The 144179-nt window shown below is 42.1% G+C and overlaps 1 protein-coding gene and 1 long non-coding RNA gene across 4 annotated transcripts; one reads left to right on the forward strand and one right to left on the reverse strand.

Moving 5' to 3' along the window:
• The first annotated feature begins 25062 nt into the window (after nucleotides 1–25062).
• PIK3R1 (phosphoinositide-3-kinase regulatory subunit 1) lies at nucleotides 25063–111536 on the forward strand. 3 transcript variants are annotated; one of them, XM_070412103.1, is made up of 16 exons: nucleotides 25063–25257; nucleotides 34534–35239; nucleotides 83534–83626; nucleotides 84053–84127; nucleotides 89604–89735; nucleotides 90584–90785; nucleotides 90975–91054; nucleotides 102586–102688; nucleotides 103419–103517; nucleotides 103621–103801; nucleotides 104056–104181; nucleotides 104826–104968; nucleotides 105200–105376; nucleotides 105472–105540; nucleotides 106159–106329; nucleotides 107404–111536. In XM_070412103.1, exons 2-16 carry the CDS (start codon nucleotides 34906–34908, stop codon nucleotides 107591–107593), a joined length of 2175 nt encoding a protein of 724 aa, XP_070268204.1. In that variant the 5' UTR covers nucleotides 25063–25257; nucleotides 34534–34905; the 3' UTR covers nucleotides 107594–111536. The 3 variants fall into 3 exon arrangements, with proteins under 3 accessions (XP_070268204.1, XP_070268206.1, XP_070268205.1); XM_070412105.1 differs by lacking the exons at nucleotides 25063–25257; nucleotides 34534–35239; nucleotides 83534–83626; ... (2 more) ...; nucleotides 90584–90785; nucleotides 90975–91054 and adding an exon at nucleotides 98652–99099; XM_070412104.1 differs by lacking the exons at nucleotides 25063–25257; nucleotides 34534–35239; nucleotides 83534–83626; ... (2 more) ...; nucleotides 90584–90785; nucleotides 90975–91054 and adding an exon at nucleotides 100692–101196.
• On the reverse strand, nucleotides 91426–104082 carry LOC139008635 (uncharacterized). The gene is made up of 4 exons (XR_011471171.1): nucleotides 104012–104082; nucleotides 100299–100390; nucleotides 93295–93379; nucleotides 91426–92323 (listed from the first exon to the last, which is right to left on the reverse strand). It is a non-coding gene; the product is annotated as an uncharacterized lncRNA (long non-coding RNA).
• Nucleotides 111537–144179: the final 32643 nt, after the last annotated feature.

Below are 144179 nucleotides of genomic sequence, written 5' to 3' on the forward strand. Positions count from 1 at the left end.
CCCTTCCACCTAGCTTAAGAGGTGTCTTGGAAGCACAGAAGTCTGGAATGGTAGAAGGAGATATGATGTCACATGGCATCCTAGTGACATTACAACGCTGGATTTGCATGTCCCCTGTTAGGAAGGGAGAATTATAGAAAAAGTAACCTTAATGAGCACTTACCTTGTGTCAGGCGCTGGCCCCTTTTATTTAATGTCTTACTGAATCTCCACAGAAAAACCTTTGATTAGTTACTATTAACATGAAGATGTAGAAGCTGAGGCACAGAGAAGATAACTAACTTGGCCAATGTCATTGCTAAAGGTCAAGCAAGTTTTCCATCTGACTTCAAAGCTCCTCCAACACATTTCAAAGCACCTCTGATATCAGTTCTGTTATCACCACCATCAGGCATGATTAACAGTGAGGATAAGGAAGGCAAAAAGAAAACAACAACAACAAAAAAACCACAACTCTGGGCACACAAATCTCTGGGGAAGGGGCAGTGGAGGGGACCAGATTTACCCGCAATCTCTTTTCGTCCGCCGGCTGTCAAGCCCCATGGCCATATGTGTTCAATGTACAACCACTGTGTGCTGGAGCAGTGAGAGAACCTTGTGTCATTTGCTCTGATCTTTTCCTTTTACATTTGATGGAAATGAAGCCAGCGAGCTGGAATGACCTGCCCTAAAGTCACACAACAAGAGGCAGTGCTTGAACTGGAACCAGAGTGTGCTTTGGCTCTCCACTCGGGTCCCGAGCACAGTGTCGTTTTAAAGATCTGGCTTTGGAACCACTCTGCCTGGGTTCGGTGTTTGGCTCTGCCACTGACTGAGTGGGTTGGGCAACTTTTTAAATCTTTGTTGGCCTTGATTTACTGACCTGTTAAACAGGGCATAGTAACAGCACCTGTCTCTTGGCTATGAATCACATAAAACTGCAATCAGGAGCACAGTGGGCTCTCTATGGTTCCTACATGGACCCAACCACAACTCACTGCCTCAAGTGCACTGACTTTGTTCTCATCCTGGCCCCATTTTAAGCATCTCTCAGGAGTCTTCTTAAACTTTGGTTACCTCCAGTATGAATTAACCCTTTGTACGCCATAAGCGTCTGTAGACGCAAGTGGCAGACTCATTTTGGACACGTGGCAGTTAACTGGCTAAATTACAAATCTGTCAGTCATCTGCCTATATCTGCTCTAGAAAAAAAAATTTGGTTACTACACTGTGAAGCAAGAAAGACAATAGGTTAAGAACCCTAATTTTAGTTTTACTCTGTCTCATCTTTATTTCTTTATTATTTTTTTAATCCTCACCCAAGGATATTTTTCTATTGATTTTTAGAGAGAGTGAAGAGAGAGGGAAAGACAGAGAGAAACATCCATGTTAGAGAGGCACATTGATTGGTTGCCTCCTGCACAGGCCACAACCAGGGCTGGGGAGGAGCCTGCAACTGAGGTACTTGCCCTTGACTGGAATCGAACCCGGGACCCTTCAGACCCTAGGCTGATGCTCTGTCCACTGAGTCAAACCAACCAGGGCTGTCTAATCTTTAGTTCTCCATTTTTGCTTTTCCTGACTGTCGGTGGAAGTAAAAGGAGAAAGGTTCAGCGTTCTTCTCTTTCCACTTCCTGATAAGCTCATTTAGTGGTAACTTACTGATAAGGCTTAACCAGTGACCTCTGTTTTGGGGGTGCATTTAGCAGTTTTACCAAAGGTTAAAACCTAAACCAAAGAATCTCTAATGTTAGGGTTTCGGTATCAGTCAAGATTTGCGTTTGGATTTGCATTTTGGCTTTGTTCTGCTAGTGGTGGAGAAGGAAAGGCAGGAAACCCCTGTCTTACCCAGGCTGGGAGTGAGCTAACCAGGAGGGAAAGAAATGTTGCATTTCCCCCAGGATGTCCTGAGGCAGCCAGCTAGGGTAGAAAATCAGAATTGCATCAGGGAGCCAAGGGGTGCGGTAGAAGGCAGATCCACTGAGAAGCAAGGCCTGCCCTGGCTGGGTGGCCCAGTTGCTTGGAGCGTGGTCCCATACACCACATTGTTGCAGGTGTGATTCCTGGTCAGGGTACATACCTAGGTTGCGGGTTTGATCCCTGGTCAGGGCACATATGGGAGGCAACCAATTGTTTTTCACATATAGATGTCCCTTCCCCTCTCTCTAAAATCAATAAAAAATCATATCCTCTCGAGAAGATTTTTTAAAAAGGAGAAATAAGGCCTTTATTGAAGACAAAAAAAAAAAGCTTACATCATATCTAGAAGCCAAAAGAGGACAGAGTGACTCATGAGTGACCTCAGAAGACTCTGAACCCAGAGCTCACCCCCTTTCTTGATTTGAGCCGGCTCTGTTTTGTGGGGCAGGAGCAGATTCAAGGCACCACGACATGGACAGTTCTTACTGCCCACTTTTGCTGCTCTCAGGGTTGGTATGGCTTCCAAGTGGTGGGGGTTGGAGGGGGCATCGGTCAATGTGACCCAGAGGCCAGAAGATTTGGACTCTCGAAGAAAACCAGAATTCCTTCCAGGTCAACCTGCCAGCCCACGCGGAGTTGCCTCTGCACTTGCTTCTCACAGAGTTCTCTGGAGATGTGAGAAGGTGGATCCATGGAAACTGGAAGTCCAGGTAGAAAAGCTGCTCTACCAGAAGAGAAGACCTGGGTCAAGCGCCTAGGGATAGGCCTGGGAAGGGAGCAGAAGTGCATGCCTTCCTGATCCGGGGCCCCAGAAGGCTTTCTGCAGCAAGCACGTATATCTACAGACGTAACAGATGCATGTTTTCACACACGTGTGCCATCAGTTTTTCAAATGTATATGGAAGCTACAGTGTGGTTATGTTATTAATATCACCCCCAGTTTATAATTATTTATTTTCTCAATGAGTAGATAGTAAAATACAACTACTGTCATATGGGGACCCATGAAATTATTTTGACTTTCAAAAGAGACTCCCTTTCTGTAAAGGTTGCAAACATTGGGCTACAGAGTTGCCTTTTCATCACCACTGCCATGTGCTTCAGTCATAGTCTTAGGAATACGATCCCTTTGCCTGCCATGACCTTCACCACCAGAGAGTATCTATTTGGTGTCCTCTTCTGAACATTGGATCAAATAAATATGTCTGTTAAAAACTTCCTTTAAAGTATCCCTCAGTGTGTTTCCATTGAGCCGTACCCTTGGGACAAATAGTTCCTTATTTGGACTTGGAGCAGATTCTTCTGGGGAAAATTAACTCTGCTTTCTAAATCTTCCCACTCACAAAAACATTTAGACAAACGTGACTTACAGGCAAGATAGACCTAAGTAATCTGGGACCTTGATAACATGTTAAAAAGTGTGCTACTCTGAGTGCTAGTCAAATAACAGTTCAAGGTCAAAGGTTCACTGCTAACTTTGTTCACTTTCCTTTCCACTAAAGTAAATTGACTGTCAGATAATTTTAGATTCTCAACATAACTTTTAATTTTTTCAAAATCTTAAAATTTACAAAAATATATTGTAAAACATTTAAAGAGAATAGAAGTGTATTAAGAAAAAGTACCCTTGTTAATGCATAGGTAGATAGAGGTGATTAAAATTTGAAATGTTTAGGCAGTAATAGTTGTGCTTATGTATGACATTAGTTTAGTGTTGTTATTTCTTTTCTTGTATCAATACTGTAGACATCCAAAAAATGCTCCTGTATATAATGCTGAAGAAACAGTACTGCTTCCATCTCAAACTTCTAGCTTCCTCCATCATCTTTGTTTTCCTCATCATCAAAGGATCAGCTGCCTTTGTGTTTTGTTGGGAAATCTGTGTTCACAGCAGATGTCTGTTCCTATCTGTAGCAAGCAGACTTTCTTTCATTGAGTTGAGACACTACATTTATAAACTAGAACAACTCACTTCACCTCTTCAGCTCTTCTGTAAAGGATGAGGGATGTTTAGGGCTTTGACACTAAAAACACCATGCCACCTTTTAATATTATTCAAAAGAAAAATAATACTAGTCCCTAAAGTAAATATCAGGACTCCCAACAAATTTCTGACTATCCCATGATGACTACTTCCTTGCTTCTGGGAAATATTAAATTCTTTCAATATGTGTATGTATTTTTGATTCATCGGGCTATCATATAATCCTGTCCTAAAAGGTCCAGGTGTACTTTATACTCTCTTCAAGCTCTGAAAGTCTAAGATTTGGTAGTTACAATTTATAGAGTAGAAGTAGGGGTGAAGAGATTAATAAATATAAATGGTATCAGATCAGCCTAAATAAGAAGAAATCACTTTGAAAGAAGGGTAGAAATGAATAAGACTATTATAAAAGGTGATGAGCACCCCACTTAGGTATGAGCTGTGCACAGTGACTTCCCAAGTGCACAAGATGGAAAGTTGCGGGGGTGGGAGGAGTGGGTAGCTTTCCAGTGGAGAAACCTGACAAACCCTACTTCAGCAGGTGATCAAGATAAATGTCAATGTCATAAATCATGTTGATAGTATATACCTTGATACCATGTGATGAAAATGGCACTTTTCCTCTGGGGTCCTCTACTCAAAACGCATGTCTAATCATGAGTAAAACCTGAGACAAATTTCAAAAGGGGGACATTCTCTTGCCTTCTACAAAATTACTGGTACATCTCAAAACTGTCAAAGTCATCAAAATTACAAACTATCACAGCCAAAAGATGCCTGAATAAACTATGGACTTTAGCTATATTAATTCATTAATTATAACAAATGTGTATTATTATGTATAAATATAAAAGGCTAAGTGACCGACAGTACATCCATCCAACCGACCAACCGGTTAGCTGATAAATGTGACACACACTGGCAATTTAAAAATAAATGTTGATTCGCGCATGCACAATACGTATAAAGCTCTCTCGCTGGCACCAATCACACACATGTTTTAATTTTATAATACTATATTATATATACTATTTTGACATGTATTTTTTTTGCAGTAATGTAATTATTGCACAAATCTTCTAATTAATTTTCTTTCAATGTGCACAGGCCACTAGTATGATGATAATAGGAGAAGCAGGGTATAGGGTATATGGGAACTCTGTACTATGGTCTCAGCTTTTTCAGTAAATCTTAAACTGTTCTAATCAATGAAGTTTATTTTTTTAAAAAAATTAATGAGCAATTATTTATATAAGAACAATGGCCAATGGCATTAAATTTTTTTTAACAGATTCACCAAGCCCAGACCCGGGGTGGGGGGGGGTGGGGGGGAGGGCGGGGACAGGCGGGCGGTGTGAGGGGGTTCTTAAAGTATTGAAAAAGAATTCTTCTGCAATTCTGCCTAATGATTCTGCCTCTCCTGAATTTTCCTGGAATTCTCTGTGATGAAGAGTAGATGTTGTTGTGTACATAAGTTATTGACTTACTCTGTATTCTGATGGCCAGCTTTCCTGCTTTAGGTGACAGCCACCTGGCACCTTGAATATAAAATTTACTAGGTATAAGCTATGTGTTTCCCTAAGAAAGAGTAAAAGTTATTTTATAGTCATGAACTATTTATAAGCTGCATAATAAACATTGAACAAATTACTTAACCTTTCTAAAACCTAATTGTATCCTTTGTGAGAGAGAGAGAGAGAGAGAGAGAGAGGGACAACAACAAAACCTTGCAGGTTTGAGATGAACGAGAAAATAAGCATAAAGTGCCTAATTCAGTACCTAACACAGTCAAGTTCCAAGTAAATGAGAGTTAATAATAAACAGGGCCATCCATCCACATCAAGAGCAGATAATGCCCTTTGGTAGTGCTTAATGTAACTTAGAGCTCTGGCCTTCCAACCCCCTTCCACTCTACAGGTCACACTGCATCAGCCACCGAGAGGCCTCTCTGCCAACAACCGTGCTGGCTGTTATCTAAGGGAGTCTTGGTCATCCAGCCAAGTCAGGATCTTTGTTATGGTTCTCATCACCACTGGCCCAAGGGTACATCTCTGCCTGCCAACATCCCGTATTCCTGAAACAAAAACACAATAGAAAGGGCAGTCAGTGTCTAGCACTGAGCTGGGCTTGGGGAGTGGATGGGGAGGAGTTCCTCCTTGTTCCTCAGTTTCCTCAGCACCTGTCTCTGAGCTGGGAAGGCCCCGGCTGGGGCAGTCCCGCTTCCTCCTCTTCCCCCACCAGCTCCTGGGCAGCTCCAGACCCTCAGCTCCCAGCAACCAGCACAGCCCACTCTGGGACTAGAAAGCGCCCATTGAGGGCTTGCAGCTGCCCGTGCCGCTTGCCCAGATACTAAATAAAGCCTCAACTTCAGTTCCAGTGAAGAAGTCACTACTGTGTTCTTCCTAAGCCCAGTCACGGCTATCAGACATTCAAAGCAAACTGGCGATGGTTAAACACTGCATGTGTTTACACCCTGAATCTTGAATCACAATGGGCGGCTTGAGCTGCCAAGGCCCGGCCAGGCCTGGCTTTATCCTGGACGCTGGAGTCTGTTCTCTAACCCAGCGGACAGGAGTAGAGTTGAGTAAATACCATCTCGCTTTGCTTTTGATAGATGTTTGCTCTCAGAGACTTCAATAGAATTCGTCCGGGGGTGGGGTTGAAGGGCACATACTTGCAGAATCAAGATGCTGCCTCACATTAGTGGGCGTTCAGAAGCTTTGAGGCTTTGTAAGCGATCCAACAAGAGAAAGTCCGAGCTATGTACAATAAGATATATCCAGACAAATGAAAGGATAACTTGGATCCATTAAAAAAAAATTACTGCTTTGAAGAAGAAGTGGGGAGGGAAACTAGATGAAAGAATGATGGCAGTGCGGTTAATGGGTTAAGGTGAGTGACAGGTCCTTGGGACCTTACCTACTAGTCTCTTCTCTTGAGAATTTAAAAGTTGTATTCATTAAAAAAAATACATAAAAAACCCCACTTTGTTCTCCCCTTTTCTCAGGCAACAATACAAAACATAGATTTTCTAATAAATATCCCAGTCTATTCTGTCTTTTTAGCTTTTTCAGGTTTTTTTTCTTTAAATAACATGCCAGGGATTCTGTTTTTTCTAGTTATAAAAAAAATACATTATCATCATGGTAAATTGATGATGAATTTACCATGATGATATGGTAAATTGAGAGATGGAGGAAAGAAGTATACTGGAGAAAATATAAGTCTTGTGTCTTTGAATTAGCACTTGTTAGTATTTTATATCTTTTCTTTGAATGTTTATACACACAGAGAGAGGAAGAAAAAGGAAAAAAAAAAAGGTGTAACATACCTAAATGGAACCCAGTTCTATCTAGCTGTTACACCATGCTTACCATGCTTTTATTTCACCTCTGGTGACCATACCCCTGCCATTAGATATTCTTAAAACAATGACTTATAAGGACTTGGAATATTTTCACCCTGTGTTTCTCAGTGTAAGAAAAAGTTCAGAACAGAGTTTTGCTTATACCATGCCATACTTAAAAAAAAAAATGTTTATAGAGATTACAAGGAAATTTATTTTGCACTAGATATGTACCACTTCAGAATAATTTAAGAACTGCGATTGGAGTCAGCATAGTATTTGGCAAATACAGATACAGTAGTAAGGTGAAGTTTTCTCACCTTCCGATGTGCTCCAAGAGGGAGAATGAGGAGGAATGAAAATAGAGCATAAGGGTGGGGTGTGGATGTAAGGAGCAAAGCCAGGGGTGGGCGACAGTGACTCAGCAGGCACACACACCTACTTCTGCAGGCCTGGCATTAGCTGACATGGTCTTAAGAACTTTAGAATCAAAACTCAAAAGGATGCAGTGGAAATCACAAAGATTAAGAGGAAAAAACATATTACCAGTTTAAGTGCAAAGGAAACAAAGCGATGCCAGCAGATCCCAAGCAGGCATCCAGCGCTGACTGAGCACCTCTGCACACCAGCTGTTCCCGGGATCCTGAAGGTGAATGAATAAACCACAATCCTTGGCCCTGGGGCCCTCACGGTCTAATGGAAGAGACATGATTTAAACAGGTTATCTCAATTCCTCCTTGGAAGGGCATGTAGAGAGAAATGGATAGAACCCAGCTCAAGAGAGACCAGGATTCACAAAAGATCAGAAGTTCTCCGAGAAGAAGCACCCCTGGAGCCACGGTTAGAAGAATGAGACCTCACAAATGTAGGGGAAAGAAGAAATAATCAGAGAACATGTCACACTTGGGTTAGCAAAGAAAAACAACTACATTTTAAAATGCATTTTTATCATGGCCTTGGGACCTAATGTTATTCGATAAACACTTGCCCTTTTTTTTCTGTAATAGAAGTATTCCTGAAGAGTTTTGCACAGGATGAACTTTGATATTTTTGAGGCATATTCCAAATAAATAAGGGAACTTGCCATTTAAAGAAACCCTACCATGAATTTATCTAAATAACCCCGTATTTGTCTGTTTCTTTTTTTTTTTTTTTCCCATATGGGACTTTGTACATCACCTGTAGTTAGTGCAATCATTAAAACAGATGTCTTCCTACTTGTTCCATTCATTAGTTCCAAACACAAAAGGACCTTTAGTGAGTTTTATGTTTATTTGCTGACACCCTCCCCACATCCCCTCTGTCTCCCTCCCCCACCCACACACACACATGCACACACACACTCACACACATTCACTACTCTGCTTATTTAGTGAGTATTAACATTCAGATGACAAAAGGCAGGCAACAGCACAGGTAGATGTGGCCAGGGTAAATGTAAATTTTAAAGATTAACCATATATATTTTTAATTCAGTTGATTTTGCAAACTACCATATCCACAAAGCTGATTTAGTGTTTTCTCAGGTTATCTTTTTTTCAAACCAGTTTGCAGCCTCCCCCAACAGACACAGTGACTATTAAGGTAGGTCAGGACTATAATTTCAACTTTGCCAATAGAGAAACCTAAAAGAAGAAGCAAGGCTAGCTGCTCCCCCAGGTAGGCCTTGAATTGTCACCTGTTAATAAAATGGAAATATTGTCTGCAGTGACCGGAGGCTGCATCTTCACACAAGCTCTTGGTCCCTCGAGTCTGAACACCATCATTCTTAAGGGACGGGTCATGCTCCATTCTCCGGTGGAATTAGAGCGCTTGATGATGTCGAAAATATCTATGAATTTATGGTGGGGAGGATCACATGCCGCACAGGTCAGCTGAAGGGGTGGGAGGCAGGAGCTTATTCTTGCCTTCCTGTATTTTTCCTCTGATCGCTAAGCCAGAATGGTTTTTACTGTGGTTAGAATAAATAAAGGCTCAGGATGACCTCTCCCCCCAAACAGAAACAAAAAATTCAGTTGTTCTGAAGAACACTGATAATGTGAAATAGAACAACTGTAGCTGTTATTTAAAGGGTCATGTTGGTTTCATTTCCCTTACATTGAGTTTTTGTTTTTCAGAATATAGTGTTCCATGGATATGTTTCTAGTTTGAGGAAGCAAACTACTTTTCAAGGCTATCCTTTAAAAATATAAGACATCTGAGGAAATTGCATGAAGCTTTTTGGTCGCTTATACCACATCTTTCTCTCCTTGAACATGGAGTGCGCACCCATTGGAAAAAAAAAATGTAGTAATACTAATGTTTTCATGATTTTGATTCTGGATTAGTTTAAGAATAATTTTGGTGAAGGTATTGTTCTGGTTACTATTGCTGTATAACAAATCACGCCCGAACTAGGAGCTTCAAAACCACCATTTTCTTTTGTTGGGTTTTGTGAGTTGGGAATTCAGGAAGAGCTCAGCCTGGGCGCATCGCACTTGGGTTCCTCCCGCCCTTCCAGTTAGGTGCTGGCTGGGGCTCCCCTCATCAAAGGTCCCCTGTGCTCTCTCTCAGGCCCACAGTTGCGGGGGTCCCCTGGGAGCTCAGCAGGGGCCGTTAACAAGCCTACACCAGCTTGGAGGTCTCAGGGTAGTCAGACTTCCTGCGTGGTGGCTGGTGAGTGCCCCAAGAGAACAAGGCAGGCATCACACAGCATCACTGTCAACAGACTCAGTTGGCTATAACCCAGTCACTAAGATTGGCCCCCTTTTGTTGGGAGGCATATCAAAGACACATTTTAAAACTGCTGTGCAAGGGTTTTTTGTTTTTTCTTTTTTTCTTTAAAAAGCACAGCTTATATTTCTCTCTCTCTCTCTCTCTCTCTTTCTCTCTCCCCCTCTCTCTCCCTCTCTCTCTCTCTCTCTGTATTATCTTAAACTAGCAACCAGGATCCTCCTAAAGACCCCACAAGACTGTGAGTTTACTTTGTACTTAGAGATCCTAGCACCGAGTAGGCTCCAGGTTGTAGAAAATGCTCCAAAATGTTTGTTAAACTAAACAGAGGACTGACAAGCTGAGAACCTTGCCATCCAAATGAAGGAGAAGAAACTTTGTAGCTGCCAAATTTTTACCCTTGATAGGTTGAGAGGCTTATCATGCTGATAAAACCACTCTGTAGAGAGAGAACAAGAAAGCTTGGGTTTTTGAAGGTAAACGTGTCTCAGAAATCTTGTGGTCCCATCCCCCTCTTCCCAGCTCTCCTCACCCCACCCCAGCTTTGCCAGAGAAGTTGAGTGACATAACTAAGTAATGGAGGTAGTCTCTAACCATAAATTCTTTTCCATTTCATTGTTGTGTCAGTCACTGTTTGGGGTTTGTACTTTATTAAAAACCACAGGGTCCAGGGATGTTGAGTATTTAGAGTGAGACTCCTGCCAACCTGTTGATCTCAGCTGGAGTCCCCTTCCTCCAGGACTTTCTACACCTTGCATCAGGCAGATAAAGAAAAGTCCCAGAAAGATCTCACCAGGAGGCCACAGGACTCTAAGTTGCCCTGTTAGGATATAGGTCAGAAATACAAACTTCCTGACCCTTTCCTCACCTCTTGCAGTTAAACCTTAAGTTTCTACATCTGGGGCAGTACTGAGTCTGGAAGGCTTCCTGCGGTTTACAAAAAGCCTGTGAAGAAATGGAGATGTCCCTGAGCCAGCCCAAACCTGCCACAGTGACCTATGGTACCTCCAGGTGGTGACCGCGCACACACATCTGGCGTGAGACATAGTCCTCCCTGTTGTGGGTCAGGAAGGCAGAAGGTCAAGCCACCTATTTTGCATCACAATGATGCAGTTTTGTCAGGAAGATTAGTAAGTTTAAAGTGACCACCCAGTTAATTAACGTAAGGAAAGTAACCACACCTTCTCCTTTGAAGTTTCTATAGCTTCCCTTAGCAAGAGGAGGCTCTTGCCTTAGCCTGTGTCATGGCTAAATTGGAGGCTTTTTCAATTCAGTAAATTATGTATTTCTTGGTTAAGGAAAATAATAGAACTAGTATCTGGGACTTGCTCTTAAACTAATTCCTTAGGTTAGTCAATTTTCCTTAAACTCTTAAGCTGATGTTTGTGAAAGTGACTGGCTTAAAGAGAGCACTCAGTGTATGTTCCTTCTCCTTTTGTTGCCCACAGCACTGTGTAGTGAGTGAATCATGTCCGTTCATGTTCAGTATTTCTCTAAAATCCTCTGAGTCTTTGTTATAAGGAAACAGTCCATAACATTTGGTCTCCTGAATGTACTAAGGCAGATCATTCTCCTAAGTCCCCTGTATTAGGGCTCTCCAGAGACCCACCAGAATACATATATATGGAGAGATTTATTATAAGGCATCGCTCACATGATCCTGGGCCTGCCAAGTCCCAAGATGTGCAAGCGACAAGCTGGAGACTCAGGGGAGCAATGATTTAGTTCCAAAAGCCCAAGAACCAGGGGAATCAGTGGTGTATTCCAGTCTGAATGCCCATAGGCTTGCGTTGCAGAAAGAACCAACAATGTCCAATTTGAGTCCAAAGGCAGGACAAGCCACACAGTGTTCCAGCTCAAGGCAGTCAGGAGGATCACATGGGAGGGCCAGCCTTTTTGTTCTGTTTAGGTCCTCAACTGATTGGATGGGACCCACCCACACTGGGAAAGGTAATCTCTTTACTCAGTCTACCAAATGCAAATGTTTATGTCCAGAAGTACCCTTACAGACACACCCAGAATAGTATTTGATCAAATGTCTTGTCACCCCATAGCCCAGTCCTGCTAACACATGAAATGAACCACCACACTCCTCTTCCAATGAGTGCTAGTCTAATTGAAATTGCAGATGACATTTGCATGGTTGTAGCAGAAAGGACTTTCTGGTTAAATGGGATCTTTTACCAAGGATGTGTCATGTGCCCTATTCTCTGGTACTGTGTGCTCAGAACACTTCGTTTCAGGGCATGTGAATAAATGGGATGCTCCTTACCCCCATCCCTGGGAATGCATTACAGTGTTAATGTGGAGCAGAGGGGGAGGATGTTCTCTGTCACATGGTCGCCTCTGTGACCATCCCAGGAAGGGATGCTGGTGCAAGCTCTCCATCTTCACTCCAGGAAGTGACAGATAGACTTGCTTTTAGAGATATCACAGGGCATGGAGATTACAGCACTACTTCACAGACATTCTCAGACAGTGATGACCTATTAGTGCACACAGTTAGAAAGCACATCATCTGTACAATTATGATCCATCTAAAATTCAGAAATTGTGGTGTCATTCAGGGGCCAGGAGCCTGTTTTCATTCCGTGGTAGGAGTTTGGCTTGCACAGTGGAGGCTACATGCTGCAGTGGTTAAGAACATGCAACTACCAGGGCTCCAGCTGCAGGTCTACCAACACAGAAGCAAAAATGGGAACCTCGTAGAGTTCTTAGCATAGGAATAAATCATTAAAAGCATGGGTAAAGAAGGCTGAGTTAACTAGAAGTCATTATATTTGTAATAACCATGCTGAAGAGATTATTCTATACTAGAGGCCCGGTGCACGAAATTTGTGCATGCGGGGGGGGGCGGGGGGGCGGGGGGAGAGTATGTGTGTCCCTCAGCCCAGCCTGCACCCTTTCCAGTCTGGGACATCCCTCTCACAATCCTAAACCGCTGACTCCCAACTGCTTGCCTGCCTGCCTGCCTGATTACCCCTAACTGCTTCTGCCTGCCAGCCTGATCACCCCCTAACCACTCCCCTGCCAGCCTGATTGATGCCTAACTGCTCCCCTGCTGGCCTGATTGCCCCTAACTGCCCTCCACTGCTGGCCTGGTCGCCCCTAAGTGCCCTCCCTTGCAGGCCTCGTCCCTCCCAACTGCCCTCCCCTGCTGGCCTGATGGCCCACAACTGCCCTCCCCTGCTGGCCATCTTGTGTCCACATGGGGGTGGCCATCTTTGACCACATGGGGGTGGCCATCTTGTGTGTTGGAGTGATGGTCAATTTGCATATTACCGCTTTATTATCCTATATAATAAAGCGGTAATATGCAAATTGACTGTCACACCCTCACACAAGATGGCCGGCAGGGGAGGGCAGTTGGGGGCAATCGGGCTGGCAGAGGAGCAGTTAGGCATTGATCAGGCTGGCAGGGGAGTAGTTAGGTGTCGATCAGGCTGGCAGGCAGAAGTGGTTAGGGGCAATCAGGCAGGCAGGCAGGCAAGCGGTTGGGAGCCAGCAGTCCCGGATTGTGAGAGGGATGTCCAACTGCCAGTTTAGGCCCAATCCCTGTGGGGTTCCAGATTGGAGAGGGTGCAGGCTGGGCTGAGGGACACCCCTCCAGTGCACGAATTTTGTGCACCAGGCCTCTAGTATCTGTATAATTTTATAGACCTGCTGTGAGGTCGGCATTGTTGTCCCATGCTGCAGTCAAGAAACATAAGAAACTTGTCCTAAGGTCACAGAGCAGATAAGTAGCAAGCTCCCTGTGGCCATCTGAAACTAGAGAGCCTGGCTCCAAGTCTAACCACCAAACTAGATACCTCTTAGTTGGGTGAGCCCTCTCTCTGCAACCCAACAAAGCCACAGTCTGTCCCAGTGACTCACAGGGCTGCTGCCTTGCACTGCCAAGTCCCATGGGGATTACTGAGCAAAGGTTCTCTTTTTCTACTTTCAAGCTGTGCTGCTAAACCACAGGTGGAGGTTTATGGGGATGAAATGAAAGGCCAGACCTGCTGAGGTCAGAGATCTCTCCTGCAGACCTTTCCCTACCCTAAGCTTTTTTACACCTGACTCCCTCCATCCTCCATCCCACCATCAATCATATGCCTCTTAAAGAACTATACTGTCCATTCCAATCAAGACTTGGGTTCCCTTTAAAGTTTTTGTTTCTTTTATAACAAAATTTTAGTTTGCACAGCCAGTAATGATGCTCTCGGTAAATATTACCTTTCTTCTCATTGGTTCTCATCATATACCATATAAGGCGGGCCTCCTCTTTCAGACACAGGCTGGGGACTGGAGATGGGCTGGTGAGCAAAGCAAGCAGAATCCCTCTCTCCACACAGAGTTTGCAGTCTAATGGGGAAGATAAACATGTTCAAAGACTTACACATAAATGTAAAGCTCTCCAGTGACAAGTGCTGTAACGGAAGGGTGCAGAGTTGGGTGAGCCAGAATGGACATTTGACCTACTCAGGGAGGTCAAGGAAGTCTTCCCCAAGGAGGTGGTACAAAGTGCAGATCTGGAGACAAAGGAGAGTGTTTTCACAGGAAGAGCCTGCTCAGAGCCCTGTACCCAGGCAGGAAGGAGTGTGGTGATTTTTGAGGAACTGAGAGAAGGCCAGTGGCTGGAGAACAGAAGATGGGGATGCGGTCTATGGTGAGGGAAGAGACGGAAGCAGGGGCAAGACTGTACAGCCAGTGTGAAAGATTTGGGCCTATCTGCCTACAGCAGGTCTTTCAATTCTGGCTGCCCATCAGAATCACCTGGGGAACATTTGAAAAATACTTATAAGAGGATCTTACTCTAGAACAATTAAATCCACATTTCTGGAAATGAGACCCCATGCATCGTTTTGTTCTGTTCTGTTTGTTTGTTTGTTTTTTATTTTTCCAGGTGATTTTATTGTGAAACCTGGGTGCCATACACCAATGGGAAACCATAAATGTTTAAAAGAGAGTATGTCACTGCATGTGTTTAGGGAGAAATGGATGCCATATTCAGTTTACATTTCAAAAAGCATACTTTGGAGTTAGGAATTAAGATGTTTCAGAAAGAAGACCAAAATAATTGACTACTGAATGATGCAAGGATGGATGGTGTAGTAGCCATGGAGATGGAAAAAAAGGTAAATATGAAATATTTCTTGGTGGTTAAACCACTGGGACTGGTGGGATGGTGAAATGATAGACTCAGTGTAGGGGAGAAGAGAGAGGATGATTCCCAGGTTCTGTTTACACAACAGGCTGTATAATTGTGCTATTTGTTGAGATGAGGACAAAGATTAAACCCAGACAGGGTTAGAGTGGGGTTGAGACTTTAAGTTTGACATGTGGAGTATGCTTTCATGCCAGCATGTAGCTTTTTACTTCTGTTTTCTCTAGAACATCTATATGTCCCCTCACCAAGCCTTGCTATTTATCATTCACTAAAACAAACAAATGACCACAAACTATTAAGCACTTGCTAAATTCAAGACATTAGCCTAATTGATCTTTGAGTATAATTTGTAGAAGCTTACTGATGAGTAAATAAACTTTTCTAGTACATACACATGTTTTCATAGGAAAATTGTTTCTGTTTCATCTTTTCCATTACTTGTTTATGTTGTGTATTTCTTAAGATGTTTAGTGCCAAGGGCAGAAACCCTCTCCAATAAGCTTAAGCAAAGAACATTTTGTTGTAAAGATAGAAAGGTATCTCATGGAATACAAAGATGAATCTGCAGCTAGGTTTCAGGAAAAACTAAAATCATGAACTCATGCCTTCATGGTATCTCTCCTTAGTGCTTCCTCTCTACACATCTGCTTTGTTCTTTTCTCTCCTCACAACCCAGCTCCCATTACTTGTCAAGATAAAAGAAAACATGGCAGTTCACACTTCTGAGGTTTAAGTCTTACAGCTCTGACATCAGGGAGGCTGCCCTGCCTCAGCACAAAATCCAAACCCTGAGGAAGGAACTCACCGGCTCACTTGAACCAGGTGTCCTTCTCTGGACCAATCAACTGTGGGCAGGAAGTAAGACCTGAGGAAAAAGTTGTGGTGTTCCCTATTGATACACTGAACTGTGGCTGAAATGGATGCCTCTGTGATAGTCTACCGGGATTGCGTTGGGACTAAGGTTGCAAGTGCTGGAAAAGCAAGGACTGGGTGAATTGTGCAAGTTTGCCCTTACATCCCACTTAGTAAATTACCACAGGATCTAACTGAAAACAATTTCAGGCAGGTTGAGAATTTTATAAAATATTGTATTTCTCTGGACTGGTATTATAATGGTATCTGAAGTTTTCAAAATCTTTTAAATTTTTAGATAGTGAGGGATGCAAATAGATTTGCACTTGTATACGATTTGGACTGTGAAGTTTTGAATTGATTCAACAAAGCGCTGCATTAGTTCTGAAATGATTCTAAGTCTAAATATCATTTGCATTTGTATAGATGGAAAACTATATAATAAAGTCTACTCTTTTGAGTCTCATTAGCATTTGATTAACATTAAGACTCCCCAAAGCCCTAAAAGAAGTAGCAGGAGTTGAGATTTCAGTTGCATTTGGGAAAATGTGTACTTTGTTCCCGTAGAAACACTTCTAGATGACAAGTCATGAAGAAGTTGGTTTTGACAGTGTATTCTTTTGAAACTCTAAGATAAAATGAGGGCTTTGCAAATTACTGGTGATGAAAACGATCATAAATAAAGATCTCTTATGAACTTCCTCATGGAAATACTAAGAAAGAAGCAGGTCAGTACTTCTATTCTGACTTCCCAGGGAGTGGCCCTCTTTGCAGACTCTACACCTCACGTGCTCATGACCTTTGGAATTTCCCTCAAGGAATGAACAATCCAGTTAGGATTAAACAAACACACGATTAATGATGTTTATAAAATAATCTATTCTTGAGAGTCCAGTAGACAGCCTACAGTAGTTTAAAGAGAAGTGAGAGGCTGGAAGTCCAAGCAGGCTTGAGTGGCTGGGCCAGGACTGGCTCTCGACAAAGCTGCGAAGTAGCGCAGTTTGTCTTGGGGGCCTTGAACCCTTGTCCAGCACAGACTGTGTCTTCTCCCTTTTGGCCTCTCTGTACTGACCTTTGCCTCTCTTTTCCATGTGCTGGATGGTACCTACAGTTGTTCCAGCCTTGCTCTCAACCCATTTCAACTAATCCTTGCTAGGGTGCTAATTGAAAATTGCAGTGTTATTTCAAACACAGCAGAACTGTGGGTTTAGAAATTTGGGTTATAGACCTGGCTCTGCTGTTATTACTCAGTATCACATAGGGACAATTTTTCTTGTCCTCAGACTTTAGTTTCCTCATATTTAAAATTATTGGGAAGGAATTAGGTAGATGTTAAATTGTCTTCCAGATTTTAAATCATTAGTCTATATAACAACAGCTTTCAGTGTATTTCTTAAAGCTGTGAGACAGACAGTCCCTGTTCTTCCCCAGTATAATTTAGAGCAAGGCTCAGCAACTTAAAAAAAAAAAAAAAAAAAAAAAAAGCCAGATAGTATTTTAGGCCTTGAGGGCCATCAGTCCCTGTTGCAACTATTAACTCTGCTGTGGAAGCATGAAAACAGCCACAGACAACAAGTTATTTATAAATATAGGTGGTGGGCCAGAGTGGGCCTGTAGGGTATAGTTTGCAGACCCTGGTTTAGGATATGCTGTGTGGAGCCAAGTTGTTTGGGTTCAAAGCTGAGCTCTACCAGCTCCCTAACCTCTTTGTGCCACAGTTTTCTTATCTGTAAAATGTTAGTAATTGTACTCTGCCTGCCTCGTAGGGTGGCTGTGGGGGACTAAATGAATTTATGTGTATAAAACCCTTGGACCAGTAGTTAATATGTGCTATTAAGTACTGTTATTATTCTCCCTTTTTTTCAGCTTCCTTTAGTGTTTTTTCCTAGGGGAATACTAGGGTAAGAGCCTGCCAGGTGGGAAAACACCTCCCCCTGTAAGGTCAGCTTCCTACTTGGGAGCAGTCTTCAATACATTCAAAGCTGCATTCTAGAGCAAAAGCACATTCCCTGGGACTGCCTCAAACTAATGGCTCTAGTGTTCATTTGTTTGGCATTACTTTGAATCTAAAGACAACTGGTCATGTAGCCTTCTGCAAGGTGGCCAGTTGGTAAGCCGAGAAGTTTCTGAAGCCCTTTCCCAGAAAGAATGAATAAGGAAAAGCTTAGTAAAGCCACCTCCCATTCCACCTCCCATTAGGAAGAATACTGGGCTTTTAGTATTACACAGAGATTGGTGGGGAAGGTTCCCTGAATGATGGGAATATTAGGATACAGTTTTCGTGGGGTCCAACATGGACTGTGGAAAGGAGATGGTGTTCGTGGATCTGGGGGGGTGTGCCAACACTCATGGTCAGGTAAATTGGCTTAGGAACGGATACTTGTTTTTTTTCCTCTTCGAATTCAGTGACTAAAAAAAATAGCAGGAATTGCCAACTCCTTTGCTGTGGAATGGTATGGTAGAGTATTTTATAGCATTTCAGTTTTAAAGAAGTTTGGCCTTCGATTGCATCATCAGCCTGCATAGCTCCTCCTGTTTTTCATGTGGCACAGTGCCTAAATTATGTACAAGATTATTAATCTTTTACAAGGGCATTGTTGACAGGCCTGTAATCGTGTAGACGAGTCATAAATCTTTTCTTCAATAAGTCAACGGTGCCTTTTATATTTGGCAAGTATTTACCAGGTACTAGCTAAGCCGGAATGATAGCAGTGAGGCCACAGGCTGGAACAGGGAGTCCTGTGCCTGGATTCATGGAACTTGGATTCTTGTTAATGATTCTGATACCAATTAGCTGTGTGACTTGGAGCATCAACTAACTTTGTAACATGGAGACAGTCATGTAAGTCCTTTGGGACTAAGTTTCCTTATCTGAAAAACTAGAGAGTTAAACTAGATGTTTGAGGCTCTTGCCAACTCTGTAATTCAGGATTACCCAAAGAGAGGGAGAGGAGGTGATCCCAGAGGTCTGAAATTCTGTGTTGATCAGCCCACATCCTTTTGGGCCTTTTTAAAGTTCCTCCTCGATTTGTGGCGGTGATAGATCAGTTAGTCATCATAGTGGTTACACTGAAAGTTGCCCAGAAGTGGCATATTACAGGTGTAAAATGCAGAGCACACTAACCTGAAGGCAGGCACCACTGAGCAGTGAGGCAGCATGTGTTGCAGTCCTAGAGTCAGAGACCCAAGTAGAGATTTGGTTCTGTTACTTACCATCTATGGGGCTTGGGCCAAATCACACAGCCGTCCCAAGTCTGTGACTCCATCTATAAAATGGGAATCATGACACATGTTCTGCCTACAACCCAGGGCTGGTCCATTAAATAAGACGATTCCTGTAAAAGCCCCCTTTAAACATTAAAACTCAACACAAAAGCCATCATAAGCACGGCTCCCTGCTTAAACCAGAAAACACAAAATAAATGCTTTTCAAACATTTTAGTGGTAAAAGAAACGAATAACCTATCAAACATCCTAAATTATCACTAGTCATTCCTTCAAAGTGCATTTTATTCAGAACTGGAGAAAGGAAATCCTTGTTAACATTGTGATACAGCCACCCAACAAGGATTTAGAGTGTTAAAATGAAAGATTCTAACCACTTTTAGAAAAACTGGTACTGTCACAATACAGCCTGACCTTTTCTAAAGCAATTTTCTTTGCGCACACAGCTTGGCAGGACCCAGAGAAAAGGCTGTGTGATAGGCGCTCGATTGGGGAGGCTGATGGTAATGTGTTCCTTTATTCTGCAAAGCTGGCTGGATACTCACTCAGGGCTAGGCTCTATCTGAGCACTGACACTTCTGGATCCCCTCCAGTGGCGGGAACAAAGGCTGGTGTTTCTTTTGAAAAATTCTTTCTGAACAGTGAGATTGTCCAACAGAGTTTCCTTGATAAAGGGCTCATTATCTGTTGGTGTGACTTTGCCCTTAATTTTTATGCTGGCAGTGCCAACATGGGCACATTTAACCAAATCCTTATACTCAGACAGCTGTAACAGCACCCTAACAATTGTGCTTGGGTGAGGTTTATAATCAATTATGGGCTAAATTTCCAATTAGTTGAATCACTGATGAATGTAGTTTGTTGGTTTGCTTTCCATTGTATTTACAGTTCTTGTCATGTTTCAAATGCAAGCTCCTTTAAAAAAGAAAAAAAAGATAGAATGGTTTAGAAATTCTTTTTTAATTCAAATGACACATCTTCATGGACCTAAAGATCTATGGTTGCTTTTGTTGGAGTAAAGTGGCTTCAGAACCTTTGGGAAAGGTGACCTCTGAGAAGGCAGTTGATAGAACAATTAACATGTGATGAATCACCTAAGACTGTGGTTGGAAAACTGGGGCTTGAGAGCCACTTTTTGGCCCCTTGAGTGCGGCTCTTCCTAAGCCTTAGGAGTACCCTAATTAAGTTAATAACAATGTACCTACCTATATAGTTTAAGTTTAAAATATTTGGCTCTCAAAAGAAATTTCATTCGTTGTACTGTTGATATTTGGCTCTGTTGACTAATGAGTTTGCTGAACACTGACCTAAGAGAGAGAATCTGTAAAGAGTGATGGAGAACATTTTGTATTACCCCGTCTAAAAAGCTGATTAAGTTTTAGTCTCTGAAGCAGGATGGGGATGTGATGTTAGCTCAGGAAGCTGAAAGCTAGCTAGTGTGCTGGAAAGCTTTGTAAAACATTTTTAATCAAAGTGAGGTAGTTCATGGAGTCTACAGAAAGAGATGTCATAGGGTAGGAGTGATTCCATGTTTATCAGACATACCAGGGAGAAAGTTTCTGAGATGTGGGATACACACATCCTGCTCACTAGGAAGATGTACTCCTTTGGTGCCTCAGACATTTCACTAAGGTTTTCCAAAACCAGAATGAAATATCCCTCCAGCCTCTTCACCATCATTTACCCTGAAGGTTTTCAGGGCACATCCATGTTGTAGTATGTATGATAACTCCATTCCTTTTCAAGGCCGAGTAATAGTCCATTGTGTGTATATAACATACTTGGTTTATTCATCTGTGATGATGAACATTTGGGTTGTTTCCAGTTTTTGGTTATTGTGAGTAATGCTGCTATGAACATTGGCATGTAAGTATCTATTTAAGTTCCTGCTCATTGTGATTTTAACTTGCATTTCCCTAATAACTAAAGATGTTGAACTTCTGTACATGAGCTTATTTGCCATGTATTTATCTTCTTTGGTGAAATGTTTAAATCTTTTGTGTATTAAAAAAAATTGTGTTCTTTGCTTTTTTATTACTGTGTTGTGAGAATTCCTAATGTACATTTTGCAAATATTTTCTGTGGCTTTCTACTTCCATAACAATGGTTTTGAGGACTAAAACTTTTCAATATTGATGAAGTCCAACTTATTGATTTTTTTTCTATTTATAGTCCATGCTTTTGGTGTATATATTTAAGAAATATAGGGTGTCCCCAAAAACATATACACACATTTTGAACAATTATAAAGGCAGTGTTTATTAAAATACACTTCCTTTTCAAAATGGAGTGATCAGCTGTTAAAGTATGTATACATTTTTTGGGACACCTTGTATATGTATTTTAGGCTCGCTTACTTGTATGATGTATAGCACCATAAAACCATAAATTGGTGGTCATCACACTTATGTGACCTAACCCAGGTTTCAAAGGATGTTGAAATAATTGCCAGTATTTATTAATTGAGAAATTGCCCATAAAAATCTAGATTTTAAAACTTTTCTTTGAAAATTGAAAGGTCTGGCAAATCTGGGCTTATATCCCTGTGTGGCAACAACCAGCTAAACTCTAGTACCAGCTGCTTCCTGTAAGACCAGACATTTGGGCTCCAGTCTCTCCCCAGCTGACTTTCCTGGTGCACCTTTCCTACCTGGTTCCTCCAAGGCAGTCGTTCTTTTAAACCTGGCTTCCCATTGGCATCCCCCGAGGACCTTACAAGCTACTGATGCCTGCGTCCCACCCCTAGAGGTTCTGATAGAATCCACCTGTGGTGCAGACCAGGCAATTCCAAATATGTGGCCACAACTGAGGATGCCTGTCTAAGACAGAGCACCTCAAAGTTTAACTTGCATACCAATCACCTGGGGATCTTGTCAAAATGCAGATTATGATTCAGAAGGTCTGGAATAGGGCCTGGGATTTTGCATATATAACATGCTCCTAGATGGTGCCACTGCTGCCGGTCTATGGTCCTCTCTTTGAGAAGTAAGGCTCTAAGGCATTTGTATTTGTTTAACTGTTTTTTGAACCCTAAACTACATACTTAGGTTTCAAGTCTAGCACTGACATTGAGGTAGCTGGAGTGATGATGGCAAATGGGAGTATCCTCCTGGTCCTTACTGAGGAGGACACTGCTTTGCTTGCTGTGGCCACTGAAAGCCTTTCAAGGTGTGGGGGCAGGGGAGGCCTTCACTCCCTTAGGTCTGACTCCCAAAATGCCTTCACTGTCACCAGTTGTACGTGACAGTCTCCTTTTGGTAAATTGCAAGTCCTCTGACATTTTGAGCTTCTTGATGGTGGCACCACTTGTCAGCCAACAGTTTAGTCTTTACTGATTGAGCTGTGGTGTTGGTGTGCTTATTTGAGCGTTTTATTACAGTCGTTTTTAGTCTGCATTCCCAGATACCCTAGGCCTAGAGCAATGGTTCTCAAACCACAGCAGACACCAGACCATTTGGAAGGTTTATTTAAACAGATTGCCAGGTTCCCTCCTCCCACCCCCGTATTTCTGATTCAGTGAGGACAGAGAATTTTCATTTCCAACAAATTCCCAGGAGATAAAATGTGGCTGCTCCAAAGATCTATCAGCTCTTTTGGCCTCACCACATGGCTTCTTATAACAGTTCCATTTGGAGAGTCCAGATAAGATTTTATTAAAGAAAAAGTTGTGCTTTTTTTTTTAAGTTTGAATACAGCTGTTTTGTTGCCTTTGTTTTATTATTTCATAGAAACCAATGGAAATGATGTAAATAAAAATGTTAATATTAGTAATATGGCAAAGGTATCAATTTAATACAGATGACACAAAGACTGAAATTATTCAGTTTATGAAAAAAGAGATCTATTGTCCTTCCATGGACAATCTTTGGACTTATGTTAAGTGTTCCAATATGATGGTAAAAAAAATTTTTTAAGTACAATATGTACTGGAAATAAATTACTGAAGACTATCTTAAAAAGGAAGCTCAATTAAGGCTTTCCTGCTATTTTTAAGTTTGAGGGGGAGAGAACCCCAGTTCTCAAGCAGTCTCTTTCCAGGAACTCCTCATGTACAAAAGGAGGAGATTGCTGGTAAGCTTTCTTCAGACCCAACCAAGCCTAAAGGAAACACTGTAAACATCACAGCAGTTACATCTCAGCTTATTGCATTGGATCAAAGCAATTCTACCACAGGATGAGGCACCTCACTTTATTTACAAAGCTCAGACAACATAGGAGGGCCTTCATTTTACATAGTAGGTGGGAAGGATGTAGCTTGATAAACTTCCTATTTACTTTTAAATAGAGTGGATTCTTAAACAGGTAGGTAGCTGTCTGCTTCTGCATTTCCACTTCAAGAGACATATTAGAATAATAGAAATGCTAGTTCCTGATTAACCCAAAGTAGAACTTTTCCGTTAGAATGTGAGTCACCTTAAAAATGGCATTTTCACCCTAGCTGGTTTGGCTCAGTGGACAGAGCGGCATGGGGACTGAAGGGTCCTGAGTTTGATTCCCGTCAAGAGCACATGCTGGAGCTGCGGCTGGAACCCCAGTGGGGGGCGTGCAGGAGGCAGCCAATCAATGATTTTCTCTAATCATTGATGTTTCTCTCTCTTCCTCTCTCTCTCCTCCCTTCCTCTCTGAATTCAATACAAAAAATATTTTTTTAAAATGGTATTTTCTAAGGACAGTCAATAAATTTCAGAATGCTCTTCCCTCTACTTCCAACATCCACTGGAATAAACCACCAAATTCAAAGTTTGACAAATAGGTGCTTGGTGGAAAAAAAGTAATATTCTTGCAAGGAAATTGGGAAAGAGCAGTAAAGAGGCTGTTTGGGGCAAGCAGGCTGGGCCGGTGAAGAGGAGGAATCTGGGAAGAGCTTTATAAAAAGCGATTCTTAGGTGTTTTCATGGAAAACAGCGGAACACCAGGTGCTGGCATGCCATCTTACCCAACATCAGGTTTGGGGGTGGCAACTTAAGTCATGATGATTATGTGAAGAATCTGCCTTTGAAAGCTAACGTATTTACGGGACAGGATAATTCAGGTGAGCTTCCTCCACTGACCCCGTGAACGAACAAGGAGAGGGAGGGCCACAGTCTGCCTGAGCGACCTACATTTGCTCCGTCATCTCAGGACTGCAAGGGATCAGCCAGCGTGCGCCCTCATAAAACTCTGCCCTTCTCGCGGACCCGCCTGGCTCCCGGTGGCGGCGGTGCCAGGCTCTTGGAGTTCGCGGCAGGCTGCGGGCGCTCGTTCCTCCGGTTCACCCTTTCACCTTCCTTCACCCCCGGGCCCACGCGGAGTGGCGTGGTTTTTCCGCCCACTCCCGAGGCTGTGCTGGCGAGGCCGGGAATTGCAGGGCCTCCGGCTTTGGCGAGCCCCTGAATCCGAGTCCTTCCCGCCCAGCCACTCTGCTGGGGGCTGAGGGCTCCCAAAAGGCTGGGTTGGTTTCAAGACGCTCAGATTAGAGACGCAGCCTCCAAGTCAGTCTCAACTTGTCCCCGACCTCCCCCAGCCCAGCTGCCTCCCGTCTGGGAGACGCCCAGCAGCCGGCTCTGCAGCGGGCGGGCAGCAGCCTGGCGGGCTCGGAGGACGCAGACCCAGAGCGCTCCACAGCGGAGGCAGCGCGCCCCGGGCGCCCCGGGCATCCCCGCGGCGGGAGCGGAAGGCGAGCGGGGCGACTGGCGAACCGGCGACGGGAAGGGTCCTCAGGTCAGAGCTCCGCCCCACTGGCCGGCTGGCCGGGAGGCGGGCGCGGAGAGGGGCAGCGGCGGAGGGGCGGCGCCAGCGGAGAGGGGCGGGGACGCGGGCGCTGGTTGGCGCGGGATCGGGGGCGGGGCGCACGGGGCGGGGCCGGAGGCGGAGCCGGCGCCGGGCGCTGGAGCTGCGGGCGCGCGGACAGGAGTCGCGAGCAGCTGGAGTGGAGTTGGAGGAAGCGGCTGCTGCGGCGAGGCTGGCGGGCGAGCGGCTGGGAGACGGCGAGCTCGGATTGAGAACGCCGGCGGGTCGGAGCCGGGCCAGAGGCGCGTCGGAGCCGTGCGCGCAGGAGGCCGCCGCTGCAGCCCGGGCTCGGGAGAGGAAGGAAGCCGGCCCGCGGGGGAGGTAGGCGGTGGCAGCGGGTCGGGGTGTGTGTGCTCGGGAGGGGGAGGCGGTGCGTGCGCGCGGCTGTCGCCGCTCTCTTCCTGTCACCGGCGGCGGCTTCTTCAGCGGAGCCCAGCCTGGGGAGAGCGGTCGGCCGCCGGTCGTCCTCGCCGCGGGCATCTTGCGTCCGTCCGGGGCCCGGCTCGCAGCCAGCGTCCTGGCTCCCGCTTCCCGGCCTCCGGCGAGCCGGTACTGCACGCCGCCGGGCGCAGCCGTCCCCGAGCTGCAGGCGACCCCCCGGCTTTCCCTCGCCCCTCCGACCACTTCGGAGGGTCTCCATGGTTGCCTGGCTGCAGTTTTCTGGAGTCCTTCACCGGAGGAGAGCGCCCTGGCCGCTGCCGTTGCGTTAGCGGGAAGGAGCGATGCCTTCCTCCGTGCCCTCCAGCTGCAACCGGGGTCGTGGCCTGGGCCATCCCGGCGGGCGGGGCGGCGGTGGTCCCCGGAGCCCACTGCCAGCCCTCCCCCCACCTCCCCGAAGTTTGTCTCCCTCCTCTTCCGGGGTGGAGGAAGTGCGCCCCGGGGCAGCCGGTCGCCGGGGCCCCAACTCGGTGTCTAGTGCCGGCCGGGCCTGGGCAGGTTGTTGGAGACACGCTTAATGGGGTCTTGGAACAGCCCGGAAATCCAGCTTTTTGCAACGCGGGTTGAGACTGGAGGGACTTGCCCAGCAATATGGAGCCGGTTAGGGAGGGCAAGAGAGCGTGCAAGCCCGAGGTAAAGTAGCTTGGGGAATTGTCTGGAAACCGCGCTCTAACACTCCTTCCCAAGGGCAGAAACTGCCCGACAGATCACCAGACAAAGAGAACAAAAAAGCCCAGACCAGCCACTCCAGTCCAGAAATGTACGTTGGGGGAACCAGAATTTGAGGGTGTGAACGGAATGGCCGTTGCATGTTGAATGCAGCATGTGTGTGAACTGTTTGGGGGAAATTCTTATGCTTCTCTGGGCGCTGTTAATACCGGGAACCCTGGTGGCTGCTGCAGCGCTGTTGGCAGCAGAAGTATGAGTTCACTCTCCTTTGGGGTGGGGTGGGGGTGGGGTGGGGGGAAGTTAGGACTTTAGAAGCCATAGGATTTCTTTCTCTTTTTTTTTCTGTCCTTTTCCTCTTTGTCGGTTCGAAGTAGGAATGGATAAAGTAGTTCCGGGTTTTGAATGCAGCATGAGATTGTCATTTCAGTGGGATGAGGTTCAAGTTTTAGTTGTTAGGCAGGACATTCCCAAAGCTTATTGACCCAAGCTTCACATGGAATTGTATCTTAATACTTCACTAGCTAGTGTTGCGTTTTGGCAACTCTAAAGATGGTGAGGTATTAGCTAGGAAAGGTTGGAGTAGGTAAGCAGGTTCATTTCTGAGGCAGGCTATCAGCGTAATGCACTTTCAAGGAGTAAATCATTGGGAATTTGGTGACTTCTACACAGAAGGCCACAACCATCTTTTATGGTTGACAAAGAAAATAAAAAGCACACTCCCCTTCCCCCCATGTATACTTTTTTGACTGATTACACTGTTCTTGAAATAAACGGTTTAAAAGCAGTAGAGTATGGGTTTTTTTAGGAACAAAAGTTGCTTAAACTTTTGGAAGCAAGTGTTTTGATCACTACAAAGAAAATAACCCCTTCCATTGATTTTTTTGGGGGGGGGGGGGAGTGGAAGTGTCCCTATAAAGTTTGGGAAGGTGTGTTTGGTTGGGAGTCAAGGTTTAAACTGGAAAGGGCAGTGGAGGAGGCTGCCTGCCTTGCGGAAGTGTTGGGCTCTGCCACTGCTGGCCTCCTCAGTTCTCGGCGCCAGTTGCAGGTAGGTAGTAGAGTCATACTTTTTCCTGTAGAAATGTGTAGATTTTTATGATTGGAAGAAAGTTTTATGTGTCTGATATTGGCCTTCAAAGTGTTAATGTGCATTTGCTTTCTTTAACTTTCATCTTGATATGGGCCTGTTCTTGCCAGTTGCCTCACAGAACACTGCAATGTACACACTATTATCTGCTGTTATATCTGCTTTTGTAAAACGATATCACTGTTTGTTTTTACATCTGTGATGCTGATAGCCAATGTGAAAAAGCAGTTCACTTCCCATTGATTATATTGTCGTCTTTAGTTATTTCTTGAAATTGAAATGTATTAAGAGCAGGAAATCCCCACAGTATAAGATTGGTTTGGGGAAACAAGTGATGCAGTGAGTTACAGGTAATGCATACTTTGGTTATTGAACGTGGTGGTGGTGGAGTATGCATTTACTCCTGGGACTGTGCAGAAGCGTTTTGTATCTCAAATGGCAAACCTACTGCACTTATCCAAAGTTTGTATTGTTAAGAGTGTTGGCCAAACCTTTAATTAAATTTTCCCATGAATGCCACGTAACTTTTAGATTAGTATGTTCGTTGAAATTTTTTTTTCTTAGGTAGTTTAGAGGACTGTTCTAAAAAGACATACTCTGAGAGATTGTTCATTAAAACAGGAACAATTCTAGTTCAGCTTTTTTTATGCTTGCAATTGGTAATTTTCCAAATGTGTCTTATTGAGTAAAGAGACGGTACATGAACAAATTGGGAAAAAAAATGTTATGGTCAGGTCGACTATAGAAAGCTGAGATAATGTCTGCATTTGGGGTTTTACTTCTAATTCTCACATCTGAGGCGTGCACAATGCAGAGAAAATGGGAAGTGTTTGTTCAGTATATTACACACTTTGGACAGGCTCCCCACAGGTCCCCCTCTGGAAGGCACAGGGATTTTGCCAGTAAAGGCAGGAGAATGGAGCATCTCAGGGAAGCTTGAGAAGGTGAGCAAGTTACTCATCAATGGAAGGAAGGGATTGCCAATTAGTTTTTACCTTAGAAGGCATAATGTAATTACATGACATTTTTAAAACAAAAACTTAGGTTGTAATCAATATTTAAAATATTCTGATTATATTTATTGTTTTTTTTTCCCCATCTCCTTCACCTATGCCCCCTAATGTGATTACTTGCCATGATTCTGCCAACACTTTTATTGAAATTACTTGCCAAAAGAGTGGTGATTAAAAGTTATTTTATGTATATTATGCCAAAAGAGCTGAAAAGTTGACTGTGTCATCATCTATAAACTTGTCTGTTTGGCTTCTGTTATTTTTTATTTTATTTTTTTGTAAAGGGTAGAATGAGTATAGATTTTGCTAAAAAACAAAAAATTCTATTATGAAAACATCTCTGGATAGTTTATCTTCCCAGCATTGTTTTTCTTAAAGTAAATCAAATGCATATCCACAGGCACCTGTAGTCAAAATAGTTTTCAGGTTAATGAACACCCCTCCCCCACCCCCTTCAGGTCATGAGTCTGGCCAAAATGGAAGGAGAGAATCCACCAGTGGGTGGAGTACTTTAATAAAGCGTGGTGCCTGGGCCATTGTGCCATGCCCTTGCCCTCCTCACTGGACCACCAGTGGTCTAGACCAGCCATGGGCAAACTACGGCCCGCGGGCCGGATCCGGCCCGTTTGAAATGAATAGAACTAAAAAAAAAAAAGACCGTACCCTTTTATGTAATGATGTTTACTTTGAATTTATATTAGTTCACACAAACACTCCATCCATGCTTTTGTTCCGGCCGGTCCAGTTTAAGAACCCATTGTGGCCCTCGAGTCAAAAAGTTTGCCCACCCCTGGTCTAGACTCAAAGCTCAGCCTGAAGAGCTGGGGCTGTAACATTCGAACTGTCAGTTCTGTAGGATAGCATTTGTGCCTTCATCCTTTCTTTTTGAGAGCACCTAGGGAGCCTAGTATTGTCCTACCTGACATACACTCTCACACACCCTTGCTGCCTCCTGAGTCTCCTTTGCCCTGACCTCTGCAAAGCCACCCTCTACCTCAGATAGGGAGAGATGGGCAAAGTCTGCCTGCAGCCTTTATCTGTCTCTTTACTCTGGAAAGGAGTTAAGGGGACAGCAGAGAGTTTTATTTTGCCTGGCTTCACAATTCGTTTAGAACAGTTTGCAGTATTTAGAAGCAATACAAAAGAAAATTCCTGTTTTAAATGTGAATTGCATAAATGGCAGTGTCATTCAATACTAGTAGTAGTAACAATATTAACAAAACCATAGTTGCAATTTACTAGCCATGTCGCTTCTGGCAAATTAATCTCTCCGCTTTTCTCATCTGTGGAATGGGGATAATAATTGTACATAGGGTGGCTATAAGGATTAAATGGGTTGATATATGCAAAACTGAGAACTGAGCCTGGCCCATCGTAAGCACTGTGTTGGTGTTAATAGTTAAGCTCCAATTATCAATCATGGAGCTCAGTGCTTTATATGTGCCATATAATCTAATCCTCATAATAACCCTATGAGCTGTAGATTTGCTTTTTTGTATTTTTCTCACAGATGCTAAACTTGTGACACACACAGAGGTTTAAGTAACTTGCCCAAGTTTAAAATCTAGGCACTGATGGGGGACAGCTGCTGAGTCTGAAGCTTAGTGCTTATACTAACCTTCTTGTTAAGAGTTTTACAAAACAGCATTGTATTTTAACAAGAGGAGGGGCTTTGGATTGTCTACTTCAGCCCTCATCCCAGGGCGCCTCCTCAGGGCCTCTCTTCAGTGATGATGCAGAGAAGCAGAATGCTCAGCCCTATGCCCATTTCTGGGTAACAGGGTGTTTCTGAGGCCCAAGGAAGCCTTGGTGTGAGTGCCTGCATCATCCTTTCTCCTTGACCCCAGGTGATGACCTCTGAGCCTGGAATTGTCTCCAGCTGGGCCTGGTCATGCTCTCCTCTGCCCTCCTGCAGTGCTCTGGCACCAGGCATCACTGTGCTTTCTGGAGAATCCTGCCTCCTTGTCCTTCCTTGTAGTTTCACCTGGGCTTGTTCTGCACTCCCCCCGCCCCACCCTTCCAAGGGCTTGCAGTCAGGGAGTCCTGCCCTAGACACTCCGCTTTCCCACAGTACAAACTCAGCCCTGAGCATGGCAGCAGGCAGTACATTCTGGTTGGTTTGAAAATGAATGGAGATATTTGATGACTGCGACTCCCAGATTAATTTGATACCATCATTTTTATTTTGTTTCAGTTGATATAAAATTTATCCTGAGTGCATCATTTTAAGTTGAACTGCATTGTGTTTACTAGGAAATTTTAACTTTTGTTCAGTTTGATTTTCATGATTTCCAGAACATACTTGAAAAGTGAAAAGATTTTTAAATAATGATTTTTTTTTTTAAAAGACTGTGAATTTAGGTGGGGAGCTTGCCCTAGACTCAGAGCGAGCACACTGAGGATGTAGGGAGGTAAGGACTGGGGCCCAGGAACTCCTCTATAGCCCTTGCATCTGGATCACAGAACCAATTTTGTGCTGGGACCCAGTGCAAGGTTGCTAATTTTATCACAGGGTAGAATCATATGATCAGGATATAGTCTTGATTTATTTAAAGTAACTTAAAAATATCCTTTACCTCTCACCAAGTTTGCTAAATCCTTGCCCTTTGTAAAAGCGGGGGAGGGGAGTAAGTCAACAGTCAGAGGACTTTTCAAGGAAAAGTTCTTTGCCAAAATGCCTGCAGGTTAGAGGGTTAAATTGAAATTTTACTTTCAAGCAGTTGTACATTAAGAAGTCATGGGTGCTTGTCAGGCATCAGAAACAACATTTATTTTGAGGAAGAGAATGAGAATTGCTCAGTATCTTAGCACAGAGAGGAAATATACTTCCAATTAACAGTATTTTGGGTCGTCTTTAAAATGGTTGAAAGAATGGAGCAAAATCATTCCCTTTAAGGAAATTTTGAACTGTTCATATGATGTTATATAAGTGAGTTAATTTGTTATTTGTTCATAGGATTCCTTTGTACCTTTTGTTACAGCAACAGTAGTAACTAACTTGGAGACTAGATATCTTAACACTCTTGGTTATTTGAAAACATTAACTTAATGGATGGTGGATATTATCCACATATAAAAATCTTTACTCCGTGCTGGGTAGAAATAGCTCAATGGACAGGTGTATGTGGCCAGACACTGGAAGCAAAATCAAATCTTGTGAATCTGGGCAGCATATAGCCTGTGGATCTGAATAGTTTGGGCTCCATTGATCTCAGGAGGTTCAGACAGACACTGCCAGTGCCTCAGGCTTCTGAGTTTTCTGCATTCTTGCTGAGAGAAAAGAGAACTTGTCAGTCCTCTAGATGTGATAGCCCTTGTGACTGTGGGTTAATACTTCACTTCTCCCTAAGGAGGAGCTGAGTTTTTACAAATTGTGCAATGAGGAGCCTGGATAGTTACAGCAGGGGTTGGGGGGCGGGGGGCATAGATGCCAAGAGGGATACAGGTGGCAGAAGCTTAAGCTCATAGAGCAGAAGTGGGCAGCCTTCCAGAAGTGATGTGTGCAGTATTCTTTTATTCACTAGTTTGTGGACTTCTTTGGCAAGGATTCATTTCAGTGAAGTCTCTTTGGAAGGAAATTTGCATGGTCCTAGATGCCTGGTCTTGGACTTGACGGAACTGCTCTGAGTTAGAATGGCTTCTCTTTGTGCAGGTTCGTTTGTGAAAGAGCCACAAACACTCAGTAAGGCTGCTGTTACAGAGAGTACAAAGCGGAGGTCAGAGCGGGTGGGCAGGAATCTGCATCGGTCACCCCATGGACATAACTCAGGCATCGAAGCAAGTTGAGTTTGGGCTGTAGGTTCTAGTGGTGTAAAAAGTGGTGGCTCTGGCAGACTGCCTGGATCTGAATCCTGCTTCCACCTTTCAATAGCTCGGTGTTATCATGGCCAAGATACCGAACTTTTTGCACCTCAGTTTCTCCCATGTAAAGTGAGAATGATTGGTAGTACCTGCCTTATGATTATCTTGCTTTGAATGTGCTAATTGTCTGTATTGAATGTGTTAGTGCACATATAACTCCCAACAAATATTAGGTGTTGACAGAACAGCTCCCATAAGCTTTAGGTCAGGAGGAGGAGGAAGACGATTGAATTGGTTAGAACACATGTACCTTCAGGTGATGACCGTGCTGACCACAACAACAGTGACAATCATTAAAATGGGCCTGGCAACTGCACACTTGAATAATGGCCAAGGTTGTTTCATTAGCAACAAATAAACTTCTAATGTATTAAGCCTTGGGGGGGAAAAGCCTGCATCTTCTTAGCCAAGGATGCTGTGTACCTCACACTAGGACACGAGACAGTCATCACCCAGATGACTAGTCAGGTGTCTCTCTTACAACATTGTTCTCCGACCACTTAATTGGCACCGAATCATGGCTGATCTCGAATTGTTTTGATTGATCTTCCTGGCCTTGATGATGGGGTCCCAGAAGATAGGAATGGTGTATTCTAATACAACAGTGTACTTTCAATCCTACAGTCATAGGAGATCTGGGGTTCATTTTCTCAGACGAGGGCCCAGAGTGCTATACAGGATTTATCTTACACAGTCAGTAAGCTTCTTTTTGCAAATGGTGAGGGACAACACAGATTTCTGGCACACATGGCAGAGATTGCTACTCTAGAGTCTGGCCTCAGTAAAGCCAGCAAGTTCTTCGGGTTTGTAATACCTTGAGTATTCATGGAGCCTTTCTTACTACAGTGTGCCCTGGCGAGGAACTTGCACAGATAGCTACATAGGTATGTGGTGAGCAGGGGCCTGGTGGTTGCTGAGGACTGTGCTCCCATTCTGTGAAGAATCTCACCAAACTGGTGCACTGAGTTGTTGAAATAGAGGAAGCCATAAGCAGCAGCTGGAGGAAAGATCTACCAGCCTACTGGTTGAGGAATTTTTTTCCCCCCAAAAAAGACATACATTGCCTGGAAAAGCTAACAAAAATTGCAAGGCAGATTTGGAGGGATTACATTATTCTTAGGCATATTGCCTGGTTTCCAGGCATTTAGGGACATGTAAATTTTTTCATGTTCTTTAGAGTTCTGTGTCTCATTTGTACAGAGTGCATTAGTACTAAAAATGAGATGTGCTAGTTCTACATTTTTGTGTGAATTTATGCAGTGAGTATTTAATTTGATTCCAGATCTAGCAAAAGGAGAGGCTGTCTTCAAACATAATATAGTTTATTTTTTCATCCTCTCTGCTGGTTGCTTTCATTTTTTTCTCTGACAACTGAAATACAAAGTAGAATAATACTAACCAAAATTCATATTCTTGCTACACAAACATTTCCAGTGTTTGTTTTGCTTCTTTTAATATGTAACTCTCCTAAGAGTGTTATTATATTACATCTAAGAGGCTTTAGCCATGTAAAGTTGAATACTTTACACTTCTGAACGCCAACGTAACAATTACTCGGTAATCAGATTTGTCTTCTTAAGATGCTTACACTGAAGAGTGCCTATAATATTAAACTTCTAAAGTGTTCCACACTGTATAAAGTTTGTACAAGCTCTCTTTGATATAGCACACCGAAATTGTGTGACTATTGTTTTTATTGCTTTATTGTTCAGCCAGCTTAACGGAAACCTTTAGGTTGCTTTGACTTTATAATAAAGGTAACGATGAGAAATGATTGGAGTGCTAAGTGTCCACGTGCGTGCACTATTCTATTGGCAATCCAACGCTAACTTACTAACTTAGAGAATCTTTGGCTCTCTAATTTCTCTGCCTCCACTGTGTTAAAAAAAAAAAAAGAAAGAAAAAGAAAAAAAAGCTTTCATTTCCCATTTCTCCCTCCACTAAGCTATCTTCATAGAATAATTTGCAGGGACTGTCTCTACTTCCTCTTCAGTTCCTTAACGCCTTAAATTCTACTTGCTATCCTCAATACTACTAGACTGCAGTCTGCTTTCTCAAAAGTCAGCGATGCGCCCTCTTTACCTCCAGACAGATTGGGCTCCCTGTTCTGGCTCTTTCCAGAATATGATACTTGCTTAGTCACATTTGTACCTTAGGCCATGCCACACATCTCATTCTGCCTTCAGATCCCTACAGTTAGATGTTATCTCTCCCTCGTTTGAACTCTGTAGTGTTTAGTCGCTGCTGTCTTTTGGCATTTACCTCATGTTATTGTGTACCAGTTCCTTGTGTACCAGTCTTATCTCTGCGACATTGCCACATGCCAACACCCCTTCCAGCCCTGCCTGGTGCTCTTAGAAGGCAGGGAGTGTCTCACTAATCTTTGTTGTGGATATCATGTCCAGCAATAGCACGCTGTCCATGTACATCTGCCAAATTGATTAAGTACTTGTTGAATGGAAGTAGAAATTCAAATTCACACAGATGGTCAAGTGTGATGTTCATTCTTAAGTCTTGTTTTTCTTTTGCTAGGTGAAGCTTGCGTGTGGAGCGCAGCAGTAAAATCAGACGACAGATGGACAGTGTGACAAGAGTGTCAGAAAGGATTGGGCCTCGCTGTGAGAGTCAGCCTGGAGTCCAAGTGTTGACAAGTTGCTGAAAAGGAAGCCAGTGGGAGAACTGTGGCCTGCAGAGGAAGTGGAGCCCTGTCTTCAGTCACACCGTTGATGGAGGACAGATGGACAGTCACCTCTCCTCTTAAACCTTTGGAGAGTTGCCCTTTGTCCTCTGCTGGACACACATTCGGAATCTTAACACACTCTCTGAGCTCACCTTCCTTAGAAACATAAAATTAGACTGCAGTGTAACCAGACTCGTCTGTTGCATGGTCACAGATTTGCAAACATGAGTGCTGAGGGGTACCAGTACAGAGCACTCTATGATTATAAAAAGGAACGAGAAGAAGATATTGACTTGCACTTGGATGACATATTGACTGTGAATAAAGGGTCCTTAGTAGCTCTTGGATTTAGTGATGGACAGGAAGCCAGGCCTGAAGAAATTGGCTGGTTAAATGGCTATAATGAAACCACGGGGGAGAGAGGGGACTTTCCAGGAACTTACGTAGAATATATTGGGAGGAAAAAAATCTCACCTCCCACCCCAAAGCCCCGGCCACCTCGACCCCTTCCTGTTGCACCAGGTTCTTCGAAAACTGAAGCAGAAACTGAGCAGCAAGGTCAGTATTAATGAGTGATTTTTAAATGATTCTTTTTACTTTTTAAAAAGGGAAGTTTTACATTTGGGTTGAGTTGAAATGCTCTGGGCAGAAGTCGTTTCGGCAACTTTACCTGAATTTATATATGGTGCGTAAAAGCGTGGTCAGTCACCACACGACTAGACGTTTGTGCTTGTGGGGCGGAGGGTTTAGTTATAAAATAGGGAGATGGTATCTGAGAACCTGTTTAGTGAGTGTTTTTAAGAACTACTTTTGTAGTTGTCATTGAATTAAATACTTTTTGCTTTCTTATTCTTATAATTGGTATTATATAGCTAAATCATTTTAGGAAAATAGAGGGTAAGTCTAATGTAAGTATATTTAACATTAATGTGATTTGTGTGGAAAAAATGTAGAGATAATAAAATGACCACAGAACTCAGGGGAGAAGAAACCATTGTTTTCATAACCCGGTGTCTACCTCCTGGCTTCCTCTCCAGGAACACTGTGCCTGTAGCTGAAACCCAATCCTGTCGTTAGCTTTCTCTTCCTCTGTGGGCAATGTGTATGTAGCATGAGTGCCTATAGTGCACTTGGCATTCATGAGAAAAAAAGATCACTGAATGCCTTTCCTAAATGGAAACCACCTTGATTCAAAAGCCACTCATTGTTTATTGGAGGTGGTCCTTGTATGAGCTTTGTTTGTTTGTTTCTGTTCAGTTTCACACAGAGACAGGCCTTTGACTCAGCTTTGCTATTATCGGTTTTGTCAATTCATTTCCTCATTGGTAAATTTCAAGCATTTTTTTTCCTGCTGTGTAATCTTTCTTTCCCTTCCCAAGACTGGGATAGGTATGGAAAGGTATGCTTAGAATGCGGTTACAATAGAACTGGCTGCAGCATCGAAATGTATTTCTGGAAGAGATTCTGATACTGTTATGCTTTCTTTGGTGTGGCTTGTTTTAGCAAAAAATGAATGAGGTAATGAGAATAAAGAAGCAGGATGTAAGGGTAAATAGCTGCCTTTTAGTGTAGAGTAATAATAGGATGGGAATATTTTGTAAAAGTCAAAGAACTTACTAAGGATGCCTTTTCCCTCTCCCACCTGACCCAAAAGAGGTACTTGTTTCATGAACATTACACCATATTTATTGTAAAATATGTCTAAATATGTTTTACTATACATTTCAAAAGCCAAGACTTAATTTTTCAGGTGAATCAAAATCTAGACACACAAATTTTGTCAACCATGGTGTTGATAACAGGTGTTGAACCACCTTGATTCAGAAACCTCATTGATTATTGGAGATGGTCCACATTGGAGCTTTGTGCACATTTAAGGGTTTTTTTTGTTTTGTTTATTTGTTTGATTGTTTCTGTTCAGTTTCACACAGAGGCAAGCCTTTTACTCAGCTTTGTTGTTATCAGCTTTGTCAATTTCAAGCATTTTTTTCCTACTGTGTAATCTTTTTTCTCTCTCTGAGACTATGTATGGCAAAAACCATACATAGTTGGTTTTTTCCCCACCAATTTACATATTTTTAATTTGAATTTTTGTTTTATAAGTTAGAAACAGGTCCTTATAAGTAGGCTAATTCAAGAGAGAAAACGATTTAATTTATCCCAGAATACAAAAGATTACTGGACTGCCCAGCTGCTGTACCAGGCTCAGTGGTTGAGCATTGACCTATGAACTAGGAGGTCACAGTTTGCTTTGGGTCAGGGCACATGCCCAGGTTGCAGCCTGATTCCCCTTGAGGGGGGGCGTGCAGGAGGCAGCTCATCAATGATTCTCTTTCATCACTGATGTTTCTCTCCCCCCCCCTTCCTTCCTTTCTTAAATCAATAAAAAAATATTTTTAAAAAAAGATAACAGAACCATAATAATATCTGAGTTGGATTAGGAAAGAATATTTAAATGGTGGAAAGGGGTATTTTGTCAATATTAATGACAAAAAGATTTTGTAAAAGTAATTTCTAAACAAAATTTCACTTGATAATTGTTTCAGGTATAACTTTATTTGGATATACTATACAGAAAAGCAAGTCTTTTAAGAAAAATGTTTTTCTCTTTTTAGGTCCTAAGCTCTTTTATAATGCTTTCTCATGTAATATGGTGACAATTGAAAATTTTAACAGCTTTTTTATTTTTTTAAATCATAAAAATGTAAAGTGAAAATTTTTAGCAGAATTTAAGAAAGAGACCTATGATAATGTGCATTAAAGTATTAGAAAGAACAGGTCTGAATAGAAATGAGAAATTGGGAATGATGGAGAGATTGAAAAGGCAGTGTTTGGGGGTTGGGCAGGGAATGCAGTACTAAACATTCGAATTTCTAGACTGTTAATCTTGTATTCTCAGTTAATTATGATTCCTGCTCTGGCTGAATACTCCATTGGTCAGAGCTTAGTCTAGCTATTCCAAGGTGGTGGGTTAGATCCCCCATCAGGGCACATACAAGAATCAACCAATGAATGCATAAATAAGTGGAACAACTAATTGGTTTCTCACTGTCTCTCTCCTCCTGTCCCCTCTCTCTCCCGCTCTCTTCTCTTTCTCTCTAAAAATCAGTACATAAAAATTTAAATAAATAAATAAATGCAATTTCTATAAAATGAGAATTCAGTAACTCCTACTAGTTTCATGTCCAGTGGACATGGAAAGTAGTTGTAAGACAAAGTTAGATGTTGAAAGCTATGGGACTCTGATGTCTTTTGCCTAAGGGTATATTTGCTTGACAAACTTTGGCAGTGACAATGTTCTGTGAAGGCAGAAAGGATAGTTCTTATTGTAATTGAATTCTTGAGTCTTTTTTCCTTTTTTTCCCCGCCCCCTCACGTGACTTAGCCTGTTTTTCGTGTTTGACTGCCTTTATTTTATTAGAATTGACCCCTGAGGTCTCATGCAGGTCCTTCTTGTTGAGATAGTGTCCTGTGGGCCGTTTTGCACACTCCCATGATGGGCAAGGGGGAAATAGGGTGCTCCGACCTGCCTGCCTGCCGATCACATGCTCCTGTACCCTGTGCTTGCCACCTGCTGTGTTTAAAAGAAAGTTGTCATTAGACTGTGGCCAAAAGTAGACTCTTTGTGAAGGATTCCTCCTATTGTAATAGAACCAGCTTTTCCACTTTCCTTATATGTTCCTGGAAACAAAGCTGTGATATGTAACTTTTAGGGGGGGAAAGAGTAAAAAAAAGCCCTTTTGAAAATCTGATATTCAACTCCTCTCAGGAAAATGTATGTTCCACCAATACATTTTGTGTACAGTTTTCTTACAAAGCCCTAGCCTGTAGTTTGGGTTAAACTTGTGTGTATTGGGTAATCTTATATTTATTGGAATTTAAATAATTCAATAAACATGAACTGCATCCCTATTTTGTACTGTGAAGCATGGATGAAAGATAAAATCAAGGATCAAGAGAGGCAGTTTGCCCTCTGATGCCCTCTCCTGCCCCCTCCCACCTCAGGGCTTGGACATTCTTCCTCAAGCATCCCTTTGCTCAATCTACTCTCCCACCTTGCTCAAATCCTCCTCGTGGCGGCTGGCTCTGCTCACCTTATTCATGTAGCAGCCTGCCCTTCTGAGTCAGCCTGCGGACCAAAGGGTCCTCTGCTTTTGCAAAGCATTTATTATCTAAACTCTTAATTTACTTACGTGTTGATTGTGTCTTGTCTGTTCCCTGTGGTAGATTATAAGCTCCATGAGGGCAGGGACCTCAGTTGTCTGTCCATCATCCCAAGTATCTAGAACAATACAGTAGGTTCTCTGCAAGTGGATAAAATGCTTGTTAGTAAGCTCAGCATTTAACTATTTCATGACCATGTGACTTAAAATTAGCCACATATGTTGTATGTCATGTGCAGGCACATGGGCCTATGACAGCCCATTCCTGTTTTTGAAATCACAGTTTATTTGTTCTTTGCATCATTCACACCTGAGGTATCTTGCAGCCTTGGCTTTGACCATTGCTTGCTGTGTCTCCAGATCTTTTCTTTTCCTTTTTTTTTCTCCTCACCCAAGGATATTTTTTCATTGATTTTTTTTTTAGGGAGAGTGGAAGAGAGGGAAATACAGAGAGAAACACGTTGATTGGTTGCTTCCTGCACAAGTCCTGACCAGGGCCCGGGCTGGGGAAGGAGCCCGCAACCAAGGTACATGCCCTTGACTGGGGGAGTCTACAGGCTGCTGTTCTATTCACTGGGCTGAACCAGCTAGGGCCAGAACTGTTATTTTTCTATCCCATGGTTAGGACAGGTAGTTCTGTTGATGGGAAAGTGTGTTAAGCAATGGTGCTTACTGTCTGCCACTTAAAGTGAGTAGAACACAGGTCAAGGTCAGCGAGTGTCCCCAGGCACAGGTTTTTTGCCCTCTCTCCCCTCCTTTTATCTCCTTCCCTTTGCATGAGGGTCACATTTCATTTTCCCACAACCCAGTAAAAGCCCCATTTTGCTGCCTTTGGAGAGAACCTCTTCCATGTTTTGTGCAGGTGAAGGATGTTGATGGGTGTTTCCTGCCCCTTAGGAGAGACATCCTATTCAAATAAATACTCCAGCCCTTTTTACATTAGGCTGCTCAGACACTGGCATTTTATTCCCAGGCACACAACCCCATTCAACCCTGGTTCCCTATTTCCTCTCACACACAAGGAAGTGAGTTAAAGGAGGTGGGGATTCAGGGATGGGGGAATGAAAATGTATTTCTTCCTTTCATAAGTAAGCTGTCCAGTGGGGTACTCCTTAAGACAGCATTTTGAGATCCTTTAACTAGAGCCATGCGAAGGCAGAATATTTAGACTGGTGAGATTCTGTGGCCAGGTTAGTTTGTATAGAACAGTGGTTGGCAAACTCATTAGTCAACAGAGCCAAATATCAACAGTACAACGATTGAAATTTCTTTTGAGAGCCAAATTTTCTAAACTTAAACTATATAGGTAGGTACATTGTTATGAACTTAATTAGGGTACTCCTAAGGCTTAGGAAGAGCCACACTCAACGGGCCAAAGAACCGCATGTGGCTCATGAGCTACAGTTTGCCGACCACTGGTATAGAACATTGAAATCGGCTAACTTGAGAGGTCACTTACGAATCTGAGTTCATTACCCGTTTCTATCCCCCAACCTCCCAAGCTCCCACTTCTGACTCTGACGGTGGGTCCCAGGTTTCACACATAAAATATAAAGCTTAAATTTTGATCAAAATTCTTCCTAAACAGTAAGAGAAAAGAGCCTCCAATTTGTGTTTGCTTTTCATGACTTCCCCCGCCATGCTGTTTTTACCTTTTCACACTCAGCATCTGAGTGACCTTCCATGGTTGTCAATCCCCATCTAGAAAGCAGGGCTGAAATAAATCACAGAAATTGAAGACACTGCACAGAGGTCACAGAAGATAGCGGCCTGATCCCAAATTACACACCGTTGCTGGGCCCCGCGGTCATAACGTGTCACTGTCCCTCACAGAAATAGTCTGTGAAAGTAATTTGCTCTGCCTCTCAAACTCCTGCCTTTATGTGTTCTGTTTAGTTCAGAATGTGCCTTGTCATAGCTTTCTTCACCTTTTCTCCTATTTACGTGAGACTCTGCTGAGAAGTTGGGGGACTGTGTTGTTAAAGCCCCCAGTGATGGGGTAAGACAGCTGACTGGTGCCGGCTGCCCCTTCTGGACTGACCACTGTGCGTCTGTGAGAAAGTGCCACTGCTGGCAGGTACTTGAAGATGGGGGCCTTTGAGCCCTGCCTCCAGAAAACGGAATCAGAACGCAGGGTTCTTTCACCCAGGTATACAAAGGTGTTTTCCCTCTGTTTCAGCAAAAATGAAATACCTTTCCAAAAGATGTAACTATGTAATTGATTAAAGAGTAAATCCATCTGGAGAAAGCAAAGGTAATAATTAGTTTTGATAAAATCAGAGGAGCCTAGCTTCTTCTCTGATGACCACAGTTACATGAGGAATATACAGTTCTTACACAGGTCTTCTCATAAGAACCAGCATTTATCTATCTATCTATCTATCCATCTATCTATCTATCTATCTATCTATTTATTTTACTAAAGTCTTGACTTTTAAGACATTTCCTGTTAATTTTAGGTTTAGTTATTTTGTTTTCACAGAAGTGTGAAAGAGACAGGGACATAACCTTAATGAACAATTTGCATGTCCAGGTGGGTTATTTGAAACAGAAATTGACAAGAAGAGAAAGTCTCACTTTGGCTGCTTTGTAGCAGGAAGGTTTCGTCCTGAGCACTTAGAAACTTGCAAGCAGTCCCAAGTGGGTAGGGAGCTCCCCTCGGTCCTCCCTCGGTCCTCCAGGGAAGGACCTGGCTTTCTCTTTCCTGGATTCGTGGGAGCAATTAAGTGCAGGGTTATAGACGAGACATTATTTGCTGAAAAACTTTCTGCCAGCCCACCATGACCTGTATCATTTAGAATCACAGCTTGTGGTACGACAGTTATGTATTTTCTTATTTAAGTGAGACATATCTTCAGACACTTTCATGAAGGCTTCTGGCTTTAGGATTTTATTCTCTGTTCTCTTTCCAAAATGAGTACAGGGTCCAATATCCACATCTGTACAATTTAAGTAGAGCCCTCACACCTCCGATTCCAACAGGAGCTGTGTAAGTGGTGTGAGTCTATTTTGTTTACTTACAACCAAGCTAGTGTTGATACTCTAATAAAATTGTCTTTGTTGTAAAAGTAGAACTCTATATGCTAAAAGTGTTTCCTTTTTAGCTTAGTTTCAATAAATTCTCTGATAACTTTGATGTCAGTCTTTTCTGATTTCTAAGTAAATGCATCTTTGTCTAAAACAGGAGAAATTCTGATTAATAAGCACTTTCCCAGTAAGTCTGAGTTTAAGAAAATAAACATTTGAAATTCTGAAATTCAACAACAAATGGTGCTTACATCTGCTAAGTAACATCCAAAAGGGGAGAATTTTGTACCTCTGTCAAGTAAGAATAAATATGATGCCATTTACATATCCATGTTTTTCTTAGTAAAAGAAAACAGATGTCAGCAGTACAGCTGGCTGTCCCTTATGTGTGTCTTTGTTGCTAACAAATTTCCATGAGGAAAGACATAAAGTTGGTTTGAAGGCTGAAATAGGAGAAAATAACTTGGTGTGATAGCTAGAAATAAGAAGCATAATTGCATGATGGATTATATCTAAACTAGAGGCCTGATGCACGAAAACCATGCACTTGTTGGGGGGGAGTCCCTCAGCCCGGCCCGCACCCACTCACAATCTGGGAGCCCTCAGGGGATGTCTAACTGATGGGACATCAGTTGGGAGTGGGCCTAAGCTGGCAGTAGGACATCCTTAGTGCTGTCGCGGAGCCGAGAGAGGCTCCCGCCACCACCGCTGCACTTGCCAGCTGTGAGCCCAGCTGCTGGCTTAGTGGCGCTCCCCCTGTGAGAGCACACTGACCACCAGTGGGCAGCTTCTGCATTGAGCATCTGCCCCCTGGTGGTCAGTGCACATCATAGCAACCAGTCGTTCTGCTGTTCGGTCAATTTGCATATTAGCCTTTTATTATATAGGATGTTTTGAGGTCTTGATTGAGTTTATAGCGTTCAATATCAAAACAGTTTACAACAAACAAGCAGCAGATCTTTGTTTCACTATGCATGCAGAACTTTCTCCCAGTGTTTTTATGCCACCTAAAGTACGGCTATCGTTTTCAGGAATACCTTCTCTGGACTCTTTCTTGCTTGGAGGTGTGTGTGCTCACCTATTAATCGATTCTCAATTAGCAGCATGTATTATGCAATGCCTGTAGGTTCTTCTGTCCTGTCATAGTTTGAGGCATATTGAAGTTCCAAGTGTGAGTTTATTTTACTGTATTGTAGGAGACTCTTTGTAATTTGATGATCAAATCTGATATCCAAGATAGTAAAGATGTTGGCATTTGTGAAATATAAATCTCTGGGATATATTCTTTGAGTCAGAAATTTCACTCTGCTTTGCCGCTGTTAAATTCCTTAACCCTTCTAATCTCAATGTCTTCTAATTGTAAAATAAGTAGCTACTACCTCTTTTGAATTTTGGCTATATTTTTGCTGTAGCATCTTACACATGATCAACAAAAGTTTCTGCATTTCTACTCATAGAATTCTTGGAGAAACAAACCCCAGAAAATTTAAGTTCTCACTAGTAGTGTTTTCCCAGTAATGCAAACCTGAAGCCAGAGGGGGAGGGGTTTCATAGAGAGAAACAAGCTGGGATGGTTGGGCAGATGCTCTCACATGACTTCATTGCAAGATCTGATTGGAGATTGACCCATGGGATTATTGTTAATGAAAGGCCAAATCGGTACCAAGTATTTGCAGATATGCACACTGTATGATTTTATGATATATTTCACCACTGTGAGAATTTATGCTCTACCTTTGTTGGTGGGCTCTCAGCAGCTTCTGACATCTAAATTGGTTTGGGACTCTTCCAGTTTCACACATTTCATTGCAGTCCATGAGCGAATTAAAGATAGTCATGGAATGTCTTCTTTGTACTGCACCTGTGTGGTATAACTAAATTTGTTGGCATGATATGCTCTCAGAGTTCCTAAGTATTTATCTAGTGGGGTTTGTTTTTTTTTGTTGTTAAATTTTCCAAGGCAGGTAGAGGGTGATGGTTGTAACATGTATCTACTCAGGTTGTAGTTTTGTTTTTTTTCACACCTCTTCAAGTACATGTGGTAGAAGTATTCAAATAACACATTAGTAGAGGCATTAGGCAAGGTTACATTGTAAAGCCTGTAGGACTGTGAGGCGGTCATCGTCATCTTGAAAGCTTTACCCTGAGGAGGCAAACTACCATAGTGCCCTCAGACTCAGCACATGGTACCATGTGATAGTAAGAAAAGTCAGCATTGTTTCCACCGTGTGACTAGGTTTTGGAAAGTGCAGTTTTCAGAATTGCTTAACATTGTTAATAAGATAATCTACTGGGAAACTGCATTAAACATTTTATCCTATTTTTTAAAATAATTTTTTAAAAATATGTTTTATTGATTTTTTTACAGAGAGGAAGGGAGAGAGATAAAGAGTTAGAAACATCGATGAGAGAGAAACACCGATCAGCCGCCTCCTGCGCACCCCGCACTGGGGATGTGCCCGCAACCCAGGTACATGCCCTTGACCGGAATCGAACCTGGGACCCTTCAGTCCGCAGGCCGACGCTCTATCCCCTGAGCCAAACCGGTTCTGGCTAAAATCATTTTTAATGTTTAAGAATGTTGTTTCTTTACCGGTAAACATGTTACTTGAAATATATCTTTCTATCTCTGTGTCCTAACTATAGAAACATAGTTGAATATCTATAATTTTGTAATATTTCACAGCATTGTTAACTTACGGCTTACCCTGTTTTTTTCCAGGTAGCAAAAGGGAAGTATTCCATTTTGAAGGAGAGAGATTCAAAGAGGGTAGAATGACTTTATTGCTAAATAATGCTGAATGCCTACTAAGTGCCAAGGAATGAGATTTAATGAATTTGGTTAGAACATACCAAAGTACATATTATAGTCATTGTCCTGCAGTTTCCCATGGTCTGTTTAAATGTTGAAAAGGCCTTTTTCAAAATGCACTTTAAAAATTTGCAGGCTTACTGTTTTCCAAGCCTTCTGCTAGACATTTTAGATATTTTTCTTTTGATCCTCAGCCACCCTGCAAAGGTGGCATTATTATAACAGTTTTCCAGATTAAGACAAGTAAGCTCAAATGATCATGTAAATATTTAAAAAGAAGGGGGTGCATTCAGAGGGTTCAAGAACCCTCCAGCAGCCTGTTGTGTAGGTCTTGTTAAGCAGTCCTTTCTGAAGATATCAGTAACTGCAGAAATCAGATAGTTTCTGCTGTTTGGGTGGTCTTTAATTATGTCTGTTGTTTCTGAGTTTCTTTGGCTGTTGCATTCATACAAACACACAACACATTACTTTTGCTTTACATATGACTTACATTTTCTTATGTCTGCTAAATATATTAAAGAGTTGAGTTACAAAAAGACTGATAAAGGCCATGAAACTTAAGACAGAGTTTGGGTGTATGTGTGTATATGCAGCTTTTCTTGGGAAGAAATATACCTTGTTTAGATATTCCATAATTACATACCATTGATAAATGATTTTTCTTCCATTTCTGTTATTTTTGAAGAAGTTAAATATCTGCTCCAAATGTTTCTCTGAGTTTCAGATTTTCTTATTTCTGACACATAATCATATCATTTTGATTAAAATGGAACACAGGATGGTTATTTCCGGCTTAAAAGCCCAAAAGCTGAAGGTATCCAGCATAAGAATTATGTGTTTTGGCATGTGGATAGTGGTTGCTTGACATCCGTAAGTACAAGAAATCTCAAGTTGGCTCAAATGAATGGGAAGGCTTATACCTGAGTTCTGTCAAAGTTAGCTGTAAACGCCATTTTAAAAGACTAGTGAAATGGCTAAATTCCTTTGAATGTCAAACTTCGTTTTTCAGAACAGTCAGTCACTGCCAAGTTTATAACATAAACATTGTGTTTTTGTTACCTGACTTCCGAGGACAAGAGGGTGGATGATGGCAAGTGGAAGGCACAAGTGAACTTTATTTCTAGGTGTTTAAAGGGACGGTGTGACATTGCACAGAGATGGTCGTTCAAAGGCAAAACTTCTTGGATGCTTTTATTTTTGCTTATGTTTTTTTTCAGTTGAAAAAGAAACTTATTTAAATATTTCCTGATTGTAAAAGGTCTTTGGCCAGTAGTCCTGACACGATCTCTTGAGACTTCTCACTAGAAGGGAGAGGAAAGCACTTACTCTAAACCAGCGGTCGCCAACCGGTGGTCTGCGAGGTCCGAAAGGTTGGCGACCGCTGCTCTAAAAAGTTACCGTGAACTCCATGAGCCTGGTTTAAAAACATAGAATAAGTTTCGATCACCTGAAAACAGTTAGGCAAAGCCATCTGCTCCTCAGCTCTCTGCCTTTAACTCAGAAAACCCAGGCAGCTGTCCTCAGAAAGCTCTTTCCTTCCTCTTTGTCATCCCTCTCAATAGCGCCTTTTATTTAGTTAAAGGTTGTAACTCAGAATAGCCAGGCAGAGCTGGGAGGGTGGGATAGGGGTTGTTACTGTTACATCCTGAGGACCTTATTCTACAAAAGTAGTTTGTAGGTGAGCCAAGTAGATGGAGAGTAGTTCAGAGCAAGCACTGGGTCTGGGTAGATCTCTCCTAGCTTAGTGATCAATAAACAGGAACTAAAGCCCAGCCTACTGTAAATTGTTGTTCTAGAAAGAAAATGAGAGGCCATATGGAAGATTTGAAGGAAGAGCAGATCTCCAACAGTGATCCATTGCTAAAAAAGATGTGGCCCTAACTAAAGAGGGGCAGGAAGCAAATAGATGATTATGAGCTGAAAAGACGATAGGATGGGATGAAACCATAGAAGAATGATTGTAAAGAAATTGAAAATGTAATAGCACATTAAAACCCATATGAGAGGCAGTCAAGGGTAGAATTAACACAACTGAAAATGAAATGAGTGTGGTAAAGTAGAAATGCAGATAAAGCTCTTCCAGAATCTAAAGAAAAAGAGATAAAAACAAGGGAAAAAAATGGTAGCTATATAGAAGTTCTAACGTGATTTTAAAGCGTCGATAAACAGGAAGTCATATCAAGTGGAAAACAGCAACATAAAAATTAGCTTGCATGCATGTGTACAGATTTGAAAGTGTTCTCCACGTTGTTTGATTGAAGTCAGTGAGAGACCACCTCTAGATATGTTTTGGCAATTAAAAAAAATTATAAAAATACTATTAAAGCAAGCAGTTAGAATATCTGATTAACTACCAAGGAACAAAATTCAGGCTCCCTTCTCCTTTGTAGTAAATGCAGAAGTAGTAGATTGCTTTAGTAGAGTTTTATGGAAAAAAATGGTGACTCAAGAACTTACTGTGCTGCTTCCTTGTATTTCCTGTGGAAAGGCCATTGAGAGACATTCCCTGATAAGCAAGCCCCCAGAAAGGCATGTTCATCTTCTCGTGTCACCTGGGAAGATTTTAAAGTTGTCTTTTCATGCCTAAACTTTCTAATTAGATTAGAAAAGCATAGGTTAAAAAATAATTTATTTTGAATAACTTAAAGAATAATTAGCAAAAGAATAAAACTATGTAAGGCATATATTTGTGCAAATACTTAGAAATACACTGCATACCCCCCCCCCCCCCCCCAAAAAAAAAAATAGGCAAGAGAAAGTGTTAAAGTAGTATTGACACGGGGACTAATGCATACTGCATATGAAAACTTTAAAGAAATATAAATATGTGAATATATATATTACATTTATGTATACATACATAAATATAGAACTGGATTTTTACCTACCTATAATCGTGTGTTCAACAAATATTAGTTCTGTGTCAGGTTCCGTAGTAACATTTTACTGCACTAACTTGTTACTTTTCATAAGAATTCTGTGACATTGGCCTCATTCTTATACCTGTTGTAAAGATAAAGAATTAAAGCTTAATTAAATAATGACCTAAGCTCACCCAGCTGGTGGAGGAGTTGGGATTTGTCCCCAAACCACCTGACTCTTGACACAGTGTTCTTAAGCAACAGTACCATACTGTGTGCAAAAGGGCCCTTGGCGGTGGTGTTCGTGCTGTGTGACACGGCTTTGTTCCTGGACAGCCGGTCAGCCAGGAGGGCATCCCTAAGCCAAAGGCAAATGATCCCTGGTTTGCCAGGGACTTATGATGTGGCCAGATATTTGAAAATGAGTTAAACAGTAAGATTTATCCACTCTCAGGAAGTAGACCCCAGAAATAACTAAGGAGAATGAAGCAAATTACTCTTCCTTCCAGCAAAAGAACCTTATTGGAGCAACGGGCTGGGAAGAGATGATTACTTTAAAGGCATGTTGGAATCTAGGGGGCTTAAATGGTTCAAGTTCGTCCTTACTTGTCTAGTGCTTCTCTCTTTCTCTCTCTCTCTCTCTCTCTCTCTCTCTCTCTCTCTCTCGTTTCTAATGTTATGTATAAACATATATCTGATAGTCCAGTATATAAGGCAATATAGAAAAGTCATTGTTGAGTTAATTATCCAACTGAACCTTTATCATTGAATGTGCTATTGCACTAAGACCAGTTTTAAAGGATTGAAAGCTAGTTCTAACTCACTACGTTAGTAGCCATCGTTGTTTGTAGTTACATGTACAGTTATATTGTAACTGTCATTTGTGGTCTAATCTTCCCTTTAAGGGAAACTTGAGAAACCTGGTCAGCTTGAACATTTAGAGGAAGTTTAAACACACTGGAGAAAAATATTCACAGTTGTTTAGGTTAAAACTCCAGTTTCTTGTCAGACCATATCCCTCCAGGTCTTCTGCGACTGGAATCATCTAACTTGGGCCCCATGCAGGAAAGGTGTCACGAGGTGCACAGTGTTTGTCTTGTTTCCTTTGCCAGGTTCCGGAGCCTACGTAGCAGGCTCAGGCCTCTGCCTGTCTAGTGGCAGTGTGATCAAATAAGTGAATTCAAGTAAGTGAATTGTCCCAGTTAACCAGTGTTATTCCCCTGACTGCTTTTGGTGAATCGCAGCCTAGTTGTTACATCCTTTTAATATTTTGAGTAATTTATATTCTTTTTTTTTTTTTTTTTTTTTTTTTTTTTTTTATAAATCTTTATTGTTCAGATTATTACATTTGTTCCTCTTTTTTTCCCCCATAACTCCCCTCCTTCCAGCTCCCACCCCACCCTCCACCCTCACTCCCCACCCACTGAGTTCATCCATAGGTGCATGATTTTTGTCCAGTCACTTCCCGCATCTCCCACACCCCTTTTCCCCCAAGAATAGTCAGTCCATTCCCTTTCTATGTCCCTGATTCATTATAGTCACCAGTTCATTCTGTACATCAGGTTATTTATTCACTTGATTCTTAGATTCATTTGTTGATAGATGCATATTTGTTGTTCCTAATTTGTATCTTTACCTTTTTCTTCTTCTTCCTCTTCTTAAAGGATACCTTTCAGCATTTCATATAATACTGGTTTGGCGGTGATGAACTCCTTTAGTTTTTCCTTATCTGTGAAGCTCTTTATCTGACCTTCAATTCTGAATGATAGCTTTGCTGGATAAAGTAATCTTGGTTGTAGGTTCTTGGTATTGAGCACTTTGAATATTTCTTGCCATTCCCTTCTGGCCTGCAAAGTTTCTGTTGAGAAATCAGCTGACAGTCGTATGGGTATTCCCTTGTAGGTAATTGAGCCTCTTTCTCTTGCTGCTTTTAAGATTTTCTCTTTGTCTTTTGCTCTTGGCATTTTAATGATGATGTGTCTTGGTGTGGTCCTCTTTGGATTCCTTTTGTTTGGGGTTCTCTGCGCTTCTTGGACCTGTAAGTCCATTTCTTTCTCCAGGTGGGGGAAGTTTTCTGCCATTATTTCTTGAAATAGGTTTTCAATATCTTGCCGTCTCTCATCTTCTGGCACTCCAATGACTCTGATATTAGTCCGCTTAAAGCTGTCCCAGAGGCTCCTTACACTATCTTCACACTTTTGGATTCTTTTTTCATTTTGCTTTTCCAATTGGGTGTTTTTTGTCGAATCTTTGGTTTGATTCTTGTGCTCCTCTGGTCTGCTATTGGGTATAATATTCTTTATTTCAGTCCGTGTATGCTTACTTTCTAATTTCTTTATCGTAGCATCGAGGGTCTCATTAGTTTTCGTGAGGCTCTGCACAAATTTATGGCAAGCCCTCAAAATTGCGATTCTTAGCTCCATATCCTCCATTTCTGTCATGTTTTTTTGTCTCCGCATCTTTTATGCTTTCTTGGTGCACCCCCTTGTGGTCTCTGTGCGCAGTCTTGTTCTAGCCAAGCCTTAATTGTTGTAGTTAACACTAGAGGGATTTGACCACCAGGCCGACTGGCTGTGGAAATCAGCTGTGGGAAAACTTCAGTCCTCAGGGGAGGCGCTAGTCCAGCCCTTGCCTGAGGCGATCGGCAAATGGCTGTGTGCAGGGTTTGGGCGGGGCGGGCTCAACAGGGCGGGGGGAGGGAGCAGCTATGGCCGCTCTCAGTCCGTCCCCAGGGGCTCTGCCTCTCTGTCCCCACAACCGCTGCAAACCTCGGAGGGGCCGTAGCCAGACAGTCCCGCTTCTCCCGTTTGAGTCTGGGTCCCTAGAGACTCGCCCGGATCTGTAGCCCAGAGTCTGAGACTCGCTCCTGATTGAAAACGACAATCGCGCCCTCAGCCGCCAGCCCGCTTTGCGCGCGCACCCTCACCACCGCACTGCCGTACCTTTAAATTTTCCACACTGCGCCTCCGCTGAGCGTCGGAATGCTGTTGTTTTTGCTTCTAGTTGAAGAGACTCTCCTCAGCCAGCCTTCCCGTGGTTCTGGTTGATGTCCGCTCCGACTTTTAGTTGTATTTTTGAAGTGGTTGTCCACGGCGGCAGTCTCCGGTGTTTACCTATGCCGCCATCTTCGATTCCTCCAAGTTGGAAGTTCCTAATTTATATTCTTTAACACATTAAGCGCCATGTCAGTCACCGGTGACTGACACTTTACTTTCAGTCCGGACCAGTCAGTCACTGGTGCCGCCAGCATATCTGTGAAATCGGATAACACGGGCTAAACGGAGAGGAAGACGAAACGGGCTTGGCATTTAACATGTTAACTCTAAGGGTGAAAATATTTGTTTTGGTTTTGTTGGAGGGGGGGAGGGTTAGTTTTAGTCTGGTTGTGAGACTAGCTGCCTTTCATATACTCAAGAAGGGAAACATGGGGTCAGTTTCACAATGATATTTTCCCAAAATATAAAATCATGTCCTCCCACCTCTCAGGCAACTCCCACTCAATCCATTTTCTAGAACACATTTAAAATATTGCTGCGGCGTTTGCCTGTGAGTCTCTTGATTCAGTGGGTCCCTTGGGACCATGTTTTGCCAGTGTCATTATGCTCTGTTTAGTGCACACTTTGAAACGTTTTAAATCTTATATCCCAGCAAAGGTAGTCAGTAATCTTCAGATCATATTGTCTCACATTAATGTGTAATTTCCAAAAGAAGGAAATGGAGAGGGTGGGGTTAATAGTTGTAGTCATTAAAGCTTCTTAAAACGAAGGGGTAAGTCTTTTGTGTATAGGAGTTGAAAAGAAGAAACCACTACTGATTGGTTTTAGCCATTTCCCAGAAATCCAACTCAGAGTTGATATTTAATGCTTTGGGCGCAGTGGTTCTCAACCTTCCTAATGCCGCGCGACCCTTTAATAGAGTTCCTCATGTTTTGGTGACCCCCAACCATAAAATTATTTTTGTTGCTACTTCATAACTGTAATTTTGCTACTGTTATGAATTGTAATGTAAATATCTGATATGCAGGGTGTATTTTCATTGTTCACGACCCACAGGTTGAGAACCGCTACTTTAGGCAAAGGCAGGACAGGTTTTGATGAATTTTGTTATCTTACTCTGGACCTCTCAGTTATGGGCACGTGGCTGGGTGATTACAAGAATTTTTGATTTGCTAAAAGGTTGTATTTGCAGTGTCTTTATATTAGTGTTTTTAGTTCATTGCTTCTGGATGCTTTTTCTCTTCTTAAATACATATAAGATGAAATGATTTACCTCTAAGATGAAAAGTTCGACATTTCTTCAACAGGATTCTTTAGTAATATGTTCGCTGGCTTGCTTTGAGCATTTGCTTTGTGCCGGGCACCGTGCTGCGTGCTCTACCTGCATTACCTCATTTTGTCCTATTTACAGGTTGAGGCTGAGAGAGAAAAAGAAACCTGCCCTGAGGCAAACGCTAGTGGCGGGTGGACAGCTGGGACCTGCACGCAGACCACACTGTATCATCTCAGAGCGCAGTGGAGGGTGCGAGCAAACTCTGGCAGGATTAACTTTTCCAGAGGTCATGTCGTGCTAAAGCTATCACAGACTCTGAAAGCCAGTATTCAATGAATATTAGGAAGCAGTGGCCTATAAATTATAGACTTTTACATACAGTCTCCCATATCGGTAATCTCTGCCCTTATTTCAGTTACCCTAGAACTAGGTTAAAAGTCTTGAAGAGAGAGAGATTAAAAATATTTGATTGACCAATATTTTGTTTCTGTTAAAGGTCGTGAACTTGAACATACATCAAACTAGACATTTGTGTGAAATTATCAACTTCTTTAAACATTTTGATAGAGAAGAGTATGAAATATAAGTTAAAGCCAAGGCCTCATTCTATCAGGCGCAGTATCGTGCTCTTAGAACAGTATCAGGATTTGAACCTAGGTTGGACTCCTTTATAGCAGGGAGAAGAATGTTTTAATTGGTGAAGTAAAATTTAATCTGTACTGAGAGAAGAGAGCATTTTACACTAGAACACAGATCAGGGGTCTGCACTTGTCCCTGTGCCCTCAGGTTGAGTCTTGCTCAGAGAACACAGCAGTCAAACTTTGGTTCTGGCCACTGTCATGAGGTATGAAGCCAAAAGAAAAGTCTTAGGTGCTAGAAGGTTGTCTTAAATCATTAAGACCGGTTTAATGATTTTAGTGAGCCAAGGCAAGGGAGCCCAGAAAGCAAGGTCTCGCATGGGTAGATTGGCCCCCCGTGTGCTTTTCTCATATCAACTACTGTGGTCTGGTTTCACCCTAAGGCAGATAATTCTCCCCTCTCAGAAGTTAGGGTCCCCTCTCTAGCTAGGATGGGGGAAATCGTTCCTGTGAAATGTGAGTTATGCTGGGTTGATGGCCCAGCGATGGCCCAAGGCTGAGCCGGAGCCAATGAGTTCTCAGTTTGGGAAGCCTCCTTCTTGAGCTTCCTTTCTTGCAAATTTAAACCTCAGTTTCTGGGTAAGTTGGAGTGTATTTGTAGGGAAAGCCCCTGGTTTGGGTTTAGTCAAGTTGCCAGAGAAAACTGGACCTAAGCAGGGGTAAAAATTGCTGACCCCGGTCTAGAGGTTACATTTTCATTTATGTTTTACATGAGTCATTTTAAATTACAGTGCTCTACCGATATAGAAAGAAGCCTTCCTCTTCCCACCCTCCCCTAGACACCACATAATGGAAAAAGCAAGAATTTTCTGCATAAGCAAGGCTTTTTCTTTCTTTAAAAAAAAAGCCAGTCTCTGGTGGAACATTTTCCTGCCAGAATTCCCACTGGTCCACTGTCGAAATTTTTACAAAAGGCCACACGAAAGAGGAAGGCCCATTCTGAGGCCTTTGCCTCTGTGTTATACGAAGCATTACTTGTATTTCTGTTCTTGATATCAGAAGAATTATTCCTGAGCCTCTCTGGTAGGCATGTAAAACCTACTAAGCTCTGTAACTGTTAAAGAAATACTTTTGATTAAGAAAAGATTTGTTCTGCTAGACACACAAAACTTTGAAAGGTTTTGATGTTGTTTCCTGTGTGTGTGTGTGTGTGTGTGTGTGTGTGTGCTTAATGTGTCCTTTCTTAATGAATTCTGACTAGATGAAAGGATTTTCCTCAGAGAAAGTTAGCCCTGGGAAGAACCATCTGTGGAGGTCATAACCTAGAACATTTTTGAAGGGAAATTTCATTGAATTAAAAGAGGGTGGAGTTAGGAAGCTGAAAGTGCTGTTCTACTGCTGTAGCTGAATAAATCATTTCACCTGAACACTTCCATAATTTGTATCAAATATGTTTACAGAAGTCACCAATATCAGTTCATAGTGGAGGAGAGAGGTAACCTGCAGCCCCATGAAGAATTTGTACTAATAGTTGTACCTTTTCTTCCTCCCGGAGAACATACATGTAAATCAGCTGTGATAAACACACGTGTCCCATGTTGCAGCCTTTCTTTTGCTTTAGAGGCAGTTTAGTTTGCTAACCAAAAAGAAGCATTGTCAAGATTAGCTCACAGCCCAGGTCTCTAGCGTAAAGCAAGTGCTCAATTAACTTTGGTGCCTGGGGATCCAGATTCTGAATAGTTTGTCCTTGAACAGTCACATGGACCAGAGTGACAGGGTACTTAATTGAAACTACATAAAATGGTTCCTTAAGCTTCATGGACAATTGAGTAACTTCAGTTTCCTCTCTTTACTCTTGTTTACTTCCTGCTCTTCTAGAATCAAGCATTAGGTATTCTGGCCTCTTACAATGAGAAGATTAAACAGCTGTAGTTTAAATTGTAGCATTAATTTAGAGTGTTCTGTGGCTGCATTAATTATATCTTTATTAAGATTACATTCCTGTGGATTTGACAGATGCAGTAAGCAACAGTATGGCTTATCCAGGGCAAACCAAACTTCTGTTAACCACTGATCCTTGTTGATCTTTTATTTATGTATGAGAAGCTTTTATAATTGAAATTATTTGACTTGATTTTTCTCTTCTTCTAGTGAGGTAGAACATAAAGGAATCAGCATGAAGCACAGTTGTGAGGAGTGTATTTGAGATTCTGTTCTTTCATTCAGTGGGACTTAGCAGAAAGCGTGTGTTAAAAGTTTTTTACCTAAATAGGTCATAATTAAAGAAATAAGGTTTATTTCTTTTAATTAGAACATTAAGCTCATTCAATAGTCCTTGTGAAAACATTTCTTCTAACTGCATGTTTTATATCTAGTAATAATAAATTTCTGTGGTACAATGAAGAGTTTGTGACTCTAGCTAATGCTGAATATATTTATGTTACTGTTCATTGAATAATCGACTGGTCAGATCCATTGTTGATTTTAAGTTTTCCTCCTTTGTTTTCTAATAATACTTTTAATACAATGTATGTTTTGGAAAAATGCACTTGCTTGAACTTCTTAGATCTAATGTGGAGATGAGTGGGACTAGAGGTAAGAAATAATAGCTTTTCCTGAACATCATTGGAAATTCTATAATAATCTTATTGCACAACACATCCCATGGGTTTTACAGACAATTTTTAAGATATCCAAAGTAGCATGCAGTTTTATTGACCTCTTTGCATCCCTGTGGCACAAGGAATTGTTTTTGTTATTGAGGGGACAAAACAGGGGTGAAGTGACTCATAGTTAATTGCCGGGTTAAATCAGGCATCCAAGTCCCTCTGCTTCGGGTCGATGCTCTGAGACTCAGCTGCTGTCCTCAAAAGGAAGAAATCATTTCAGATCCGAAAAGAACATAGCATGCAATATGTAATGGGTCTTATTAACTATCGACTGTTTTCTAATCAGAAGAAGTCCTGGTTGGAAGGAAATTTTGAACTACTTTAATACATCAACAAATCCTTGCTACATTTCATAATTATTCATTACATTGTGAATAACTGTATTGAACAATGGTGTGGTTGTCCCTCTTGGAAAATTTGGAATTCTGATTAATGTGCTTTCTTTCTTTCCTTTATTATTTTCAGTGAGTTGAGTTTTGAGTATGTTAAATTTGGGTCCTTGTGGGCGTGGGGAAGATACTAGTACAAAGGTGAGTGAATTTGTGACTGATGTTAGAAGAACACCAAAGCAACCACTGCACTTCTGTTCAACATCGTGTCTTTTTTCATTGTTCTTGCTTACGTGGAGGGCTGTGCACAGGCTGGGCATCTCAGGGATTTGAACAATGCCCTTGGCCAACCGTTAGTCCTAATTGCTGGCTCTAATTTGTTGTGTGACCTAAAGATGTTCACGTACTTAACATTGGTGTTCCCATGTGTCAAATAGAATTGATGACACTCTTCTAAGCCAAGGATTTCCGTGAGGAATCATGATCACAGCCAAGTCCTTAAAAAAAACTAGAGTGTTAAAAACCAGGTCATTTAGTGCAAACCAAATATTTGTTGATACCATTTAAGACTTTTAAAAATGTTTGGCATATACTAGTACATGCACCCACATACAAATGGTTTTGTATACTTAAGTGATATGTTTAGATCTGAAGGAAATGAAAAGGAATTGAAATCGATTAGCATAAAGATGTAGGGCTGATTTTAAACAGGTAAAAATTACATGATGTGGTGTACTATGGAGGGTAGTAATGAACTCTTTTTCAGCTTCTTTGAGGCTATCCACAGAATAAATGGGGTTAAATTACAGTAGGACTGCATAAATTAGACAGCAATGGTTATAAATATTGTCCCCTGGAACATGTTGTCTAGTCAATTCCTGTATTCTTTTTACATTGTAGGTCTTCATTACGTGTACTGTTGGTTGGGAGCCACTGCAGAGTCTTTAATATGCCATGTGGATATATTCTATACTTAATCTATGCCTTACTTGGTAATAATGCTGTCAAAGCCATGCTGGGAGGTGGGGAGAGGGAGGCCCCTTTTTCTTCTCTTTATTTGGTATGCATTTAGAGATTTTATATTCTCAGCTCTTCTTTTTCTCTCACAAGGCCAAAATTACAACTACTTCACTTTTATAGCAGGAGGGAGGAAAACTATCTGAACTGAATCTTTTGCCTAAATTGTCTTAGCAATAAAGATTGCCACCTACTGGTTAAAAGAAGAACTAAAACTCAGAAACACTTGCCAGTCTGACAGTTGATTTGAAGGTGCTCTTGGTTGAGGTATTTGAAAGTGCACAATTTAATGAGAAGTCGTTGTGCTTTGAATTTCTTAGCCGATCTCATTAAATCATAGCAGATATTTAGGGAGAGGAAGTGTACAGCTCTCAGAGTCCCCCTTTTAAAAGCATATTTTAAAAGGATTTTATTTAAATGTAATGTTAGGTGGATAAATGCATTTTTAAGCGGACGAATGTTGGAGGCTTTATTTTGAAAACATTTTTTTAACTCTTGTTAGTTTGGGCTTTCCTTCAGTATAAGCTTCAAAACCCAGAATTTCCTGTCCAACTGAAATGGGACGAGCTTGGCGACATTAGCTTTTGGTGCCACTTGATAACAGGATTTGCTTTTCCTAGTCATGAGCACTATATAGAGAACACTGCCCTGAGTGAATCTCCCCAGAGTCATGGGGACATCCATCCTTAAGGAGCATTCGGTAAAAAAAAAAATTGTTTTTTTTGTTGAAAAGTCTGAAGTGGTTACAAACTGGGAAAATTTTCTTTTCAAATAATTCTTCCCCCAATATTTGGATGGATACATAAATTCAATTATTAAGAACTAGAGGCCCAGTGCACAAAATTTGTGCACTGGGTGGGGGTGGTATCTCCCTCAGCCTGGCCTGCTCCCTCTCGCAGTCCGGGACAGGGAGCGGGCCTAAGCCAGCAGTCGGATATCCCTCTCACAGTCTGGGACCCCTTGCTCCTTACCACCGGCCTGCTCGCTGCTCCTTACCACTCTGCTCGTTGCTTCTTAGCGCTGCCGCCGAATGCTCTCCAGCCGTGAGCCCGGTTTCTAGCTTAGCTGAGCGGCACTCCCCCTCTGGGAGCACACTGACCACCAGGGAGCAGCTCCTGTGTTGAGTGTCTGCCCCCTGGTGGTCAGTGCACATCATAATGACCAGTCGTTCTAGTCATTCTGCTGTAATGGTTGCTTAGGCTTTTATTATATAGATACTTAAATATAAAACACCAGTGTAGCAATTTTTCATTGATAATACTGTATCATCTTAAATCCATGTCCCCTCTGTGTCCCCTATATCTAAACACCCTTCAAATCTTGAGAAAATGAGAATTTACATAGAGTTTTATCTATGATTGTATATGTATATGTATATGTGTATGTGTTGGTATGTGTCCTAACAAATAGGAATAAAACAACCATTGTTTCTATTTTAAGCTTTTATTATATAAGGCACTTCCCAAATAACCATTTGATAACTTTTGTTGGCATTACATATTTGGTTAATTAATTTGGCAAAGTTTATTTACACCCCCCCCCCCCCCCACACACACACACACACAATTTGGAAACTAAGTACACTTAATAGCTAAAGAAAGTGACACAAGGGAAATTGGGAGAAACATATGTTATTTGCTTTAATTTTTACATAGTGCACCTATATATGTGTGGAAACATATGTAAACTGTTGTAAAGCAACATATTGATGAATTTAAATGAGCAGGCACAACAAAAACAAAAACCAAATAGAAGAGTTGTTGGAGTTGAGATCATAATAAATCAAGGAATGTTTCCTGAGGTAGGTAAAACATTTCTGTATTCTAGCAGATCCCTATGGACGTCAGCAGTAGGCTTATCCCTGGTGTTGCTGTATCATTTGAAATGCTGAGACAGAGAGGAGGTGACCGTGAACATTGTCAAGGAATTTAAGACTTGAGCATTTTATGTAGGAAAGTTAAAATGCATTGTTACAATCAGTCTGTGTAATTTCCTTCTGTAAAGACCTGCCCATTTACCAGTAATGATACCTTCTTTTGCTTCTATTTTTGTCCCTTCCTTTAGGAAAAGGAATGTATGCTTACTCATTATTTAAAATTCAGAGTCATTTTCCTGTTCCAGTTGGTTATGTTCCTACCATTAAAAGAAGAATAGATTTTGGTGCACATGAAACTTTTATCCCTTTTAAATTTTGGCTTTTTCCATCTATCCAACTTTTATCCCTTTTAAAATTTTACTCTTTCAAATGTCAAGTCTAAATAGAGGTATCTCCCCCCTCCCCTTGGCCTTTTTGTAGTGTATTTCCATAAAAGCAGATAGATATGCAGGGCTTTTTCAGTGATGCCTTGGCACTAGGTGGTCCTGTCACAAAATCTAGTACTTAAACACACGTGACTGAGCCATGCAAAATCAAATTCATTTTTAAAGAACATTGTTTTGGGCATTTGGACTTTGTAACTAGTTTCTTTCTCCCAGTGTCATAGGTTATTCAACAGGCCATTCTAGGAATTCTGTTATCCCAGGAACTCCTGTTACTACACTAATGATTTAACTTCCCATAAAGCTGCATTTTAGTAGGTGTTTATAGGCATCACTTACCAAGCATTTCAAGTGTTCCTTGAATGAAACTACTGGGGAAAAAGTTAGCACACTTTCTCAATCCAGCCATCATTTGCACATTCCACAAAGAAGGCAGTTGATAGACTTTTGGTGAGTAAATAAATGGATGGTTGAAATCTGTCTCATGCCAGTGACCTTCAGTTGTTCCTCTGGAGAAGTGGAGGTGGTTCCCTGGGTCCCCCTGTACACGGTCATTTATTATGTGCTCACTGTGTGCCAGGTACTGGGCTGGATGCTGGGGTCACCATAATGAACAAGGCATCTTCACTGCCTCACTGAAGCTCCTAACCTAGTGGAGGGAAGCAGAGAGCATGTGTGCCACCCAGCTGTGTGAACCGATTACCTTGGAAACGAGAGGAGGCACCAACCTTCATCCTTATCACTGTGCTGCTCTCATGTCAATGCCCTTGCTTCTCTCTGAGGTCTAGATCCCATAGGGCCTGGGACTCAGTGACAGGCCCAGCAGGCAAGGCAAGAGAAAGCAAGGCAGTGGAACCCATGTGTTGCTCTCTGGTGTTGCCAGACCTCCTTTGACCCCTGTATTCCCCAATCCGCCCCCACTTGTAATTCCCCCTGCCCTGTCATCACCCCTGCCTTAGACATCATTTGCAGAGGGGGGAGGATTGGATTGTCCCCATTGGTCTTGACATATTTAGATGTAGAGATTATCATAAGTGAGTTAAGTTTCCATATTTATTTACTAAAATTTATATCACCCACAGTGTCACTCAAATATGCCCATTTACAGTCGTCACCAATGAAGTCATTTTAAATAAACTTGAGTGAAATAGACTTCGGTGGTCTAATGTGGGGACCACCAAACTCTGTAACATTTCTGAGAGAAAACTGTTCCTGGGTTTGCACAGCCAGTTTACAAATAAGCTTTGGAAACAATCCATGTGTAAGTTTGAGACTTCCTGTGTAGCCATTCTAGGAGAGCCCAGCTTGGTGTGTCCCCGCCTGCGGGCCTACTGTTCTAAAGGCAGTGCTGCTGGCGGATTTTGAGTCAACTCTTGAAGCTCTTAAGGTTAGTTGGGCGATTTCAAAACATACTTATTAGTGCTACTGAGCTAATGGAAACCTAATTCATGTCCTAAAAGGTCCTTTTAAGTCAAGGCTGTGTGTGTAGACCTGCTATGCATGTGCTGAAATTAACCTGATACTCCCAACAGATTATTGCCCTGAGAACTCCACAAAGGAGAAGGGGAAGTAAGAGATAAGATTCATTTTCTGACACAATAACCAACTTTTAGATACTAAAGATTTGCCTTCAAAACCATCAGCATACAATGGGTTACTGCTACTCCTTTCAGATAAGGATCACTTTTTAACTGTCCTGGGATCTTGTTATTTTGGCCACCTACCTTGATTCCTTAAGATAGGTGATACAGTGGATCTGTTGGCTAAGATTGCCTTTGTCATTGTGAAAGTAAAAATTCCTGAATTCTTGATTTGATTTTAAAATATTGTAAAATTCTAGATTTAATAAGCGCGCTGGAAGTGTGTACTCTTGGTAAAACCTTTGCAGCACATCTCTGGTAGTCTCACTGTGCATGAGGTCACTCAAGGCCTTGGCTCAGAAGATAAAAGGTATAAAGGTGTTTGCTAAGTTGGTTTTTCAATGTAATTTGTTATGTTAAGGAAAAAAAAAAGTAGTTTTTAAAATGGGTTTGTTCGAGCCCTAATGGTCCTCAAGGGTTTCACTTGTTTGGCAGAAATGAGGGGGCTGGACATTTGTGAGCCGTTGACTAACACAGGAAATGCATAAAAGGGTGGGTAAGTCAGCCTCCAGGTCGGGGCTGCGTGTGTGAAGAGCTTGGTTCCTGTAGACCTGGATTCATCAGCCACTGATTTCTGATGGTCAACCCAGCTGCAAACAGTAGGAAACTTTTCTAATGGGCCAGGATTACAGATCCTATTCTTTCTTTCAAACCTTCCAGCCTTTTCCTGAGTCCAGTTTTCAGACTTCGCAATTTTTTAAAGTCTTTCTGTACCCACAGAGGAAAGCACGCGGTTGACAGCACTGTGAGAGGGGAAAGAGCAAACTGCTTATCGTCCAGGGAGGGACTGGATCAGGAGTTGTACAGGGTTCCGCCCCGTGGGGGGTTGGTGGAACCTTGGCTCTGTGCACAGGAATGGCTGGCTGATCTTGGAGATGTTCTGGTTGGATCATGAGTTTGAGCTTGGAAAGCACTGCCTCCAGTTCACCAGCAGGAATGAGGCAGAATTCACGATTTGGTGTCTTAAGACTTTAATGTTTGCCAAATGTTTGAGCAATCCCTCACATCCCATTGAACTGAAGAGCTTATGACTTGTTTCACAGTAAGTCCAGCAGAGATTAAAAAAAAAAGGTCAACCCCTTGCATCTCTCTTCTGCTGTTCAGACGAAGACCTAAACCACCCTAAACCCCTCTTGGCACATTGTCCCAAACCGAGGATCAGTGGAATTACAGGCTCAATTGCAAGCGGACTAGAGGAGTTTGTGACTGATGACGGGCAAGTACCTACATGTGTCTTTCATTATTCGGTTGCCTTAGGAGATGCTGTTTAAGTTGGCAGATAGACTTATTGAAAGCAAAGCTTGTCACTGGTGAGATTACTGATTTCACCAAAAAAAAAAAAAAAAAAAGAATCAAATGCCAAGGGAGATAGGGAAGGGAGTGTGTAGGATTTAAAAGTATGGGGAAGCCGTCATGTTAACAAGAGAAAGTAGAATTAAAGGTGGTTTTCATTTGTTGTACTGGGTTTGGGATGATCACGTTTCAATAGTAAACTATAGGGTGTGTGTGTTTTCTAAATTTCAAAATCCTAGAAGTTATTTAGAAGTTTTAACCCCAAATCATATTCCGGTAGTAAATTAGTATTTTTTAAGAGACTTACTGGTGACCAGAGCAGAGGTTTATAATTCCTAAGCCAGAGGCCCCAGGCCTTTTTGTGGACTTTTTATTTCCTACGGCTTTGTTATGTCCTTGGGCAGAGTGTGTGGGGAGTGTTGAATGACCCATCCTAACTCTCTAAGCAACTCACCTATGTGATGGCCCCCGCTACCTTTCAGCTGCCGCTGCCTATGCAGCGTAGTGGTTATAAAACCAACCTTGTTGTGCTTCTCTCCCCGAGCTTCCTAGTTCGGTTGTTTTGTTTGCCTGTTTTTGTTTTTCACATAATACCCGACACAGTAGTTGGTGGGGGGGAAATTGTAATTAAGTAATTCAGGATGAGTGTGAATTTATTTTTACCTTGTCTCTTTTTCCTAGCAATGCTAATTATATCTGCATTGCTGTTTTTCTCCCCGAATTAGTACTGATATGCATACTTTTTTCCTTGAATGTTTTTGCTTCCTTGGCTTCTTTGTTTCCATTCACGAATTAATGGTCGGTGGTATTTCTGATGGCCACGGTTTCGATTTAAAGTGGGTCTTCGCTCACATCTTTGCTTTTATGCATTGAGCTGTGGCTTCCCAGTGTCCAAGGCTGTTTTATGACACTTATCCTACATTTCAGACAAGGGCTTATGTGTCCGATAGGACTCGAACTGCACTTGGAGAGAGAGCACAACTAGCAAATGGAATAACTCTTTCTTGTGAAAGGTTCCAGCCCTTTTAAATGAGACTCGGAGAAATAGAAAATAAATATTCTTGGGAAGAAACTGGGTTCGTACTTGGCTAGGAATTTTAGGAAAGGAAAGAACATTTCCTCTGGCCTCAGGAGCACATTCAATGTGAAATATCACTGTTTTCAAAAGAGCTCAACTTAAATTTATCTCTGGGTCATTTATTTGACTTGAAAATAAATGGATCTAGTCCTCATAAAAGAAAGGGTTCAGAGTCCTATTTTAAGTAAACTGAATAGTCCAGTAAGTTAGGCAAGATGCTCCCAGCATCAGCTATCAACTAAAAACAGCTGGAACGTGTAGAGGTGTTTGCAAATACCTACCATGAGCTGGGGGATTGGCGAAATGTGGTACAAGTTAGTTCCAGCTGCACACATTTGCCTTATTAGAGTTCTTTACGGTAAATGAAATGCTTGCTTCATTTCAGTGTAGTCATTTCTCTCAGCACTTGACTAAGCAGGTGGCAAGTTTATTTAGTTGAAGGAATGCTTGCAAACAATGGACTATAAACCGATCTGTATCAGTTCCAAGAAAGAGCTATTAAATGTCTTCCTTTTATTTTCCCATGAATCCCATTTTTTGTTTTGTTTTTGTATTTTTATAATCTTTCCCAAATCTTGAGTGATTTTTAAATGTTTGCCATTTGGTCATAAATGCGGCACGTAAACGTTATATAAGTCAGCTGACCAAACTTTTCGTTTGAGCAAACTTCTGGTGGTCGCTCTGTGAACATCCTGTTCTTATGGGACTGTCAGCAAATATAAGGCCAGACCAGGAGAGCCCTGTTCCTGACAGAGTGATTCCGCATTCTAAATCTAAACATAGCTGTTCAGAGGTTTTGTTGTTTTATATGGTCAAGTCCCTTCCCTTATCCTCCCCCTCTTCAATTAGGATGGAAAATTGAAAGTTTGCTGAAAATAATTTTGAGTGGGATTTTAGATTTGAAAAGGAGCAGAGGGACTATTCAGTCCAACTTGCCAAAAAAAAAAAAAAAGAAAGAAAGAAATAGAGGATAAATGATGTAGTCTTGGGACACTGGACTCTCTTTATAAAGCAGAAGTCATCTTAAGGTATTTTCATCTAAAACTTCTATTCAAAAGGACATCTTTAAAAAAGCGTTGTTTTAGTGAAGTCTTCAATTAAAAAAATGACCCCGGCTCTGGCCTGGTGGCTCAGTTGGTTAGAGCGGCGTCCCATACACCAAAAGTTTGTGGGTTGGGGCCCATAGGGTCAGTGTTTCTCTCTCTCAAATCAATTGACATATCCTCAGTTGAGGGGAAAAAATTTTTTTTAACTTTAAAAAATGACTCTGTGTCAGGAATTCTTTTTTTTTTTTTTTAAATATATTTTATTGATTTTTCACAGAGAGGAAGGGAGAGAGATAAAGAGTTAGAAACATCGATCAGCTGCCTCCTGCACATCTCCCACTGGGGGTGTGCCCGCAACCAAGGTACATGCCCTTGACCGGAATCGAACCCGGGACCCTTCAGTTCGCAGGCCGACACTCTATCCACTGAGCCAAACGGGTTTCGGCAGGAATTCTAAGGGTAGGATTATGGTACGTTTCTGGAACACTGGTTTAATATAACATTTAGGTTAACTTTACATTGGAGCTGGCCCGAGTGGACTAAGTGTTGAGTTAGTTACCATGTGTAACTTACTTTTTACAACTTGGATGCGATTTAAGGGAAGACACCCTGGGAAGTGCTTAGCTCTGGCTCATAGCCATCATCATGTTTCTTTTAGGTCTTAACACTTTATATAATATAGAGTAGGTTGCATTAAGTACAGTCCCCTTCTGTTTTTTTTAAATGAGGCAAATGAAGCAATATCTTAAATTAAGTCAGGGTTTCCTGAGGTTCCAGAATCTTATTCCTAAATTTTCCACTGGGTAACCTCCAAATCCTCCTCTTGCATTTGTCCCCGGTTGGCACGAGTCAGGCCACATTTTGTACCATGAGTGGATGCGGTGCTGCTCTGAGCTGCCCTTGCTGGGAGGGAGAGCCATCCTTCGAGGGGAATAAATCTGGGGTGGCCTGGAACATTCGTCCCGGGGCGGCTCCAGGAGCTTTTTAGAACTTCACGTGTAAGGTTTCTAAATGGATGATGAAATTTAACAGCGTCTAATTTTCTAAAAATTTACGAAGGAGGATTGTCTCAGCCCCTGATTTTCGAGGTATTCACTTTGCAGTCCTCTCGAGTTTTTGTCAGATACAGGTTTTTCCATGCCACGGATGTGAAAGGGCAGCCCACTCGCACTGGTGAAGGGAGGTTAGTGTTGCGCCGGAACAAATGGTGAATTCAGGGCTTCACCCCAGTCTTTGGAGGTATTCATTTTCCACCAAGCTGCATGCGAATGGCATCTTTATCTGGGTCAGCTTCTGGCTCAGCCTCATCGTCTCCTTCAGCAGTGGGTTAAACAAATGTCACTTGTCAGCTACTTATTTGTGACCCTTATGGACCAAGCATTAATGTGAAGCCAGGCTCCGTGAAATAGTCCTTGGGGGAAATGGGCCCGTGAATTTATAATGAGCTGTATCTTCATTTTGAGTACTTTCATGGGACTGGATTCTTTCAGGACCCCACCCTGACTGTTCCCACTGCTCTTCTTATAACTTGGGAGGGACTCAGGGACTCGGAGGGCAAAAGTGAAGCACATTGTCAGTGTGAAGCAGCTACTTCCTCTAGTATTAGTAACTTGTTGTCATTACCCACCGCTGTAATGGAGAGATTATAATATGCACATTCATGAATGTTGTTTGGAACATTATTTATACTTTTGCAAAATTCCCGAGAAGTGATGATGGCTTAGGACTTTGGTCTGTAAGATGTTTCACATTAAAATGCTGATAACATCTTCAAAAAACCGCAGAGACGTGGGCTTTGCAGGCCTGGTGAAGGAGTGCCTTTGTGGTTTTATTCTTTTCTCTGAAGCACCCAGTTGCAAGTATTGATGCTGAATTCATAGGGGCGTATTCACAGAAATCTTTAAAACCTGGTAAGTATCTGTTTATTTAAAACAACACCTGAGCCCTAACCGGTTTGGCTCAGTGGATAGAGCGTCGGCCTGTGGACTGAAAGGTCCCAGGTTCGATTCCGGTCAAGGGCCATGTACCTTGGTTGTGGGCACATCCCCAGTAGGAGGTATGCAGGAGGCAGCTGATCGATGTTTCTATCTCATCGATGTTTCTAACTCTCTATCCCTCTCCCTTCCTCTCTGTAAAAAAATCAATAAAATATATTTAAAAAAATAAAAATAAAAAAAATAAAACAGCACCTGATTCAAAGCAACTTGGATTACCCCAACTAGGTGTTTTTCTGTTCTTTAATGAAAGTAGCCTGAACTTACTACTTACTTACTAATCTATTGCCTTTCTCTACTTTGACCTCCAATCCCTGCTTTTCTCTTTAACTTGTCTTCCTTCCTCTCTCTCTTTTCTTCATTCCTTTCTTCCTTCTCTCTCTTTCTTTCTCTCTTTCTTCATTCCTTTCTTCCTCTCTCTCTCTCTCTCTCTCTCTCCCTCTCTCTGTTTTGAGGGTTAAAAAAAGGTATAAAAGTATTTTGTAATCTTTTAAATGCTACAGAAATTTAAGGTGTTATTGTTATACTTCTTAATTTTGCCACTGTGGTCTGAAGCTGATGGTTGTTGAAGCACTGACAGTGAGCAGGAGTGGGTGTCCTATATGCTCACCTGGTCTCAGCTCTGCTGAACCCATTGACCGGAGTGTTTTAATGATCTTATTTAGACACATTTCAGTGACTCATTCATAGCAAAGCAGTGAGGAGTCATACATGTGCATGTGTGTTTTCAGAGAAGATTATGCCTGGAATTCTGCAATTAGGAAAATTTGGCCGGAGACCCTATTAACATCCACCAGGTCCGTCTGATGTGGTAACATGAGAAGCTTAGTTGGTCATTCCCATTGCAGGGCGGCTGTTGATCAGACCCTGACAGGGAGGCTGGTTTTTGAACAGGGGAGACAGAGGACCCACAAGGCGCTGAGCAGTTCATGGATTGAAAAGGAGGGTTAGCAAGAGAATGAAATAATGGAGGCAGAAAAATATTGCCAATTTGGGAAAGGAATACAGAGATGCTTCTGTTTTTCAGTTTTGTAGGCTTTTCCCTATTGAAGAAGGTCAGTGTATTCACCCAGCCTATTGTGGCTCCGTGACGCGTCAGCTGTGTGTGTGTGTGTGTGTGTGTGTGTGTGTGTGTGATGGCAGGGGGGGGGGCGGGCAGTGAGGCACTAGTACTTGTCCTGTGAGAGAGAGTGTCCTCCTCAGGGCATGGCCACCAGGGAAAGGCAGGCAGGCTGCCACTGTGATGTGTACCACCAGGGATGTAGGATGCTGCTGGCCCACAGTCTGCGGTGGGAGCAACAGACAGGTGAGAGCTGGTGGCTCAGCCAGGCCCAGCTTACCTTCACATCCGGTTGTTTTCCCAATTCAGCAAGAAAAGGGATTCATAACTCAATGAAATGTGGACAGATGGACAGTAGAAGTTGCCTCTTCCTTACAAAGAGCTATGACGTTTCCTCGACCCACAAATTTCACCCCCTCCTATTTACCACAGATCCTGCTGAAATGCAAATGTAACCCTGGAGGAGAAACCTCTGTTAACATAGGGCCAACCTTTAGTAATTTAATGTTGATCCCATTTATGCCTTTGGCTTGCTGTCTGTAAAAAGACCCCAAAGGGGAGTAATATAGGCATGACAGTCAGTGAGGGTTAGGAAAATGGACATGCTACACTGTGAAGTTAAAATGTTCCGCTCATACTTTTTCTTGTGTTCTGCAAAATGGCCTTCCCCTTCCTTTGTTCAGACTTTTCCAGAACAGATTGATTAACATTTTCAAATAGTCACTATATATGGCAAATATCTGGGGTTTTTTGTTTGTTTGGTTGGTTGGTTGGTTGATTTTTGTTTTTTCCTAACACCATACCATTTTTTTTATTGTTTATCAATAATTTCTGAACTATTCATATACTATCTTCAAGTACTGGGTGAGGAAAGGACTAATACTGATGGGTGTTAAAATCTCGATGCTACATTATTTCAGGGTTCATGTTCAGTATTGGTAGCAGAAATACATAACATAATTGTTCAATTCTTTTCCAGAATCAAGTTCAATTCATAATACTATTCATAGAGCACTTGAAAGGAACTTAGAAATGATAACCTGATCCATATAACTTACGTCTAAGGAAACTGAGGTCCAGAAAGATTCTACATAGAAGAGTCGAACCGGTGTTCACTAAAAACTTGCATGTGTCAGGCCCCCGACACAGCGCAGGGTACAGGATTAACGTTCCTGCTCGGGGTCCCTGCTCGGGGTCCCTGCTCTGGAGACACTACCGCCAAGAGCAAAAGGAGCAGAGGGGTCATTTAAACCCAGGTCAAACAAATTCTAAAGTGATTGTTCTCTCATTTACATTAAGTAAATTACCCAAGGTTTCTTAGTTAAGAATCTCAGATGGATCCTAGTCAACCATAAGTTTCATCTTCAAATTGTCCTCTTTGAACAGGAGTTCTTGAACATTTTGGGGAAAATGGACCTCCTTATAGATGAGTATGAACAGACACTCTTTGATCACATCCTCTGTGTCCTGGTCCAGTGAGTTTGGGACAGATTCCATGAGTGACTTCCCAGAGCTGCCTTCTTTAAATGTTGATTTATATCTGAAATTAATCTTTTCAAGCTGTTTGGTGCAGGTGGTATGGACACAACTTTACAGACCACACACTTCCTCCTGCGAGTGAGTTTCCTGGGTAGCATCATAAAGTAGCACATGCTACTAGGGTTTGACCTGCATAGCCAAGCCCTAAAACCATAAATTCACACCTTGAAAGCCTTGCTGACTTGATAAATCCCTATGTCAACTGTCTCTTAAGGTGGGCTCCTCAAATCCCGCCTTACATTCAGGCACAGGCATCCATCCACTGCCTTCAGACTCAGCCCCGAGGAGGAGCACACGCACTGCCATTATGTTCTGTTCTTGTTGCTTTTCCTGCATAATAATTTTTGATTCAGGACCTTTTAGCGATTTATAATGTTGTCATAGAATCTGAGATGGGAGTTGCTTGCCACTTCCGGTTTCTGACACCCAGAAAATACTTTGCATTTGGAGAAAACAATAGCAGCTTGACTTTTTAAAGGAAGAGTTGCTCTTCTGGGTCCAAACTGGAAGCAGATATTTGAGCTGTGCAACTCATTTTTTTTCTTAGAAGTGTCGGTTAGGAGCTGGGCTTAAGCTTCATGTCCCATGTACTTGGAAAAAGTAAGGCTTTAGGCCGGAGAGCAAGCCACATGGGCACCTGCTGCAAGGGAGACAGCCTTTGGCAGCACAAGCTGTCACTTAAGTTCCTCCATCCTTGTCCATGGTCCCATGTCATGCTGCCTTTTTAGCAGGAGTTTGAAGCCCAGGATGCACTTAGTATGGTGGCCAACACAGTTGAGATTGTGTAAGAATTGATTTATTAAAGCTGCTTCTTCTGGATAGAGGGTGTGTTAAGCAGAGACTTTGAATTCGAAGGTTCCGGGCTATAAAAATACAGGCCAGTGGACCATCTTATCAGGAGGGAAAACAGCTCCCTAAGGCACCTGCCTCTGCCTCCAATACTAGGTACTCATTTCTGCCTCCTCCCCCTTTAGTATTAACTTTTGTTCATTTATCTTGTAGCCAATATCAGACATATTAATGATCACTAATTTCATAAATGAAATGATTGCAGCTGTCAAGATGTGAACCTCAGCAGACTAGACTTTCTGACTTAATAGCTAGACTGTGACAGCTTTGCCCTGAAAACGGGACCTATGTCAGCTGCAGTCAGCTTACTGTGCCTAGCAGGAGGTACCAGACCAGGGGTCCTCAAACTACGGCCCGCGGGCCACATGCAAATACAAATATTGTATTTGTTCCCGTTTTGTTTTTTTACTTCAAGTAAGATATGTGCAGTGTGCATAGGAATTTGTTCATAGTTTTTTTTTTAAAACTATAGTCCGGCCCTCCAACGGTCTGAGGGACAGTGAACTGGCCCCCTGTTTAAAAAGTTTGAGGACCCCTGTACCAGACACACTTAATACTCATTCTAAGGGTAGCCAGAAGCAGACAGAGAACCATCAGATGAAACAGCTTTACTGATCACGGCATATCTGCAGAATCAACTTACAGGTCTGCCTAATGTCCCCACCCTGCACTGGGCATTGTGATGGACAGCAGGACACCTGCTTCCTGGTGTTCTTCGTGTTGAAGGAACACTGCAGGTGCCCTCGCTCCCTCCCATCCACCCGGGCTAAATGCCTCCACAGCAGCATTAAGTTACCTTATGCGCCGAGAGCAAAGAACGCAGAACTCTTATTTGATCCTCTCAGGATATAAGGAAGTTGGTGCTTTGCATAATGTTTTAGTTTTATTTCAAAGCTCACACTTTCTCCAGAGAACCAGATTCACACTGAGAAAACCGAAGACTGTCTTCTAGAGCCATGCTGCCCAGCACAGGGTCCACCACCACGTGTCACAGTCACACTGAGCCATGGAGTGTGGCGGGGTCAAGCTGAGATGAGCTAAGAGTGTAGAAGAACAAAAGAAGAACGTAATATATCCCATTGACAGCTTTTATATTGATTATACAGGCATGGGCAAAAGCAGGTTTACAGTTGTGAGTAGGTGAAACAGGTTATTCTTGTATTATTTATTTGTAATACAACTGTAAACCTATTTTTGCCCACCCCTGCATGCTGAAATGATAATATTTTGGATATCTAGGGTTAAATAAAAGATTTAACCTGTGGCTACCAGGTACTGTGGCTACCAGAAACTTTTAAATCACATATAGGGCTCATAATTGGACCTCATCATTACAGATTACTAAAAGCCATTTTTTCCTCTGAATTTCTGGTATAAATTCTGCTTGGTGCTGATTTTTATATTCTGTTGGATTTCTTTCTTTTCTTTTTAAAAAAACTAATTCAGTTTCTAACTTTTTAAATTTATTAGGGTGACATTGGTTAATTATGTGGGATTCAAATGTATTGTTTTATGATACTGATATTCTGGACTTATTTTTATGTATACCTATGTCTTGTCTTCCAAAGTGATCAGTTGGTAGAGATAGGGCCGTGGAAATGGTTGGCCTCTGTGATTTTCAAGGATGAAGAGGGTTGGTTGTCATCATGAATGGGAAGTTCTCTCAAATAGTGGACGTAGATCAGATATACTCAACATCTGGTAGAATCTCATAGAATTTTAAAAATACAGTATGTAGGAAATGGGCCGATCAGGGAGTGGCTCTTCTTGAGCTCCCTACTTTCCGGGTCTGTTCTTTAACTAGAGAACTCTTATCTTTCTAACTTTGTGGTCTGGCTCTTGGCAGTCCAGTTTCCAGAGAAGTACACTGGGCTGTACCAAGAAAAGGTGCAGTCTTTACAGAAACTGTATGCCCTGAAGGAACTCATGGGATGACACTGATTAGTATACAAGGATCCCTTGGAAGGAAGATGACTTTATGTCTTCTAAACCAGATAAGCTCTGTCACTTAAATCTTGGCTCTGATTGGTACAGCTGTGTGAGCCCAGACAAATCACTTAACCTCTCTGAGTCTCAGTGTTCCCCTCTGTAAAATGGGGATGATGATAGACTTTTCCTCATGATGAGATAATTTCAGACAGACGTGGGCTGTAGTGTCTGCTCTGTCAGACACTAGTCAAGTGACCTTGCTGTAGTCACCTAACCTCTATCTTTCCCATCTACAAAGTGAGACTGATGTCCTTCACAAGGCTGTTATCATGACTCAAGAAAATGACCTAAGTGACTAGAGCAGCATCCAGGCCAGTGACTGTTTTCTTTCCTCCTCACCTCCCTCAGCCTGACCTTCATGTTTCATGATCTCCATCCCCCACCCCCTAATTCATGATATATAGAAACCGAGTTAAAGTTACAGTCTCTGATTTGTGGTAGTCTTGACTTTAAGAACATGTAATTACTTAGTTGTCTTCTATTAGATCTACATACAGACATTGGAGAAATGTCTTAGTCCTTTTGAATTTGTTCATTCTGACAGGCTGAAATTTTATCTCACTTGAAAATACTACTTCAAAAAAGCTTCCCCTCCCTCTGTTAGAAATTATAAGTTAAAGTAGCCCAATGAAATATTAAATTGTGTCATTTTTAATTTATTTAATGTCATTTAATTTATCCTCCCCTAACCCCCATATTTGAAGTAATTTTTTACTTGGTAACAACTTCATTCATCCCCCAGGTGATTTTTTTTTTTTTTTGCCAGATTTGCAACAATGAAGTGCCTAAAGAGAAAACAGAGTTGTTTTGAGAGTAACTCATGGTTAAATGTAATTTAGTAATTTTATGTTGGTCATGTGATCTCTTTGGTTTTATCTTCCAATCATGAAATCGAAGGACTAGAAATTATGTTACAACTTCTTAGCTAAACCTTCCCACTTCCCTGATGTGGAAGTGAAGGAGGAGAGCTATTCAGTTGTTTTTCCCCTTTGATTGACATATCTGGAACTCATATCCCCATCTATTGTCTAATTTTTTGTTCTATTACTTCACAATGGCTTTTCAACTGTTTTCATTTGCTATAGTAACCATGCATAGGTAAGGAGTATTTTTTTTACATAAAAGTCACAGAAAGGATGCAATGTGTTATAAATCCCTTTCTATTTTCTCCAAGAGGTTACATTAAATGGCCCCCAAAAGTATTTTCTGGCCTAAAATGAATTAGTGCCTTGAAATAGATAATGCAAAAAGTGACCAACAGGGGGAAACCTAATATAGCCTTTTAAATTAATTTGCTTAACTTCTAGCCCCTTTTAAAAAATTACCCAAGCTCCCATTGAAGCCAGCAAAAAACATCTGTTGTTTTATTTATAGCCACAATTTCTAAGAAGCATATTCTATAGCAGATGAAAAAGAAGTTGACAGCTCATAATTCATAAAGTTACTGAGGCCTAATCTGATAGAACAAAATGTACAAAACTCCCTCCCATGGCTCAGGCCTTATCACTTCCCTTTCAACTGAAGAGCAAGTGGTGCAATGGAGAAGTGGAGCATAGGTGGTTAAAGAAAGAGGCGGCTCTGAGATGAGAATGCAGAAAGGAACACCCTGCAGTGATCAGTGACTGCTGCCACCTCTGGCGCCCCCACCCCCGCCCCTGCCCCCCAGCCTCAGTCACCGGGTACTTTTAATTACAGGTATTTTCATTATAGCAAATCAACGTTTTCCTTACCATTCCCATTTTTCACTGGGAAGTTCTAGTCATGTGCTGTCTACAAATTGTTACCAATACATTTTCTAGCAAGAAACTCGTGTTGATTAAAATTACTGATTGAGTAGTTTAATCTGGGTCCAGTTACTTTTTTATTTCACTCCTTTCCTTTCACCAGCTAGCTCTCGTTTATTTGACATAGCCACATTTTTTTCTGCTGACTTTTAAGCAATTATAAAAATATACCCAGTTCTCAGTGATCACCTATCTATCTACCTATCTATCTATATTATTTTTTGCTTAATTCTGAGACTCTTGGGGTGCACAGGCAATCTTCTTTCTATAATCAGCGTATGTTTTATATGTTGCTTCTGTTCTATCTGTAGGGCCTCCTGTATATCAGTATTGTTGTGTTGTTGTTTTTTAAAAAAGGGTAGATTGGTCTGGCACAAATAAGTCTCTAGCATTGTATGCTTTCTTATCCTAAACTTGAGAATCTATAATAATAAAAGCTAATATGCAAATCAACCGAACGGCTGAAAATCAGAACAATCATCCGACGACCTTTTGGATGAAGCCAGGGCTTTGAGGGCTGAGGCAGCTGAGGCTGCAAGGGCTGAGCCCCTTGCACGAATTTCGTGCATCGGGCCTCTAGTTTAATGATATGATTCAACTGCTGCCCAGATTGGCGCATCTAAAATCATTATACTTAAAAAGAAAATCATAAACAGAATAAGCCATGAATTTTTTTTAGCTGGGAAGATCACAGTACATGAGATATGAGAATTTATTAGCCCACCAGAACTAATCACATTTGTCTGAGGTAATGAAAGTATATTGCTCATTTAAAAAAAAACACAAAAAAAAACACCACAACTCTGATTCCTCACACAATTATTTAGGGTTGTGTTTACTTTTATCTCAAAATTGTGCCCTTTATTATACATGGATAGCTTAGTTTTGTATCAGTGATTTTTAAAAAAGCTTTAAATTTTAAAAAAACCCTGACTAAATACTATATCTTATTTTCTTATGTAATGTTTATGTATTAGCTGGTAGGGAATTTTCTATTCAATATTTTCTGGCCTCTTGTCTTTTTTGCCTTTTTTTTCCCTTCCCAATCCCACAGATAGTTTTCTCTCCCTCTCTCATCATGAGCACTTTTACTCCCTTCATATACTTATTAAGCATATCTTAGTAAGATTTCATTTGGAATCCTTTGAAATATAAGTTACAAAATATATGTGCTTGTAGGTTATTTGCTGGACTCTTTCTCCACCCAACGATTAACCAGAGTAGTCCATTTGTACCTTGCCGAGTTAGCCAGCCATATTTAGCTGAATAAAACCCATTACGTCCTTGGGGAAGAATGTGCTTAGTTTAGCCTTATGAGAAAATATTTAATAAATGCTGTCCTGAAAATATTTAGCCTAGCTGAGTGGGCTGGCAAGGGTTCAATCCTGATAAAGCCGAGGTGCTGGCGAGAAAATGGCCCACCAGTCCAAGCTCAAGTTGAACAAACACACCTCTGGTCACTAAAGGTTGTAATTGTGCATGTGTCCTGTTGCCAAGTGCTTTTCCATCCACATCCTGCAAAGATTTTTCAAGCTCTCTCTGGCGTTGTAACCACCAGAACGTTGTCATGTGGTGTGTCTGCGCAATGAGGGAACTGAGATTCAGAGTGGCTATGGCTGGCTTTGAAGTTGACCAATTCTTTTAAATCCTACTTTTACCACTTACTGCTGGCATGACTCTGGGCAATGTGCTTAACTTTTCCTAGTCTCAGTTTCCTCATCTGTACAATGGGGATGGTCATAATACCTCCAGGGTTATAAAGATGAAATGAGACAAAGCACTGAACACAGTTGTCAATACCAGGTGTTCAGTGCATCAGAATTACCAGTAGTAGTGCTGGTGCTAGCAGCAATTGTAGTAATTGTTAGATCAGCCTTTCTAGTACTTCCTATCACTCTCCTCCTCCCATCCCCCAAGCCCATCACAACTTCAATGGCTGAGTCCTCGCACGTGGCGGGAGGTGGAAAAAATTCTGGTGTGGGCGTCAGGAGAACTGGGTGCTAGTCTTCAGCCTGAACTTACTGTGGGAACTTGGCAAGTTGTGGCCACGTGACCCCTTTCCACAAGGGATACACAGATGCATTGAGCAGCAGTGCCTCTATCGCTCGTCTCTCTCTTTTGGTATCTAACTAGGTGTCATATCAGATCTAGTTAGAGTTCTTGGCTAGGCCCTCTGCGTCAGTCAGCATCATCTGCTCAACGTAGGTTCAGAAGTTGGGCTACTGGGATCTGGGGCATTTAGGCATTAAGTGTGAAGTATGACGGTTGTCAGGATCCTGTCTCCCACCGTGATCTAGATTTTCTCTCTGTGACTGATGGACTCATCCTAAATCCTTGCTACTCAAAGTGTGGTCCACGGACCAGCAGCCTGGGCATCACCTGGGAGCTCGTTGAAAATGCAGAACCCGAAACCCCACCCTAACCTACCTAAGCAGGTTTTTACTACGCACATTGGGTTTAGGAAGCACTGTCTTGGGAATGTTTGCTACAGAATTGGTATTTGACTTTTTCCCCCTTAGACTAAAGGTTTCTTTCCTCTCTGTGGGCGTAGTATATTGATGTATTCAGCAGCCTGGGCTATGATGAAATCCCAGAGACTGGGTAGCTTCAACAACAGAAATTTGTTTCTCACAGTTCAGGCGACTGGAAGTCCGGGTGCCTGTATAGTTGGGTTCTAGGGAGGGCTCTTCCCTAGCTTGCAAACAGTTGTCTTTTCTCTGTGTCCTCACATAGCAAAGAGGGAAAGAGGAAGGTCTCTGGCGTCTTTTCTTCTAAGGGCACTAATCCCATAATGATGGCCCCATCCTCATGAGCTCAACTAAACTTAATTACTTCCCAAAGGTTCCATCTCGAAACACTGTCATATTGGGAAATGAGGCTTCAACATACGGATTTGGTGGGGGAGGAGGTACAGTTCAGTCTGTAGTAATTGATTTCTGTAACTTAGTTTGAAATGTATAAAAAAGGTAAGAGATTGCTGGATGGATATGTAATAAAACAGTAAGATGTTAGGTTTGGAGTCTAGGATGAGGATATATGGGGGATTCACTACAGCTCTCTGTACTTTTCGGTATCATATGTTAATACATCAGAGAGAAAAGCCTGTTCTCGCTGTAGTTATTAGAATGGACTCTAGTGGTTCGTTTCTCTGATTTCTCTCCAGGCTTTCTTCAAACTGCCTGTTCCGCCTGGCTGGACAGATTTTCCACTTTGGCAGCCCCCCCTCCTTTTGCTCTCTCTCCTTGGTCAGCCAGCGCTTGCTTCCGTGCAGTTAGTGAGGTTCCTACCTAGATCAGAACACTCCTTTCTGGTCTACCGTTTCACCAGTAGTATCTTTCTATCCAGTTCCTCTCTGCCCTCTCCTGATCCGAGGAGCTTTAATTCTTACGGGATTTGGGCTTCTCAGGTTACACTGGAAGACCTGGCTTAATTATTTGTACGCATTTCTAGCTTTGCATTTTATACCTTCGACTGTGAAATCTACTACCAGATCTAAGTGGGAGAGAAGTGGGTGCTTCCACAGGGTCACCCTGAACCATGAGGGAGACAGCAAGGCTCACCCGGAGCCCCAACTCCCTCTTGTTGTTAAAGGCAATCCCATTGCTTTCTCTTTATGGTGTTAATTACTTGCATTTCAGAATGTTTTATAATGAGGGAGAATTATACAAATTGTACCAACTTGCTTATTTTGTGGGAGTAAAACTGTGTAGCTTTACTTCACACACTGGAAAGTACTATGGCTGCTCATGGGATCAAGCATCAAATACCTGGTTACCCTTTCAATTAGGGAGACAGCAGGCAGTTTGGGGAAACTCATTATAGGTGTCTTTCCTGAATGGGGTTTGTAGACTCTGGTGGAGAGAAAGAGGTCCAAGGTGACTACTTATGAGCTTTGCTACCTTGACCAAATGACTTAATTTCTCTAAGCCTTAGTTTCCTAAGCTTGAAATTGGGGATAATAAGGATGCCTTTGAACTGCTATAGATTATAAATGAAAGCATGTCTGTAGAATATTACTGGGGTGTGGCTCCTAATTGATGTTCAGTAATAGTCACTTATTTATTCTACAAATGGTCCAGCACCCATTGTTTGTGTCACCTGATTTTTCCTTCTTTCTTTCCCGGGGGGCGGGGGGGGGGGGGGGCTCTTAGTCATACTTCCTCTGGAATCTTTCTAAGCCAACAGACCAACTTTTCTTATAAATCTTTAACCTAAATCCCACAGACTCAACTATAAATTATTTTCCTGATGGAGAGAAAGGTGAGTCCCTTTCTTCCCCATTTATCTACTGCTCAGCATTTTAATTTGCTATGCACTGTAAATGGTAATCTTTAAATCAGACTCCAATTTAGGTGATAAGAATCACAATAGCCTGTCAGAGATTAAGTAATCTTGAGTTTCAGTTACCTTAACTCTGAGGCTTTAGCGGAGGCCATCAGAAGCAAAGCTGTAATGTCTGTTTATGTTTAATAAGGTCTTTGCCTGCTATTTGTTTCCTATACTAGTTTGCTGTCTAGAAATAAAACTAAATGGGTAGAGGAGTTTAGATTCCCTTCATTTGTTTTTTTTTTAAACTGTGGAGCAGAAGAGATAAGTGGGAGAAGATGAAACAAAGATATTGAAGACTAATTAATTAGTTTAGGGTATCTGAAAAGATTTGCAAACTTCGTTTAAATCTGTTCACAATTCTTTTAATTCCTTTCAACTAGTTATCTCTGAACATGATATAGTTATGACTGAAGATTTGTTTTCACATCTACTCTTTTTACTTCTATTTTTAGTTGTCCATATTCCTTCCTCTCCCCAAAAAAGCTCCGTTCCACCAAGTTCAGTATCATTCCAACTTCATTTTTTTTTGATATTTGGAAAACTGAAGAATAATAACTCAAATAGATTTAGTATAATGGTCCTTATATGGAAAAAGTGAAATACTGTAAAAATAATGTGATATTTTAAATATGACTTCTGTAAAAATATTGAATATGTTTATACATAAAATAAAAATGAAAATGCAGGTGTCTACCTTCTCATGCTTTCTGTTTGCCACCTTTAAAAAGTATTGAGAATTCTTTCTGTCTTAATAATAATATTTTCTGATTTTAAAATGTGCCATTGCAATTGAGTATTTTAAAAAATCTATTAGTAATAATAATGAAAAAGATTACATGAATAATTCTAAATTAATCATAGCTATCCATTAGTTTGTGCTTTCTACATACTGGGCACTATGTCCACCATGTTGATTTATAGTATTCATTGAATCACTATTATACTAATAATTATTCCCATTTTACAGATTAAGAAACTGGGGTTCAAATTAATTAACATGCCCAAGATTACACACAATAAGTGACAAAACCAGGACTAAAACCAAGGTCTCTTTGGCTTTAAACCTGTGCTTTTAATAATTTCTCTACTACTGATGAAACAGGTATACTGCACATTAAGGAACCCATAAATGTTTTTATGCTTCGCTTAATTTTTTTAGCTGCAGTGTCTTAGCCAGCATTTGTTATGGCTTTGCCCATAGAGCTATAGACGTTTAAATGCTCAGGGTATTAACCATTATAGGCATAACGTATGAGTGTGCTTATAAGGTTTATTTAAGAAAAGTATTGGGATTTGTTGGATTCTTGCTCACCAGAATGTACATTTTTTTATTTGAAGTAATGAGGTTGTTTCAGACAAAAAATTAGGTTTTGATTCAGCAACAGAGATTAGACAAACATCTTGACTTAATATTGATCCACACTTTGCATATACACACTCTCTTCCACATATTTGTATTAGATTTTAAAAGGTAAGGGGCAGTTTTTCATGTACTTCCAAGCTGCTTTCATCAGTAATGAAATACTTGGCTTGGGCAGTCTCTGGAGTCCCAGAATTTCAGCTTAAACTTTCCATTCGTCCCTGCCAGGCACTAAGTCTAAAATATCTTTTTTTATGGAGACCGCCTCCAAAAGGTGCGGCTGTGTGCTGGTTTCATCTTGCACTTTGTAGCGGTGTTGGCACCATGCAGTGCGAGGAATGCCACTGTCTCCCACACACCGCCAGTGCCCAAGGACTGTTCAGGCCTGTCCATGTTAGTGGTTTGGGACGGGCCTGAGTTTGGAGAGAAGGCTCTCTTCTGTCTACGTGATTGGTTGTCACCAGGGCAAAGGGGGGAAAATAGAGCTAGTGGAAAATGCAGAACCTGATGTGTCATCAAAAATTCTTTCTGTAGTTTGGGGCACCCAGTTCAGTGCTGAAGACCGATTCCTCTTTTCTTAGGAAACAATACGTCTTGGCGTCTCCTCTTTTAGACCCTACTGCTGTTCGGTTTTTTTTGACTTCTTTCTTCTTACGTAATACTGATTTCTTCTGATGAAAAAAACGATTCAGCTAAGAATGTGCGTTCGCCAGATTCTTGAGAGTGGACTTGCCTCCCCAGAGTTATTACACTGGCTACCACAGGATTCACAGCTAAAAAGCATTCCTTATTCAGGTATAAAAATCTGTCTTGAAGATGAAATCTAATGAGAATTTATGTGCAGACTTTATGAGGAACATGCTAATTTCTGTTTTGTTTGATAGCCACCATAGATGATCTATATATTTTTTCAGGTACATTACATTTTGGTTTATTGAACTGTATGATGTAGGGCTTATCAACGACTTTTGAAAGAACAACTTACCAAATTTGGTAATTCCTAGCAGTTGTCATTTCCTGTTGGAATTTTTTAAAATGAGATCTCATGGAAAAGTAGATATCGACCTTGGGTATTTAATATAATTAAAGGAATCATTGATTTTAGGATTGTTGAAATAATGAATATTTTTGCTTTAGAATGCTTTTTAGACGTTTGATGTTAGTGGATCCTTTTGCCTGAAGTAAAATGTGTGAACTTTAAATGTTTCTGGGTCGGACTTCCATATTCCCTGTTTAAATATTTTAAAGGGGAAATGGACTGAATCACAGATATTGTACTAGAGAATAGGAAATCCTTGCATTGTTACTTTTAAAAATCGTCTCCTTGTAAGTTTACCTTTTGAAATTCCCATTGTAAAACCTTGATCAGCTGTGATGATTCATACATTTAGGTAATAAAGCTGTTTTCAATATTAAAAAATCAGTAGGAAATTCAGTATATTTTCTGTACTTCCTACCACATACATACATCTAATTTCTTTCTTTTTGCAGTATTCTGGTATGTACTCTGAGAAAAGTTCCAGATACCTGATAGTTATCAAAACGCATTTTAGAAACATCATATAACACGTGTGGGAGTGAAACAAATGATATTTTATAACTCAGGATACTGAAACTAAACTACCGTTTTTGGTATTTTGTTTTTTGGTGTGTTTTTTTTTTTTTTTGGCCAAGGAAACATTGAAAGAACTGGGGGGGGAAAGATTTGCCTTTTTTTTTTTTCTTCTTCAAGCTGAAGTGAAGAAATAGAAAGATAGCCAACTCAGTAATATAACAGCTGTTGGGTATATATTTCAATTCACAATTAGGTGAAATCTTTAACATTTAATTTAACTTTCATATTTGCCTGCAGAAATGATTGTTTTGATAAGATTCTGAAAGGAGATAAAAAGTAATTCCATTTTCAGTTGCCAACTTCAAAGATTTGCTTTTTAATTTAAAAAAAAAACATAATGCTTGTGTAATTTATGAGAGAAGAGAAGGTGGAATTGGGCATGTTAATTGGATGAGTGTTGGATGGATATGTGGGTTCGTGGATTTACGATTTAACTGTTAGCTTTCTGCATCTTGGCATGTGCTAAGACCTGTAAGTTTGAGAGGGCTAAGAAGAGAACGACAGTGAATCCTAATTAATAACATTTCTGCACATCATTTCTCTACCTTTATGTTTTCCTTGCTGATAAGATGATATTTCATTTTGTTCAGTGAAGGCATTTACGGGGAAGGATATTTTTGTGAGCTGATAATCTTTGAAAGGCAAGGGTAAATAGTTTTTATATAGTTAATTTGAGGAAATTAAATGGTGTGCTCTTTCATTTTATAGTATTTTTATAAAGTTTTAAGTTAAAAAAGTCTATTTGAGACTTTCAAGGCATTTGTATTTTAAGTGCTTTTTAGGTATGCTCACATTTTAACATTTAGAGCAGTGGTTCTCAACCTTCTGGCCCTTTAAATACAGTTCTTCATGTTGTGACCCAACCATAAAATTATTTTCGTTGCTACTTCATAACTGTAATGTTGCTACTGTTGTGAATCGTAATGTAAATATCTGATATGCAGGATGGTCTTAGGTGACCCCTGTGAAAGGGTTGTTCGACCGCCAAAGGGGTCGCGACCCACGGGTTGAGAACCGCTGATTTAGAGCCTTGGGGATGGTATTGCTGGATTTTTTCAGGGAGTCACCCACATGACCTTGCTTATCATAATAGCACATCCTGAAACTTATTACTAATCCAAAAAAGATCACTAACTCCATCCTGGATATTCCAAATTCCAGAGCCCTGTGGTGGTACTCTGATTTCCTAGTAAAGTCTCAAGTGGCCCATAGGCCCAGGCAGGTAAAGGAAACACAGGAGAGGTAAAGTTCCCACTCAACTGTCTGCATAGTGACTGTCTGGAAAGTCAGTGGCATATCTGTCCCGCATTCAGGAAGTCAAAAAGGGGTTCCAGTGATGTTACAGTAGCACATGGTCACCCAGCGATCACCTTTGCATGCCCAGAGTTCAGATGTGCATCAGCCCTATGTCCAGGCGCCCTGTCCTCAGGGATGACTTTATAATGGGGGTCCCTATAGCACAAAGCCAACTCTGGAATCTGTCATCTGCTAGGACTGTGCTTTCCAATACTGGGGCCACTAGCCACATACAGCTATTTTAATTTAAGTCAATACAAATGAAAATTTCAGTTTCTCAGCCCCAGCAGCTGCGTTTCAAGTGCTCAGTAGCTACATGTGGCTAGTGCTAGCCACTGCTTTATTGAATAGCACAGCTCTTAGGACATTTTCATCATCACAGAAAGTTCCACTAGACCAGCGGTCACCAACCTGTGGTCCATTGAGGTCCGAAAGGTTGGTGACCGCTGCACTAGACAGTGCTGCTGAGGATTTTCTCCCATAATTTAGCTCTTCTTTTGTCCTAGGTCCGTGGTCGGCAAACTGCGACTCGCGAGCCACATGCGGCTCTTTGGCCCCATGCGTGTGGCTCTTCCTAAGCCTTAGGAGTACCCTAATTAAGTTAATAACAATGTTCCTACCTATATAGTTTAAGTTTAAAAAATTTGGCTCTCAAAAGACATTTCAATTGTTGTACTGTTGATATTTGGCTCTGTTGACTAATGAGTTTGCCAACCACTGTCCTAGGTGATTGCAATGGCTAATAGAGATGGGTGGCAAGATCAGGTGTTGTCTATCACAGGACATGCTGCAATCTAATAGGGCCTTAGACTTAATTCTCTGAGGTCAAAATTTTTTCACACAATTTTATTTATGTTTGTATCGTAAATCTGTTGTTGCCTTATATAGACTCATAGTATTAGAAAGAGGACGGCTCATTAGAAATTTGCTTAACATGATATGTGGCTTATAATAATTACACACCTAAGATTTCACTGAAACAAAATTGTAAATATTTAGTCTATCTTATAAAAACTATTCCTAGATTGAAGTACACAGTGATGAACCTTAAGTGTCTAAAAAGTTATTAATCGATAGCCAATCAGCAGGTTGCACATATAGATGTTTTCATGAAGACTATTATTTTACCTATATTTTGCAGTTTGAGAAATTTAGCTCCCTCTTCTGGTTCATTGTGAGAAAAAATTTTATTTAAAATGTTTCATATGATTGTGGAGTGAGAATACAGTTACCAATGTAATGTTGAAGGCCATTTGTGTCATCCAATTCGATTTTTTCTTTTGAATCATTATAATCATTAAAACATGTAAATAGAGCATGGAAAAGTGGGTTCATGAAAGTGTCACATTTCTTAAGATATTAAGTGACCAAAACAGTGTAAGCAGATAAAGGCTCAGGTACAGGGGGACTTAACCTGAGTGCCAAGTGGCCAGTGATTGTGTCTATTGGCTTCCAAATCTGATATTGGCCTACCCCTGACATATTTGGGGCTTTGGACAAGAATACAAAAGGAAACTCATGTACCCCTGTGTCTGAATATTTTAAAGTTGTGAATTACATTAAGAAACGGATAAAATCTGTTCTGTCCTCCTGCCTGTACAGTTATTTATTCATAATGACCAGGAGGCCACATTTCAGGGGCCTTGCACATCCAAACTCCATTCCATCTGAGCACAAGGGGAAGGAAGCCTACCCTGGGGAGGATGGACCTAGGGAAGAGGCCAGGAGGAGCCTCCAGGGCAAGGAATTTGGGGATTCCAGATGAGTATTCTGAGTGTGACCTAGGAGAGAAGGCCGTGTGTCTTGGCCCCCAAACTCACAACAATGTGGGAATAGGCACAGCTGGAGGAGGCCCAACACAGGGCTCTCTCTCACTCAGGCTTGAGTTTACTACTGTCAAATAGAACTAAATTATTTTGTAATTAAATCTTCATTGTTGCTTGATGTATTTCATTGCCCAAATTAAATATAATCATAGGATTTTGTTTATTTGCAGCTTTGGCCCTTCCAGATCTTGCAGAACAGTTTGCCCCTCCTGACATCGCTCCACCTCTTCTTATCAAGCTAGTAGAAGCCATTGAAAAGAAAGGTAATCTGACGGGTGGAGGGAATCAGCTAACTTGTTATATTCTTGTTTCATGGGTGTTACAACTTACGTTTGACTCTTGGGCATTCATCAAATCCTGTGCTAGACACCCAAGTGATGTGTTGCTGTGTACTGGGGACATAATCTTGGTCTGATTTCTTGCTCCATATTAACATGTAGTTACTCTATGGAAACTATTAAATTCTCCATAATTTAAAAAATATAATTAACTTGCTCCTTGGTGGATAGAAAATTTTGCCAAAGTTATTGACATGCCAGATAGGATTAATAGTAGGAGTTGACTTCCAAGAATATTTGGTACACATCTAGAATAGATATTGGATGGAAACTGGAATGTCTTTCTGGCAGCAGGCTCACAGGTTCTCCAGAGAGCTGTGTTTCGCATGCTCACTCTGTTTTGTGTCCTAGGTCTGGAATGTTCAACTCTGTACAGAGCACAGAGCTCCAGCAACCCAGCAGAATTACGACAGCTTCTTGATTGTGGTGAGTGGCATGGAGCTACGGATACAGATGACAAAGACAGTGCTTTACCTTTCTGTTTTGGGTAAAGCACAAAACACTTGAACTTAACCATGCTATCTTCTAAGTTTGAAGGGAGCCCAGAAATCAAGCATAGTTCCCTCTGCCCTATTATGGTAACAGTGCAGACCTTTGATGTTTGTCTCCTGTGTTGGGGTGTGTGTGCACGCCTGCCGGTAGACATATTGGCCATCATCACAGCCACGAGCCTCTGGAGTTGCAGAGAAACAGCCTCTTGGGATTTCTCTGGCTCTGCATATCTACCATCTTTCTCTGACCCTGCAGTTGGCTACATCTAACTCATCTGGGTCAGTTTAAAAAATACTTCTCTGGCTGTGTCATTTAACAAATGTCTTTTCTGACCTTTTTCTTTTCCATCTCTTTTTCCTTTCCTTTTCTCTTTCCTATTCCCTTTCCTTTCTTTCTGTCTTGCTTCCTTCCTTCCTTTCTTGTTTGCTTGCTTTTTCATGCCATACTTACATTAAGTAACATCATGATATTGTTATATTCCATGGTGTACTAGTAAACCAACTCTGAAAGAGGAAAAAAGCCCTGGTTGGTTGCACTTGCCCATTTCTGTGGTGTAAATATTCTTACCATGCTCAAGTTCCAACTCTCCTGTTATCACTGAACTCCAGCTTGGGCAGAATTGAGCACAGTTACAGTGGCCCTTGTGAGTGGGGACAACCCAGCTCCTGCACACCAATTAATGACATCAATTAATTCAACCAAGTAGTGGTTCTGTTATTTGTTCCTTCCTTCTTTTGCCAGACAGAATAAAACTGTACAAATGTGAATAAATTTATTTGCCATCACTTTTATATCAACTTCTATATCAACTCTCAGATCCTTCATTTCTTTCCAACACTTTTCTTTTGTAGAAAAATAATTTTCCTCTTCACATTATTTAATTGATGGATATTTGAACAAAAAAGAGTAAACCCGTTTTAGAAGAATCTGTTTGAGACATGTGCAAAGAATGCCCACATGATAGTTAGCAAATGAAAATGTGAAGTGTGAGGCAGCTTCAAAATATTTAGAAAAGATGTTTCAGGGGAAAAAGGAGATTAGATCTTTATCAGTAAATAGTTTCACTTGCACCACCTGAATGTTTGAAACTTAAAAAAAATTTTTTCTTAACTTTTTTTTTTTGTCTTTGGACATGGAAATCAGTCTTACACTGTGCAGTGCATGTTCTCTTTACTGCTGTGTCTCCTGTCTTGCCCACAGAGTAGGTCATTAGAAGTTGAAAAGCATAAAACTCTAGGTGAGAGACCTGTTTTTCTTTATTTTTAACAACTTTACTAGGGTGTTAAGGAAACTATGAATTTTGTCCTGAGCCAGTTGAAATAGTGATACATGTTTTGGTCAGAAAATCGGTCAAGTTGAACATGTTAAAAGTCACAGGAAATGTTTAGACATCAGAGACCAATGCAATGGGAGTTATTTGAGAAATAGTGGTTGAGTTTTTAAATGTAACCAAACACAAATGATGCAGTTTAGTTTAAAAAAAAACAAAAAAAAACCCTCACACCACTCTTTGAGGTGGAATAAATAACCAAGATGCACGTCAACAATATATTTTGACAGATTTCCTTCCCCTTTTGAGATCAAAACACACACATAGAACACTGGTTTCATTTGGCATTTGGATCCTGTGCTATAAAAGTGAATTTTGTGGCCAAAAAAAAAAAAAAAGAAAAGATAAGCAGTATCTAAATTTAGGAGTTGATCCTTCAGGGCTGTTTCCAGCTTGAGGATTTTTCAATTCATAAAAATACTGTATTCTGGAAGAAGCTCAGAGATAAGTCACTTACACTGAACAGAAACATACCTTTTAACCAACGCTGTGAATTGCCAGTGTCTGAAAAGGACAGACTGTAAGACTACAGCTCACTTTTATTACCAACTACTAAGTTCTCTTAGTTCACCCACATTTTAACCTTGCGATTTAAGCATCAGTTATTCCTGATGGAAAGCTCTAACTTGCACCCAAACTGTTCTGACTCCAAAAGTCCTTATACTTTTGTTCCTCCTATATTGCCCTAAAATGAATTATTTTGTTCTTGTCTTATGTGAACTTTTTCCTGACTATTTTGGTTTTCCTTAACCTGAATCAGGCTTTTTCTTTAAAAGTTTTCATCAAAACAATTTTTGTTAACTAGGCTTACTGTGATCATCATTTCACAATATATACAAATACAAATCATTTTGTTGTGCACCTAAAACTAATATAATATCTCAATTTATTAAAAGTCAGGCCTTTCAAACCTCAGTACTGTAATTGACATTTTAGGATAAACAGTTGTATGATGTCCTATGCAAGATAGAATGGTTAGCAGCATCCCTGGCCTCTACCCACTAGATGCCCTCATCCTCCGGTTGTGACAAAAAAAATGTCTCCAGACATTGCCAGATCCCTGGTGGGAGTGCAGTGGGGCAGCAAAACGGAGCTGCTAATAAAGAGGTCAGTTGAGGAGGGGATGCCATTCCAGTTGGAGGAGGGCTGAAGCGGTGGCGAGTTTACTAGTTATCGGTCTTGAATAGAACTCAGTGAAAAGTGAGGTGGGAGAGAATGTGAACTCCTCCAACCGAGATCTAAAGATTGTACAGCTCTTACCTAGCTAGCTTTGAAAGTCAAGGATGGCTCTTGGAAGAGCTTTAATGCAAAAAAAGGAGACATAGGACAGAGGTCAGAAACTCCAAGAAACTTTAGAAGTTACATTAAAAAAATAAGTGGAACATACAATGTCATGAATTTTAGTGGAATTTGACATAAGGTGAGCTGATGCAAGGATTTGCCAGAGACTTAAAATAAGGCTATTTCATTCAAAGACGGTTAAGGCTCTTTGGGATACACCTCAGGTGTTAGAGTAATGTTCATTTACCAAAGCCCTACTCTAAGAATTTTTTATTTAATTTAGTCCACAAACATTGAACAGGCACATTCTATGTACTGATCTGGGCACTGGGAGAGGCAAGGGGAGCAGGTAAGAGCCATAGCCCGTGCCCTTGTACTCTCAGTCCAACAGGGAGACAGGCATTAGCATCCTGTCTGGGACGTGTCATGATGGAGATGTGGCTCATCAACATTGCTCTGGCAGAGAAGACAGCAGGAACCCTGCCTGATGGAGGGACATGTGGAATATTTAGTGTCTAAATGTTTATACCACATCACCCAATGGTTTCTCACATTTTTTAGGATGAACAAATTAAATAATAATTAATTTGCTGGCAAAGAGACTTAGTAAATGAAGCATATGGGGCGGAGTGTGAGAGGGTAGGCAGCAGCTTGCCCAATAGTCAGTGGCTACGGAATGTTCCCATAGTGATTCACACACAATTTTTCTTGACAGTCCACTAGTAAGTCGTTGCAGTACTTTCGAGGTGGGTGGATCCTTTATCCAAAGACCTAGTATCGCCTTTCCCACGCTTGGGACATATCTAATGTGATGTCTCTCGTTAGTTCTTTGTAGGACATTTAAGTGATTTAACGCTTTGACTCTCTGCCTTTTAAGTTTAATAATTCTTTTAGTCAAACTAACCTGCCAACGTTTTCCATGAGATGAACTTTTCAAGCTTTATGGTATGTGATTATCTTTCGTAAAATCTGCCTACTTAGTTGGGCAAGTTTGGATTATGATAAGGATGTGTCCAGGGAACTGTTGTAGCTTCAGGCTCAACCTGGAGTGATGTATATCATCACACTTGGTTCATGGAATCCAGAATACCACCCTCTACTCATGCTCAAACATCTTCTTGCTCATTCTCTTCAGGCTCCAGCCTCATCCAGTCAGTCCCACGTTACGTTAGTTCTGGAAAATGTCTCACACATTTCTAGCTGTAGTAAAATTCAAATGACCAAAAGTATTATTTTCACTTCCAACAGCTCTGCTTTCCAACTTATTTTTAACACCACAATTAATAAAGCAGTTTAAAGATGGAGTGTAGCATTTTGCGCATCAGCTCACCTTTTCTCCATTGAGTCTCCAGATAATTTTCTTCACGTTACCCTTCATGTCACAAGTGCATCTTTCACCAAATGCCCCTTGTTTCTGGATGGCCATTCCTGCCCCAGAACCCTTTCTTTCTCCTGAGCACTGTGCCGGTTTCTCTCTCAAGCACTCAGAGTGCCTTGATTCGCATCACCCCATTCTGGAATCACCTGACCTCTTTTCCAGCTGAAGGATTTGCTGGACAGATACGCTCGTCTTACTGTTCTTCTGAGATAGTTCAGAGCCCACTGGTTAGATTAGTAATCCCCTGATCACAATACCCTGTCAGAATTAGGGGGACATGTGTTAAAGATGCTCAGGTTATTTTTATGGGTATTCTTGAGATTGCTAAAATTCTATAATATCTTGCTGTCTCAATCAGTCACTCTGTTGGGTTATACTTATATTAATTCTGAGATGCAGGACTTAGCAACTCAAATTTTAGGAAGTCTAAGAATTTTACATTTTCCTGTTGAGGTTTTAGGAAGCATTTACTATATGATTAGACACCCCTAGGCAAAACCCCTCTCAATCAGAGCAAAACCAACCTCCGGAAATGTTTTGGGGACTACATTAGTTTGTTAGAGCTGCCATAAGCAAAATTCCACAGACCGGATTATTTAAAAAATAGAAGCCTTGCCCTAATCAGTTTGGCTCAGTGGATAGAGCATCGGCCTGCGGACTCAAGGGTCCCAGGTTCGATTCCGGTCAAGGGCATGTACCTTAGTTGTGGGCACATCCCCAGTAGGGGGTGTGCAGGAGACAGCTGATCGATGTTTCTCCCTCATCGATGTTTCTAACTCTCTATCCCTCTCCCTTCCTCTCTGTAAAAATCAATAAAATATATTTTTAACAACAAAAAAAAATAGAAGCCTGCTTTTTCACAGTTCCTGAGGCTGGAAGTCCCAGATGAAGGCAGGTTTGGTTTTTCTGAGACCCCTCTCTGGTTTACAGATGGCCACCTTCTTGCTGTGTCCTCACGTGGTGCTTCCTCTATCCGTGCATCCCTGGTGTCTTTGTGTGTGTCTAAAGTTCCTCTTCCTATAAGGACACCAGTTAGATTGGATTAGGGCCCACCCTAATGGCCTCATTTTAACTTAAAACCTCTTTAAAGGCCTTATCTCCAAATATAGTCACATTCTGAGATATGGGAGTTAGGGCTTCCGTGTATGAATGAAGGGACACAACAATTTTTTATTGCCCCAAAGTCTGGGAGTGTGCTCCTGGCATCATGGCCAAGGGCCATCATGCTAAGTGCTCACTGTGTTGGAGATAGACTGACACAAAGAAAAATTGTTTAAAATGCCAGGGGCAACCCCTGTGAGAAACTCTTATTAGTCCTTACTGCTTCCTTTCATATGTCACATTTAAGTCAGACATTCAGAAAATTGGCCCAACCATTGTATAAAATGTCTGAATTTTTTTTTTTAATGTTTTTATCATAGATGCTGCCTCCGTGGACTTGGAAACAGTTGATGTTCAAGTTTTAGCAGACGCTTTCAAACGCTATCTCTCCGACCTACCGAATCCTGTCATTCCAGTAGCTGTTTACAATGAAATGATTTCTTTAGCCCAAGGTTTGTTTTCTCTTGGAGAACCTCATTGAACATGTATTGAGATGTGGATATGCTTGTATAGTGTGCCTATGAAGAGATGATTTTTTTAAGAAAATATTAGTAGGAATCTTTCCTCCTCCTCCCCATTTCCCCGACCCTTATCCCTACATCACCACCCTACCCCTACTCCCATTAGTACCACTTCCCTCCATTAACATCCAATAGAAGACCCAGCTCCTCGTTTGCTTAGGAAAACTGTCCACATGTTGAAGTGGCTAATTGTTCACCTTGATCAGTATTAACAGAGTTCACTGCATCAGTGAAGGCCACCGTGTTCCAGGTACCATCACTGGGTCCAGGGAACCGGGACTAGGCCCCAGTAGCTGGGGATGTTCTTACCATTGTCTTCAAGTGGCCATTAAAAAAGTGTCGAGGGAAGAGGACTCAGTTTTAGGAGCTAATGCTCAGTTAAAGTGCTTTGGGGACAGGAAATTGTGGTTTGTAACCTTCAAAGTTAAAACCTGTGATACTTATCTGATGCTCCTCCAAATTAGCCAATCACACTTGCAGCTGCTCAATAGAGGGCAGATTTCTGCCAGCACACCCTGAACCTTTTGTGGTTTTTTTGTTTTTTTTTTACACCAAAAACTTCTTACATTTCCATTTGACTTGAGATTTCTACTTTCTCACAATGTCTTTTCTAATGAGAAGGACAAATGGACTGTCTGCTGCTTCTGATGACTTTGTTTTAAATGGCTCCTTCTTCCATAGCCAGAAGGACAAGAATTTTTTAGGTGCTTATTCACTGGTACCTAGAAATATCTTTTATTCTTTTCTCATTTTCTTTTGTTGTTGTTTTTAACTTGTAGAAGTACAAAGCTCCGAAGACTATCTCCAGCTGTTGAAGAAGCTCATTAGATCACCTAACATACCTCATCAGTATTGGCTTACGCTTCAGTATTTGCTCAAACATTTCTTCAAGCTCTCCCAAAGCTCCAGCAAGAACCTCTTGACTGCAGGAGTGCTCTCGGAACTTTTCAGCCCTCTGCTTTTCAGATTCCCTGCAGCCAGGTGAGTGAAAGAAGAGAAACATGCGTTTGGGGATGACGAGGGTAGTCCTAGGTTGATTAGCCTTCACACTTACTCTAAAGATATTGGTTCCCAGACCCATGTGCACACTTACATTGGAATGTGTATTAATGAAGATGAGTCTGTTCTGTAGGGAGAAGGTTTCTAATGGAACTCTCTTTTTTTCTGTAGCTCTGAGAATGCTGAACCCCTCCGAAAAGTTATAGAAATTTTAATCTCAACGGAATGGAGCGAGCGGCAGCCAGCACCAGGTAGTGCCCTTTGAACTTTCCAATTTCACTCATTGTTTGGTTTTTAGAGCCTGATAAATGGTGGCTTTAGACGTCTGAAATAGCCTAAGTTTCTATAATAACGTGCTCTTGTGATTAAAGAACCACTAGCTGAATGGTAGTGCGTACGGTCAGTGTCATCCGTATTTCACTGTGTGTGGATTTGAAATGATCTTGGTTTTCGATGTGCTTGTTGGGAGAGCTCTCTGTTCCCCTCAACTTCTATGCTTCTAGTTTTGCGTAAATTATGGAGCTCATTTTAGTTGTTGACATTTTAGTTTGTCTTTCTAATATTGAGAAAGTAGGGGATTTATAATTACTATATAATTTAAAGTATTTTGGAATGTGTTTTTTGGAAGCAGGTATGCTGAGAAATGTCTGTCAAAATAAACATTTTCAGGAACGCAAGCAGCATGAAACCAGGGAGTTCACTGCAGCACGTTAGAGCAAGCCAGGCCCTTCTTTGAAAGCAGGCTGGCGTTCCATTAGCCATTTAACAAAGCAGGAAATGTAGACCGTGTTAGCAGTGGATTTAATTTAAACTGATGTATTTTTCTTCTACTGTGGAAAGCCTAAGCAACCTTACTTTGCTGTATATGCTGATTAAAAGCTGGCCATTTAAAATAGTGAGTAAGGTCTTGTAAGTAAAGTTTCAGGCCCAGTAAAAGGTATTGCTTATATTCTTAATTTATGCTTAGAATTTAAATAAAACCTCAGAGGTAGTAGCTCATGAGAGTTCCCAGATTTACCTCTGTGTGGGCAGGTGTGGGAACCCAGGGGTCACTGTCAGGCAGTGGAGATTGAAGCTATGCCCCTCTAGGTGTTCCATGGCCAGGGTTGGTTATTTCCACTTGGGTGGAGCAGACTGAGAGAGGCGAGGGCCTGTGCTTACAACCCGCCTGTAGGGGTGGGGTAAAGCCAGGTGGGTATTGGTCAGGGCTCCTGTGGACAGGCCCAAAATATGGTCTCCAGAGGTGAGAAGAGGCAGCAGAAGTGGTACTTAAGGCAGGTGTGGTGTGTTCCAAATCACAGCAAGCAGGATGTTCCACAGGAAGGCCTCGCATTATAGGTAAACTGCAGAAATGGCTGTCGACAAGGATGGCCACGAACTAAAGTCCAGGTGGTGGTCCACAGATTTCATCTCCTGTGATGCGTGGGTCATTTGTTAATGGGTCTTGGAGCTCTGTGTCAATGTTCAGAGGTTGCCTTTGGGCTCAGCAGGAAAGAATGCCGTGATGTGTTGGAAGGACCCTGTGAGAAGAGGTTGACACAGGTTTGGAACATGGCACTTTAGTCATTCATTGATGGCCTTCCCTAAACTAATCACACACGAGTGAGGAAGAAAGCAGATCGGTGGGCCAAAGGTTGGGCTGTGATCTTTCACTTCCTCCTGACTAGTGTGGCGGTCTGTCTCAGACCCTAGGGGAGAAGCGGGGCCTGCTGCAGGGAAGGGCTAGGTGGTACCACCGTCCTGGTCTTCTCAGTGGCTCCCCCTCTGGAGAGGGGAGGTATGGAAGCTAAACGCCAGCCAGGGTGTGACAGACACCCACAAATGAATTTATCACATGGAGTTTTGAGAATTTCTACTATATGGGTGTAGTAGGATCAGTGGTGGAGTTTAATGAGTGACTGGTGTAAACTGACCAAACATCTTTATCAGTTTCTGCTGAATTCTGCCAAAGAAAAGATTCATCTGCAACCATTTTCATAATACACACTTAAAAGTGCTTGATAGCCCCAGCTGGGTGGCTCAGTTGGTTGGAGCATTATCCCATTTGCAGGTTCGATTCCCAGTCAGGGGCACGGCATGTACCTAGATTGCAGGCTTGATCCTTGATTGGGGCGCATACGGGAGGCAAACAATTGATATTTCTCACATAGATGTTTGAATGCCCCCCCCTCCCTCTCCCTAGGAATCAATTTAAAAATACCCTCGGGTAAGGATTAAAAACAAAAACAAAACTGCTTGATATATCTTAGAATAAGGAAGTTGGTGCACCAATCCCAAAGGTGGATTACTTCCACCAGCTCTGTTGAATAAAGACAAATGAAGCCTTGAACATTTGCTAGACCATCCCAGAATTCATACAGCCTCTTCAAAAAATGAACCCAAGTCATTTTAAACCATGGTGAGCCATTTTTACCTCGGTGTGATATCTCCTAGCTGTTCTGGAAATTGTATAGGCCCTTTGGAATTAAAGGGATGCTTTAGCGTCTCTCACCTGTGAAAACATATGACACATCCCAGGAAAAACGCCCCATCCTTTGCTCAGGAATGGCTCCAGTGCAGGTGATTGGCAGGAGGCCCTGGGTCAGAGAAATGATTTCTTAGGCCTGGTAGGAATGTGACATTTCCAGTCCCCTCATTGCCCCAGCGCGTGGTTTTACCAGAGGGCTTTGGAAGCACAGTCCCCATGCATTTCCATAAACGGTTATAAATCATTCACTTTCAGTAACTTTATTACTGTGGATAGAAATGAGCACGTGAATGATATTTGTGGGAAGGGGTAGCAAGACTATTATGGGACAAAGACATCTTTGATAGTTTTTACCAGATAGAACTTGAACGGACAGGCAGTCCGTTTGAGGCAGTGTGTCAATTCGAATAGGACCCATTAGCACATCGTGTCTAATTAAGCACTAGATCGAAGGGCTTGTATTCTAAGTACAAAAATAATTTTAGGGATGTGATTGGTACCTTGTTAGGGTAATTGAGTCGACAGAAAAAGCTCATAGGAAAAATAAGACTTGAAATGGGCTTTGAATAAAAGGAACAGTTTGAATAGGGGAAGGAGGAATAACATTTCAGTTCAAGGAGTTTCAAAGATTTATTCAAGATAAATTGCCAAGTACAGAAATAATGAAATGGCTTGACAAAATTAATCAGAAAAAAGCTAACAACCATATGGTTTCACTCATAGGTGGAATATAAAACTGAAACTCATAGACACAGACAACAGGATGGTGATTACCAGAGGGAAGTGGGTGTGGGGTGTGTGTAAAGGGGGCCTAATATATGGTGACAGAAGATGGTTTGAGTTTGGGTTAAAAAAGAAATAGAGGCTTGATATTTTTATCAGACTGTAAAGAGCAGGAGATATTTCAGTGACAGTATCATAAAAGCATCACTTAGTTTGAAAGTATTGCCCAGCTCTTTGTGTGCACATGAAAAAAGGGAAGCCAGCAGGGGTTAAGGGTTTCATGGGGTATCACCCCACCCATGAGTGCCGACTCTGGGGTCTGTGGAGGGCTCTACTCCGCTGCTCTGCTGCCCGGGCCTGTGGAACCTCCGTGAGCAGTGCTGCTCTCAGTGGCCGGTCAGAAGTCCTCTAAGTCTCCAGCAAGTAATCAACTAAAAGTCTGTGCAGTTTGCTCCTCTGGGTCACAGACAGTAGAGAGCCACATGCAGTTTTCATAACTGTTGTCATAAGGCTCCTAATCACTCCCTCTGTCGGTTCTGCGGTGGAAAGAACCATGGGAGTCAAGTAGAACTGGGTCTGAATTTCAGCTCCTGCTACTTACTTGCCAAGTTTGTTATCAAGTAACTCAGCCTTTCCAAACTGTTTTCCGGTCTTTGACATTGGAATAATGCTTCTGTCCTGGGGTTGTTGTGAGAACTGTGAGGTGGTCTCTGCTGTGTGTGGTGTCAGCTCTGGTTTTTAAGGCCCTGCGAGAGCTTGCCTCACTCTCAGCTCCTGTCCCCCTGGTTCCCCATTCCTGGTGAGCACTGTCTCACCGTTCTCCCCTCTGACCCCACCCCCGTTCCTAGCCAGCAGGGATAGGCCCCAGGCCAGGGAGCCTGTAAATGTGAGAGGGACCCTCTCTGGGCAGCTGCTGCCTCGGAGTGGGTGCATGCTGAGAGGGAGGAAGGTGCCCTTGTAGGATGCCCTTTCCTCTGCGTGGCATGGTGAGTGGAAGGGCCTGGATTTTAGTGCCAGTTCCTCCTGCCACTGCCCAGGTGCCTTCACACAGTGCACACAATGTACAGCTGTGCACAGCAGCCCCAGACACTGCCACTCACTGCATCTGCACGAAGCCCCTTGTCCTCTAACACGTAAGTGTTCTCATCTGCTCAGCCACATTTCTCAGGGACAAAGGCCGCTTCTCCTTTTGAGCTCTTCCTTGCATAGAACGGCACAGAATGATAATCATCCAGTGACCTGTCTTTTAACCTCTGATACACATCCCAGCTTTCAAAGCACTTTCACCTACCACCTCTGTTAATGTACCCAGCAAACCTGCAATGCAAGGCTTTTCCCCTCATGGAGGGAAACGAAGGTTTGAGGGGTTAAGCATAGCGTAAGTGCTGTGCCCTTTGTAACTAAAGGTCTTCAACACATTTAAAGCTCAAACAGCAGGTTTTCTTCAATCATGGTGTGATGTTTACCCTGCTAATCCTTAGGTAGCTAAAGCAGATCACTATAGGGCAACTAAAGTAAAAACAGGACCAGTTAACATGGGCTGCCTTTGAATGAAACCCATTCTAAGTATATTTACATATTTCAGATTTCATGGATACATTCAGAAATATTAATGTAGCATAATTGAAGTCTGATATGGCACCTCAAGTCCAGAGAGGAAAATAAATGACTCTTTCTCCCCCTGTCCTTTTACACCTGTCAGAGTTAATTTTTAACCACTGGGGGATTGCAAAACATTCATCCTAAAGAGCCTGATTCATAAATCTTGTTTTAAATTCTCTGGGCTTGCCTTTCAACCAGGACTAAAGCACTAAGGTAGAGTGAAATGACATTCAAAGAATTTTACTTTTCTCTGATTTGTTTTTTTTTATTGAATTTAAAATGTGGTCTGACATTAGAGGTTGTTTTAAAGTTGAGAAATGAAACCTTGCTTGAAAAAAAAATGCATGCATACATTTAGATGGGTTGGAGTAAACAGAGGCAGGCCATCAGGGTTATGTATTGAAAAATAGGAAATTTTACTTGTACTCTGAAAAAGAAACATTTCAGGGTGCGTATGTTGGCATACAGCTCAGTTTTACTTCTGATTTCACAGTGCAGGCTTCTATTTCCAGAGACAGTGGCTGAGGGGGAAATGACAGGGCAGGAGTTCTTCACTAAGCAGTGGATGCACCTTTTCAGATATTTGGCGGGATGTCATTTTTGCGCATATGTAAACCTGAGTTTATTTAGAAATTCAAATGGACAGTCTTCTCCATGCGGGGTCATTAGGAGAGCCAGATATGGAGTGATGAGTTTGCATCATCCTGGAAAGCCCCTTTGTCCTAAGTTGTTTTAAGTTAAATTATAAAGGGAGGCATTCATTTAACCCTTAAAGGATGATTTGGGTTCATGTTTTTGTTTGTTTTTTAAGTGGCCTTTTGTTCAGAAATGATAGCCCACCAAAACAGGTAAGAAGTTGTGCAGGATGAATGGTGGCCGTTAAACAATTGTGATTTGATGGTGATGTGCACATATGAATACAGTGTTCAGTCTGTAACTTTCACAGGTATTTTTAGTGGTTAAGGGACCTGCTGAGAAGTGAAATATGAACTATTTTTGCCTCAGAAACAAGTTTTACCAAACTTTGGGAAAAGGAAAATTAGTAAGACATACTGTCTTGAAGAATTTGGAGGGCTAAAGTTTATTTTTAATTATGTGTGTAAGTTCTCCAGGGTGGCTGTCTTTGAGTCTCAGATAAATGCTAAAATAAGTTTTCTTCCAAGAGCTTAGCAGCCACATGAAAAATATTTCCTACGTTGTTATGACATCTGTGCATTTATTAGTTATTTGTTAGTAAATCATATAGATTAAGTGACATTTGGACACCTATTTTGTGTGAAATTTTGGACATAATATGAGATGAATGTAAAGTACTGAAACTTGCCTGGTTTTTCCCAAGCAGAAGTCACTGACTCTATTCTACCAGCAGAGGGCTCCCTTTTTAAGCTAATAAAGAGCATGTGTCTGCAGATCACTTTTCCACCACTAAAACTGAAGAGGAAAAGACCCAGCTCACACTTTCAGTAATATAATTGGACCTCTATGGTAGATGATGATACATATTGTGAGAAATTCAAAGCAAAGTTTACAAATCTATTTTGAGAATTTTCTGTAAGTAGAGGGTGTACTGCTTTCCAGTGGATAATTTTCTTCTGAAACAGAAAATATATTGTTGGACTAGAAAGCATTTTAGTCTTAGAAGGTTTTGGCATGAATCATCATGTGCCTCCAGACAGGTATGCTTAAGAGACTGGTGTTTCCGAAGTTTCTAGCTTTAGAAAGACTTTTAAAAATAGAGCAAGATTATGCTGCTCACGATGCAAGGGTAGCCTCTGAACTAACCATGTGTCCCAGTAATCACTGGGCAGGAGCTGGAAGATGCACTTACACACAGTTTTTGTTTTCATTAGAAATGGAGATCTTTCACCAATTACACCAACGGAAAGTTTGTAAAGTCACTTTCACTGTGAGTGCAGCAGCACTTCCCAGATGTTGCAAGTAATCCTGAAACCAGCTCCCCGTTTCCTGCCGGTGTAGACTTTTTATCAGCACCTCAGTCTTTATCCCTGCATGTGACCATTGGGTCACCTTCCTATACAGAATCTGAGGGTGTTAGAGACCACACCCATATTTCTTCAAAGAGAATTTGAAGGTAGCTTTTTAAAAATTTAGATAAGCTAAAAATAGAAAACAAAAGGTCAGTTTTGTTGCAAGTGTGAAATTTCTGGTATGTGGCTTAGAAGACATTAGCTTCAGTTTCACTTGTTAATTTTTATGTTCTCTGGCAGAGGGAAGTGAAGAGCAGGGCCAGTGGGTGGAGGAAAAGGAGTTCTGGTCCTCCTGCTATAATCTTGTGCAAACCACTTTACCCCTCTGGTCAGAATTGTGTGTGTGTGTAGTATGAGGGAATTGCTTGAAGTCATCTCTAAATTGCTGTCTGGTTTTAAAGGTATGATTCTGTGATTTTTACATTGTGTTTTGGTTCTTGGAGTAATAGTCAAGCTGATATGAGTGAAAAGTTTCTGAGGTCAAATTTTAATTAAGTCTGGTTCATTGCACCTTTCTCAAATAGAGGACAAACATCCCCCAGAAAGGTATTCCATCTGCTTGTCCTTCTCCCATCCTTTGCTCCATGTGGCCATCGCATGAACCCGGTGCAGACACCCCTCCTAATTATTACAAAACCCTCTGGCTATTGAAGCCCAAGTTGCAATTGACTATAGAAATAGCTGCAGCTGGGATTCTTCTTTCTCAGTCTTCATGTGGTCGTGCAGCATAGTATCTATGCAGAGTTAGAGCCATCTTCCCTAGGACTTGAAATGTTTTTTTAGACCTGTTCCCTGCCCAGTTGCTGCGTAGGGCTTTCCTGTTACACCTGCGGGCTGCCTGTGCTTGTGTGTGGGAGGAGGTGGACTGAGCAAGGCATGGTGTTCTGGGCCATTCCGAGGGTTCAGGCCTTTACAAGCAGGGCTTTGATTCTATTTTTTGCTGAACTAGCTCAGCCACTTCCTGTGTTTGGCTGCGCATAGTGCCTCGCTTCACTGTGGCCACTTGAGCCCGGCGAGCCAGCGAGCGCGCTGCCGCAGCCAGTTAGAGAGACTATTTTAGGTCCCCGCACAATGGCCTTCTCATTTCCTCGGTGAAAATGAGCGAGTTGGCCTGGCATTGGCCACTTGTTAGCAGATGACAACTTTGACTTTGACTCGGGCTCTCCTCCCCTCCCCGAAATCCCTGGCTCAGCAAATATTTGAACCTGCCCGAGTTAATCATGAAGCCGCGATCTTTATCTGAGAGAGCCCTGCGAGCGCCGGTGCCTTTTCCCTCCCGGGTACTGGACCCGCGTCCAGCGGCTGTCTCCGCGGGGAGCCGGTGAGGGTGCAGCGGCGCGATCCTCCTTCGGTCCCAGGGGTCCTGCGCGCTGGCAGCCAGCACTGCCTGCCTGAGAGCCGCGGGGGGAGCCGCGGGGCTGGTCCTGCTGGCTGGAAGAATAGCTTTTTGGATTTTTTTTTTCATTGTCGGATACAGGCTTTCAAAGAGAAACCGTTGAAATGCATAACCTGCAAAGTAAGTTGCTTTTAATTTGTGCACTTCTCTGCCCCTTCGCTGTTGCATTAGGGTTTTTTTTTTTGTTGTTTTTTGTGGTGTATTTTTTGTAGTTCTGTGAGCGAGAGAGAGATTGATTAAGCACTCCCTGAGGAGGGCAGATGGCAGATTAGGGAGATGCTCCTTTCCTGGAGGGGCACAGGGTGAGGGAAGGATGGGGTTAGGTTGGAAGCGGGGAAGGAGGTAATTACAGTGCCGGGCTGGAAGTTGGTGCCTGGCCAGGCCTGGGAGAGACGTGGAAAATCACCTGTCTCCCTGCTCCCTGTGCCACATGGGCTCCCTTCTCAGCCCTGGTTTGCACCAAGTGCTTCCAGGGCATGCGGCCCTCTGTTGGAGGCTAGAACTTGTCTCCCTTCCTTGGGGGGGTATCACTGTCTTTATTAAACCGAGAGGTTTCTTTCTGAATCTTATTTGAGGGCACCACCACCGCCACTTTTACTTGAGTTTAGGTTTAGTTAAGCTCTTAGGCAAATAGAAAAGTGAGTGGGAGGGTTTTTAGGCCGAGTCTGCCTTCATGGTTAATGAGAAGATGAATTATAAGCTAGAGAGGGGATTCAAGTGAATAGTGCTCCGAGAATGGCCTGCCTTTGCTCTGCTCTTTTATATAGTTTATGATTCCAACGTTGATAGAACGTCTAAGAGTAAATTTTTAGGGCTTCTGTGCTCTTTAATCTCACAGATACTGTGTGGATCACAGAGCCCACTATAGTTTTTTAAATCAGCCACATTTACATGGGGTGAGGGCTTCCCCCACCCCGCTTCTTCCTTCCCTCTCATCCTATTGCAAAGAGGGACCATTTCTTAAGGGGAATGTACCTTAGGCTCCAGTAAGAGCAGCAGGATTATATAGAGAATAGCTTTAAAGAAAAAAAGATTAATAATTAGGCTTATAGGGGAATTGATGTCTTTACATTAAGTACTGCTAAGAAGGAATAGTAATAGTCCTCCCCAGTGTGAGGCATTTGAGGTAGAGGAGATAAAAGCCCCCTCCCCACCCCCACCTCCCCAAAAAGTGATTACATCATCCCCACGCCCACCCAAGCAGTGTTAACACAATAAATCCCAGGATGGGTTCACCGGTGAGAATACTTTGCCAAGAAAGCTCTCCCCCCTCTGCATTCTGATATGTATGGCCTCTTTCTATTTGGAAGACAGCTTACCTTGACCAGTCTTGTTAGGCAGTAACATTAAAATTCTCATTAATGATGTTGACAGTTCTGTTGATTATTTCTGCTAACAGACCTCTTCATTCCTGTTAAGAATTTCCAGTGTTAGTCCATAAAGTATAGTTTTGACTTTGCAATGTTTGGACGAGGAGGAGAGCTTGCCTATGTATTTCCTTGTACTTGAGCTTTCTAATGTGGTACACTTGTGACAGTGTTTGAGTTTTTATGTAGGACTGAGATTAAATATCCAGAGTCCTTTCTGCTTTTAATACCTATGGGAGATATTTAAGGACTGTAAATTATACCTTAAATATACCGTTTTCATGCATTTGTAAGATTTTTAAACCAAGGAATGATCGGGCTATCTAAAAACCCAGATGCACTAGGGGAAAAAAAGCTACGTGCTGCAGCATATCAGCTTTTGTCACCCTGCCAAGAGCGGAGCGTACCAAGCTGCAAGGAGCAATAAAAAGGGAATTAGAAAACTCACTGCTGGAGGAGAACAGTCAAATTAAACAGCTTTTGGAAGCGATGAGCATGTATACGTTGCAGTTCTATTAAATGTAGCTTAGTGAGGTTGGGGTTGTGCTAAGGCTGATACAGAAGAGAAATAATGAAGCAGGAGTGGTCTGGTGACATTTTTCTGACTTGATTGGCTGGGCTGTGTGATGTAATAGGTTACAGTGCAGCCCCTTATAGGTTTTAAAATGAATTCCAAGACACCATTACAAAGAAAGCCGGACTCTTTTCTTATAACTGAGCTCAGCCAAGGAAACTCTCGCACAAATGTACAACACTGTTTGGAATATGGAAGACCTGGATTTAGAATATGCTAAGACAGATATAAATTGTGGCACAGACTTGATGTTTTATATAGAAATGGATCCACCAGGTAATACTGCAGTATATTGTAGAAAGCTAGTTAATTTTGTGGCTTTTTTTTTTTTTTGACCACTCTGTAATAGAGCCTCTTTAGATTTCTATTTTTATTAATTTGTTCTAATTTAATAATAATTCATTTTATCATAGCATGTGGAAGCAGGCAGATCAGATTGTATGTGGTAAATGCTTATTCTTAATTGAATGTCTATGAATGGAATGCCGGTTTTTCACTGGTGTCTTTTGTTAAGATCTTTTGCTATTTGGGTTATATTGTTGTATAGCGTTCTTGTAATTGAATTGATGTCTCCTTTGTGCTGCTTTTCTCTGTTGCCAATGGAGGAGAACAGTGTGATACTTTGTGGGGATAGCACTTGGTACTTCAGAAAGCATGTAAAATGTAGCAATGATTGCAACTCAGTTCTAGGTGACCGGAAACTATTCTAAATCAAATTTTGAGATTTTGCCTCCTGTCCTAAGATACTATATTAGGATACTATAAAGAGAAAAGAATTTGGCTCTCCATTCCTTAGTCCTAGTCTTTATCACATAGTCTTTTGATAGACTTCTGAAATAATTTTACATAAATTAAAATCGTAACTGTGCTTTAAAACTTATGACTTAGAATTTAGCTAAAAAATCCTGGGTTTATTCTGCTTTCTAACTTAACTTACCCCTATGTTATTAGCCCATTTCCCAATGAAGAAATTTCAGAAATACCACAGCCTTTCATTTGTCACCAGTTGGTATATGAATACTGATTTGACATTGAGAAAGAGGAATATAGTTTTTAATCAGTTGACATATAGAGCACAATTTCTCCAATAAAAAATTAACACTAAAGAGATTTAGGTCACAGATGAGTTTCTTAGAGTGGCTTTTGGCAGAACAGTGCCTGAAATACTAAGACGAGAAATACTAACTCTCCTCTGAAAACATATTGCTGTAGGTGAGCCTCTTTACCACACCAGCATTTGTGGAGGGCAGAAGCCAAATTTGTCTCTCCTAATTAAATAGGAGGAAATTAAAGCCAACCCATGTGATTCCTCCTGCTCACTGTGCATGCATGGTTTCTGACTTCAGCTGGATTTGACCAGGCATGAAACTTTAATATAACCAGAACCTAGAAGTAGAAAATGGCACAACTCTGGATTTACTCTGAAATTCTCATTTATTAATCTCCAAGCTGTTTTCTTCAGTTTCTTTTCTCTTTGAGCTGTACTCTGAAAGATTTCTGATTTTTTTTTTTTTTGGAAGAAAACAATCTTGCATGTTTCATGGAATTCTGAATTATTGCTGTATGTCACACTCTACTTTCATCCAAAGAAATTAGGTCTGTTTTAAAATGTTCAATTGTAGTTTGAGGTTGCAAACACCTTTTTCCTTTCTCCTTAATCTACAGCACTGCCTCCTAAACCACCAAAACCTACTACTGTGGCCAACAACGGTATGAATAACAATATGTCCTTACAAGATGCTGAGTGGTACTGGGGAGATATCTCGAGGTAAGCCCACAGAAACCCTTAGTTTTCACTAGTGATAGAGAGTTTTAGGTTAAAAGAAAGAAAAGCACCAGCTTGCTAAGTTCCATTTTTAGGCTATCATCCAATATAAGCATTGAAGCATACTGGATTCCCTTCCAAAGGCTACCAGAGAAGTCACTCAGATGCTGGAGAGCTGTGGGTGCTGGTGCCACCGGAAATTACACACTGAGAAGTTCGATTATTGACAGATGTCAGGGAGGCACCGGGACGAGTGGCACTGCCCAAGGCAGCGTGCAGGCACTCCTGTCACGCAGAACTCTAAGAATTCATACGATTATCTCACAATAAAATAAAGTGGCATTTTTATTCTTAGCTTTTTTTTTAAGCGGGGAGGGGTGGGGAGGGAAACCTTTTTGGGATCATGATTTGCTGATTTGTTAGCATCTTTGCTTAAAAAATAAAAACGTGTACCACAGTTACATGGATAGTGAAAGTAGGTTGTTGTTTTTTTTAACTCCCATGCACCTGTTTATAATGAGATGGAGTTTGTAACATTTTTATATAAGAATAAATTGTTGAGCTTTGAAAATGTAATTAATAAGTATAAATCTATAGGGAAGGGTGTTAGAGGCTTTTTCTGTACTTTCTGCTCAATTTTGCTGTGGACATAAAATTGCTCTAAAAATTAAGTCTATTTAGATAATCACTAAATCTTTGAGGTAAGCCCTGTCTTGTGTTCTTTTCACGTCAGGGAGGAAGTGAATGAAAAACTCCGAGATACAGCTGACGGAACCTTTTTGGTACGAGATGCATCTACTAAAATGCATGGAGATTATACTCTTACACTAAGGTGAGTCAGAGAATGGCGGTAAAGCTGGGGTGGTTCAAGTTGACATTAAAACACATTTCTTTAAAGGAAATTATATGCCATTACATTCATATTGTATTTACAGGAAAGGAGGAAATAACAAATTAATCAAAATATTTCACCGAGATGGGAAATACGGCTTCTCGGACCCATTAACCTTCAACTCTGTGGTTGAATTAATAAACCACTACCGGAATGAATCTCTAGCTCAGTACAATCCCAAGCTGGATGTGAAGTTACTTTATCCAGTATCCAAATACCAACAGGTAATCAAATGCTCACATTGTTAATGTCATTTAAATAAGGTACTTTCAGTGCTTAGAAACACTTAGAAGCAGATGAATTGCATGTAATGAAATTTGAAAAGCTTTGTACTTGTAATCACAAAATTACAATTTCAGAGTAGTTCAATAAAATAGTCTAAGGATTTTTACACGTCAGATATTTGGTTAAATAGTTCTTAATTGATTACATACCTTATCCATTAAATTGTTTTTTCTTCTCTCTCTAATCCTTCTAGGATCAAGTTGTCAAAGAAGATAATATTGAAGCTGTAGGAAAAAAATTACATGAATATAACACTCAATTTCAAGAAAAAAGTCGGGAATATGATAGATTATATGAGGACTATACCCGTACTTCCCAGGTGAGTTTTCTGTGAAAATCACATTATAATTTTAGAAGTGTTAGTTATTAAAACCTAACGCATATTAGCTTCAAAAACAGAATAAAAAGGTTGAGTTTTTACAGTATAGTGAGGTTGAGAGCTCATTTGTGAATCATTGTGGATTATTCGAGTAATTTATTCATTATATCTCTATTTGTAAATGAAGCCTATAAGTATAGAATAGTAAGTTTACAAGAGAAAGGAAGAGGTTCCTGTGAGTTTTAAGTTTATTTGACACAATTCTTGATTGAAGAATTATTTTTAGCTTGGAAGTTCCACAGACTTGTGGAATTTGGCTAATATCAGAAATAGGGATTTAACCATCGGGACCGGCAGGGGGAGTAAAGGGCAACATGGATGTCATGAATTGCTGATAAAGTGGCATGACTTTAACCAAGATGGAAACTTAGGAAACTGTCAGGTAGTCATTTTCCATAGACTGGAATAATTCCCAAAGGAAGTGTGTGCTTTTGTGATAGTGTTTTAGTGAGTCTATGAATTAGAGTCCCACCTTGCTAACAAAGTACTTAACGTTCTAGATAATCATAATGGGAGTCTCTCACAATAAGAAATCACCTGTTCTACGAAAGGTGTGACATGGTCTTACTAATATTGTGTTGCAGGAAATCCAAATGAAAAGAACAGCTATTGAAGCATTTAATGAAACCATAAAAATATTTGAAGAACAGTGCCAAACACAGGAGCGCTACAGTAAAGAGTACATAGAAAAGTTTAAACGTGAAGGCAATGAGAAAGAAATACAAAGGTTGGTCAGAGGAGTGTCCCTTTGTTCTGCTAGAGATAACCAGGATATTCTTAAAAGGCTTAAAAGTGATCTTGCTTTCTGTGCATATTTAAAAAACAGCGGGAAGGGAAAGCAAAGCATTCCTTGCCTTAGGAAAATGGCTGGGGCTCCACAGGGAGCCTTTTCATATAAACTGGGGGATCCCTTCATGATGAACTCGGGTGATCACAGATGCGTTTCTCTTGCCTGCAGGATTATGCATAATTATGAAAAGTTAAAGTCTCGGATCAGTGAAATTGTGGACAGCAGAAGACGACTGGAGGAAGACTTGAAGAAACAGGCAGCTGAGTATCGGGAGATTGACAAGCGCATGAACAGCATTAAGCCCGACCTCATCCAACTGAGAAAGACAAGAGACCAGTACTTGATGTAAGTGGTGGGCACGGAACCCGCAAGGGAACGACTGCCAGTGGCTAAAATTAAGGCTAAGTTCTGAATGCGTTTTCCCTCTGAAACTCTTTCAGGTGGTTGACTCAGAAAGGTGTTCGGCAGAAGAAGTTGAACGAGTGGTTGGGCAATGAAAACACTGAAGAGTAAGTCGTTACCACAGATGGAAGCAGCAGGGTGTTTTTTTTTTCATTTTAGGAAAATACATGACTTGCCTTATTTAGGGAACAAGTGAGGAATTTTACTGAGTTTGGAACATCTTGTAGGAGAAAATGTATAAACCCAGTCTCATTATCCAGAATATTTTAAAGGGAGAGTTTAGGGAGGGAAGATACAGACTCCCCCTTCCCCCTATCATTCCAACACTGTGTCCACAGTGATGTCCCAACATATTTTTGGAACAATTTGAAAAAAGGGACAGAATTAGGCTGAGTATGTTTTTGAAGCTTAAGCATATGTTTTGTTTGAATTATTTGAAATCTGGCAATCCTCCTAGACCATCAATTTCCTGATCTAAACTGGACAAACAGGATTGTTTAATACCTTTTTCTCTGCCCAGGTACCTGAGCTTAATACTGACTCTTTGTCCAGGGAAGTTACCTAGAAGGCTCCCCTCCCTAGATGAGAGGGAGGGCTGGTTGAGTCAGACGGGCGATCGCTGGTCTGGCCTGCTTGTAGGAGGGGCAGAACCGAGGTAGAAGAGGTGAGGGTAGGCTTGTGGCTCCATGCACCTCACTTAGGAACCTCCTCCCTTCCCTCCTCAGCCAATATTCGCTGGTGGAGGATGATGAGGATCTGCCCCACCATGACGAGAAGACCTGGAATGTCGGAAGCAGCAACCGAAACAAGGCTGAGAACTTACTACGAGGGAAGCGAGACGGCACTTTCCTGGTCCGGGAAAGCAGTAAACAGGGCTGCTACGCCTGCTCTGTAGTGTATGTATCTCCCGCCCACATCTCCTGTCTCCTGGAGGGGGGTTCATTCTGCCAGCCATGGGCAGGGAGGTGAAAAGTTCTAACCTGAATCTTATGGCACACAGTATAGGAGAGGGAATAAAACAGGCATAATATTTAAAATCTGCCTGTCAGTAGAGTCTAGTAGAAAGAAACCTACTTTGTTTGGGTACCAATTCAGGGACTACTTTAAGTCTTTTTTAAAAATGTATATGGCAATGTTTGCCTCGAGGCTAGTAGAGAGTCTGAGGTAACTCACATAAGAGCACCACACACAGGTGAAAAGTCCCCATCAGGAACTGTCCTTGAGGTAATTACACCCAGAAGACATGTTTGTCCCCTGGCATATTTTCTTTGTTGATTTCTTAATAGTCCAGGGAGCACTTTGAATGGACAGTGAGTTTTTGGGTCACTGGCGTCATTTCAGAGTGCGAGGCTCTAAAACAAGCATGTCAAACTCGGGGCCCGTGGGCTGCATGGCTCGTTTATTTGGCCCGTGTTAGAGTTTGCTTGCTCTAAAAGCACATCCTACTCTGCAAGCTCTCTCATTTACGGAGACGTCCTATAGGAAGGAGGTGTGAGAAGAGCTCTGAGTAAGTGGCAAGATGGAGAGACACGTAGACACTTGAAAGCCAGCCTGAGAGAAGGGATCCTATTAATAACTAGTCACACCTCTGGTCACACAGCGGCGCTGATGGCCGGCGGCTCCCACTTGTTGCGTGCTCGCTGCATTCCAGGCATTCTACCAAGCACATCGTGCACATCATCTCATTTCTCAAAGCCACCTGGTGACACATATTACTATCATGTTCCTCTTACACCATTTTAAAGATGAAAATACAGCGGCTCAGTGAAGCTGGGTTCCGTACCCAAGTCACTCAGCCAGTAAGTAGGTGGCGAAGCCACGAGTCTGGCAGTTCACCTGGGACAGTTGCCCACGTGGGCCCTGGCCTGTGTCAAGTGTATTTTTTGATGATGACTTTGTTAAAAATGCCTAGCTGCGTCACGGTTTGTCCCGGTCAAGGTCACAATGCATTTGTTCTCTCTCCTCTCTAGGGTGGACGGTGAGGTAAAGCATTGTGTCATAAACAAAACCGCAACCGGCTATGGCTTTGCCGAGCCCTATAACCTGTACAGCTCCCTCAAAGAACTGGTGCTACATTACCAACACACCTCCCTCGTGCAGCACAACGACTCCCTCAACGTCACACTAGCCTACCCGGTATATGCACAGCAGAGGCGATGAAGCGGTTCCTCCGTCCTCCTCCTGATGTTCAACCACCCGAGGCCTCTGGAAAGCACAGGGCTCCTCTCCAGCCTGACCTGTGAATTGAGCTGCGGAGACCACGTCTTCAGATGGGACTGGAGCTTTCGACAAAAAGAAAGCAGTAGGGGAAGACATGCAGCCAGCACTGTGCGATGACCAGACGTTGCTAATCTGGAGTGCTTAACCTTCCTTTCCTTTCCTTTTTTTTTTTTGGTTTAATTTAAAGTCACCACAACACAGAGAAAAATAAATGCAAAAATCTCTGCGTGCAGGGACAAAGAGGCCTTCACCATGGTGCTCGTTAATGCTTTCTGAAGCTTTACCAGCTCAAAGTTGGGACCTTGGAGACCGAGGGTGCACAGGGCGGTGGAGCCCTGGCCCGGGAGCGCTCGGTCCAGCCTGGTTTAGCCTGGTGTTGCTGTGCACGGTGGACCCAGACACTTCGCACTGTGGATTATTTCATTTCCTAACAAATGAACGATATGTAGCAGAAAGGCACTTCCACTCACAAGGGACACTTTGGGGAGAACGTCAGCTCACATGTGTTCAGAGGAAATTCTGTTGCAGCAAAGTGCCAGAAAGCGTTTTGTTTAAACTTTTCAACAAAAAACAAAACCTACCAATGGAAAAACGGAACTTGGAAAACAGGACTTCAAGTGACATTTAGTATATAAAATATGTACATAATATTGGATGACTAACTATCAAATAGATGGATTTGTATCAATACCAAATAGCTTCTGTTTTGTTTTGCTGAAGGCTAAATTCACAGCGCTATGCAATTCCTAATTTTCATTAAGTTGTTATCTCAGTTTTAAATGTACGTTCAGAATAAGCTTCCCCTGCCCCAATTTTTGTTGCTTGAAAATACTGTTGTTCCTGATTTTTGTGTTAATATTCATTTTGTTTATTCTTTTACTTTTTTTTTTTTTTTTTAAAGAAGAAATGTACAGGATGCCAGTTTTTAAAAAAGGCTTCAGAATTAAAACTATGAAATATTTTACAGTTTTTCTTGTACAGAGTACTTGGCTATTAGTCCAAGGTTAAAAAGTTCCTAACAGATTTTTTGGACTAAATGTTTTGTTGGGCAGTGCCTGATAAGCTTCAAAGCTGCTTTATTCAATAAAAAAGAGAAAGATATATGAATATGACAAAAGTATCGCGGAGTTCGACAATGTTGTTTCAAAACTCTTAAAATACGGTACCTGGCAATGTTTGTTTCATAAAGAATTGTGAACTTCCTGAATCTGGGGAGGAAGGATATAGCAAAAGGTTGTACAGGTGGGGGGTGGTGGTGGAATGCACTTTCTCTTTCTCATGATTAGAGAAAAAGTAGGTAACTGCAGAGGGAAGTTGCTTATACTTCAGTCTTTCCCACTCTCATCTGCTAGTTATTACCAATTATGACAATTACACATCTGCTACGACTCTTAACAGCGCAGCTGGTCAGATGTTCTAGTTCTGACCCTTGTTCGGAACACTGATTTCAAGGTTAAATTGCTACACTTAGAAAATGTCTCTTTTTAACATTAGACTACTGTTACAACCAACAAACATTCATTTTTGAGAAAACATGATTTGAGAAAAGATGTTTATCTGGCTGTTTGTTATTTTCCTAGCTTCCCATTCACCTTAGACCATAAAGCAAAGAGGCGTGATGGTAACTGCTACTGCTCTGGGCTGTGTGGAGCTCGTTAAAGTCATGGCCATTTCAGGAATCGTAATAACAGTCCTTCTCATTCATCCAAATAATTGCATGTGTTATACTTCACTGTGGGGAAAAGGAAGGGGTGTTAGAGTCATCTTTGCAATTCAGGGCATGAGTGAGAGGTCTCCCTGATTCACATATGCAAAAAGCCTTTCTGTTCCGTGGAAATTGTGCATGTATTGGGAGGAATAAAGGATAATTATAACCATAGTCAACTATGCTGGTAGATTAAGATGGAATCTTACAATTTCATACCTTTATTTCTCTTTCCTTCAAATATTGGGGTGAGGGGGTTTGGTTTTCTTAATGTTCCTTTAAAAATTCTTTTGAAAGAATCTGTCTAGCAGCTGACTTAACTGTAGAATGTATTTTTTTTTTGGTCCTTTTTTCATGAAGCTACTCATATCAAGAGCAATAGTCAGCCTTACAGCCAGACTGTCAGCCTGAGACTTGACTGTACTGATCTGACCACCTCCCTCTCATCTCCAGACAACTGACGATTCTCCTGGTTTGAGTCTATGAGTGTCTGGTTTAAAACTATCCTTCCATGTCTCACAGAAGTTTAACAATTAGTTAATAGTAGCTTGTAAACAAGCGTGGTTTTGTTCTTGTTTTTTTTTTTTTGGTAGCACATCCATGTATGCTATTAAGTATAAATAATTTTCATTTAATTTCCAAAATATAAGATCTGAAATGGAATGTTTCATTAACAGTACATTTCATAGTTTTGTTAGTGTTTTTGCTTCAACATTTTGCAAGATGACATGGTAGTAGGCATCTGCCTTATTTTTGCATCTCACAAGCACAAACAATAGATTTTCTTTGCACTGCAAAGGCAGGATTCCTCACTCCGTATCACAGTGAGTTACACACCTGTGATGTCACCCCTCTGCCAGGTGCCTTCTTGACTGTGTGTAGCATGCCCACCACCTATGTCCTTCCAGATGTATCGTCTCAGTGGCTCACGAGTATGAATGGATACAGCAGAGGTGCTCTGAGACATTTTCTTAGCCATGCATTGATTTCCCCCACCCAAGGTAGCATCCTAAAAATAAAGCCAGGAACTAGGCTTCAGAGAGGCCATGACGGGGCTATAAGGTGGGAGCACTGGGACCTGACATTAGACACAAGAGAAATATTATAACCGTGCGAAAAGGCAAAAAGCATGTGTTTGCAACATCTGAAAACTTCATGGCCCTTGATATATGTATATATGTATATGTGCATGGACTGTGTTTTCAGTACACCTTTCAGCCAAAACAGATCCACAGTTGAGTTCAAGTGCAAACAAGCAAATGTCTAGTACAGTTCTTGTATATGTGTATGGGTGGTTTTTTTTCCATGTGAATTTGCTTTGTTTTGTCTTACAAAGGTGAAAATTGTTTGCAAGTGAAGTGAGAAGTTCATAATTCTTTGGCGTTTTTTTTCCCCCCCTGTGTTTAAAAGTTAACTCCTTTTGGGAAGCTGGTCTCGCTTAATTTGGAAATCCTTGTTTTCAATGTGTCAAGTCAAAATGTGTGTATGTGAGCTGTCACTATAGGGAACCTATTGCTTTGTCAAGTAGCTGGTTATGAACTAGTAATGTGTTTGGGAAGTCCTACTGATGTTCCTTACTGGGAGAAAAATTCTGCTGGTTTTAACAACTGTGCTTTTGCTATGCATGGTATCCAAGTCAGCCGGAAAGCAGACTCTGAAATCTGAGTTCAGGGTCACTTAAGAAAGGGGCAGTTTAAAAGCACAATGCCTCACATGAGACAAAGTTCCAAAATGCCAAATTCTTATTTTTCAAACATCTAGTTATATAAAATACTAGTGTGAGTGGGGAGGGAACAAAATTGGAAACACTATCTAACTTAACATTAAACTTGTCACCATGAGATAGCATTAGCTACCCAGGATGCTGCTATTAAAAAAACAAAAACAAAAAATCATTTATATGTGTGTATTTTTTAAAGCTACGGTCTGTTCGATGTTTTTACAAATCTGTTTATATGACATTGTTAAAATAAAGTTGGTCTTTTGACGAGAGGGAGGATGTGATGGTCTGTTGTAATTTTGCCTTTACAAGGCAACCTGGGTGGGGGGCGGGGGGAGTGTGCCTCCTTGACACTTGGTTCAAGCTATAGATTTAATGGAGCTATGTCTTGTTGTTTTAAGTTGCTGTAATGCATTGTATTAGGGCCTCAAACAGAATAAAGATTGTTTTGAAACTTATGTGATGGTTTGAAATTTCAATTACTGCCTAAGAAATATTTCTGAAACCACGCTCTTGCTCTTTTGGTCAATGAAAGTTGCTGTCTCTGTAGCCTCCCTCCCACCCCCTTTCCTTCTACCGCCTCACTTTTGTAAAGCGGGAAGGCCACGAAAAGCGGTCACATGAATGACTGCTCAGTGTTGTTTACATAATTACACCATGTCCTTAATGATGACATAATCTCTAGGTGATGTCATTTCAAGGCCTGTTCTTGCTATAAGAAAATAGAATGCCCATCGTCCCTCAATCCCGCCACCATCCACTTCCAAACCTTCAGAATTGCTCTCTACAAACTATGGTTTGTTGAGGAGTTGTTGTGTCTGTCCCACAGGGGCAGCATGAGGCACTGAGCAGCATGCAGAGTGTGACATGGAGTTGCAGACAGAGCCAAGCACACAACAGATTCAGGTTTCGCATTGTGGCATCTAGTCAATACAGATAAAAAGTATTCTGATTCTGAAATAACTCCTATGTCACTTTCCTTGCTGAGTGAATTTATGACAATGAATGCCACTTTGCTTGTACAGTATACATACTTTAACAGCGGATAACTCCATTTTGACAATGAAATGTATCTTAATAAGCACTGCCTTAATAATTATTCAAATTATTATACATTTTGGGGGAACAGCCTATATATATGTGTTGCTGACTTTACCTGTGGGCATAGTGAGAGCCCTGGACATGTAGACATGGTCCGGTAATGGAGATGAGGGGCACATAAGTAATTAGTCCGGATTCTCTGTGTATGGCAGTAACTCAATCAGTTTTCCCTGCTCTGTTCTGTACTCCAGAGAACTGTATTCCCAGGGTCTTTTGCCCTCTGGCTGCCAGGAAGTGAGTCTCCTGTGTGGCCCCTACTCCTCAGGCAGACCCTCTCTGGGGTCTGAGCAACCTCACTCTGGGCTCTCGGTCTAAGCCTCTGGCTTCGGAGCCTCCTAAGCTGTAAACCAGTCTATTTCTCTCCTGTAGAGAGTCTACACGGTGAGCATACATTATATAAAGCGTATATATATCCTTCATTGATGATTTGCCTGGTAGAAGTGCAAATTCCAGGGCCCCACCCCTGGCCTACTAACTCTCCAATCAGGACCAAGCAAATCTGTTTCAACAAGCTCTCCAGGTGATTTTAACGCACACTCAAGTTTGAGACTGACTACTTAAGGTCACCTGATTGTTGAACTAGTACATCAATGAGTGATATAAGTATGCTTTATATAATTTATGCTCATAGTGTAAGCTCTCTACAGAAAATAGACTAGTTTACACCTTAGGAGGCTCAAGCTGGTCTTAGTTCTGTCTTTAACCAGCTGTAGAAACGTGATGAACTCAGTTTACTTGTCTGGGCCTCCATATCTGTGAAATAAGGTTATGAGTCTAGAGCAGTGATGGCGAACCTATAACACGCATGTCAGAGGTAACACACAAACTCATTTTTTTTTCTTTGTTAAATGGCATTTAAATATATAAAATAAATATCAAAAATATAAGTCTTTGTTTTACTATGGTTGCAAATATCAAAAAATTTCTATATGTGACACGGCACCAGAGTTAAGTTAGGGTTTTTCAAAATGCTGACACGCCAAGCTCAAAAGGTTTGCCATCACTGATCTAGAGTCTCCAGGACTGCTTCTAGAGTGTACGTTGTAACAGGGCACACTGAATGAGAGTACTCGCCTCCCCCAAGTTCTCCATTTGCAATTTGATCACAGTTATAACCCACAATGTGACTGATGACTGGTGACTGCAGACCACTGCTGTTGATTGAGTATGGGCCCTTTGTGTTGTCAGTGATGATGCCCAAGAAAGCATTAGCAGGATGAGAGCCCACTTATCGTGCAGATGCCTTAAAGCTGCACTTCAGCTGTATCATAATGGGCAGCCAAGTTCTTGATAATGTGGAGGGGCATATGCTTGGAAATGACACCTTGCCCATCTAACTAAAGCACAGGGCACTGGGTCAGAGAATGTGGCCTGCAAATCCTCTAGGACACAGCGAGTGGCATGTAAGTGTACTATGTTAAGATCTGATCCTGTGTCAGCCCATTAAAAAACTGTTCCCTGAAGTTGTCCCTTAAAAAGTCTAAAAGTAAGATTTCTATAAAGACTTAACTGTAAGATCTGAAACCATGAAACTACTAGAAGAAAACATAGGGAAAAAGCTATTTGATATGGGTCTTCAAACAGTTTTTTTGGGACATGACACCTAAAGCACACAAAATAAAAAATAAATGAGTGGGACTATGTCAAACTAGAAAACTCCTGCACAACAATAAATAAATAAATAAATAAATAAATAAATAACCAGTGGAATGAAAAGGCAACTTAGAGACTAAGAAAAGATATTTGCAAACCATGTATCTGATAAGAAATTAATATCCAAAATATATAAAGAACTCATACAACTCAATAGCAAAAACAAAACAAAACCCCACAAATAACCCAACTTAAAAAGGAGCAGAAGACGAACAGCTGAGGCCCATCCCAAAGGTTGGAGCTAGTCCCTAAGAGCTGAACCTAGTCCCAAACAGCTGTGCCCATTCCTGAAAAGCCGAACCTGGTCCCAAAGAACCAAGGCCTGTCCCGAAAGATGGAGCCTAGCCCCTAAGAGCTGAACCTAGTCCCAAGCAGCTGTGCCCATTCGCAAAAAGCCAAACCTAGTCCCAAACAGCAGATTAGGGGAAGCGGAGGATCAGATCAGTGAATTAGAAGACAGGGTTGGGAAAAAAAATGGGCAGAGGACTTAAATAGACATTTTTCCAAAGAAGATTTACAAATGGCCAATAGATACATGAAAGGGTGCGTAATATCACTAATCATCAGGGAAATGCAAATCAAAACCACAATGAGGTATCACCTCACACCTGCTAGAATGGCTATCAGGCTATCATTGACAAGAGAGTCACCAAGATAGTGTCGTAGGTCATTCCTGACATAGTTCTCCCTCACAGAGGAACGACTAGCAACTACTCATGGACAAGACATCACTGTGAGAATCCTAGAACTCAGGAGTGAGGCTGAAGCATCCCCTGCACCACAAAGACGAAGAGAAACTACACTACAAGGGTAAGAGGGACAGCTACATGCGGACCCTTCCCTGAGCCTATGTCACCTCAGTGGGAAAAGAGAACTCAGAGGTGACCTCTAGCCCCTACCCCCAGCATTGTGGAGCACTTCTTGGGAACCCCTACTCTGGTCTTGCCCCACAGAGGACCCCTACTCTGGTCTTGCCCCACAGAGGACTCTGCAGGGCTCAATTACTGGGACTCTGATTGTGACAGAGAACAGGAGAGGGCCTTCCAACAACCAGCACCCAGATCTTGGCAGACTACCCTCCTACCTGCAGAGCCCAACCAGCAGCTTTGCTAATCTGCAAAACTAAGTGAGTGGTGCATTCTGACCAGGGTCCTTGGCAGGGTACAGGCCTGTCTGATTTGAGTCCTAATTGAGGAGTTTTGCTGGCCCTAGAGCTAGGTTTGCCACACCCAGGCAGAAGAGCTGAGCCACAGCTCCACCCACTGTGGTGTGGTGTGTGGCCCCCAGCCCCACCTGACAGGAAAGGCTGGTGAAAACACCTGGAAGCTTTGCAACCAAGCAATGCTCGAGCCAAGAGGCAGGCAGGCAGAGCTGACTGCTCTCAAAGCAAAGCCAGTGGCCCTGTACAGCTCGGGAATTTGGGGCACAGGTCAGCTTGAGTTAAAACTACAAACAAAGAACCTGAGCGGCCTTGGAGCTGCTTCTCCCACCATGCCTGGGCAGGGAAACTAACTCATGGCCCTCTTATTGCAGAATACAGCCTGCCCAACTAGGAACTTTACCAGAGAGATGGGAAGCTGTGTAGGGTGTCCAACAGCCCTGCTTACAGTGGAACTTGGACAGAGAGCACGGCTTTTCCTGTCTTTAGAGCAAAACTGGTGGCCTCACCTGACCAGGACGTTCAGTACACACTCTTGCCTAATCAGGCCCTCAAACAATGAGACTTGCAGTCCCTGGACTCCAACCAGGGCAGGGAAGCTACTTCATAGCCCCACCTACTGCTGAGTATCGGAACCAGTCCTGGCTGTCTAGTAAGCCTGACAAGAGAATTCAGGCAACTGTGAAGCCCATTCTACAGCCTCACTTGGACAGGGAACCAAGCTAGCAGTCCTATCCAGCTATTCTGAGACAGTGGCACACACCCCTTACCACCAACCTCAGAGCTCAAACAGTTGCCTCACCCAAAATACGCCCTTACAGCAGGCCCCACCTGCCCAACGACCTTACCAACAGATAAGTCCAGAAACCCAAACTGAAGTGATTAGAGAAAAACTTTATCTGCCAAAAGGGAACTGCAAAGTCTGGAAGAGGAGACCACTTACTCAAATACACAGATATTAACACAGGAACCAAAGATCATGAAAAAATCAGGTAAATATGACACCCACCAAAGGAAACTAATAAAGCTTTAATAACTGACACTGAAGACATGGAGAGCTAAGAAATGTCAGAGAATTCAGAATAATTATCTTAAAGAAATTTAGTAAACTACAAAAACACACAGACAACTAAATTAAATTAGGAAAACAATGCATGAACAAAATGAGAAGCTCCACAAAGCAATAGAAACTATAAAAATAACCCAGAAAGCCTAGAGCTGAAAAAATATAATAACTGAAATGAAGACGTCAACAGACAGCTTCAAAAGCAGACTCAGCCATGCAGAAGAAAGAATAAGATAGCTGGTAGATGAGACATTTGAAAATGACCAGTCAGAGAACAAAAAAAAAAAAAAAAAAAAAAGGAAAAGAATGAAAAGAGAACACAATGAAAAGAAGCAGCAGTCATAGTATGGTAACTCCAGAAGGAGAAGAGGGAAAGGATAAAAAACTATATTTAAAGCAACAAATGGCTGAAAACTTCTCAAACTTGGAGAGGGAAGTAGACATCCAGATCCAAGAGGCCCAAAGAACACCAAATAGGTTGAACCCAAAGAGGATAACACCAGGTCACACTATAAGTAAACTATCAAAAGTCAAAGACAAAGAAAGAATTTTAAAAGCAGCAAGAGAAAAGAACACTTAAACTTAAAAAACTGTGGTACATCTACACAATGGAATACTACGCTGTGGTAAAAAAGAAGGAACTCTTGCCTTTTGCAACAGCATGGATGCAACTGGAGAGCATTATGCTAAGTGAAATAAGCCAGTCAGAGAAAGATAAATATCTCATGATTTCACTCATTTGTGGAATATAGAGAACAACACAGACTGATGAACAGGGATAGATCCAAAGACAGAGAAACAGCGATCAGACTATTAATCCCCAGAGGGAAAGTAGGGGAGGGAGGGGGCAAGGGGAAGAGATCAACCAAAGGACTTGTATGCATGCATATAAGCCAAACCAATGAACAAGGACAACGGGGATGAGAGCATGAGTGGGGGGGGGGGGGGGGGGGGGAGGAGGATGGGGACTTAATGGGGGGGATGAGGACACATTTGTAATACCTTAACTAATAAAGAATTTTTAAAAAAAGTCAAAGACAAAAAGAATTTTAAAAGCAGCAAGAGAAAAGAACACTTAAACTGTAGCCAATGTAAAATAGACTGCTATAGATATAAATTGTTATATGTAAACCTCATGGTAACCACAAAGCAAAATCCTATAGTAAATACTCAAAAGAGAAAGAGAAAGAAATATCTTATCTAATAAAGAGGGGATATGCAAATTGACCATCAGACTGTAATAGCCAAGATGGCCCACAGCAGAGGCAGGGATTCCATAACAAAAGATGGCTGCACCCACAGCAGAGGCTGAGTTCCTGTAATGAGCCTTAATGAGCAATCAGCAGGGACCTGAGGCTGCATGGCACTGGGCCGGGCAGGGAACCTGAGGCTGCACCCCCTGCCTGGTGGGGCTTGACAGGGGATCTCAGGCTGTGTCCCCCACCCTGGCACTGGGCCAGGGAACCTGAGGCCGAGCCCCATGCCCCAGCACCAGGCTGTGGGACCTGAGGCTGTGCCTCCCACCCGGTGGGGCTTGACAGGGGACCTCAGGCCACTGCCCCCCACCCAGAAGAGCTTGAAGGGTGACCTCAGGCTGCACCTCCCACCCCAGCTCCAGGCTGGGGGACCTCAGGCTGCAAACCCCGCCCAGCAGGGCTTGACGGGGACCTCAGGCCATGTCCCTTGCCCACGGGGCTTGATGGGGGATCTCAGGTTGTGCCCCCCCCCCACAGGGCTTGACGGGGAACCTCAAGGTGTGCCCCTTGCCCAGTGGGGCTTGACAGGGACCTCATGGTGTGTCCCCTATCTTGCCCTAGGCCAGGGGACCTCAGGCCGTGCTCCCTGCCCCGGCGCTGGGCCGGGAGACCTGAGGCCACGCTCCCCACCTGGAGGGGCTTGGCAGGGGTGGGGCTGGCTGGGTCTAGATCTAGCCCAATGAGGGTGGGGCCAGCTGGGTCTGGGTCTCACGCAATTTCAAGGTGCATGTGGGTGGGCAGGGACTTGACTCTGGTTCCCATGGCATGCTCCAGACTCTGACAGGAGGAAGATTTTCATATACATTTTACTAATTTTCTTTCATCTCTGACACTTCTATTACAAAGAAAGGGCAAATAGCAATCTATATATATATAAAAAGGGAATATGCTAATTAGCCAAGCGTCATGACTGCTCAGGAGGAGCTGCATCATGACCGCTCAGGAGGAGCTGCGCGCGCAGATGGGTGGGAGGGGACTGCCTGCACCCCCACCCGAGTGGCCGTGGGGAGGCTGGGGGCGGGCAGGAGTGGAGACACAACACGTAGGAGCGCCTGCCCCCACCCCAGCGGACACAATGTGGTGGCTGGGGAAGTGCTCAGAGCAGCCACTGCACAGCTCACAGCATGCCCCCACCCCAAAAGACACAACACTGTGGCCGGCCGGCGCTATGCAGGTCAGGCGCAAGTCCCAGTCCCCCACGGGGTGCCTCCTCACACAGTGGGAGGTGGGGCACGTCCTCGTGTAATTTCAATCACATGCTGGGCCTCTAGTATTAAAATATTTCCTCTAATTAATTCCCTTTTAATGTGCACAAATTTCATGCACCGGGTCACTAGTAAGCATATAACTAAAGAAAGTCATCAAACCACAAAGAAACAGAGCAAGAGCAAAGGACATATAAAAATAACCGGAAAATTACTAATAAGATGGCAATAAGCACATACCTATCAATAATTATTTTAAATAGACTAAAATTTTCAATCAAAAGACACAAAGTAGCTGAATGGCTTTTTAAAAATAAATATGCATCTACTAAAGGCCTGGGGCATGAAATTCATGCACAGGAGGGGGGTGTCCCTCAGCCTGACCTGTACCCTCTCCAATCTGGGACCCCTTGGGGGATGTCCGACTGCTGGTTTAGGCCCTATCCCACAGGAAGTCAGACATCCCTCTCATAATCCGGGACTGCTGGCTCCTAACCGTTCACCTGCCTGCCTGCCTGATTGCCCCTAACCGTTTCTGCCTGCCAGCCTAATCACTCCCTAACTGCTCCTTAGCCAGCCCTATTGACACCTAACTGCTCCCCTGCCGACCCAATTGCCCCCAACTGCCCCCCACCTGCCAGCCCGATCATCCCCAACTGCCCTCCCCTGCTGGCCTGATCGCCCCCAACTGCCCTCCCCTGCCGGCCATCTTGTGGTGGCCATCTTGTGGCAGCCATCTTGTGATGACGTCGCACAAGGGCGCTGCACCACCTAGGTTTTATTATATAGAACTCACTTTAATTTTTTATTGAATTTATTGGTGTGGCATTGGTTAATAAAATTAGATATAAGAACTGAAAAGGGATATAAAAAGACATTCTATATACATGGAAACCAAAAGAAAGCTTACATCAAATAATATAGACTTTAAAACAAAGACTGTGGTAAGAGACAAAGGAGGGCATTACATAATGATAAAGAAATCAATCCAACAAGAAGATATAACATTTGTAAATGTGCACCCAACATAGAAGCACATAAATATATGAAGCAATATTAATAGATCTAAAAGTAGAAATAGACAGCAATACAATAATAATAGTAGGAAACCTCAATATCCCACATATATCAATGGATAGATCATCCAGAAAGAAAAATCAATAAAGAAACATCAGTTATACTAGATAAACTTAAAATATTTACAAAACATTCCATTCCATTAAATAGTAACAAAATTACACATTCTTCCCAAGTGCAAATGGAACATTTTCTAAGATAGATCATGTAAGGCCACAAAAACACCTTAATAAATTTAAGAGTATTAAAATGATATCAAGCATCTTTTCTGACCACAATGGTATGAAACTAGACATTAATTACATGAAAACTGGAAATTCTACTAATGTGTGCAGATTAACCAACATGCTACCAAACAAATCAGTGGATTTAAGGAGAAATTCAAAAATATCTTGAGATAAATTGAAATGTAGTATACCAAAATTAATGGGATGCAGCAAAAGTAGTTATACAAGGTAAGTTCATAATGACAAACTACTACCTCAAGAAACAAGAGAATTCTCAGAAAACTTAACTTTATATTTCAAAGAACTAGCAAAATTACAAATGAAGCCCCAAATTAGTAAAAAGGAGGAAATAACAGCTTAGAGCAGAAATATGCAAAACAGAAACAAAAAAAGACTATAGAAAAAATTCAAAGAAACTAAGATCTAGTCCTTTAAAAAAAATGAACAAAATAGACAAACTTTAGCTACTCACCATGAAGAATAGAGTACTCAAATAAATAAAATCAGAAATGAAAGATATATAACTGATACTTCAGAAATATAAAGGATAATAAGAGACTACTATAAAAAAATGATATGGTAACAGATTGGACAACCTAGATTAAATGGAGATTCCTAGAAACATACAACTTACCAAGACTGAATCATGATGAAATAGAAAAATCTGAACAGACCGATGACTAGTAAAAAGATTTAATCAGTAATAAAAAACTTCCCAACAAACCAAAGTCCAGACCAGACAAGAAAATATCATTGGTGATTTCTACCAGACATTCAAAAAAATTTAATACCAACCCTTCCAAAACTCTTTCAAAAAGCAAAAGAGGATGGAAATATTTCACTCATTTTACAAGATTAGCATTACACTAATACTGAAACCAGACAAAGATGCCACAAGAAAATTATAGGCCAATATTCCTAATAAACATAGAAGCAAAAAAATCCTCAACAAAATACCAGTACATTGACCTCAATAATATATTAAAATAGTTATATACCACAATACAATGGGATTTATTCTAGGGAGGCAAGGATAGTTCAACATCCACAAATCGGTGTCATACACCACAATAACAAAATAATGATAAAAATCACATAATCATTTCAATAGATGCATAAAAAGCATTTAATAAAATTCAAATTCCATTTATAATAAAGCTCTCAACAAAGAGGGTATAGAGGAAATGTATGTCAACATAGTAAAGGCTGCATATGACAAGCCTACAGCTGACATCATTCTCAGTGGTGAAAAGTAGAAAGCTTTTCCTTGAAGGTCAGGAACAAGGCAAGGATGTGCACTATCAGCACCTTTATTCAACACTAAAGGCCTGGTGCATGAAATTTTGTGTACTCAGGGGGTCCCTCAGCCCAGCCTGCATCCTCTCGCAGTCTGGGAGCCCTTGGGGGATGTCCAACTGATGGCCTAGGCCTGCTCCTCTCTGGCCCCCTTCTGCGGGAGGAAAGTGGCGGTGGCCACCCTCTGCATGAGGCAACTGGCTGGCTGATTGGGGGACTGCACCAGCCAATGAGTGGCTGGTCCCATCCCCCAATCACCCCCTGCCACCACCCCCAGATTGCTGTCCCCTCCCTCTGCCACTGGCACCTGCCTTGGCTGGCCTGATGCCACCCGCTAATCGGCCCTGTCCCCCACTGACTCGTCATTCTGCCATTCAGTCGATTTGCATATTAGGCTTTTATTATATAGGACTAGAGGCCCGGTGCACAAATTCGTACATGGGTGGGGTCCCTTGGCCTGACCGGCGATCAGTGCCGATCAGGGCCGTCTCTCCCAGTCCCAATCAGGGGCAATTGGGGCCGGCAGCCAAGGGTAGAGACCGTGGGAGGTTGGCCAGCCTGGAGGAGGGACTGCAGGAGGTTGGCTGGCCAGGGAGGTTGGCTATGGGAGAACACAGCACCAGGGGGCAGCTCCTGCATTGTGTGTCTGCCCCCTGGTGGTCAGGGCATGTCATAGCAACTGGCCAACCAGTCGTTCAGTTGTTTGGTCATTCGATCGCTTAGGCTTTTATTTTTATTTTTTTTTTTATTTTTTTATTTTTTAAAATATATTTTATTGATTTTTCACAGAGAGGAAGGGAGAGAGATAGAGAGTCAGAAACATCGATGAGAGAGAAACATCGACCAGCTGCCTCCTGCACATCTCCTACTGGGGATGTGCCTGCAACCCAGGTACATGCCCTTGACCGGAATCGAACCCGGGACCTTTCAGTCCCCAGGCCGACGCTCTATCCACTGAGCCAAACCGGTTTCGGCCGCTTAGGCTTTTATATATATAGATAGTATTTGAGTCAGAGCAATTAGGCAAGGAAAAGAAATAAAAGGCATCCAAATTAGAGAGGAAGAAGTAATATTATAAACAGAAAACCCTAAAGACTGTTAGAACTAATACCCAAATTTGTAGGGTACAAAATCAATACACAAAAACTTGCTCATTTCTATCCTAATAAAGAAGGAATATGCTAATTGGCCCTCACGCTGTTGCAAAGATGGCAACGCCCACAGCCAATAAGGAGAGAATATGCGAATTGACTGTCCTGCCCTCAAAAATGGCGGTACCCACAGCCAATAAAGAGGGAATATGCTAATTGACTGCCACTCTCTCAAAGATGGAGGTGCCCACAGCCACAAGATGGCAGTGCCCAGTTCCCTCAGCCCGCCAGGCGGCAGGCATGCAGAAAGGCTGGGCCCACCCCCCAGGCAGGCCCGGCCACTCTGCACGCCTGCCTCCAGAGTCCCCCAGTCTCCTCAGCCCCCCAGCTGCCCAGGGCCAGCCCAAGACACAGGCAAGCCTCGGATGGTGGCTGTCCAGCCGCCCACGGCTGCCCAGCCACCAAGGGCTGCCCAAGGCTCAGGTAACCAGGCCGGCCAAGGCTTGCACTGCTGGCAGAGGTGTGATGGGGTGTCACCTTCCCCTGATCGCCGAGTTGCCTCCGGGCATGCCCCTGAGGGCTCCCGGACTGTGAGAGGGGGCAGGCCAGGCTGAGGGACCACCCCTCCAGTGCATGAATTTTCATGCACCAGGCCTCTAGTACACTAATAATAAACAAACAGAAAGGGAAATTAAGAAAACAATCCCATTTACAATTGCAAAAAAAAAAAAAAAAAAAGTGCTATGCCCAGCCACTGTGTCTCAGAGGTTGAACATCAACCTATGAACCATAAGGTCACAGTTCGATTCCAGTCTGGGCATATGCTTGGATTGCAGACTCAATCAAAATGACATATGCATCCATATGCCTATTGCAACATTATTTACAATAGCTTAGGTATGGAAGCAACCTAAGTGTCCATTGATTTCAGCCTCATATTCATAGTAGCATAATTTACAATAGCCAAGACATGGAAACAACTTAAGTGCTCACTGAAAGATGAATGGATAAAAAAGTTGTGATATATAAATATATATACATCCTGTTAATAAAAGCCTATGTGGTCATCACACCCTCATGCTGTGACACCCTCATGCTGCAACAACCATCACCAGAGGCTAGGTCAGCCGTGGGCAAACTACGGCCCGTTTGAAATGAATAAAACTAAAAAAAAAAAAGACCGTACCCTTTTATGTAATGATGTTTACTTTAAATTTATATTAGTTCACACAAACACTTTATCCATCTCTGGCCAGAGGCCCGCCCTCCCTCCATCCATGGGCTGGAGTGTGCAGGATGCTGGGGCCCATTGCTGGGGTGACGCTGCCCCAGCGTCCTGTGTGTCCTGGCCAGCCTCTGGCCAGAGGCCCACCCGCCCTCCCTCCCTCCCTCTGCTCAGCCGCCGCTCCCCCTGGCAGGGCTGATAGGACCAGACATTCCAGCGGCGGGGCTGAGGGGACTGGGTGCCGCCATCTTGTGGCTATGGGCACCGCCATCTTTGTGATGGAGTGACAGTTAATTTGCATATTGCCATTTTATTAGCAATATAGAAGGAAATCCTGCCATTTGTAACAACATGGATGGACTGTGATGGCATTATGCTAAGTGAAGTAAAAGACAAATATTATATAATCTCACTTATATGTAGAATTTTAAAAATAAACACCAAACTCATAGAAAAGATCAGACTAGATGTGGGGAGTCGAGGAAGGGGGAATTGGGAAGGTGTCAAAGGTACAAATTTCCAGTTATAAGGTGAGCAAGTATCAGGGATGTAATATAGAACATGATGACTACAGTAAACACTACTGTATGATAGGTATGAAAGTTACTGAGTAAATCCTAAGAGTTCTCATCACAAGGAAAATATTTTTTTGCATATTCTTTTATTGTATCTGCATGAAAGGATGGATACTAACTAAACTTATGATCTTAATTTTGTAGGATCTCACACGAGGAATAAAAAACAAATAAAAACTCATAGAAAAAGATACCAGATTTGTGGTTACCAGAGGTGTGGGGAGTCTTCTGAGCTAAATGTAGTAAATTCACAATATATACGAGTCAAACCATTATGCTCTACACCTTAAACTTATATAGTGATGTATGTCAATTATATCTCAATAAAACTGTGAGGGGAAAGAATGGCTATTATAAAAAGACAAGCGGAAACACATGCTGGGAGGATGTGTGGAAAAGAGAACTCTGATGCATTGTTTGTGGGAATGTAAATTGGTACAACCACTATGGAAAACAGTGTGGAGCCCTCCTCAAAAAAGTAGAAATAGAACTACCATATGATCCTAGAAATCTACTTCTGTAAATATATCCAAAAGAAACAAAACTTTATGTCAAAGGCATATTTACACTTCCATGTTCATAGCAGCATTATCTACAATGGCCCAAACATGGAAACAACCTAAGTGTCCATTGAAGGGTTAATGGATAAAGAAAATAGTATATATAGAGATATACACACACACATATATATATGTACACACACACACACACACACACACACACACACAATGCAACGAAATATTACTCAGCCATACAAAGAAGGAAATCCTGTAATTTGCAACAACATGAATGAAACTTGAGGGTATTATGCTAAGTGAAATAAGTCAGACAAAGAAAGACAAATCCTGTATGATCTCATATGAGGAATCTAAAAAAAAAAAAATCAAAAACCCAAAACTCATAGAAAAAGATATCAGATTTGTACTTACCAGAGGTGGGAGGAGTGTTATGAGCTAAATATTTGCCCCCCACTTTCTCCCTCCCCATGGCGGTTCATAAGCTAAAGCCCTACCCCTCAATGTGATGGTATTTGGGAAGGAGCCTTTGAGAGGTAATTAGGGCTAGATAAAGTATCAAGGTGGGAGTCCTTGTGGGGTTAGTGCCCTTGTAAGAAGAGATACCTGAGTGCTGTCCCCTCCATGCACCCATGTAGGCACGCAGAAGAGGGCACAGAGTGTTCAGCAGAAAGTACCGCCTACACGCCCAGAGAAGAAACTTCAGGGAGAAGCCTACCTTGCCAGCACTGTGATCTTGAACTTCCCAGCCTCCAGAATGGTGAGAAAAATACATTTCTGTTTTTCTGGTGTTTATAAGCTGCCAGGCCTATGGTATTTTGTGATGGCAGCTGGAGCTGACTAAGAAGGAGCAACCAGGCATAGGGCCGGTTTTTCTAAACTAAGTAACAGTTTGATATGGCTCCTTTCTGAAGCTTAGCCTAACTTCCCCTCCCTCTGGCCTTTTGAGGCTTACTGTCCATTCCTCTCTACTGTATCTCTCATGACGGGTGGTGGTTGTTTACTAGTAAGAGCTTGCCTTCACCACCAGGCTGAGGTCTCTGAAGGCAGCTACCTGTCTTATTGTTAGACCATGTGCCACAGGACCCCTCTTAAGATGACAGTAACTATGATACCAAGTGACCAGCACATTTTCTCCATTGCGATGAAGTTATCCGTATTTTCTTGGTTTGCGAAGGTTTAGACTATAAATCATTGAGCTCTGAAATGAGAGCTCCATAAATAAATTGGTTCCAGTAGGTTAGGCATAGAACGTGTGGCATGCTTTCCAGTCAAAACCACAATTCTAATGAGCAGTCCCGGTGATGAATGGCGCTTCCCTGGAACTCCGCTGTTAATGTGATGAGTGGTGATGGCTGGAAGTCGACTGTCCTGTTCTTGTATTACAGGCCAAAACTTTACATGTGTGAAGAGAGGTAAAGCATTAGGATTTTTTATTTAACAACAAGTTAAGCCCGAGGTCATGCTTTAGACACTTGTGATTGAGTGCTATAGAGAGTGGGGAATTTCTGAATTTCCTTCTGGAAAGCAAAAGCAGATAAGCATGTTGGTGGTTAGTCATCTATCTTTTTTTTTTTTCTCCAAAAGCATCTCGGCAGTTTTCTGTTGAGCTGATTTATGACATCAATACCAAGCTGGAGATAACCAAGTGCTATCTTTTGAAAATATTATCGGAAATTTGTGTAGCCAACAATCATTTAATCTATTCACACAAGATATCACTACAGGATTCTTTAATTTTTTTAAGTTGTACTGAGATGTAATTGCCATACAGCACTGTATAAGTTTAAGATGTACAGCATAATGATGTGACTCGCATATATTGTGAAAGGATGACCACAGTAAGTTTAGTTAACATTCATCATCTCATGTAGACACAAGAAGAACATTTTTTGTTTCCTTGTGATGAGGACTCTTAGGATTTACTTTCTGAACTTTCGAATATACTACACAGTGTTAACTACACTCATCATGTACTTTATATCCCTAATACATATTTATCTTAGAACTGGATTGGAAATTCTCCACCCTGAATGTACATTAGAGTCACCTGGGTAGCAATTTAATAGCAAAACTGACCTATCGTATGTGGAGTCTTGGGGGTGAGGATAAAATAAGATAATGTGTAGCCTGGCCCTGGAACATGGCTTGCAAGGAATGAATGGAAGCCAATATTTATGGCTGATGGTAAGGCTTTCCTATCCAGTACAATTAGTTTCTCAAAAAACTACAACCTTTGATTTATTGTAGTTCTTAGCATAGGGCTGGACATATGGTAAACCCACTCAAAATGTACCTACTTCTAAAATATTTATTTATACCTTTACCAACAAAATATTTTTTTACTTTTATTGGAACTTAGGTACACAAAATTGGATTTCTCATAATCCAACACACTAAAATCACTGATTCCTGAATATTTGGCTGTTCTATTTATGCAGTTATTCTGAAAAAAAAAAATTGTATGACATTTTGTTAAACACAAGTATGATAAGATTTTTTTTTTTTTTAAAAAAAAGATCAACATAAGTGCAAAACAAGTAGTAGAGGAGGGGAAGGGAAAAGTTATTGAAAATAAAACCAAATCATGTCTAAGGAAAGTTCCAATAATTGAAGGAAAACAGAGCTTCCTACCAGCCAGGCAAGAAAAGGACCACACAATAGTTCCATAGTCCTAATGCTCCAATAGGAGGAACTTGTTAGTTCATTGTGAGAAAAACGTTTCCCTCGCCCTCATACTTGAGTGGAATCTGTCAAAGGGGTCTTTGTAAATGATGGTGCCTCTCACACAATGTTCTTGATTTTTAAAAATTATTTTAGAAATACTCCCCCCATTGTGCTTTCTTACTCAACCTATGTCAGAAGCTGAATATTGTTCTAGAAAGGAGATTGTGTGGCTTGGCTCTAAAACCCTGTTCATGGTGCAACGTGTCCATTTTCTAGCATGCTTTAGGCTGCACTTCAACAGACCTGACAAAGCTGCAAGTTCCTCAGAAAGACAATCACAGACCACAGTTCACATGCTAGACAGTTCCAGGCCAGAAACTCAGTGGTAAATCTCTTTTGCTACTGAATGGTAGTTCTGGCCTGTGGATAATAAAAGTTAATGCAAGATATAAGTTAATGCAACATTTCAAGAAGTCCTGGGACATCTCTGGGGGTGCCAAATCTCAAGCTATGGAGAATTGGACACTGTGCTTTTTTCCAGACAAGAGTTTGGTCAGGTCTGGAGCCCAACTTCTCGAGATACTACATTCTGTCCATCACTCTTCCACAGGACATGCTAGTTCCAGTTCATTTTTATTGGTTGCCTTTTCTAAAGTTCATTTCTCAAAGATACATTTTAGCTAAATAACATCTGCCAATCTTTGGAAGTACAAGTTTCTTGGTTTTTTTCTTGAGGGGAGAGTTGCCATCAATACACAGAACTTTACAGAAATTTCTGCAAAAATTTGGGAGTATATGATAGGATGGAAGAAGATTCTGACCAGTGTAGGATTAAAGGCATTAGAAGGGAAGGTGTCCCTGGGTGTAAGTGGCTCTAACTCCTCAGCAGAACTCCATGGCATAACCTTCTCCTTCCCAAAGTTCAGAAACATTGACACTGGAGTTAAGGATGGGTCATCAGGGGTGTGCTGGAAAATGTTCAACCAGTAGCTCTCCCACATGTCACTGATGCAGATGGGATGGATGAAAAATACCCTCAAGAGCACATATAATCTACATTATAAAAGGCCAGGGGCCATCACGACCTAAACGACCAGATGGACGACCGGTCACCAGGAAGTGCATGGAGCACCTCTCAGTCCCTTCCCCACGGCCTATAGGCTCCTATCACAGTAAGGCTGGCAGCCGGTGGGCAGGTGGGACAGCAGAGCGAGGTGGGAAGCTGCGGATCAGGCCCAGAGAGAGGCCTGGAGAGAGAGGCAGAGCCTGATCCACAGCCGCCACAGCTGTTGGAGAGGCCCAGAGAGAGAGAGAGAGAGATGGGGTCTGATCAGTAGCCACCATGGCTGCTGGCAAGGCCCAGAGAGAAAAAGAGGAGGGGCCTGATCAGCAGCTGCCATGGTTGCTGGTGAGGCCTGGAGAGAGAGAGAGAGAGAGAGAGAGAGAGAGAGAGAGAGAGAGAGAGAGAGACAGGCAAGGCCTGATCAGCAGCTGCCATGGAGGCTGCAGATCAGGTCCGGAGATAGGCCTGGAGACACTGACTGGCATAGAAACCAACCAATCAGAACCTAATTTGGGTGAACTGCGAAGGCGGGGGCTGAGGGGTTTTAAGGGCAACAGCTGTTTGGTCTAAGTTGTGAAAAAGTGGTTAAATTTTTTAATGACTGGTTTGGCAGCATGGTGCATATGGCTGGCTATCAGTCCAGATATAGGGATTATGTATTTTTGTCTGCTAACAGCATCTCCTCCTGCTGAAAAAGACTCCCCTCCCCACGCCCATTTAAACAATCCTATCCTATATAATCTATCTATACTAATAAAAGTGAAATATGTTAATTAGACCGGGTCGACCGGCCATCTTCCAGACATCTAACTTCCTTCCAGACAAAGCCATGGTGGTGGGGGCCGATGCAGAGGCAGTTAGGGGCAATCAGGCCAGCAGGGGAGGGCACTTGGGGGCGAGATCAGGCCGGCAGGGGATTAGGGGCAATCAGGCCAGTAGGGAAGGGAAGTTGGGGGCGAGATCAGGTCAGCAGGGGAGGGCAGTTGGGGGCAAGATCAGGCCGGCAGGGGAGGGCAGTTGGGGGCAAGATCAGGCCTGCAGGGGAGGGCAGTTAGGGGCAATCAGGCAGGCAGGCAGAGTGGTTAGAGGCAATCAGGCAGGCAGAGTGGTTAGAGGCAATCAGGCAGGCAGAGTGGTTAGGGGCAATCAGGAAGGCAGGTATGTGAGCGGTTAGGAGCCAGCAGTCCCAGATTGCAAGAGGGATGTCCGACTGCTGGGATTGGGCCTAAACCGGCAGTCAGACATCCCCAAGGGGTCCCCGATTGAAGAGGTTGCAGGCTGGGCTGAGGAAACCCCCTACCCCATGCATGAATTTCATGCACCAGGCCTCTAGTAATGTAATAATTAAGAAATGATGAGTTTTGAAATTTGCTTGATTGTAAGTATATATGATTTAATTCTTACTGAGACCTGTGATAATTTATTTGATTTTAAGTTTGTGTCATTTAATTTTCAAGAATAGCTGTGTATAACAACCATCTCACAAAATACATGAAAATGTAGCAAGTTGATTTCTAAGTTGGCAGTCGCAAAAGGGCTGAATCTTAACTTTAAGAACTCTGGGAGATGCATGGGTCTTGACATACAAACATGTGGACCTCACAACCAACTTCTGGATGGAAGAATGACTGCTAAGAAGAGCAGAAGTAGCCCCATACCAGGTTCCTAATAATTTCAATTAGAAAAAGCAGATGGTTTCTTGTCTAATTTGGGGCTATCACAATAACACAGAAAGCCACTTGGGACAACGACTAGTCAACAGTTCTGACTTATTTTTTTGCAGAACAGTGATCCCCTCATCTAGAAAAATAGAACTTTTTAGATTAAAATGTTAATAATTATTTATTAATTAAAACCTTAAATTATCAAAAATGTTTACTTAACTCCCCCCACTCCCTGATGATTTCAGGTAGAATCTCTATGTGCTCTCAGTACTAAGCCACATAGTCTCCATGCTGCAGAAATTTCACAGTCAACCACTGGGCCTGTGGAAAGCTTTAGTAATTAAACCAAAGTGGACATGCCTGGAAGGTTAGGGAAAGTGTCTCCTACGTATAACCAACTGACTCCAGGAAACAAACAAACAAAATCAATTTTCTCAATGAAATTTGAGAGAACCTTGCATTATAATGAAAAGGAAACAATTGGAGCTCAGGTCTAATGGCTAGCAGATGAAAAATACTATTAGCAAAGTGTAAAATGGAATTTTGTCAGTAAAAAAACCACATTGGGTACTACAGAAACTTAAACTAGTGAATTAGTAGAACAATTCAAGGTATCCTCTCAGAATACAGAGAAGAGAGATGACCTAATAAGTGAAAACTGAAGACCTAGCGAGTAGATTGGGGAGATCTAATACATATACGAGGGACTGCAGGAGAGCAGAGCAGGCAGAAAAGTACTCATGAAAGAACAGATAGAAAAGGTTTCCTCAAGATGAGTAAGGATTGAGCCTACATATAGAAAGGAATCCTGGGGTAGCATGAAAAAATAATTAAGAGCCTCAAATTGAAGGTAACTCTTCTTAGGATATGAGGAATTTTTTTTTTTTTTACAAATAACCAAACAAAAACAACATGTTATTAACAAAATAGTTTTTGAAAATAAAGTTCATAGTGCCTTTCCTTCACAGCACTCAATGGCAGAAGGTAGCGGAAGAACATGTACAATGTATGAGGAAAACCAATTGTGACAAAACAGCTATATGACCACCAAATAATTGATCATGTTCCTAAGGCAAGAGAAATTTAAGACATGTAGCATCTAAAAATGATACTATTTATCTTTTCTGAAAAAATTACTCAAAAAATCCTCCAGCCAAATGAAAAGCAAATCAAGAGAAAGAACATAAATATGGGGGGAAAAATTTTAATGGCAGAGAATAGTGACAGCAGTAAAAACAGTTAATATTCAAACAGTTGTTGTTAAAATATATGAAAATGACAAAATAGTTATTGAATGAGAATATGTGTAATGTAAAAAAAAAAATTGAGATTTGAAAGAACAGTTTGGATCAAAAAGGTGAAGTTGTTCCAATAATCCTGAGGATTGGGGGAGGTAATGGATAATTGAACAGGGGTGTGTATGTGTGTAAGCAAACATGCATATTGATAGATGTCTTTTAATAATAAATGTTGGAGTTAATCTAAATGAACAATTTGCTGAATAAATAACAGTATAATTGTTCCAAGTTCCTGTTATTGATTCCTCCCTCCCCGCTAACCCCTGGCCACCACTGATCTTTTCCCTGTCTCCATAGTTTTGCCTTTTCCAGAACACTGTATCATATAGTTGGAATCATATAATATGCAAAAGCCTTTTCAGATTGATTTTGTTCACTAAGTAATATGCATTGAAGATTCCTCCATGTCTTTTCATGGCTGTAGCTCATTTCCTTTTACTGCTGAGTACATTCCATTGTCAGATGTGTCACAGGTATTTAGCTATTCACCTACTCAAGCACATCTTGGTTGCGTCCAGTTTTGCAATTAAGAATAAAATTGCTATAAACATCTGAGTGAAGGTTTTTGTGTGGACATCAGTTTTCAACAACTTTATGTAAATACCAAGGAGTGCATTTGCTGAGTGATATGGTAAGAGCATGTTTAATTTTGTAAGAAACAGTCCAAGTGTCTTCCAAAGTGGCTATACCATTTTGCATTCCCACCAGCAATGAATGAGTTTCTGTTGTTCCATATCTCTGGCCAGCATTTGGTGTTGATGGTGTTCTAGATTTTGGCTGTTCTAAGAGGTTTGTAGTGGTATCTCATTGTGGTTCTAATTTGCATTTCTCTAGTGACATCTTTTCATATGCTTATTTGTCATCTGTATATCTTCTTGGTGAGTGTCTGTTAAGGTTTTTTTGGCCTAATTTTTAATCAGGTTGTATTTTTTTTGCTGTTGAGTTTTAAGAGTTCTTGTATATTTTAGATAACAGTCATCTATCAAATGTGTCTTCAACAAATATTTTCTTCCAGTCTGTGGCCTGTCTTTTTATTCCCTTGATACTGTCTTTTGCAGAGCAGAAGTCCACTCTTTTCTTCATGGGTCATGCCCTTGGTGTTCTCTCTCTCTTTTTCTTTCTTTCCCTCTCTTTCTCTCTCTCTTTTCCTCAGTGAGCATGAAATACCTACAAAAATTTTAAAAGTTAAAAGTAGATATCTAAGGGAATACAGGAGTGGTAAGTTTTGATTGGGAGTGTCAGAAAGGCTTTTAAGAGATACCGTAAATAGGGAGGGAAAAGTTTTGAAAGGCATCCAAATTGAAGAAATGCATAGAAGTGTGTGTGTGTGAGAGAAAGAGAGAGAGAGAGAGAGAGAGAGAGAGAGAGAGAGAGAGAGAGAGAGAGAGAATGTGTGTGTTCATGTGCATGCTCATATGGTCCACTTACTTGAAGAACCACCACCTGGATAACTGTAGGGGAATTTTCAAGAATTTTAAAGCACATGCAGATGGCAGTTTCCAGGTTTATGACACTTCATCTTGTCCTTCTCTCAATCTTCCCATCTATCTCCCATCCTTGGTTGACCAATGAAGACTGTGTTTAACAAGAAAGTCTTACTAAAAGAGAATGCCCTTGAATTTTCCAGGGCATGCCTTGAGGTCCAAACTTCTTTAAAAATTGTCAAAATCTAAGCCAGTTTATACTATGGCAACCCTGAAAGCTTCACTGGGTCTAAAGGTCATTGTTTAGAGTTTTTATATTCCTGCCTTACGTAATTCTTGTATCTTCTGCTGGGAAAAAGTCACATAGTGATTTAGAGCTCAAAAATAGTAAGGGCTTAAAAATGACAAAATGCTATTTACACATTCCAGGCAAATTTGCTTCAAAGAAAAACAATTTCACAAGGACCCTCGTTAACATTTAATACACATTTGAGAGATGACATTCCCATTTGTAGGTGAGACAATTGGATTCTAGAAGGTTAAGAAAGCATCCTTATGGTGGCAAGCAAACATGGACAAAATAATTAATACCTGGTCACAATAATAATAATAGCTGTCATTTATGTGATTGAATGTTATGTATTGAGAAATGTTTTCATGCTTTACACCAGAGGTTCCCAATGTTTTTGGCTATGCCCCACCTAAGCATCTTTAAAATCCTGATGCCCCCTCCCCCTGTGACATAAAATTCTTATTATTCAAAAAATGAACTCCTATTCACATGGAGGAAGCCTAAAAGGCCATTTACTTGGTCTAAACAAACTTCCAAAAAGCATGGCATCCATGAAAGAGAAAAATAAAAGAACAAAAGGACAGTTGAAGTACTGAGGAAGAAATCACTAAGAAATTGTTAAAAAATAATAATATGAAGTGATATGAAAAAACAGCAAATAAAGTTTCAAAACATATAACAGAGAACTGAAATGCATAAATGTTACAATATATATTTATATACTGTACTAGAGGCCCACTGCACAGCCAAGGCAGCTTGCCTCAGCCCTCGCAGCCCCAGCTTTGTCTGGAAGGTCGTCTGGAAGGTTGTTCGGCTGTCCGGTCTAATTAGCATATTACGCTTTTATTATTATAGATATGAGACCCCTAGAAGCATAAGAAATGCAAAAGATTTACTTTTAATAACTCATTCTCAATTGTCCCCCTAAAAAGCGTGGGAACCATGCTTTACACATTATCTTACTAAAAAATTGTTTTTGCCCCCAGTTTATAGATGAGGAAGCTGGAGCTTTAACGAGGCTATGCAAAGTGCTCCAAGTCATGTGCCTAATTTGTAGCGGAGCTGGGACCCTGGCCCAGGTCCCTCTAACGCCAGAGCCCTAGCTCACACACATTACTCTGTACTGCCTCCAGTTACACCAGATGTCTTCAGCCATGTGCTACATTTCAGGGAACAGGACCCACAACCTTATCTTTAGAAATACAGCTTCCGTGGCAGCAGTGAACAGAGATTCTTGGTGCATCCACTCTATAATGTCATTCTTCATCCCATCTGCTACATTTCCACCTAGCCATGGTCCCTGGTTTCTCTAACCAGTCCTCCCTTACCTCTCCATTCTCATTGAATCCACCTCTCACTGATCTTTCAGGTCATTTACTCTCTAACACTCTCCTGTGGCCCTGAGTTGTATCTTTCATGTCAGGACTAATCTGCAAATAAAAGGAAAACCACCTGGAAATGACAGAATGAATATTACTGGAAGTCTGCAGGCAGGCAGCTGCTGGCATTGGTTTGGTAAGGCAACTATACCATCTATGACTAAGCTTCCTCTCATGCTGTGCTCTGCATATGGGTTTTTGGCCTCATGTTTGTTGCTTCATGGTCACAGGATAACTGCTCTACTCCAGCCATCACATTCACATCCAAGGGAGAAAGGAGAGGAAGGGGCAGTGCCAATGCACTCTCTTCTCACACCTGTCCCTTTTCTAAGGAAAGAAAACATTTCCAAATGCCTGCAGCAGACTTCACACCTCTGTGGCCAAGCCTAGGTTACGGGGCCACCCTAGTTTCCAGTGAAGCCAAGAAAGCGCGTGCCTCACGTCTGCACCCGTGGTGGGAGGTGGACAGGAGAAGGCACTGAGATGCCGCTGGGGCTGCCAGGCAACGGGCTCTGCCTGTGGCTCTTTAAAGAAAAGTCCCTAGTCACAGGCAAGGATCACATGGTTCTTGACACTGTGCCCCTCCCCACTCTCACCACTGTCTTGCAAAGATAACGCAGCCCGTTGTTGGTAGTGTATAAATGCCTGTACAATTGAGTTTATTAGGGATAAACTACCTAGAAATAAAAGGAATGTTCTTTTTGACATTTTGTTTCATAAACTCTTACGTTTCCCTGAGACCAAAAAAGCGAAAGAAAACCTTGGAGAAGTTTTGTATTCCACTACTGTGGGGGAAAATGCCACGCTCAGAGCACAAGGGAGGTTGCTGAGCTTCCCGCTTTCTGTTTGGCCACCTTCCTGACATTTCCGTGCCGGCTGACCCCTTCCAGAGGCTGAGCAGGAAACAGCACAGGAAGTCAAGCTCACATTTGCTTTGGGTGGAAATTTGAAACTATTGGTTAAATTTGACTCTGTTCCTGCTTCTGTCTTGTACCAGCACAGTGAGGGCTGAGGCACTCATCGCTTAGTGTTTCTGACCCTCTTCTGAGCTGCCTCACCGATCCTTACTCACTGCTCTTTTTTTCTAAAAAATGTATTTTTATTGATTTCAGAGAGGAAGAGAGAGGGAGAGAAGGATCAAAACAGCAAGGATGAGAGGAAATCATTGATCATTTGCCTCCTGCACACCCCACGTTGGGGATCGAGCCCACAACCTGGGCATCTGCCCTGACCGGAATCGAACCATGACCTTCTGGTTCATAGGTCGACACTCAACCACTGAGCAACACTAGCTGGGCACTCACTGCTCTTTTTAAATATCCATGACACTTGCCTCCTCTTTCCTGTCATCGGCACTACCTCCCTACCCACCCTGCTCTCCCAAATGTCCTTTGGAAAAAAAAAATGCCTTTTGGAGTCATAAGCTCAGAGAACAGAAAGAGCTGCTGGTCTGAGAGACTGAATTGCAGCCAAAGTCCCCTTAAGCTAAAAGTAGTTCCAAGTTACAGCAATGTCCTCAGATAGAACAGTAAATCTGATGATACACGCAGTAGCCAGCTTACAAATGGCCTCTAAGATGGTTCCTTCCTGGCCCTGTCAGTCATGCTCCTATGAGGTCCGTCCACGTTGACCAGGGTAGACCTATGTAGCCGGGGAAGGTCTCCTCAGGGGGAAGCCTGCTAGATGTCACAAGAACACGGAGGCAGCCCTACCGAGAAGTCTGAACGCTGAAGACCTCCGACCTCCTGCCCAACGCCAACATCACCTTGCCAGCATGTGAGTGCATCATCTGAGGGGCAGATCCTCAAGCTCCTTCAGATGACACAGCCCCGGCAGCTGTCTTGACTGCAACCTCCTGAGTATCCTCACATCTGAGCCACTCAGCTAACTGGCCCCAAATGCCTGACCTACTGCAACCGTGTGAGATAGCAAATTTTTTTGTTTTTGGAAGCCATTAGTTTTAATACACTGATATACTCATTGTCTCAGTATTTGTTATCTCAGATGCTCCTCACAACCACTCAGTCTGAGGTAGGAAGAACAGGTATAACAATCTATGATTTTCAGATGAGAGCACACAGGCTCGGAGAGGTTAGGCAGCAGGGCCAGGGTCTCACTGCTCATACATGGAGGGTCTGACCAAGGACCCTGCTCATCTGGTGTCTAGTTTGGCATGTTTTTATCTTGGCTCTCTGCTCTACCAGGGGATATAGCTTAAGGAAAGTAACCCCAGAGTCCTCATTTCCTTCCTGGCCCCACAAGGCCGAGTTATATTCAAGTGGACACCAGCTTGGATATCCGGCCTTTCACTGGGATCAAAGGTAATCACCGTATTGCCGTGGGCAACCTCTGTCCGGAGCTATGCAGCCTGAGCTGGGTGAGGGAGCTGCACATGATCTTTCTAAACTGAATGTCTTTTCCTTCCCCCTCTTCAAGCCTCAGTCTCCCTCTGGCCATCTTTGTTTCTCTCCAAAGAGGGTTTTGAAGTCACAATGGGAAGATGATGACTCCAGATCTTGGTTCTAGCTCACAATGACATTAGTGGCATGCCATTCTCACATGGTCCAAGAGCTTCCCAGCTATTTAGAGTATAGTTTAGGGTAGAGAAGAAACCCCCATGTTTCCCATGACTTCTCTTTCCGCATTCTCCTCATCATAACTTCTTTCTAATACCACCTCCTTTTCTTTGGTTTCAGGAGAGAAGAAACGGATCCAGCCCGTTTGAAATGAATAAAACTACAAAAAAAAAGACCGTACCCTTTTATGTAATGATGTTTACTTTGAATTTATGTTAGTTCACACAAACACTCCATCCATGCTTTTGTTCCGGCCCTCCGGTCCAGTTTAAGTTTGCCCACCCCTGAGCTAGAGCATTCTGAAACGTAACATATTTCTACAGACTCTCTCTTAACCTGTCTGTGACTCAGTTTCTTTATCTAGACAACGGGTACAATAATACTACCTGTTTCATAGGGTGTGAGGAAGATTAAACGAGGAGCAAAAACTGTATAAAGCAGTGGTCGCCAACCTTTCGGACCTCATGGACCACCAGTGGTCTGAGGACAACCGGTTGGCGACCGCTGGTGTAAAGGACTTAGCTCAGTGCCTGGCAGGCAAAAATGCCCAGTAAATGTCAGCCATTGAGAGGAAACACACGCAAAAGCGTGTCTGCCGGGCAGTAAAGGCTTGTGATGGAGAAGGGTCTGTTGCTCAGAGTGGAGCGGTTATCACAGCTCTTCCGGCCACATGACGAGAGCGCCAGGTCAGGCCACGGGAGAAGAGGGGCCAAGGCAGGGTTCCAAGGAAGCAGCCAGCAGGTGGGAGGAGGGAGGTAGACAAAATGAACATGAGGAAAAGAAAAGGAGAACCGTCCAACATGTGACATTCGACTCCCTGTGCGGCTGAAAAGAAGCCCTTATCGTCCTAACCACCCTGGGAAGGTGGCCCTAGGTCAGCATTCTGAGGAGCAAGGAAGGGAAGAAGGAAACACACAAGACTGATGGCGGTGGAATCCTTGGGCTACCCACCAATACCAGGCTCTCTGTAAAGCTGCACAGGGCTGAGCCCACCCGCGGATCCTGGGATTTCCCCACGCCCTGCCTCTGGCCTCAGCATTCCCCACACCCTCCTCCGCAGGACTGCTGGATGGCCCCCAGGTGCACTGTGGGCTCTGGCCTGGAAGAATGCAGAGACCCATTCTTCCCTGCGCACTTCTGTGACTCACACTCCAGGCTTGTCCACTTCCACCCACCTCAGTAGCATGTTCTCCCAGGAGGAGAGTGGAGCAAGCAAGCCTGAATGAATGGCTTATGTTGCAAAGCCCTAGAGGCATTTGTGGGTAGTGACCAGGTCTTAACACTAACTTGCCAAGTAACTTTGGGCACTTGAACTCAGCCTTAGATGCCATATCCATAAAATAGAGTGAATGAGACTCATCCCTGCCGTTACTCCAGAGAAGGGGTATGGATCAGTGAACTGTTCAAAGAAACTTCCTCAGGACAACAGGAGTCAGTGAACTGCAAGCCATTCTGATTCATCTAGGAATCGGAAGGAAGGAAGGAAGGAAGGAAGGAGAGGGAGGGAGAGAGAGAGAGAGAGAGAGAGAGAAGCAGACAAGCTAACCTAAACATAGATAGTGAATAGACAAGAAAGAATTGACCCATTAAGGGCAAAGGTAAGTGCATAAAGGGTAGATGGCTGGTTAACTGGGGTGGGGAGTTGGTGAGGAATGACTCACAGATTCCAAGTCCAGGCAGGAAGGAGTGAGAAGTCAGTTCCAGTGGCCAGTGCTGGGAAAAGCTTTCCAAAGGGGCAGGGCCATCAGTGAACCTCCCGGCAGGGGGTAGTGAGTAAGAGAAGCTGCGCTCTGACACCTGCAGTGGGTCCCCAGGAGTAGGGCTTGTGGCGGACGCTGCCCTGAAAGCCCGAGTAGAGTGAGTCAGCAGACGCTATTTGCTCCTAATAGGAGCCCTGCAGACAAACCTCTCCAGGAGAAACAAAATCAAGTTCCATCTGTATCAGCTGCTATGGTTGATTGTCAGCCAAATGCACCTAGAGCAGCGGTTCTCAACCTGTGGGTCACGACCCCTTTGGCAGTCGAACGACCCATTCACAGGGGTCGCCTAAGACCATCCTGCATATCAGATATTTACATTACGATTCATAACAGTAGCAACATGACAGTTATGAAGTAGCAACGAAAATAATTGTATGGTTGGGTCACAACATGAGGAACTATATTTAAAGGGCCAGAAGGTTGAGAACCACTGAAGAGTGAGCTGGAAAAGGTACCGATTAGCTGCTTTGATTTAGCAGCAATCAGGAAAAGCACCCCAGCTCAGCTGTTTCCAATCTTAACTTGTCATTTCTTCCAGCAAGACAGGTGGAGAGACAGGGCTGCATGAAGCCCGCTGACCACACCTGTGAATTATGCGCTCGACCCACGAGGCGAGGCGATAGCAGGACTATGCCAGCACCTGAGCTAACTCAGCAGGAGAAATACCCAGACTGTCCTCCTGCCTACTTTCTAAAACCAGGCCTAGAAAGGGAACTTTGTCTACAGATGTGAAGACTTAGAGAGGAAGGCTAACGATAAAATATTAGTGACACAAACTTGTTTTTAAATAGACACATTAATCAACAAGCTTCATTCTCTCTCTCTCTCAGTTTCCTTTTCGGGGCCTGCTAAACCAGGATGCAGTTTCGGGTGGGTGTGGATAGAAAACCTCTCAAAAGCTCCCTTCATAGGGATTTCTGATTGTCCCATCTGCTTTCTAAAAAACGTATCATTTTGTTCTTTCGAAGTCACACATGAATATACGTTTAAAAGTGAAACGATAATGAAAAGGATTTATTGAATGCTTCCTATGTGCCAGACACCATACAGCGGTTCTCAACCTGTGGGTCGAGACCCCTTTGGCCCTCAAACGGCCCTTTCACAGGGGTCGCCTAAGACCATCCTGCATATCAGATATTTACATTATGATTCATAACAGTAGCAACATTACAGTTATGAAGTAGCAACGAAAATAATTTTATGGTTGGGACACAACATGAGGAACTGTATTTACAGGGCCAGAAGGTTGAGAACCACTGCCATAGTTGGTATTTTGTAAGAATTATCTCACTTAATTCTCAACACAACTCATGAGTCATCCCCACTGTACTGATGTTAAAACCGAGGCACACGAACCACCAGTAACTTTCCCAAGGTCACATGTGACTAAGTAGTGACACTAGAACTTGAACCCCGACAGTTTTTCTCCAGAACTAACACATTCAATATTACATTATCCTGCTACAAAAAGTTTGTAGTACAAGATGAATTTAGAGTTTTAAAATTAAAAGGTAGCAGATTCCTAAACACACACATATTATCTTTCTCCCTCCCTCTCCTCACTGTCCCACTCCTGTGTCTTTGTGTATTGATGACTGTGGTGCTAAATAATATTCATATACATGTATCTCTTGGTTTGTAATTTTTGCATAATCTACTTAATTTCTATGGTAGATGAGCATTTCAGTGCTTATATGCCTTTAATATAATTATAATCATTATTTTTTGGTTAAATTTATATTTGATATTTTCATTATTGTTGAATACTACTCACTTTTACGCCAAGTAATGTACACATTATTTATATTCCTATAATGTATAACATTTTGTTTTTCTTGCAATTATTTCCTAACTTTTTATGGGCGTTTTAAATCAATGGCAAAATCTTCCCATATCTTTCTATAGCTTGTATCATGGCTTTCAATACAATGTTTCCCATTTTAAACCAATCAAATAACTGAAAACTCCCATTTCTCTCTCTGGAGACATTCCCCCCAGAGTCCCCTGCCCCCGGTCCCCTTCGGGCTGGGTGGCCTCTATTCCTGCTGCACAGCTGTTCCGGGAGTTCCCTTTATCATCTTCCTGGGAATTCCCTTCCCTTCCTTCCTGTGTGGATCTCTTGTTTCCTAACATCCCTGTCTTCTTCCTTAGTTTGTACCCTGTTTTGGTCAGTACACCCTTCAAAAGTTTCCTTTAAAAGTGGGTAGGGTGGTTATTTGAATCTGGGGGTTCAGATAACTTTAAGGTAGCTTTTAATCAATCACCCCACTCATTTTTTTCAGGCACCTCCACCCAATCTCTTCTCATATTTTACACTTTTTGGTGTTCCAGTTTTGATGTCTTTCCAGAGGTTTGTAGGCAAAGTGGCTTAATTTACTTTTTTTCTCTGTAAACCTTCAGTTCTGGCCTTGTACTGTTTTGCTAAGTCACTTACCAATCTTCCATCTGCTTTTTGTCTTCGTAGCTTATGTTTTAGGGCTTTAGTTGGCTTCTAGTCCCACGGAGGGCAGTGTTGCTGATTCCTGTAATTCTTGTAATTAAGGGGATGAGTTCTGAGAGGAGAGTGGGGGGCATTGTCACTCTACTGTTGCTAAGCCCCATGTCCCTTGATCCCCGGGTGTCCTACGGAGCTGGCATCAGGCAAGAGTGTGATCAATGCTCTTTACTCAATAAGTGCCCCACAAGGCCAGTTGGTAATGATCTCTCTGGTCAACTGATGTCCCGAAGGCCTAGGAATTGGGATCATTTTGTCAAACCTCATGGCTCAGACTTGCTTCTATCCAGCTGCAAGTCCACCTTGATCCTGGCAGGACACTCGGTCCTTGGGTGAATGGTAACCAAATGTTCAAGTGGCCCACAATCACCTAGGATACTTGTTTTTAAAAAGAGAGAGAAAGAGAGAAGGAAAAACAGACATTCCAGGGCCTCTGAATCAGTAGGATCCACGAGATTACCAGGCAAGAGGTCCTCAGACTTCACTCTGATCAGCACATAGGACAGCCCTTGGCGCGTGCAAACCAAGGGTGCTGGGCTCTCTTCTGGCAATGCTGCCCCCTCCCTTTGCTCTACTTCCCAATTGATAAAGAACCTTAAGTTACAGCCCAATGTACTTTACTTGTAAAGTAGTTCCTTGTCAGTCTTGTTCTGTAATCATGTTACAACTTGTTCTCGTATACAGTGATCTACAATTCCTAAGTTGTGATTTGATTCTAGCGCCTGAACCCACCCAATATCCTCAATGAACTCTTAGAGCAGCAGTTCTCAACCTGTGGGTCTCGACCCCTTTGGGGGTTGAACGACCCTTTCACAGGGGTCGCCTAAGACCATCGGAAAACACATATATAATTACACATTGTTTTTGTGATTAATCACTATGCTTTAATTATGTTCAATTTGTAACAATGAAAATACATCCTGCATATCAGATATTTACATTACGATTCATAACAGTAGCAAAATGACAGTTATGAAGTCCCAACGAAAATAATTTTATGGTTGGGGGTCACCACAACATGAGGAACTGTATTAAAGGGTCGCGGCATCAGGAAGGTTGAGAACCACTGTCTTAGAGGGTCCAGAAACAAAAATAAACATTGACTGAGCTCTTACTATGCAGAGCATTATTATAAGTATTTTACAGTTACTCATTTAAACACCAACCCTAAGAGGTAGGTACTATGATGATCCTGATGTTATAGGTAGAGAAACTGATGGTTAGAGTATTGGACTTACCCAGATCACACAGCTAAGCTGAGGAGCTGGACATGACTGAAATATGATGAGCTGCCAGCCCATTCAATAACGGTCAAGGGCCAAGGAAGGCAGAAGACCCAAGCAGACCCCAAGTGCCTCACCAACTTCTACCCCTTGTCTTCCTAACCAGGCAGAGCAGGTGGACAGGACTGGAGGCAATGCAGGGAGGTGCTAGCAGCAGTGGCTGTTACACATGCTGATACAACGTCTGTAGACTTGAACCTGGGGCAGGTGTTATGGGGTAACCACCACCAATCCTAAAGCCATGACTCTGCCTCAGCTAGAACTGAAGGGTGTCTGCAGGGGACGCTACCTAAATATAAAGTTATCAGTCTCAAAAGAGTGATGGAAACGGTGACAAAGAAAACCCCCAAAACAAAAGAAATGACAGGCCAGAGTCTAATCATGGGGATAATTATACTTTCAGCCAAGCATAACTTTGGGGGAACCAATTCAACATTTTCTAAGCCTCCCTTCCCCCATTTGTAAAATGAACATAATAATAAAGTTCGTGAGGATTAAATGAGCTCATATGTAAGTGATGTAACATAGTATCTGACATAAAGTAAGTGTTCTATACTTGTTAGCTATTATTATTAAATATCTTTGCACATTCAAGTCTATGGCCCAGCTGGAATTTTACATGAGAGCAAAAAGATAAAAATATTGTCAAATTTCATTTTATTTTTCTAATTTGGTCTCCACGTTAACCAAAACAAGATTGTTTTTTCCCCTCTCTAAAATTAGAAGTATCTTGATTCATAATAAAATAAATCATTGGATCGGCCTTCTCTAACTACGGTGGCATGTGGGAATCTCTTTTGACCTTCAGAAGCACACGTTATCCACATTACTCACAATATTTATCGAACAACCGGCGGCCACATATCTGGCCTTTCTGAACAAATGCCTCTCCCCAAACACCTCTTCTCCCTTCCCCTGTCCTGGCTGTGAGACCCTGAGGGACCTCAGAGAACTGGATTTGTATTTCTTCTTAATGTCTCTAGCACAAGTAGGTTCCCCAATATTGTTTTATGATTAATAAGAATTGCTCATTCTTGCTGGACATTCTTGTCCAACACAAAAAAAGAAAATTCAGGCACCAGTTATTTTATGAAGACCTCGCCTTTCTAGCAACCCAGGCTGGACCTTGTCCTTTGACCTCCCCTGGGCACCAGAAGGCCCTTGGGGTCAGTTAGTGTAAGTTAAGCAGAGGCCCCTCCTGTCTGAATCCACAGGAGCGTTGCTCTTGTGCTGCCTTACCCCAGTCCAGGCCCTTACACTTGACCCCTATTGTACCACCAAAGCCTCAGGCCATTGATCCCCATGCTACAGGTCGTTTTTCCTCCAGGCTGGCCAGCCAGCTGCCCATGATGCTCCCAACACCGCCACGTGCACGAAGGCATGAGCTTGTCCATAAAAACCTTAATTAGCTAAAATCTAAGTTTCTTCCAAACTAAGCCTGAATTATCTCTACTACCTTTCCTTCCACTTGTCCCCTGCATCAACCCTCTGCTCCGGCTAGAAAGGCCTATGTATGTGATCTCCTTCTCATCTGCACATGGTACTCCTGTATCCTGGCCTTGCTGAGATGTACCTAGGACCACCTCCCCTTCCACCTACATGTCAAGACTTGGGTAGAACCCCACTTCCTCCATTTAGAATTCCTCCACTCTAATTCACAGAGACCTACCCTTCCATATTCATTCTATGCTGCCCTTTTCTTGGAGTTGTATTTGTATCTGCAGATATAGTTTCCCCCAACTATAATGTTTCAGT

Source organism: Myotis yumanensis, unplaced genomic scaffold (assembly GCF_028538775.1).
Source record: "Myotis yumanensis isolate MYYU_CA2020_CCGP unplaced genomic scaffold, mMyoYum1.0.hap1 SCAF_4, whole genome shotgun sequence".
NCBI classification, from domain to species: domain Eukaryota; kingdom Metazoa; phylum Chordata; class Mammalia; order Chiroptera; family Vespertilionidae; genus Myotis; species Myotis yumanensis.

Bases quoted from the DNA above. Each gene is read 5' to 3' on its own strand.
- PIK3R1 (XM_070412103.1), top strand. From the start codon at position 34,906: ATGAGTGCTGAGGGGTACCAGTACAGAGCACTCTATGATTATAAAAAG. The intron at 104,182-104,825 runs GTGAGTTTTCTG...ATTGTGTTGCAG, and splicing joins ACTATACCCGTACTTCCCAG to GAAATCCAAATGAAAAGAAC. The intron at 104,969-105,199 runs GTTGGTCAGAGG...TCTTGCCTGCAG, and splicing joins AATGAGAAAGAAATACAAAG to GATTATGCATAATTATGAAA.